This window comes from Mytilus trossulus, chromosome 3 (assembly GCF_036588685.1).
Source record: "Mytilus trossulus isolate FHL-02 chromosome 3, PNRI_Mtr1.1.1.hap1, whole genome shotgun sequence".
In the NCBI taxonomy this organism is placed as follows: domain Eukaryota; kingdom Metazoa; phylum Mollusca; class Bivalvia; order Mytilida; family Mytilidae; genus Mytilus; species Mytilus trossulus.
In genome coordinates this window covers 65,880,851-66,002,746 of record NC_086375.1, presented here as the reverse complement: position 1 = coordinate 66,002,746, position 121,896 = coordinate 65,880,851, and the positions used below count along the sequence as shown (strand labels likewise).

General features: G+C 32.3%; 7 protein-coding genes and 1 long non-coding RNA gene across 9 annotated transcripts in view; 3 read left to right on the top strand and 5 right to left on the bottom strand.

The window, feature by feature from the left end:
• Positions 1-5,071: 5,071 nt before the first annotated feature.
• LOC134712162 (CDK-activating kinase assembly factor MAT1-like) lies at positions 5,072-13,464 on the bottom strand. The gene is made up of 8 exons (XM_063573414.1): positions 13,358-13,464; positions 12,024-12,176; positions 9,906-9,979; positions 9,376-9,479; positions 9,064-9,204; positions 7,131-7,259; positions 6,642-6,763; positions 5,072-6,288 (listed from the first exon to the last, which is right to left on the bottom strand). Exons 1-8 carry the CDS (start codon positions 13,444-13,446, stop codon positions 6,147-6,149), a joined length of 954 nt encoding a protein of 317 aa, XP_063429484.1. The 5' UTR covers positions 13,447-13,464; the 3' UTR covers positions 5,072-6,146.
• Positions 13,465-13,681: 217 nt separating this feature from the next.
• Positions 13,682-22,147, top strand: LOC134712160 (tRNA (guanine(37)-N1)-methyltransferase-like). Its single transcript, XM_063573413.1, has 4 exons — positions 13,682-14,483; positions 17,999-18,187; positions 18,874-19,482; positions 21,312-22,147. Exons 1-4 carry the CDS (start codon positions 13,787-13,789, stop codon positions 21,365-21,367), a joined length of 1,551 nt encoding a protein of 516 aa, XP_063429483.1. The 5' UTR covers positions 13,682-13,786; the 3' UTR covers positions 21,368-22,147.
• Positions 22,148-22,190: 43 nt separating this feature from the next.
• LOC134712163 (sulfotransferase 1B1-like) lies at positions 22,191-44,750 on the bottom strand. The gene is made up of 6 exons (XM_063573415.1): positions 44,628-44,750; positions 35,038-35,212; positions 30,579-30,899; positions 27,486-27,589; positions 23,810-23,981; positions 22,191-22,745 (listed from the first exon to the last, which is right to left on the bottom strand). The coding sequence occupies exons 1-6, from the start codon at positions 44,652-44,654 to the stop codon at positions 22,633-22,635; spliced, it is 912 nt and encodes a 303-aa protein (XP_063429485.1). The 5' UTR covers positions 44,655-44,750; the 3' UTR covers positions 22,191-22,632.
• On the bottom strand, positions 43,249-59,440 carry LOC134712164 (sulfotransferase 1B1-like). 2 transcript variants are annotated; one of them, XM_063573416.1, is made up of 6 exons: positions 59,374-59,440; positions 54,139-54,313; positions 53,123-53,443; positions 50,266-50,369; positions 46,610-46,775; positions 43,249-45,493 (listed from the first exon to the last, which is right to left on the bottom strand). In XM_063573416.1, exons 2-6 carry the CDS (start codon positions 54,311-54,313, stop codon positions 45,381-45,383), a joined length of 879 nt encoding a protein of 292 aa, XP_063429486.1. In that variant the 5' UTR covers positions 59,374-59,440; the 3' UTR covers positions 43,249-45,380. The 2 variants fall into 2 exon arrangements, with proteins under 2 accessions (XP_063429486.1, XP_063429488.1); XM_063573418.1 differs by having other exon boundaries at positions 53,255-53,443.
• A 17-nt stretch (positions 59,441-59,457) lies between these two features.
• LOC134712159 (sulfotransferase 1C2-like) lies at positions 59,458-67,012 on the bottom strand. Its single transcript, XM_063573412.1, has 5 exons — positions 66,778-67,012; positions 65,900-66,220; positions 63,185-63,288; positions 62,192-62,357; positions 59,458-59,839 (listed from the first exon to the last, which is right to left on the bottom strand). The coding sequence occupies exons 1-5, from the start codon at positions 66,950-66,952 to the stop codon at positions 59,727-59,729; spliced, it is 879 nt and encodes a 292-aa protein (XP_063429482.1). The 5' UTR covers positions 66,953-67,012; the 3' UTR covers positions 59,458-59,726.
• A 1,417-nt stretch (positions 67,013-68,429) lies between these two features.
• LOC134712158 (sulfotransferase 1B1-like) lies at positions 68,430-76,967 on the bottom strand. Its single transcript, XM_063573411.1, has 6 exons — positions 76,897-76,967; positions 75,670-75,842; positions 73,986-74,306; positions 73,493-73,596; positions 70,620-70,791; positions 68,430-69,026 (listed from the first exon to the last, which is right to left on the bottom strand). The coding sequence occupies exons 2-6, from the start codon at positions 75,839-75,841 to the stop codon at positions 68,914-68,916; spliced, it is 882 nt and encodes a 293-aa protein (XP_063429481.1). The 5' UTR covers position 75,842; positions 76,897-76,967; the 3' UTR covers positions 68,430-68,913.
• A 35,557-nt stretch (positions 76,968-112,524) lies between these two features.
• Positions 112,525-114,435, top strand: LOC134709648 (uncharacterized). Its single transcript, XR_010106010.1, has 3 exons — positions 112,525-112,660; positions 113,198-113,450; positions 114,280-114,435. It is a non-coding gene; the product is annotated as an uncharacterized LOC134709648 (long non-coding RNA).
• Positions 114,436-117,558: 3,123 nt separating this feature from the next.
• LOC134709647 (uncharacterized) overlaps positions 117,559-121,896 on the top strand; it is a 9,417-nt gene continuing 5,079 nt past the window's right edge. The window contains exon 1 of the mRNA XM_063569798.1: positions 117,559-117,648. The gene's annotated coding sequence lies outside the window, so the exon portion shown is untranslated. The remainder of the gene's footprint in view (positions 117,649-121,896) is intronic.

Sequence of the window (121,896 nt, the reverse complement as noted above, 5' to 3'; positions counted from 1 at the left end):
AGGCAAAAAATTTTTTGAAGGGTTTTGGAATGCTGAAGGCCCAAGAAGCTATAGACCTGCTGAGTTATTTATTTTCAATACATTGCAAGTCAGGTTATTTATTTTCAAACTACCACAGAACAAACCATTTATTTTTGTGATTATCAAGGTTGAGTTATTTATTTTCAAAATCCTCCTGGCCCCCCCCCCCCAGAATATCAAATGGTCGTCCCCTAAGTAAGCTATTTGAAACCTGTACAGACTATTGCTTGTATAACTATATTTGCTTGTATCACTATATGAACTATATTTACGCAAGTCAGAAAATTTAGGGTCGGGCTTGGTATGTAGGATTCAACAACATAAACATGAGCTCTGCAAATCTCTCACAAGTTCAACTGACGTGATATTTCATATCAAAATCATATATCAAATTTAATATAAGCATATTTTACAACAGGAACACATGCATAAGGAAAATAGCTAGGCAAACATGCAAAAATTAAAACAAGCAAGCTAGCAAGAAAATAACGCAAACTGAAAAGTATAAATATATACATGTAACTGAGAAGCTCACTCGTGTAAATAGAAGTGGTATGATTCAATTAGACAATTCTTCACAGTAGAACAAACGGCAAATAAAATAATAACAAAAAGTCATTTTACTGCCTTCAACAATGAGCAGAGCCCATGCCACATTAACTATAATTATTAGTAGTCACTTTTCTACCTTCATTTTTGAGCAGAGCCCATGCCACATTAACTATAATTAGTCACTCTTTCTGCCTTCATTTATGAACAGGGCCCATACTGCATTAATATCAATAAGTCAGTGTACTGCCGTCAACAATGAGCAGAGCCCAAGTCGCATTAATAACATTTAGTCACTTTTCTGCCTACAACAATGAGCAGTGCCCATACTGCATTAAACGAAGTCATTGTACTGCATTCAACAATGAGCAGAGCCCATGATACTGCATCAAAGAGTAATTAAAAACCAAAAAGAAAAAATGTTAAACAAGTCAAACGAGAAAACAGTAGGCATAATGTATGTACATTTTTTTTTATATAGTAATGCCGATTCAAGTGTATCAAACAGTTTAGGAAATATTTAAGACTGTACATGTTCAAAGGATTTCCACTTGTAAATATTTTAATCTAAGCCATCGACTCTGATGGATTTAATCTAAAGCTATCGCGTCATCCGCCACAAAATTTGTCTTCTAAACTCTCAAATAGTGTATTTCATCTATTACACGTCAGCTGAGCCATCTAACACATAGTGTAAAATTGTGTATAATAGTGGTAGAATCTATAAAGTAAATAAAGATGAGGAATTTGCACTTATTGCCCTCGTGTGTATCTTTTGTGTAATAGCGCTAGGTGCGTCTTCAAAACGACTGCATGGTTATATAATTTATGTACATTAAAGCAGACATGTAAAAAAGGCCACGAATTAAATATATGACATCAAATTATAATAATAAATAATTCTTTCTGTGATCTTATCTTATCACCATCAGATTATCTTATTCCTAAGCATGCTAATGAGATAAATATCAATTAATTTAGAATAATTATACACCACAAAACATCAACTTTTTTTTTTTTTTTTTTTTTATATATATAACGTTATAAATTCAACATACCGAGGTCAAAGCTTGACGAAATCTGCAAACCGCTGGAACATGCAGGTAGTGAATTCTTTGGATCAGTGGTTTTCCTTCTTTTAAATCGTGTTTTCCCTACAAGTGCATCTTGTGCTGTGTGATATTCTAATCTAAACGGGGGCTCCTGGTTTGAAGATTTTGTTCTGCCATTAAATTGATCATCGGTCAATGAGCCACTGACAAATTGGAAGCTGTCCCTGTCATTCGAGCATTGTATAACTTTTATGGCGAAGATACATTATTAAAATGTTCTAATAATCTCACAAACATTAACATGTCGAAAGAAGCTGGATGTGTTCCTCGTGTTGATGGCTCGGTTGATGGCATCGGATGTGTGGTGACAGTTCGGTTTACCTTTTAATATCGTCGTTTGCTGACCCTTGCAAATGAAAATCCTTTCTTGGAGAATTGTCTTGTCTCTACGATAGTTTCATTTCAAAATATTAGAATATGATATGCGGATGTCAAAGATTTTTTACGATTGCATTTTTTGAAAATTTTACATATCTACAAGATTGGCTAGTGCAATGTAATGCTGACGAGTCATGTGACGTTGATTGGCGGGAAACAAGAACCGGATCCGAATGAGGCAATAATCATTTCTCTTTAATTAAATTGGTTTATCTTATAAAAGCGATAAACCGTATTATGCATAAAAAAATTATCAGTGTCGAAATTTTAGTGAGGCAATTGCCTCGCCTCACTTGCCTCAAGGGTAGTTACGGCCTTGTATGTATGGCTAGGGATAATAGACTCTGCTCCAATAAATAGCTATTAGGTAGTACTACAACGAGGGGACAAATAATTTCTGGGGAAAGCATTCCTATAGGACGAAAATTGCGTCAGAAATTCTATACCCGCACGTTGTAGTACTGTCCAATAGCTATTCATTAGAGTAGCGTCTATAATGCCTAGCCATAAAGAACTACCGGGACAATGGGTCGGAAAGTGGGCGTATATATTTTATCGAATTAGGGCTTATTTCCATCTTTCGGACGCAATTTTCGTCCTCTACGAATGCTTACCCCAGAAGTTCTTTGCATTACTACCCAATAGCTATTTATTGGAACAGAATCTATAATCCCTAGCCATACAGAACTTCCGGGGCAATGGGTTTGAACAAGTGGGGTGATCCTGTTTTAAAAAGAAGTTGTGTTGTGGGTATAACATGACAATATTTTTTTTACATCAAAATTCTATTTTATGTCGTTAATATGAGTTTAAAAACTCGCAAATGTGAATAAAAAATGCGTTAATCACATCCTGGACTTAACAGATAATACTTTGTTTGACTGAATCGTTATCATGATATCATCGTAAATGCTAATTACAAACCGTAAATATAAGTAAGAAATGTGTAAACTAAATTCAGAATTTTGTTAATTGGATATAAAACCTTTTGATTTTCTATATAAATCTTGTAGTCGAACAAAAAGTCATAAACTATGATTTTAAAGAAAAATAAAATTGTCGCTCAAGTAGTTTACCAAATGCAATTGCAGGATGACGAATTGCAGGATAGATTTTTATAAAGAGAATTGCAAGATGCGAATTGCTGGATTGCTTGACACTAGTTGCATTGAAGACCTATTGGTGACCTTCAGATCTTCTGTTGTTTGTATTATGGTCGGTTTGTTGTCTCTTTGGAGCATTCCCCCATTTCTATTCTCAATCTTATATAGATATAGCGTATATACAGCCTCAGCATAAGATAATAGATACTTATGATAAATAATATAAAATATATTTGTTTCTTCCAAATTCGACAATTTTATTAGCAAAAGAAGTTTAAGAGATTTAGTAAGATTTTGAGTACTAGTAATTCTACCAGGAAAAAAAATATTGAATAACCACTGCAATATTCAGTACGGTTTCTTGGTAAAAGTATGGGTTTGAACTAATTTTTTTTACTGAAGTATTACACCTTAATCTACATGAAAAAAACAGTATTTTGAATGATCATCTTTTAACTTGGTTTCTTTGTATTTCAAATAAACAGTATCGACCATGTTCTAAGATCTTTTTAATCCTTCATACCCTGTCAAGGTAACACATCAAAATGGTGCAAACTAATAATAGATAACAACAAAGGAATTTAAGGGGGCTCGCGGGGTCTAAATCAAATTTTTTATTTAATATAAGATTTCACTATATTTTTCTATAAATGAACTTTATCCAGAGACATATATACATATATATATGTGTATATATGTCTCTGCTTTATCTTATACTTAAAAGAAAAATGGGGCCACCTTTCATTTACATTCTCAATCTGCCTTCGAAAGAAGCATACATTTTTGAAAATGTCCTTTTACAACAGTATCAAAACATATGTTGCACTCAAATAAAAATGACGTGAGTAGTTGCATGGTAGAGTTATTTACCTAAATAAATAGGGAATGTGTCAATGGGATACAGCTTGCATATACTATATAGTTATGAAGGTACATAACTGAAGAACTGTAAAAGTGACATTACCAAAATTTGTACTTGATCTGAGTTTTGTGGTAATAAATACTGTGTATGTTTCATAACATTTAGTTGAGGTTAACTTCAGTTAGAGAACAACCAAAGATATTTGTTTTTCGTTCATTTTTTTTACATAAATAAGACCGTTAGTTTTTTCGTTTGAATTGTTTTACATTGTCTTATCTGGGCCTTTTATAACTGACTATGCCGTATGGGCTTTGCTCATTGTTGAAGGCCATACAGTGACCTATAGTTGTTAATGTTTGTGTCCTTTTGGTCTTTTGTGGATAGTTGTCTCATTGGCAATCATACCACATCTTCTTTTTTTATATTTTGGAAGTAAGGATGGACAGACGAACAGACATACAGAAGGACAGACATACAGATGGACAAGGGTAAATCTTTAAAATCAGTTAAAACTAAATCAGCATTTTTTTCTTTGAAAAAAGGCATACTAAATAACTTGGACAAGTGAGGCCACCAAAATTCAAACTTGACCTGTGTGTTGTGGTAATAAACATTGCACGTAAGTTTTGTTACATAAATGATTTGTTTGATACAAACTAAAGGATTAAAAAGAAAAAAATTAGCAATTTTTGTTTCATTTGTAAAGTGGTAAAACTCTAGAACGGTAAAAGTGAGGCTACCAAATTCAAACTTGATCTGTGTTTTGTGATTATGAGTCTTGTGGAATATTTTTATAACATTTATTTGGTTTTATGCAAACTTGTTGTACAGAAATGGAAATTCAGAAATTTTTCGATTCTTCAAGGGGCATAACTCTAGTACAGAAAGAGAGACACCACCAACATGTAAACTAGATAAAGTTAGAGAAGGGAAACTAAATTTGGGACATAAGGATGTACCCACCTTCAGATGGACGCACATACATACGGACAAGGGTAAAACTTGATTGCCCCTCAGCTACAGTGGGGGCATAAAAATTCAACAAATTCATGTTGTTTTTATCTTTATTTTGTATTTCAACTCAATTATGTATGAATATCACAATATTCCAATTTGCTCTTACTTTATATATTTATTCAGCAACACCCCTGACTTTTTAAAGTTGCCATGAAAAACTGATGATTTCTTGGACATGAAAAAAATACAAGCAGTTTCTATAACAAACTACTATATCCAGCTCATTGAGAAATTTTCTATCTTAAATGAAGATAATAAACATAAACTTGACCAATAAGATAACATTTCTATCATTTTTCAGATAAAATCTTATTTTATGTTTTTTTTTTTTTTTTTAATCAGCTTTCTTCTTTTATTCACTACTTTTTGACATCTTAACACTTTTAAGAACATTTCAATGATGGCAATAAAAGGTTGTTATCGAAAAGTAAGTTTTAAAAATCAGTAAAACCTGATTGATAATTCACATTTGTGTAATCCTTTTCAACCAAAGATGTACCAAAGAACCAACACACAATACCATTACCTACAAACCATGAGAAATGACAATTATGAATAAAAGAAACTCTAAAACAATTAATTTCTTTAATTTTTCTTATTGAAAAAAGAAAATTAAGCTACCTTAAATCTGTGCACATTTCTCTCAATTTCCTATTTGCAACTTTGCAGCCTTAGTAATCAGACAAAGACATCATTTTAAGAATACAACCATATAGTTTCTCTGCTCATTGACATGTATATAGCTGTTTAAAAGCGACACAGCCAGATGCTTAGCAACAATCAATCAGTCACGTTGCATCTCTGTACAATATAAGACAGATTATCATCACAATGTGCATTCATATCAGACTGTCTAATTCAGCAGTTTCATTTAAATTCACCCATGTAGACTTTTCAAATCTAGGATTTTACAAACAAGTGAACACAAACATATTTTTTTTTCTTGCATAATGATTTTTCACATCCATTTTTTGCTGATGATCAGTATATAACATTCAGATGGCCTATAATTTACTTGCCAATCACATGTAATCATTCTTTGACACTTAGGACATTGTGAACTGTCAAACAGTACATTTTAATGTGTTCAAGGTGAATCCTCTATCAGCTTTGGTCCATCTGAGGAGCTACAGGGAAATAGAAGAGTCCACAGAAGGCATCCTGTAATGCTCTTTGGCAGGAAAATTTAGTATCAAAACCACCAGCCTTCTCTGAATCTGATGTTACTCTCACATTACGCATATATCTAAAAACAAAAAAAAATGTGTATGATTACTTATTGTGCATTTGATTTGTAAAAAAAGGTATTTTCCATAATAACTGACCTATACTGCATTTTTACGACACAAGAGCATATATATATATGAAAAACAGTATTTTAACAAAAAGCTGTCATCTCATATTCTCTCTTTTAAAACTCCAGAATAAAAACAAACAAACATTTTTTTTCATACTTTATATTAGAAATTAAATGATTGTGTCAAATCTAAAATGAATAAACAAAAAGGGATTTTACAAAATCAGCAATAGTCAAAAATTGGTATACCTTTCTAAACCTATGCAAAGTAAACTAAAAACAACTAGATAAATTATTCTTACCCAAGTGATAGTAATTGTTCTTCTTCTTGAAGTTCTGGACCACACAAGTCTACATGTATTGGTGAGTATTTGTAAATTTCTATTTTTTCATCTGGCACAGGTAAAAATGCATTTTGAGCACCCTGAAATGTAATAGACCAGTGCTCTAAACTTTTTCACTACTGTCAAGAACTAACAACACATCCTTGTATAGTGAACAGCAGAAGTTATGTTAATTCAAATTTGGTGTTATCTAATGAAAAACACAATTTTAGCATGTTTCATTTGATGTCAGCATTAAGTAAATTTTTTGGATTTTATAGATTATGAAAATAAATAAAGTGACTAGATTGTATCAACCTTTTCCTAAATCTGACAATTACATGAACATAATTTTAATAAGAGTTTTAAGTTATTTCAGGGATTAATACTCTTATTCTCATTTGCTCTAAAATTCGCAATTTTTAATACAATTTCTAGCTGATAGTCATATTGATTGATATGCCTTACCAGTCTAATTCCCGTAGAGAACTGGGTGGCAGGTTGTTGAGGTAGACTAGATTCTATTTCTATATCTTCTTTTTCTTGGTCATGCTTGTGAATGGCAATAATGTCTTTTGCTGACATGTCAGAAAACATCTGGAAAAAAATACAGGAAACCATAACGTTATTCACTGAACTTGTTAATAATTCAAAAGTTTAATAAGTTATAAACACCTAAAATCAGTCCCTTGGAATTCTCAATCTATTAAAAAGTTCCTACTAAAATTTTCAGCCATAAATGATATCCATGGACACTCCAGCAAAAATCTAAAAATGATTAAGCGGTGCTTTCTTTGACATAAATATATTTTAATGAGAGATACTAAATTTATCAGTACGATGTTTTTCTTAAAGTCATAAGAAACTTCAATTTAAAAAAAATTAATGCATATGTTTTTTATAACTCAATGGATAGTTTTCATTATAAAACTTATGAACATATTCTTTTTTCTGAAGAAAATTCTTTAATTTGTTCATATTTAGAAGAAGTTTACTTTATTTCAATTCACAGACATATTTTTCGTATGCATAGTGACCTAAGTGTGACCCATCTCATAAAAATCCAGTGATCGCAATAAGCATTGATGTCCTTAAAATAAACTATTACATTTGTATCTGATTGTACATGTTAAACACGTGCTCAATATCCATGCTTTTTGTTGTTTGTTGACAAAGAGGTGACAAACCTTAAACTTCGGCTTCAAAACACGAATTTTGATTCCCTGCCTTATTTTCACAACACTGACGGATTGAAAAAAAAATTGACGATTATAGGAAATTTATGCGGAAAAATGATAAAATCATGCACAGAAGACTAAGTTTATGATGTTTGTATGCATTGGTTCAAGAATTGGAATAACATTATTTTTCACCAGTCACTCGTTTATTAAGACTTTAAAGTCATAAGAAACGAGTGACCGGTGTAAAATAATGTTCTTCCAATTCTTGAACCAACGCATACAAACATCATAAACTTAGTCTTCTGTATTCGAATTCATCATTTTTTTTCGTGTAAATTTCTTATAATCGTCAATTTTTTCTCAATCGGTCAGTGTTGTTGTGAAAATATGGCAGGTAATTAAAGTTCGTATGTTGAAGCCGAAGTTTAACGATTGTCACCTGTTTGTCAACAATTGACGAAAAATAAACAAAAAAGCATGGAAATTGAGCACGTGTTTAACATGTTAATACAGATAATAGTTTATTTTAAGGACATCCATGCGTATTGTGGTCATCGGATTCTTACGAGATGGGTCACACTGAGGTCACCTTGCATACGGAAAATATGTCGGGGGAATTGCTTGCTGGAAGGAAGCAATTCAAATAAAGTAAACTTCTTCTAAATATGAATAAATTGAAGAATTTTCTTCAGAAAAAAGTATATGTACATAAGTTTTATAATGAATACTTTCCATTGAGTTATAAAAAACATATGCATTATTTTTTTTTGACTTGAGGTTTCTTATGACTTTAATATTTACCCATTGTTTCAATTTCAATTAATTCTGCCACTAATTTTTTATACCAAAGTAACCATAAATGATCACTTTTTGTGTTATGGGAAAACTGTTTATTGTGGTAGTGCCAAGGTATTAAAATGAATTTAAACTATTGCAGAATTTTTCAAGTGATTGCTATCTGCTTTAAAACCCTTTTTAAATAAACAGTTATTTCAAATTTTGAAGTATTAACATATCTGATCAATATTTCTAGTCAAAAGTTCATAAATGATTGACAATATGACATAATATGATACAAATCCTTTACCAACAGTTCAATAGCAAAACAAAATACCCTTTTAATATGTCTTTTCTTAAAGGTTCAAACAAATTCCATCAAATATGGTTTATCTTGTAATGGAAATACTAAGATAAACATATGTATCTTAAAATATACAAACCAATTCATCAATCAAAGCCTCTTTATTTTTTAATTTAATGTTTTTATGTCTTTTTTCATCCTCTTCTTCTATCTGTCTTCTGATTTCTGAATCTTGTTTTTCTTGACCAATCAACATCTCTAAGTACTCTTCATCTTTGCTCTAGAAATAAATTGCCAGACTAAAGAAGGTTTATATCAATGCTTTACTCTTTTACAGAAATTGTAAACAGTTTGAAACTATCAAACTGGAGACAAAAAAATATTTAAAAGTATAAAATGTCTAAAATTAAGTGTGATTTTCAACTTCTGGTATGACATTTTATAAACTTACTATTTTTGCTCTCCCTTTACTAATCTGCTCTTTATTTTCTTTCTTGTATTGATCTATCATTTTCCTTGTCTCTTCAACATCAATATTGTTGGCTAAATTATATACTGAAATAAAAAATAAATATGTATTTTTTTTATAAATACTAGATAAACACTGAGTAAAGTATGAAATCAGACAATAGGTCATTTCTGGAATCATGTCTCACCAGAAAAGATCACCAATTTCGCACGCCTTAATGACGTCATTTAGTATAAAATAAAAATTTTAATGAAAAAAAAAATGTTTAAATTTTTGCTGAAATGTACCATAATTTTTATGATATTCTTATACCTGTGGAGTGTTCTAGAATCATCAATAATTATTATAAATTTTTTCTTGATAAAGAAAAGTGTTTTGAATTCCATTAAATTCTGTAAACAACCATAAACAAAAACTGACAAACTTTTTTCCTGAATTTCCATGGGTAAAAAGGGTGTGTAGAACATATATGAATAGGAATGATACACATCTTTATACAGTCCTAATCTTACCAATAGTTTCAATCATCTCTAAGTAGTCATTGTATTCATTCAGGCTATTAAAATCATCTTCCTTTTTGTTGAAGCTGAAATCATACAAATAAAATATAAATATATTTTAATTTATTAAAGATTATCCTAAATTAATTAAATGTATATTTATCATACAAGTGTTTCAGCTATCACCTGTGACAAATTAATGAAACAAACAGAATGCTTGATATTCTAATGCAACATTTTTTGTAACGTTCATCTTAATTGGATAACGTCCCTTATTTCCATGGCATTAATTTACAATTGATGCTATGAAAATGTACGAGCAGACGACATATGTCAGAGTTTAAATATACGTTTTAATGTTGTTTTCTATCAGTTTTATTAGAATTGAGATAACAATATTGTATTTTAAGCTATAATGTGATCAATTGGTGATTTTATTGTTGCAAATACCTGTTTATTCTGTTAAAGGGGCACTAGCTGTCAAATTCACGTTCACTGATTTTACTCAAATTCTCATATTCTATTTTTAACTTTGTTAAACATTTTTTCAAACTATCAAAAGTCTAAAATAAACAATTTACAGGACATGGTCTCAAAAATATTTAGCTTCCTCTCATGTGTATTTTAGTCTAGAAGCCATCTAATTAAATATCGAGTTGACCTCCTATGACCATATAAGCGATGTAAACAAAAACAGATTTAAATAGATCAGGTTAGCAACTTTTGGATTTTTAGAGATCTCTTAATTTTCATATTATAGATTAAAATAATGTATATAATTGATTTTATGTGGATCGAAACAGTGAATCAAATGATTTACCTTTGTTTAACTTTCAATTTTGACATTCTTTTGCTTAAATAACCGTACACAGACAATGCATGTGTTATTCTATCTCTTTTCAGGGGTTAAAATGAAGTTCACATGAATATGGATTTAATGATGTCAAGTTATTCACTTGCAAGTGAATAATTTATTATCAATGTTTCTTTGCTTAATTTGACAAAAATGAACAATTCTAGCTGCTAAAAGCGAATTACTATTTCACTATTTCACTTTCATTAATGACTGAACAAAAAAAATCACACTTTAGATTTTTTATATATCTCAAAGCTAGTGCCCCTTTAATCTTTGATATATAATATATTCATATTTTATCAAATCACCAATTGATGCCATTGAAGCTTAAAATACAAGATACAGTTATCTCCTAATTATTAAAGTTAACACCATCTTCTGTCATGACTGTCTTCAATTCTTACTGAGAAAGGTACAACTATTTTAGTAGTACAGTTTTACTAATTAGAGCTTTCATTATTTTCCTTTTACAACATAAAATAATAAGAATATTAATTACTTCAATGGTTTACTTTTATGAATTATTATTTGGATGTAGAGTTGTCTTATTGGCACTCACACCACATCTTCCAATATCTATTCGTGCAATTATTTAATCTTTTATTATAAATGTTACAGGAATCACACAATCATACATATGTAATAGATTCAGGTAATATTATAGAACCATAAATCTCTCTCCTTTTTTGTCTTTTTTTTATAATGTTGTGGACAAATCTTACCTCAGTGCATTAGTAATAAACAATCAGGTGACTAGAAAGGAAATAGAATGATACTGCAATAAATGTGTTGTATATTTACTACAAAAAGAATTATTTGAACATAGTTTAATGAAGGAAATGTTTTTTAACTGAAAATTTGAATTGGTTATACAATGGTTATATGTGTTTCAGATTGCAAAAGAAAATAGAATCTTGGTTGGAATATTGTTAAAATCTCCAAGCCTCATATGATAATTTTACTGATTATCTAAGGCAAAACGATCTTCACTTTAAGGTACCTTTTAGAGGGGTTCGCATCCCGAAATCCCATGCTTAAAAACTTGAAATCCTAAGGTCCTGAATTTAAAGAAATTTAAATCCTGGCATCCCGAAATTTTGAAAAAAGAATTCCCTGATCCTGTAAGGACCAATTCAGAAATACTGAGCTTAAAAACAGCTGATCGCAGAGTCCTGATAGAGGTCTAGTATTTTAAAGCTAAATTTTAAATCCAAGACTGGTGTGGTTAGTTTTGATCTATATCTACATTATAATGATATACAATTTAAACATACTCTCTCAAAATCTTTTTTCGAATGTCTACTTCCTTTTCTATATAAGGATCTTCAAAGAGTTGAAGTCTAAAATTGCTTCTTCGTAATGCCGTACCACATTCAGGACAAGCCCCAGAACCTTTAATGAAGAGCAAGTCTACACAGCTTTCACATCTGAAATTGATAAACAAGATAAATATAGCCAAATATTAATTCTATACAACTCAAACATCTATTTTGAAGAAGAGTGACAATTTTTTAATATTACAAGAACACATGATTGGTTTTACTATGATCTCAGAACATCTAAAGTAGTAGTCTTAAATTGGTAGATTTACATATATGTGGGGCATATTAAAAGTTATGATGAATTGGGACAATTTGTTCAAAATTACCAATCAGATATCTTCACTCAATTGAATAAACGAAATTCTGAATCAATTGGGCTTATTATAAAGAGGAAAAAATCAAAGACAAATTATTTCTTTCATTTCTGTATTCACAAATTTCAAACAAATTCAACAGGAAAAAGCTGGCCTTATACATTACAAGGTCTGTTTTAAAATCAAATTTTCTTGTGTCTCATGCAAATTGTTAAATAATTATAATAATATAGCCATATTCCATCAAATTTCTACGATATTTTTATCAAATAAAAAAAAAATATATAACATTGACTCAGAGTCTGTATTTTTTTTTTGTATCTGACACTTGCTTCTTTAATTTATGTAAAGCTTTCTTGTTATCGTGGTTATTTATAGTACTCATAGTTGTGAAATATTTTAAATTATATTTTCTTTATTTTATCTGTATTTTAACCTGAAAATTATTTTCACACTTCAGTTTTCACACAGTTTTATTTTTACAAATTCAGCATAATTTTATTCTTTTAAGTGCATTTAATTTCTAATTTTATGCATGCATTTAATTTCTACATTTTTATAATGTTATCTGTTTCCTCTAACAGGGACTGTTGTGCTTTTGTTAATTTCAGGGTACATGTATATGTCAGGTTTATTTCCAGATCTGGGTATGAGTTGCACTCTTGATGTCATTTGTCTCTCTCTCTCTCTTTTTTTTTTTTTTTTTTTTTTTTTTTTTTTTTTTTTATCTTTTTCGGTTTCCACAAATTTGTTAACTTTGTCAGTCATTCAGGTCAGTGTGAACTCAAATTATGAGTCCTTAAATCTTGATTGTACATTCAACCTTTGTAACTGTAACAGTGTAAGCTTGTATCTATAAACATAGTTGTTTTTTGCAGGATTTTAATAAATTTTAGGACTCTAGAATTAATTTAATTTTATTGAAGTCTAGGCTTTATAAAATAAAGATTTATTTCATGATGTACAACATACAATGAGTGTCCACATATATTAACAAGCAATTTCAATGAAGGATTTCTGTATTTAGTTGTTTTACATCTTGGACACCCTTGATCATCCATGCTGAGATACAAGGGAGATAATTCTTGGGACACATCATTGCATCATTGAGACCTATTTTTGTAAACTCTAAAACGCTATTGAGTTTGATACTATTTCATATCAAGTTTAACTACTTGAAATTTTACTATTTTAATTATATAAAATTAAATAAGGAGAAACATGATATTTGTCTTCAAATAGGCAATATATTATTATTACCCATTAGTAAACTCTCCCACTCTTTAATAAAGAGGATCAAAAAGTATCAACTTCCTGTTGATATTTTTTTGCACGTTTCTCGATGAAGAAATGACAAAACGTCGTTATCTCTGAAAAGTTCATTACCAAATAATTTCATTCATGTTCATTAAACAGCTTTTTTACCGATGTAAACCGAGATTATCATCTATAGACTCCAAAAGACTTGTAGTTGTAAGAACTGAAACAAATGGACATAAATTTCTCCAAGTTGCAAGATACAAGTTATTTGATAGAATACCTCTGATTAATCTACAGTCCGTTTCATCAAATTTCTATGATATTTTCAACAATTTGAAATTGAAAATGGATAACATTGACTCTGAGTCTGAGGCGTCAGAATTGTGTCCACCTAAACATGTTTTAGGGATGAAAGTTTTAGACAAATCTGCCTTCAAAAGCACTTGTAAAATTCCAGGAGTTAAAGTACCAATTAAAGCAATAAAACAAATGAGTAAATGTATGAAGTTATCAATGCTGAGGATGCCAAAACTGAAACCCATAGCAGATCTTGAAAACTTTGATCCTGATTATAAATCACACAAGCTATTTCTTCTCAATCCATCGAAATATAAGTCAATAGACGATTTTAGCAGTGAAGAAAGAGAAATGTTCAATAAAGCTGACGTAAGCTTGAATACTTTTCAGCAGTATGAAACAGAGTTGTGCTATGATAATTGGTCAGCTTCAGAAATTATTCCAGCTATCGTAAAAACCAATGTCTCTGGATTTTCCATTATAGGCCATATAGCCCATCTTAATTTAAAAGATGAAGTCCTCCAATATAAACATATTATAGGTAATGATAACTTTTTAAGCAGTTGTGGGGAAATTATAAGTTTAGTTATATAAATTAGAAAAAATTTTGGTTTGTAATTAATACTTCATCATGACATGTACAACATGTGCAATCATATACATGTAGATGTAAATCACTACATTGTGTATGCATATCTACAAATTTATCAATGTACCTTTACACAGATATGATATAAAGTTGGTATACATTTTTTACAAAGACAGGTGCCTGTCCTTTTTGAAGAATTTTCTTATTGAAATCTACTGTACTACATACATGTACATGTAGTGCATTTGTACATGTAGCTCGAATTAGAAAATATATCTTAACCTGCTATTTCTAAAGTCATGTCTCTCTACAATTAAAAATTGACAACTTTCCATTAAATTGTCGTAAAAATTTAAACAAAAATGAATTTTCACAAGGCTGAAAATAAATTGGACCATATCATGCATTTAGTTTGTTTTTGTTTGACCTTTTTTTTGCATAAGAAGTCTGATGGTGTGATCTGTTGTTCTTGCTACTGTCAATATTTTTATTAATTCCTGTTATTTCTTAATGCATGTAATGTACGTGATGTATTGTGCAGAGAAAAAATTTTGAATGAAACTGCATAACATTTTAGTTAATACAGTATTTAGACATGTAAGAGTAAATTCAATTGTTAAATATATATTTAACCCCCAAACATACATGTATCAGTTATACATTGTTTAATCAGTCTGCTACGTTCACCATTAGTCAGATGCCCCTGACTAGTATTAAAGTATTGATTAGGACTAGAGAAAATTTTCAAAATTTTATATACTAGACATATGAAAAAGTTTTTGGCACAGACTAATAGTATAATAACGAAAGTACAATGTACTTTAAAAGACTGGTTGAATTATTTTTAAGTTTTTAATCAGTCTTGACAACAAATGGAATTTTTAACGACCTTGACTGGCTATACAGCCCTTGCACGGTCGGTCCAGTCTTAATTGCATATTGTTGTAGCTAAATGTTAAATGAAAGACTTGAAGGAAAGTTTGTGAAAATTGTTTGCTATAAAGATAGCTCAAGCCTTTAATTTAATTGAAGATGACTTTAATTTTATGACAATATTTAAACAGTTAAAGTCTTGAACAATTATTTAAGCTAGCTATGTATATGGTCAATGTACATTTTGTAGATATATTGTATAGTACATGTGTATAGACAGTAATCATTTGTTGAAATATATTTGAACTCGGGCTGCCTTTTTTTTAAATTTAAAAATGTTTAGTTTATCATTGTTTATGGGTTAATGAGGGGGGGGGGGGGGGGGCAAGGGGTTTCACTGTTATGCTGTTATGGGGCATTTTAATTCTTTGTTATCTGTTATTCTGAAAATGTATTTACTGTTAGCTGTTATTGTCTTATTCTTTGTTAGCTGTTATAGGACTATTTTCTATTTTGTTATCTGTTAATGTGAGAATCTATTTGCTGTTTTACTGTTATTGAAAATTGGAATGTTAGCATTTTGACTGCCAATCTTCCGTAGAAATTGAAGATAATTGAAAATTGTGATTTGAATGGATATTAGTCTCATTGGCACGCTTACCACATCTTCTTACAATGTATATCTATTGGGGTCGTTCTACTGGTAATATCAGGTGGCCCTGTATTTGCAGAAGAATTTCAGTAACATACATCACATACACAACTAAAATCAATTAAACCCAGGACCATTCCTGTATATATTATTATTATCCTTTGTAATAAATTCCATTGTCTGTGAACATGTAGCATTTTGTACAAATTATAATTCACTTATTACTAGTCCGAGATACTCTGACGTCCAATGGCAGAGTAATCTCGGACTAACTTATTACTTGTACAATAACTTATAGTATGAATTTTGTGATAAAAAAAAGCATTGGTACACCCTATAGATTTTTTTATTCAATGACCACATAATAATCTTTATGTTGTACTATTACACCACTGTCCCTTATTAGGGGAGGATTGGACACCCAACTAGCATGCTTTATTTGACACAGTCACATTCTGTATATGCCTTTTTCCAAGTCAGGAGCATGGATTCAGTGGTTGTAGTTTGTTACTGTGTTACTAATTTTCTCGTTCAATATTTTGTGAATAAATTAGGCAGTTAGTTTTCTCCTTTGAATTGTTTTACTTTATCAAGTGGTGTGGGTTTGAATTATGGCTTTGGGAATTATACAACATCTTTTTCTCTTAGCATTTATATTATAAGTGCTACTCCCTCTCTTTTCATTTACATGGAAGAGAACCCTGACCACCATATTTTTAAAAGCTTTTTAACTGGCGAAAATTGAAGCTCAGAAACCATTGATGCAAATACAGATGTGTCTTCAGTTTAATTTTTCGATAAATACCCTTTGTAAAATCCTACAGCTTCTCCAATGCTGTACCCAAATTTTCCATATTCTATAATTTCCCATAAGAATTGATATTCCTATAAGTTCAGCATTTTTGTGATTTTTTTAATTTTTTTTTATACATGACTGGTGTTTCACTTGGTGTCATCCAAATTTTCACAAGGTCTAACTTTATTATACTACCAGAATTGTCACTTGAGTCAATTTCTATTGTCAGAATAACCATAACTGACATGCGTGTTTCAGTTACATGTCCTGTCTCCACTGATCTAGGTATTTTTGTATTCTATAAGTAAGTTTTATCATGAGCTCACTAAAAAAAAAAGTAAAGTATATATATTGCTTTTCAGAAAAAAATCTAAAAATTAAATTGATGATAAAGTGTCACTGGCTGCACTATTTTCAAATATTAAATAAAAAAAAACTAAATCATTAAAAATGTATCCCTCAAATACCCTAGATTAAATATATATCCCTATATCAAAAACAGAAACTAGTAATTTCGTTCAGAAAAATTCAACATACATACTACAACTTATTGTACAAGCTACGGGAAAAATCAACCTAGGCAGAACTGCCTCAACGGCATCAAGACAACGTCTTGTTTACACAAATTACAATTTTCTAGGTCTATACAGTTCCACAAATTATATACTATAAAGATATACGAGTTGTTTACTGGATTGGTCCTGAACAGATTTATTTTCATATTTCATTTACTGTTATCTGTTATTATCCCTTTTCAATTCCTTGTTATCTGTTTTTCACCAAATCAATTCACTGTTTTGCTGTTATGGGGACCCCCCTTGCCCCCTGTCGTTAATGTCTCATTGGTGTTAATTATTTAATCTACATGTACAATGCACATGTGAATAAGATCATTGTCTTTTATTTATGTGAATTAAGAACTGCAGTGTAGAGTCTTCAAGTACATTTTTTTGTAATTAAACTTTTTTTTTCAGCAAAATGTATATTTAACTACTTTTACTTTTATATATTCTCAAACCTAAAAGAACATTGCATTGTTCTGTGTTCTGTTGAAAAGAAATTTGATATGTAATATACATACCTGTACATGTGTTGTGTTACTTACCTTCTTTCAGTATTTTGATCTTTCTTCAATTTTTATTGCAGGCCAGGTTTTAATGGATAAAAACCCTTCAGTGAAAACAGTAGTAAACAAAACTGGTCAAATAGATAATACTTTCCGTAATTTTAAAATGGAATTAATAGCTGGAGAAGATAATATGATGGCTCAGGCAAAAGAACATGGATTTACATTTGAGTTTGACTTCTCAAAAGTGTATTGGAATCCCAGATTGAGTAAGTTTTAAGATTTTTTATTTGGTACATTTCCATGCATAATTCGACTCATACTAGTGACATATTTTTTTGGCATGCAGCTTTACTAACAGATGATATATCTACTTTCATTATATACAGTTGCAATGTAAAAATATAATGTAATAATAAATAGCTGTATGACACTTTAAATCCAATTTGCAAAGACAACCCGACTAATCACTTACAAGGCTTATGTTTAGTTGATCAGGGCCTGTGGGAAGATTTTAAATTGTTCTATATATTCTCTAAAATAAAGTATTGTTGTTGTTAAGTGAGAGGTGTAACTTGTACAAATAATTTTATAAACTTGATAATGGGAGTAATATTTTCTTGTAAAAGAGAGATGAAAGATACCAAAGTGACATTCAAATGTAAATTTGTCAGATTCAGATATATCTTTAATGGTTGAATTATCTCCCCTTAGTCTGATTGTCAGTTATCTCCTTTCTTGTTCAATTTTTCATATGGTTGTAAGGGTGTACTTTGATCTATAATGGGTTACTTTTTACACATTGTGACTAGGATGGAAAAATTTCTCGTTGACTCTCATACCACATATTTGAACCTTTACTTAACCCACTCCCCCCTCTAATAAAATGCACCCTAATGAAATTTTGACGATCATAACAAAAAGTGTTTTATATATTGAATTTGTTTATTTCTAGGTTCTGAGCATCAAAGGGTTGTCAAAGAAATAAGAGAAGGAGATGTTGTCTATGATGTTTTTGCCGGTGTAGGACCATTTGCTATACCGGCTGCTAAATCTAGGAAAGCTATTGTTTTTGCTAATGACTTGAATCCTAGTTCTTATGAAAGTCTTTGTAAAAACATAAAACTAAACAAAATTAAGACAGAAGTAAACTGCAGTAATTTAGATGGGAGAGAATTCATCAAGACAATAGTCAAACCTGATATTTTAAAAAGATGGAAAAATTATAAGAAAACAGGAAATAAGACAAATTTGAAAGTTGTTATGAATTTGCCAGCTCTTGGTATTGAGTTTACTGATACATTTCAGTCATTATTTGTTGATATTGATGACAACATAAAACCTACATCATCTGATTTACTTCCTTATATGTATGTGTATTGTTTTACAAAGAGTGAGACACCTGAAGCTGATATAAAACAGAGGCTAGAGAGTACAATAGGATCACCATTACCAGATGACTTTACCATTCATAATGTTAGAAATGTAGCCCCTAAAAAAGAGATGATGTGTGTGTCCTTCCATATGCCAGCTGAGGTTTTATTTAGACAAAAACCAAAGGAGGGTAAGCTTAATTTTCATGTTTTAATATTAATTTATCACACAAGCATGATTTACTATAGCAGCAAAACAGATTTTTGTATTTGCAGAAACAATTAAACAAATAGAAAAACAAGAATGTGTCCAAAGTACACAAATGCCCCATTTGCACTATAATTTTCTGTATTCAGTGGACTGTGTAAATAGGGTAAAATCTCTAATCTCTAAAATACCTTGACCAAAAACTTTAACCTGAAGTGGGAAAGACAAAAGGACGAACTGACTGATGAATGAACGCAAAAACAAACGAACCAAAAAACCAAAAAAACATAATGCCCACAAAAGGAGCATAATAAATGGGGCATAATAAAAATTATCCCAACTGATTACTGTTCATTTCAGTTTTTGAGTAATTCAATTTTATCTGTGTTAATGTTGTTACTACTACCTTTTTTTTAAAGACATTTCCTCTTTGTTAGTACAAGAATATGTACCTGACTGCTATGACTACTGTTACAGTCTACTGCCAATGGTGTTATGTATATAAGTATAGATTATCAGACTTTCGAAACATTGATATTGTAAAATATCATCTGCATTACAATGTGAACCTTTTTGGCGAGCAAAACTTGATAACATCTCCTCACACATTGTGACTTAGCTGATTACTTCTCCTCAAACATTGTAACATCGCTGAAATTGCCTGCTTTCGTCTAAAAGTTGTGATACGAGAATTAAGTATCAACTAAGCAGGGTAATTTAGGCATAGGGAAGGACGATAATTACATGTACACATCCTGCATTAGCTCAACTTGTAGTTAAAGTACATATAACAGGCTATTATTTGAACTTGGAATTATTTTTAATTATGGAATTTGCTTGATTTCTAGTTTTTGGAATTTTTAATAAATTCCATGTTTATTCTGTACTGAAATGTTCTGTGCTGTGCACAACACTTTCTTTTACAAAGAAAATAGTATATTTTCAATAGAATGTACTGTGCCGCGCACAACACTATCTAACCAAACTACATTTTATGGAAAGTGTTATAAACTGCTCAAAAGATTATAATACCAAATAAACATGGAATTTATTAAAAAAATTTAAACACAAGAAATTATGCAAATTCCATAATTAAAAATAATTCCAAGTTTAAAGAATAGCATGTTATATATTATATAGACACCTATCATTGACTCATGTCTCAAAATGAGAGCCGTGATGTAGTGGTAAGTGCATCAGACTACTAACACAAAGGTTCCTGGTTCGATTCCTGTTCCTGGATGAAAATTTGAGGGACTGAATTTTTGGTCTCCCTTGACACCATTTTTGAGTAGGGTCTTTAGGATAAGGTGATAGTCCGTGGTAAGGAGACGATAAATGGCTGAACCATGTTAATAATGTCATATCTCTTGCATGTTAAAGACACCCATTATGTAGATTTCGAAAAAGAGCAGGCTAATGCTGCTGCACTCACGCTCGCAAAGTGGAAAGTTGCAAAATTTGTTTCCCAATCCACTTTAAATAAATATGTTTAAACTTTAAAGACTTATGTCTGTTAATTGTTGTAAAACTACAATGACCTCTAGATGGCTTTGAGTTATTAATCTCATTGTGTTTCTGTCTCATTGATGCATACCCAACATATTGATCTAGTGCTCATACATTTGTTGTTATTTTCTTAACCCATAGGAGAGTTTTTGTAAGATAAAAGTTGTGAATAGATTTTTTTGAAATGGCTATTGACTCCATTTGAATGATTTATCAGTAACCAAACATGTTTGTATAATAAAGGTAGATGCATGCTATCATAGACCAAAGTGAAACTTTAAAATATTACTCTTTTTTTTTTAGGTGATGGATCTGAAGTTAAGAAAAGAAGGATAGATTTGGAAGAAAATAACAGTTGACTTTTTACATGTGTTAATTAATTTGTCACTTTACAAATCTACTCTGAAACTGTTTGGTAAATTTATATAAAACTTGACATGAATGATGTAGGGTATGTTTTCGACAAATCTTCCTCACTTGATTCTGATGTGAAAAAAACAATGGCTACTAGAGAGGCTTGTTTAATTCTGATTGGCTAACTTTTAAGATCTTCACTGAAATAACAAGGCTAATAACAGTGAAACTTTAATCAAAGGGAATGATAAATTCAAAGCCATTTGAAGATAAATTTATCGAGATGATTAATTAAGAGGTACATTTGCAAGAAGAGAAAATTGGGGGGGTCAAAGAGTCTCTAGTTTAGGTAAACTCCTACTCTGACTTTAAGGTAATGTTTATCCATATAGATTTAAAAGAGGAGCAAGACACCAGAGGAGTTCAAACTCATAAATCTAAAATAAACTGACAATGCCATGGCTTAAAAAGAAAAAGACAAACAGACAAACAATAGTACACATGTCACAACATAGATAACTAAAGACTTAACAACAAGAACCCCACGAATAACTGGGTTGATCTCAGGTGCTATGGAAGTGTAAGCAAATCCTGCCCCACTAGTGGCACTATTGCTCATGTGAGTGGTAGCAGAATCTGAACATTTTTCATGTGAGGACTGACCAGATAGCAATTAAATAAAACAATTACAGAGTTGTAGCATAATCTGAAATTAAAATACAGTCTTAAGTTACCTTATATGTAGTCTGTTTAATTCATTGATTAAATCTTATTTCAGAACTTTTTACATTTTCATCTAATTCGACACTAGACAGGAATTGAGAGTGGAACTTACCATGTTACACTATGGTACAAAAAACAAAATAAAAAGTAACATGTGGCATTATTGCCAATGAGATAACTTTCCACAAGAGATCAAATGATGCAGAAGAATGCAACTGTAAACCAGTTTAACTTTAGCTATAAGTTAATAATAACATATCAAATTGAAATTAATAGATGCCTTTTACGGAAATTTCGTCCATTCATGTAACATTATCTATGAAATGAAATGGACAGACTCAATTCTGGACACTCAAAATGACCAGAATTGACTTTACTCAATTGCCTGAATTCTTTGATGACTTTGTTTTGATTATTCATTGTGAATGTCCCAACAGTTCTCTTGTAATGTTTTATATAGTCTAACAATGTTAACATGTTATAAAAGTTTAAACTAAAGTAACTGCCTATTTTATACACTGCTGCTAAGTCCTACATTTTTTATCATTCATATTGTTAATTTAATGTCCAAATTTAAATCAGCAATTTTTTCCTGAAACACTTTATCAAACTTTTCATTCTGTGCTACTGTAAAAACCTTCTTCCATCCACCCACTTTACCTGCAATATAAACATATTTGATTATATCTATTCTGGTCATATCATAGCAACATTTCAAATATAATTAAAACATATATGGATAAAGGTCAATTAAACAGCAACCAAACAGCCCAATAAACAAAACAAAAACATATACAAATTTTGCATAGGATTTTTAGTAGAAGAGTCAATATCATTTGTCAAATTAGAATTATCCTGAAGTCTAGTCTAGATGGTGAATTAAAACAGAGCCTACCACAGCTCCAAGTCAATGTCACACTATCCATCTTCGTATAAACAAAATTCTAGAGCGATCTTTTGTTATCTGTTATTATGGAAGTCAATATATATCACATGACAATATTTGTTCACAACTGGGACCAAATAAAACAACATCTTTATAATCTTTGTTATTTATCTATGATTGATTGATTGTTGATTGCTTAGCATTATATTGTATGTTCCAGTTCACCTGTGGTTGTCATATATTTATTCTCTTTCATGCAATTTATTATACCCGGCTTCAAAAAAGTTGGGGTATAATGTTTTACGTCTGTCTATCTATCAGTCTATCCATCCATTCTTCCATCACTCAATCCATTCTTTCACCTGTTGGTTCTTCTGTCCATCCATCCACCTGTCAGTTCCTCTGTCTGTCCCATTAATATTTTTTTTCACATCTTTCTCAGGAACTGAATCATACGGATTTCTGACATTTGGTTTCAGGATTTATATAAATCAGCTATACCATGGTATTCTTTTTCATATTCTTCACTCAACAACTTTCTGTTTACCAAACTCTTCTATCATTTACCAAATAATAGCCATGTTGAAAATTTTCATCACATTTTTCTCCGGAACTACAATACCCGGATTTCTGAAAAATGCTTTTAAGATTTATATAAGTCGCAGCTACACTGTGGGATGCATTTTCAGATTCATCACTCAACAACTTCCTATTACCGAATTATATGGACGGGGGTATCATCAGTGAGCAGTAGCTCACACTTGTTAAAGACTGTTGAATTGTAATTATTTATTTGGGAATTTAATTTAATCATGAATGTTTCAAAATAATGATTTACCTTCTCTATAGATTCCAATACCGGTAGTGTTTTCTTTCCAATGACTTTTATCATAAAATTTATCCTTTTGCATCGATTCAAATTGACACTTGTCCTGGATATCTTTTAACAACTTTTCATTATAGGGTTTCTCTAGAAAATTTGCTAATTTTCTAATTTCTTCGATGCCATTCTGAAAAAAAGGTATGTGTTCAAAAAGACTGAAAGAATTATTTTATGCACCACTTGCTATTAGATTAAGTTTAAGAAATTAAAACACTGATGATAATAAGAATAAGCAGACGCACACACAATAATCTCAATCTTAATATGAGTGCCAAGGAGACAACTCTCAATCCAAGTAACCATTTATAAAAGTTAACCATTATAGCTCAAGGTACGGTCTTCAACACAGAGCCTAGGCTCACACCGAACAGCAAGATATGGAGGACCCCCAAAATATCTAGTGTAAAACCACTCAAACGGAAAAACCAACGGTCTAATCTATATACAAAACGAGAAACACGTATGAACCACAGAAACAGACGACAAACACTGAACATTAGATTCCTGGCTTAACTTCTTTGAACTAGCTTTCAATAACCACCAGCATGTATGTATTATTTAACATTGATATACAAGCACATGTGTGTTTGTTGTGTGGTACTAGTAATATGTAACTTTGGTTATTATTCAACGGACTTGAAATAAAAAAAAGTATGAAAGTGAACAAACAAATGGAAGTTTAAACGATCTTGACTGGCTTTACAGCCCTTGCACCGTCGGTTCATGAAAGTAAAGGAACGAAATCTAGTTAACACCAACAACATGTAAAACACATAACTGTGTCCAGTTTAAAGCTGGGTTAGGGGTTGTCCTTAATGGAATCTTGGGTTATGGTATATCTTTGATTTTTTTCTGTTACATTTCTTAACAACTCCAGTGGTGATCAGTGGTGAGTAATTTAATGCATGACCTATTAAATACTCATAAAGTTTATGAATATGTATTATGCATGCAGAACCTTCAAATAAGTGGGAGATATATATTGTATATATGCAGGTGTTACCGGAATATTGGTACTTAAAGATCGAAAACATGAAATGCTTAATCACAAGTTTGGTTTCATCTTCTTAAAATAGACGGTTCTTAACAGATCCTTATTGTCAAATTCTAGATGTCGAAGGTATGCAGTATTCAACCAGGTGCTCCGCAAGGCGCAACTTTATACGAACCCAGTGGTTGAACCCTGAACAGTTGGGGCAAATTTGGTCACAATATTCAAGCTTGATACTGTGAATTTGGAAAAGTGATAAAAAATTTGACATAATATAGGTTTTTGTCACAAAATTAATGTGGTATAAGATCTAACAAATCTATTGCATAATACTGTGCAATTGAAGATTTCTTCTTGAAACTTTTAAAAATTTCAAAAAGTAAGGTCTTAAAATAATGGTAACCCATACTTCCCCCCTCCCTAACTTTTGAAATCCCCTTGGAGCAATAACCCTTAAACTCAATCCCATGCTTTCATTTGTAGTATTGAACCTTGTAGAACAATTTCTGAGGAGAGATCCATACACTTTTTTTAAACGCAAGTTATTGTCATGACTGTTTGCAATCTAAAAACATGCTTCTTTTTGGTCCTTGTTTGCCCCCTAATTCCTACATATTTTGGGCAATTAACCCAAAACTTAATCCCAGCCTACCCTTTGTTATATGGTACATTGCGGTACAATTTCAGAGAGATACATGCAATTACACACAAGTTATTGTCAAGAAACTCTAAAAATGCTTTTTTTGGCCCTTAATTCCGCAACTTTACCCCATGACCCCTAAAATGAATCCAAACCTTCTACTTGTGATTTAAACATTGCTGTATTGAAATACTTGTACACAAAATTCTTTTTTGGGCCCCTAATTACTTAACGTTTTGGACCATCATCCCCAAAATCAATCCCAACCTTCCTTTTGTGGTATTGAATTTTCCTTCTGAGAGAAAAAAAATCATAAAGATCTTTTCACTTAGAGTAAAGTTGTTATCCGGAAACAAATGTGTTTTCGGACGACGACGACATCATACCATTATACGATCCCAATTTTTTTTTTTTGGGTCGTATAAAACAGTATTTGTGATATCTATTTTATCTGGTTTAGCGAATGATGATAAACAGAGTTATATATTTCTTAATGGTTTAGTGAGTTGAAACAAAATTCATACATAATTTGACGTTTGATAAAACATCTTAAAGTTTAAGCTTGGACATTTTTTAAAGGCACACCACAAAAGACCTTTGGTAAAGTAACTTAAAAGATCCACACACTTGTATTGTACTTAAGTTATTGTCCGGAATCCAGAAAATTCTTTGTTTTTAAATCCTATACGATTTGGGTCACAACCCTCATAATCAACTCTAAATTTACTCTTCACTATAATTGGTGTATTTAAATACCTGTAAGGTTTACTGTACATGTCCACCTGGCTGGTGTCATCTGACCTTGTCAATGACCTCATTTGAATAGTTGAGTGGTCAAAGTTAAGTTTTTGAGTTTTTGTCTAAGGTCAGATGACACCTGTCAGTTGGACATGTACACCTTGCAATCAAACTGTCATATAAGTGAGAGGTTTAGCTAAATATAAAATTAGGTTCAATCCATTTTTTTTACATGTCTGTATCAAGTCAGTAATATGATAGTTGTAATGTATTTTAGCTTTTAATTTTGCCATTTGAAAAGGGATTTCCCGTTTTTAATTTTCCTCGTAGTTCAGTATTTTTGTAATTTTACTTTATGCTATATGCAATAGTTAACTTATAATATTATTTCTTGTGAAGACGAGGCGCGCGTCTGATGTATTCAATTAAAAGTATGGTGCCTTTTCATAGCTATTATTTGTGCTTTTCTCTGTCCTGTATGTTCTCCATTTTATTTGTGTTGAATTCGTTATGTAAGGCAGCAACCATTTGATTTTCTTGGGGGGGGGGGGGGGGGGGTATGGTTTTTTTTGAAAATAAGTTTGTTTCCAGTTTTTGGAGAGAAAAATAATTTGTTTTTGACCCTGAGAAAAAAAAATGTTTGTTACACCCTCAGCTGCCACTATATGTAATGTTAACATTGAAAGAAAAAAAAAATGTTTTCGACTTGTCGCCCAAAAAAATAAATTGTTCTTCGCCGAAGGCGAAAAAAAAAGTTTGTAGAGAAAAAAAAACCATTGCCTCCACCCCCCACCCACCCCAGAAAATCAAATGGTTGCTGCCTAATGTTGTCATTTTATTGTTATATTTAATATTGACATAAAAGCGGAAGGTCTGGCTAGCCACTAAACCATGTTCAACCCACCATTTGTTCTTAAACTGTTCAATACCAAGTAAGGAAAAGGGACATTGTTTTTATAATTCGTTCCTGTGTGTGTTGCATTTTAGTCTTGTGTCGTTGTTCTCCTGTTATCTTTCATGTTTTTTCCTCAGTTTTAGTTTGTGACCCAGAATTGTTTGTTTTTTCACAAACGATTTATGAAGTTTGAACATGGTATCTACTGTTGCCTTTATTTATGATGTACATATCAGTTTCGTAGGTTTTATTTGACCTTGACCGCATTTTCACGTTTTTTTTATCAGTGTTAAATTTTTGTGATTTGGTATGTTTTCTTATTGTCGTATATTGTACATCTTACATAATGAGAATATAGTCACCATACCTGTTGCATATCTTCGTAATGAATAACATGTATCGGATAATCCTTATGTTCCTTTATGGCCTTGTGCCAGTTTCGTACATTGTCAAACCAAGACATATAATCAACTAAAATATATTAATTGCTTAGTAAATACTTAAGAAAATGGAAAATATGTGTTAATTGTATGGTCTTACTAGTGAATCTTGTCCTTGTTGGCATTTTAAAAAAGTTAACTACAAGACAAGGTAAAAAAAAAGGATTTTAATATATGACATTGTATCTTTTGTATTTTTGTCTTTCATTTTTGCTTCTGAGTTTTGTCTATATGACATTTTGTTGATCTTTGTTGACATGTTTTGTTTTATAGTGATTAAGATTAAGAAACAATATTTACAGCTGTTCCCCTATTTTTGATATTTTTACCTATAGTGTTTGTTTGTTTTGTTCACACATTGTCAATATTATGGAATTTTATGTGAATGTCATTAAAATGAGAAGCTAAGCTAGCAATAAAATCCGGTGCAATCCACCATTTTCTACAAAAGGAAATACCTGTGCCAAATCAGGAATATGACGGTTTTCCGTGCATTAGATTTGTTTGAGCTTTTGCTTTTGCCATTTGGTATAGGAATATCAATTTTGAATGTTCTGTATTCATGTAATTTTACATTTTCTTAAGTAATATTTGTCTGGTATGCTCAAAGCAGAAAGTCCGAAATACCAAAAAGCGTCACAGCTAAAGAAATATAGAATGTAATAAGTGTCAATGCAAACATAAAAAATATTGCTTCAATATGACGAGAAAAAAAATAATATCGAAAACATCCAAAATGTATTAATGTCTTGTAGGTAAAAATGAACATCAGTTGAACCTGTATTCATGAAATCCTTACTTTACCTTCAGCTGAAGATTGGATATGAATGCCATCAGTGATAAAAGAGGGAGGAAAGAGACCAGAGGGACAGTTGAACCTGTATTCATGAAATCCTTACTTTACCTTCAGCTGAAGATTGGATATGAATGCCCTCAGTGATAAAAGAGGGAGGAAAGAGACCAGAGGGACAGTTGAACCTGTATTCATGAAATCCTTACTTTACCTTCAGCTGAAGATTGGATATGAATGCCCTCAGTGATAAAAGAGGGAGGAAAGACAACATTGAAAGTGAAACAAGCGATCCACCATAAAATATTTCTTTGACAGATTAGGACCACAAGAAATCATTCATAAACCACGATTTACATTTTTTTTTAATCTATGACCTTAAATCAAACGGTTCTAGAAAATCGTTATCATACTTGTTTCGCAGTCCATTTATATACTAGTCAACAAAAGAAACGATACAAGACTTTTTTTTCAAATTAAAGATTTTTTTTCGCTTATTGGACCAATATTGAAGGAAGTAATACTGAATCATTATATAAATAGAAATCCCTGTAATAAATTTTTTTTTGTTTTCGTGCCATTTTTTGGCGATTTTTTTTTTACAAAATTTACATAAAAAGACAATTTTAAAAACAGAAGTTCCAATTAATGATGCCAACCTTTCATTTAAAGGTAAAGACAATGTTTAAACAATATTTCAACCCATTAAATACAACATGAACATAACTTGATTAGCATATTGAATATTTTTAAACAAATTAAAAAAAATATTTAGTACTTGGAAAATTATGTGTCGATTTTTTATTCAACTTTCCGCAAAACTAATTTGTACCCTATGATCGTTTTCACGGAATTTAGATACTTTCCGACAAGTTTTGAATTTCATTATCACATGTGCATACATTGCAAATGAAAGCTTTTCAAAAAAGTGTATCACATTTTGTTTTATATTAAATACTTTTTGATAAATTTTATTTCAAAGTCGTGTATCGTTTCTTTTGTTGACTAGAATAGTTATATTCAATGTTTATACTGGGTCGAATAACTATCGGTAGTTTTCGGAGGTAAACTCAAATGTCAACTAGATGGTGTCTAAAATATGATCTGAACTATTTCATTATAAAGCCTGGTATCTTTGATAATTGTTTTTAGTAAAAAAGTTATTTTTTTTTATAAGAGACAGGATATCTATTAACTAGCTACCCAAGCAGGAGTATATAGATATAGGAAGATGTGGTGTGAGTGCCAATGAGACAACTCTCCATCCAAATAACAATTTAAAAATTAGACCATTATAGGTTAAAGTACGGCCTTCAACACGGAGCCTTGGCTCACACCGAACAACAAGCTATAAAGGGCCCCAAAATTACTAGTGTAAAACCATTCAAACGGGAAAACCAACGGTCTAATCTATATAAACAAAATGATCATATTTCAATTTTGCTTTTGGAGCCTGAGCGATAACACCACCCAACGTTATTATAAGGTTCTTCTCCAATATCTATATCAGTATACATATATGCATTCCCGTGCATCTTATAAAATCTACCCGAACTAGGCCTCGCTGAAACACAGAACAGCGTGAAAAACTCTGTTCTATTGCCCTTTGTATGCCTTTGGTGTGCATGTACTTATTTTATGTCATAATTAATAATCCATATCCCTCGTTTTCTTTCAATATATAACAAAAGGACTCTCAAAATTAAGGAATGTGTTTAATTCTTTAAAAAATGATAGACATTTAGAATTAATTTTTGTAGTTTCTGCCGTGGATAAACAGCGTTGGTTGTACTTTACTTCAATGTGGCGCTCATGACTCATGAGTTTGTGCCTTGAAGAGCGCGACGCAAGGAAATTATGTACCTTTCCGATTTAGTAAAAGAACCAAATTTCATGGACTATTTGTAAATATTGAACTAGTAATATATTTGTTTAGGGGCCAGCTGAAGGACTCCTTCGGTAGCGGGAGCTTTTCGTTGCATTGAAGACACGTTGGTTGTTGTCTGCTCTATGGTTGGGTTGTTGTCTCTTTGACACATTCCCCATTTACAATCTCAATTTTTATTGTTATTGAATTAACAAGTATGTGGATGTGATGATTTATATCACTTATTTTTATTTTTTCCTTTACACTATAATCATAAGAGTGAACCTACTTAGTTTAACCACATCCCTGATTGTGTTTTGGATTGTTTATTCGGGATAACTCCTGTATATAATAAAAACTTACTATTTCCCTCTAAAAATCTTTCTAAGAAGCCATCCCATGATCCATCATAGTTATACATAAGCAATCCATGATGATGGTGATAATATGAAACAGCAACATCTTTCGGATTTCTCATAGTATAAACTATCTTACATTCCCGCCGAAGGCAATCTTTCGGAAGCATGGGCAATTCTAGATGTGTATTCAGTATACGAGGAGACGGTAAAGAATCAAATGACTCTTTTGACATGCTTTCAATCATGCCTTTCATTTTAGTGTGTCCTATTAATTCTGCTTTCTGTGTAAACAGCATCTGGATAATTTCCCAAACCCAATGGGTTCCTGTTTTAAATACATACTATTATGAATACAATAAATACTAACACTAATCATTTAAATTTGCGAAACAATCATTTGCAAATCTTGCGGTGCCATTTCTTATAGGTACAATGTGATGTAACTACCAATTTTTTAAATTATTTTTATCAATTAGAATATAAATTGTAAATTCAATTTAATCAAAATGTTATTTTCATTTTAGAGACACTAGACAAATCACATTTTTAGAAACTTAAAAGATGGACGAAAGATACCAAAGGGACAGTCAAACTCGTAAATCTAAAACAAACTGACAACGCCATGGCTAAAAATGAAAAAGACAAACAGAAAAACAATAGTACACATGACAAAACATAGAAAACTAAAGAATAAACAACACGAACCCCACCAAAAACTAGGGGTGATCTCAGGTGCTCCGGAAGGGTAAGCAGATCCTGCTCCACATGCGGCACCCGTCGTGTTGCTTATGTGATTACAAATCCGGTAAATAGTCTAATTCGGTAGGTCAAATTCATGAAAGGGAAGGGGATTGTAGTTTCGACGTAAGGAACATATCCGATATCATTTGTGAAACGGTTATTCCATAACGGTCAACCAACTCGTGATGGCGTCCGTAAAATTTACGAAGGGATGATTTCAACTTCACCATCTGGAACTCTTGGTTTAATAGCTTCCTTGTGAGCAGTAACCCTCTATCAAAAAAATCATGATAGGAAATGCAAGCACGGGAATATCGTATCAATTCGGAGATATATACCCCGTATGCAGGTGCTGCTGTAATGTTGCTACTTAGAAATGGAAAGTTCACAATTGGAAAGCTGAAATCATCTCTTTTGTCGTAAAGTTTTGTCTTCAACCGACCCTCATTGTCAATTTCTAGATGTAAGTCAAGATATGAAGTCGACTTAACTGTATCTGTAGTATCTTTTATCTCCAATTCGGTGGGATAGATGCGATCCACATAGTCACCAAATTTTGAATTGTTTAGTGAAAGAACGTCATCTATATAGCGGAAAGTAGAGTTAACGGATATTGCTAACTTCTTATCTTTCTTCCTGAGAAGTTCCTGCATGAAGTCAGCCTCATAATAATAAAGAAACAAGTCAGCAAGAAGAGGGGCACAGTTTGTTTCCATTGGGATGCCGACAGTCTGTTGAAAAACACGTCCTCCGAACGTAACAAATATGTTGTCAATCAAGAAATCAAGCATCTTGATAATATCGGTTTCAGAGAATTTTTTGTTTGAATCAGAATGATTCTTTACAAAGTATGATTTATCCCTCCCTAAGACAAGATATTTGTATCTACGTTGGCCATTCTTTTTTATGACGCAAAGTAATACCAACTCTTTTAATTTGTCTTTTAGTTTGGAATGTGGAATACTTGTGTAAAGAGTAGAAAAGTCAAATGTTTTAATACTGTTACAAGATGAAAGAGAGTTAGATTGTATGTACTCTAAAAGATCTTTGGAATTTTTATGTATCCACATCTGATTCACGCCACCTCTAGAATAGGCAGTTTCACAATAACTTTGAAGCCCGTCTTTGATTGCTGATAAAATGGATGTTAACAATTTAGAAAGGGGTTTCGTGGAGCACTTGGAAGACTCAGCAATATACCGTTGTTTGTAAGGACACTTATGTAGTTTAGGTATCCAATACAGTGGTGGAAGATCCAGTTCTTCATCTTTGGTTGAAAAACCAAAGGAACAAAGAACAGACCTATGATTATCCAGGATCTCCTCTTTGGTAAGTGTCGTGAGGGTATATGTTGGGTTTCCAAGTGAATTCGTTTATCAAGCAATTAATGTAATGACTTTTACAGATAAAAACGATGTTATTTGGGGCTTTGTCTAAAGATAAGGAGAATGTTAATTCACAAAGAGATCAAACGACCCCTTGTGTTCCTAATGTGAACAAAATATTATAACTTAATCTTCCTTCATTTTACTCCAGAAATCTGTCAGCCTAAAGCCAATTTTATTTTGTGATATATGAATAAAAACATTTAACAAACATGATATTCATTTGTACCTCTTTGATAGAATTAAACATGTATGAGATCTTGTTATTCATTTTGTATTATTCCTCATATCATCATCATTTGTTTTAAATAGTGCTTGTTATTTTTACTTTATTATGTCACTGTTGTTTGAAGACTCATAAAGAAAAAGCACCTTGCAAAATTCTTTAATTTTACTTTCCGATATATGGATGATGTTCTATCATTGAATAACCCATACTTCAGCCAATACTTACATCTCATATATCCCAGTGAAATTGAAATTAAGGATACTACTGATACTAGAAGGACTGCTTCATACCTTGATCTTTTCCTCAATATTGACGTAGATGGACGACTTCACACGAAAATCTATGATAAACGGGACGATTTCAACTTCCCAATTATCAATTTCCCACTACTCAGCAGTAACATACCATCTGCCCCTTCGTATGGTGTTTACATATCACAATTGATACGTTATTCACGCGCATAAACAGAGTTATGAGGAGACAGTTTAAAATTGACACTCCGTAAATTTTATGGACACCATCAAGAATTGGTGGATCCATACGATGTGTCTTTAACCAAACTAGCTAAGGCAATTTTTACCACATGTTAGATTGTGGTTTGTCATTATGTCGTCTAATCTTTTAATTACCAAACGTGGCTTATTCCCGATTGTGACTGTTTTGCTGAATGTAAATTCGCATTACTATAAGACGTGTTACGGTACTTGTCTATCCCAAATTCATGTATTTGGTTTAAATGTTTAATGTTATATTTGTAATTCTCATCGGATTTTCTCAAATATGTCGACGTCTTTCTATTATATTTATGTTTTATGGATAGAAAACTTTTAAAATCATCGCTTCATTTTGTTCAACGTAATCTGTACGATAATTTACGTTTTAAGTTGGATTCATAACAAACTGGAAATATATATTATAGTTATTTGCTATTAATGAGTATTGCAATATGCATTGTGTTTAAATGTAATATCAGTATTTAGTTCTAATAAAATCTTAAATCTATCCTAATTCTATCTTACTTTTGAATTATAGTTTTTCATATGTGACGTCATTTTTGTGCTCTTTCAGAAATTTCATAAATTCAAATGTGACGTATTTTTTGTGCCTTTTCGCCATCGTATGTGACGTCATTTGTTATGATTTATTGCGTTCAGGCCTGGAGTGTGTCGGGTTTGTCTATTTTGTGTTGGTCCTAGCATTATGTATTCGGGTTTTGTTTTCTGTAATTAGTTAATACTTTAGTTTCATTATGTATATCTCTTTTATATTCATTTGATAATATTTACTATTTGCAATAGCATTAATTGTTCTAAATGATAAGGATGTTCTTATCCCAAGCATAAAAACATAGCCGTATTTGACACAACCTTTTTCAACTTTTGATCCTCAGTGCTGTACAACTTCTTACTTTTTTCACTTTCGATCTTTTATATCTGGGTGTCACTGGTGAGTCTTGTGTGGACGAGGCGCGTTTTTTGGCGTATTGAATTTTAAACCTGATGCTTTTTGTTATCTATTAATCATGTGTTTCTTTGTCTAATATGTTCTCCTATTTATTTGTATTCTAGTCCTGTAATATTATGTTGTCATTTCAATGTTATATTTAACATAACCATTAAAGTGCGAGGTTTGGCATGCCACAAAACCAGGTTCAACCCACCATTTTTTCCTTTAAAAATGTCCTGTACCAAGTCAGGAAGATGGCCATTGATATATTATTATGCGTTTCTGTGTGTGTTACATTTTAACGTTGCGTCGTTTGTTTTCTCTTATTTCTGAGTGTAAATTCACATTGCGATAAGACGTGTCACGGTACTTGTCTATCCCAAATTCATGTATTTGGTTTTGATGTTATGTTTGTTATTCTCGTGGGATTTTGTCTGATGCTTGGTCCGTTTCTATTTGTGTTTCATTTCAGTGTTGTGTCGTTGTTCTCCTCTTATATTTATTGCGTTTCCCTCGGTTTTAACCCCGATTTTGTTTTTTGTCCATGGATTTATGAGTTTTGAACAGTGGTATACTACTGTTGCCTTTATTTAGTCTGACTTCTAAGATTATAAACCCATGAACAAAGCAATCTTTGCTTTACATGTCAACAAATGTAATACCTGATTTCGGATAATTACAAAGCAATACGTCATCATCTCTAGCTAGATAATGATCCGCCATTGACCGGATGTCATGTTCCTGACTTGGAAATTTGAAATCGGGTAAATAGAATCCATCAACATCTAAAACTTTGATACATTTCCCTTCTGAGTCTAGTAGATCCTTCTGTGGCATCTGAAATATATAAAATATCTTGTATAATATTGAAGATAAGTTATTAATAATCCAAATAACATATATAGGTATCCCTATTTTAAAACCGTAAGAACAGATGTCTCTTATTTTATAACCTCTACAAGAGAAGGACGAAAGATACCAAAGGGACAGTCAAACTCATAAATCTAGAATAAACTGACAACACCATGGCTTAATATGAAAAAGACAAACAGACAAACAATAGTACACATGACAAAACATAGAAAACTAAAGAATAAACAACACGAACCTCACCAAAAACTAGGGGTGATCTCAGGTGCTCCGGAAGGGTAAGCAGATCCTGCTCCACATATGGCACCCCGTCGTGTGGCTTATGTGATAAAAAATCCGATAAATAGTATAATTCGGTAGGTCACATTCATGAAAGGGAAGGGGATTGTAGTTTCGACGTAAGGAATATATCCGATATCATTTGTGAAACGATTATTCCATAACGGTCAATCAAACTCGTGATGGCGTCCGTAAAATTTACGAAGGGATGATTTCAACTTCACCATTTGGAACTCTTGGTTTAATAGCTTCCTTGTGAGCAGCAACCCTCTATCAAGAAAATCATGATAGGAAATGCAAGCACGGGAATATCGTATCAATTCGGAGATATATACCCCGTATGCAGGTGCTGCTGGAATGTTGCTACTAAGAAATGGAAAGTTCACAATTGGAAAGCTGAAATCATCTCTTTTGTCGTAAAGTTTTGTTTTCAATCGACCCTCATTGTCAATTTCTAGATGTAAGTCAAGATATGAAGCCAACTTAACTGTATCTGTAGTATCCTTTATCTCTAGTTCAATGGGATAGATGCGTTCCACATAGTCACCAAATTTTGAATTATTTAGTAAAAGAACGTCATCTATATAGCGAAAAGTTAAAGGATATTGCTAACTTCTTATTTTTCTTCCTAAGAAGTTCCTGCATAATGACAAAATAAGTCGGCAAGTAGAGGGGCACAGTTTATTCCCGTTGGAATGCCGACAGTCTGTTGAAAAAAACGCGTCCTCCGAACGTAACAAATATGCTGTCAATCAAGAAATCAAGCATCTTGATAATATCAGTTTCAGAGAATTTTTTGTTTGAATAAGAGTGATCAAAGTATCAAAGCAATACCAACTCTTTCAATTTGTCTCTTTGTTTGGAATGTGGAGTACTGTGGATTCATTATTATTCGTTGGATACCAATTTGCGTGGATTTCGTGGATATAGTGGAAGCACGAAATCAAATGTTCAGCGAATATCATCTTTTCAATAGGCTTTGTATACAGAGATTGACAAAACCACGAAATCAAATATCCACGAATATGCAAGTTTTCAGCAATCCACGAAAATAATGGAATCCACAGTACTTGTATAAAGAGTAGAAAAGTCAAATGTTTTAATACTGTTACAAGATGAAAGAGAGTTCGATTGTATGTACTCTAAAAGATCTTTGAAATTTTTAAGTATCCAAATCTGATTCACGCCACCTCTAGAATAGGCATTTCACAATAACTTTGGAGCCCGTCTTTGATTGCTGATAAAACAGATGTTGATAATTAAGAGAGAGGTTTCGTAGAGCACTTGGAAGACCCAGCAATATACCGTTGTTTGCGAGTACACTTATGTAGTTTAGGAATCCAATACAGTGATGGAAGATCCAGTTCTTCATCTTTGGTTGAAATTCCAAAGGAACAAAGAACAGACCTATGATTATCCAAGATTTCCTCTTTGGTAAGTGTCGTGAGGGTACTATATGCTGAGTTTCCAAATGAATTTTCAATACCTAATTCGTTTATCAAGCAGCTAATGTAATGACTTTTACACACAACAACGATGTTATTTGGGGCTTTATCTGAGGGGACAAGAACATATTTGTCATGGAGGTCGGATAGGTGTTTTGCAACATTTGAGTCCTTAAAGATTGACGTAGAATGGGCATTGATGGACCCATTCAGTTTCTTAATTCTGATTTGTATCAACAACCTCACTGCCTTAAAACGATCAGAAAGAGTATCTACGTCTGCCTTCTCGCGCTTAGCCCATTGCCTGGCATAATTCTCGACTGAATCCATAAAAAATATTAAAGTTGTATTTCCAGTTGATGGATTTAGGCTCACGATATTTCGGACCTTTGTATTAGGTTTGAAATTTTTAAACATCTTTGGTATAAGCAACATTTAAGAGACATACAATGGTCGTAATTTGGGGAAAGGTTGAGCGCTAACAATCATGTTTAACCCCGCCACATTCTGTAAGTGTCTGCCCAAAGTTGAACTCTATAGCACAGTCGTTACTGTTAACTATGTTTATTGCTGTCAAAAAGTTTTTTATAACCTGTTTTTTTTTCGTAAAGTATGCCGTTAGTTTTTACACTTTTCATCTGTGTGTCTCTAATGCGGGGTTCACACATTGCCGATTATTGCTCCCGTTTGAGATCAGACAGCAATACGATATGAAAAGTGAAAAAGTCGGATTGGTATCCTCAATTATCTGGAATGTCCTATCATTGTCTGAACGCATTCGTTTTAGTTCGTAACAGATTCCTACGGATCGGGAAGGGTCCGAATAGTTCGGCAAAGCATCCCGACAGTTAGGTGCGTCCCGTAACATTCGGGGCAACTCAGCCGATTTTATCTAATCGGATTACAATCGTGGCTATGTCGTGACAGATTCTGCTGTATCGGATCGAATTCCGAACACTGTCTTGTGTATTCTGGACGGTGTCCTGTGGAACGGGAATGATCCGGAATAATTTTTCATAGCTGTTTTTCTGCCGATTGAGTCCAGATTGCATCCAGATCTTGTCGATTGCGAACCGTTTTTTGCCGAAACCGTTCCGAAACAGTCCCGTTATTAATACGAAATTGGTCAATGATACCCACGTCAGAGTCCCGACAAATACAGAATACAATACGACTGAGACCAGACAAAGCCGTTTGCAATGCGATAGAGCGGACCGTGATAGGATTACGTTCCGACAGTACCTGATCATCCCGAATATGCCGACAGTTTTCGAACAAATAACTTCCGTCAGCGTCGGATCACTGTCTGGTCACTGTCTGATCTCAGTCGGATTACATTCGGTAGAGTCGGGACGCAGTCGTGACAGACTCGGTCGAATTTTACCTGGCGAAAAATACAAATCGGATTAGAAGCGGATTCAGAACGGGATTATCGGGACTTATTCGCTTAGAAACGGTTGAATATCGGTGCTTCCTGAACACTATCTGATTGTTGTCGTGATCAAATTATTTTTTTTACAAATTTTATTTTAAGTTTGAATTTCCATCCACGATTCACAGGATCTTGATCAGACTTTTAATAAATTTTAATCGGGAATGGTCCTGTCAAGAACGGTAGTAAAAATCGTGAATGTGTGACCCCAGCTTTATGGCTGACTTTACGATATTAGTTTTCTAATTGATGATAGCCTTTTATTGCTTACGTCCCCTTTATTTCAACTCTTTTGGATAGTTGTCTTTCGAGACCACAACTCCTTATTTTTTATTCTAAAAGTTGTTGTTTTTATGTACACGGAAAATATCATTATGTAACTTTAATAATAAGTTCATCTGAATTAATTTAGCAATATGTCATGGTAGAGATAGGAGAATGTATAACAGTATGTTTTATTAAATATCTATGTATGTGATATTATGTGATATGGTGCATGCATAATAAATTTGTTAAACATTGTATATGTATAAGACTCAGATTGACGTCCGTTCTCTAATCGACGTCTGTTCCTCAAACCGACGTCCAAATCTGACGTAATATTCTCAAATCGACGTCCAATATAAAATTGAAAATGGAAATGGAGAATGTATCAAAGAGACAACAACCCGACCATAGAAAAACAACAACAGCAGAAGGTCACCAACAGGTCTTCAATGTAACGAGAAATTCCCGCACCCGGAGGCGTCCTTTAGCTGGCCACTAAAAATATATATACTAGTTCAGTGATTATGAACGCCATACTAATTTCCAAATTGTACACACGAAACTAAAATTAAAATTATACAAGACTAACAAAGACCAGAGGCTTCTGACTTGGGACAGGCTAAAAAAATGCGGCGGGGTTAAACATGTTTATGAGATCTCAACCCTCCCGCTATACCTCAAGCCAATGTAGAAAAGTAAACGCATAACAATACTTACATTTAAAATTCAATTCAAGAGAAGTCCGAGTCTGATGTCAGAAGATGTAACCAAAGAAAATAAACAAAATGACAATTATACATAAATAACAACTGACATCTAGCAGTTAACTGACATGCCAGCAGTTAGGGGTTTAGTATCATACCATCATAACATATATGAGAAGAACATAACCCGTGTCATGCCAACAACTGGTTTTTAAATAAATGTGTTTAGTTTCGATGCAAAGACCCTAAAAGTGAATCAATACTTACGCCAAAATATGCAATCCTTAATGACCTGGCAACAGTATCGTAACTATATCCCTTCTTAATAAGTCTATGTAAAGGTTTTGTTAGTTTCTGCGGTGAATAATGATATTTTTGTGCTTTATAAAGAATATTTCCATAAAAAAATTGGATGTAAAATACCTAAACGTATAAGAAGTCTGCATGTTGTGCTATATTTACGAATGGTGTCCTTATACCGCTGATAAAATTTAGTAAATGTTTTGACTAGTGTGTGATATCGAAAACCCTGGTGTAATAATTTATCAGTAATACATAAATGTCTCTCGTTAAAATCTTAAACATTGTTTCATACACGAGCGAATCGTACAAGTTGAGATATATAATCTCCGTAAGATAGCGACAAGGGAACGTCACCACCTAAAAATGGATAATTAACGATCGGAAATGAAAAAAATATCTCTTTGCTCATAAGTTTTAGCATTAAGCTTTCCGTTAGTGATATAGATATTAAGATCGAGGAAAGGGCAGTGGGCATTGTTAGTATTAGCTTTATTTTAAGTAAGTTCAACAGGATAATTTTTTTTTAGTATACATACTGAAGTCGTCATTATTGAGAGCCAAAATGTCATCCAAATATCTAAAAATAGTATTAAATTTGTTTATCAGATGTTGTTTCGATGGGTCTTTGCTGATTTTTGTCATAAATTGTAACTCATAGCAATATAAAAACAGGTCCGCAATAAGTGGTGCACAGTTAGTCCCCATTGAAATTCCGATAACCTGACGATATACGGAATCTCCAAAGCCAAAAAAAAATGTTATCTAGTAAAATTTCAAGGGCATATATAGTTATATAGTATCAAAGCATGTCCAATTGATATAGTTTTTTTTTGTTTATTGCTACTAAAAAATGACATAAAAGAGTTTGAACATATAAATTCACATTCGGACTTTTTAAATGCCCATTTAATTAGGTGGGTGAATTTTTTTTCTTAATGAGAATGTGAGGCAATGTGGTATACAGGGTAGACAAATCTAAACTTTGAACAGATTCAAAATCCCGAATATAAGCATGCAATTTATCAAGTACTAGTACTTCCAACGAGTTCTTGACACTCCAAAAGTAGTTAATTCCACTATTTTCGAAAGCCTTATTTGAACAATTTATCATCAGGTTTTTTATTGTACCAAGTGTACTGGTAAGAAGAATAGACAATTTAGTTGTGGAACAATGCCTTGAAGACGAAATAAATCTATATTTGTAAGGTGTTTTGTGGAGCTTCAGAAGCCAATACATAGTTGGGACTTTCATTGTATTTGGTTCTGCTTGTAAAGCAGAAGCTAAAAGTTTATGTTTGTTACAGATGTCGTTTTCTGAAAATTGAGTCAGTTGGAATGTTGGTGAACTGGTAATTTCTTTTTTGCAGAACCTCAATGTAAAATTCACGTCAAACAATAATAATATTATTAGCAGCTTTATCGGCCGGGACAAAAACAAATTCCTTGGCTAGTTCTTTTAGTGTATGTTTGATACGAGAAATAGGTTTATTGTGGTTATTGTTAATATTAAATGTTCTTTAAAATGTTGAATACGTATATCAACTATGTTCATTACTGAATTGAAAAAAGAGTCCAAAGATTTTTTGCCAGGTAGCACTCCACAGTTAGAAAATAGAATTAAAAATGAGCCACAAAATGTTTTATCATCTCCTATTCCTGGGTTTCTAATACATTAACCTTACTGTTTGTGTTGTACATGTGCATATGTTTGTAATCAGTATCTTCCATAGATTTGATTTTCAAAAGTTAAAAGGGTGAAAAATAATTCCTTTTATGTGTATCCATGGCAACATTCTGCATTTATTTACCATAAAATATTGCAAAAAGGGGGTGAACATGTCACATATCCCCCCAAAATTTGGATCAAACTAGAATTTCAATGCCTTTGAGTGATACCTTTTTAGAAACTGTTTGCATAGATCTTCCTTATGATCAAATGAAAAATGGGTGTCTTTCGCCTAATTTTTTCGTAAAATTTAATCACAAAGTTCGTGCGACAAAAAGTTGGAAAAAAAACATTACAATAATTGCGTGACCAATGTATGGTATGGGCATGCAAATACGGACTGTCATACAGAAAACAACCTATATTACATGCATTACATAATCTTGATGTTCATATAAACCCAATACGAAGGCTGTTTTACTACTCAGCTATCCAAAAATGAATTTTATTGCACACTAGCTCTCATAGGTTAAAAATCCACAGGGGCCAAGATGCGAAACTACACACCTAACTGTGGAGTGCTACCTCGGCTTTTTCCCGTTTTATCCATTTCAAACAGTAAGTACAGAGTGAGTATAACTTTTTGTATTGCCAAAACGGCGTCAGCTTGATGTTGGTCTTCTCCAATAGATAAATAATAAATAGCTGATATCGGTTCAGTTCAATTTTATATTTTGTGACCAAAACAGACGTCGATTAGAGGAGCTAAAAATTGAGAAGGTACGAAAGATACAAGAGGGACAGTCAAACTCATAGATCAAAAATAAACTGACAACGACATTGCCAAAAATAAAAAAAGATAAATAGACAAATAATAGCATATAAGACACAACATAGAAAACTAAAGACTAAGCAACACGAACCCTACCAACAACTGGGGTGATCTCTGGTGCTCCGGAAGGGTAGACAGATTCTGCTCCACATGCGACACTCGTCATTTTGCTTATGTTATTACAAATCCAGTAAATAGTCTTATTCGGTAGGTATGAAAAGGGAAGGCTATTGAAGTTATGACATAAGGAACATATCCGATATCATCTGTGAAACGGTTATACCGTAACGGTCAACCGACCCGTGATGGCGTCCGTAATATTTTACGTCAATTAGGGAAGCTAAAAATTGGACGTCAATTAGAAAGGCATAAAGTTGGTAGTCGATTTGAGAATATGTAATTTTGACGTCAGAATTCGAAGTCATTTGGATGAACGGATTTCGATCCGAGTAAGTACTACAGTTTTCTACCAAAGTATACAATGGAAAGGAATCATGGACTTTGTTTTCTGAACTACTGAATTCTAACTTGTTGTCAAAGAGGAATGTGGAATGATTGCCGATAAGACAACTCTCTATCTTAGTCACAATTCTTATTCTGTTCTTATAATAAGGTCTTTCCACTTTTAAAGACTTATTCAGCGTTTTTGTTCAGATTTCTTTTTTGTTCTTCTTCCGACGGTGTTTTGTGGTTTCGTAAGATGTCGCTTATATTTTTTGCTTTAATGTCGTACAGTTATTGCAACTTTGAAACTGACCCTGTTCAATTGAACACATTTTATTGTTAGAGTTATCTCCCAAAAGCTCCTTCGCAACCGTAAAAGATTACGACAAAATTGATCCACCAAGTTGCTCGTTACATCCTAGAATCTTAAAAATAATTTCGACCGACTCTGTCCGGAGCCTCCATATGAGAATTATTTTTCCTTTTGTACTAGTATTTGAAATTTGTAAAATGTAAATCCCTTAGTGATAGAGACCTAGTGTCATTTGAATTGAGGTCTTTGGTCCCTATGGTATTTTGAGCTGAGGTATAAGAATGGTCCAATCAAGGCAAAATTAGATCAACATCGAAGCAATGTTTTTAACTTTTATTCTGGATTATTTTAACTTTTATTCAAGATATCAACAACACATTTTGCTAAATTGTTAGTAACGACATGTCGTATCACACACATTTTGGTCGAAGGGTATGTTGATATTCAATGACATTTTTCTCCTCTTTTATATTTAATATATTTGAAATGATGCGTATGGTGATATAACTAATTAACCATGTATAATAAGGACCTAGGGTCTGTTGATTAGAGGTTATAGGTTTCTGACCTTAAAATTGAGGTTTAGGTCATATTCAATATGGACGTTCTAGATTTTGACCTTTCTTTAACTTCATTATCATATATATACATGATAAAGTTATAGGACTTTTGCATTAGGTTGCTAGTCATATGACCTTGAAAATCATCAGTGTCAAGTTAACTATCACATAAAACTGAAAATGACATTTTTCAAACCGGAAGTAATAAATAATCTCCCTTTATTATTATTATTATTATTATTATTATTATTATTATTACTATTATTACTATAGATAAATGTTTGAACACGATCGGATAATCCTTCTATTATTTCACGCTATAATCTTATCTACTGAAGTATTTAATATTAATGTAGAATAGTATATACGCTGACACGTTCCTTTCAATAATTAATCTACTAGATCGTGTCTGTACTATTCATCAGTACTTTAATGCAATATACTCCTTACTCCTTCCATTTCGTTATATCTAATCATTTTAATATTGAGTATGATATGTTATTGTTCCATGAGAAAACACACCAAACAATATCGTTTAATGTAACAAAAAAAATGTTTGGATGCTGTATGATGGTCCAGAAAAACAACAAGACAAAAATTCACGGTACTTTTCTATCCCAAATGCATGTCTTTGGTTTTGATGTTATATTTGTTATTCTCATCGGATTTTGTCTAATGCTTAGTCCGTTTCTGTGTGTGTTACATTTTAATGTTGTGTCGTTGGTTTTCTCTTATATTTAATGCGTTTCCCTCAGTTTTAGTTTGTAATCCCAATTTTGTTTTTTTTGTCCATAGATTTACGAGATTTGAACAGCGGTATACTACTGTTGCCTTTATTTATACACAATTCATTAACAGGCATGTTTATTGCACGTTAATAGAATATCATGAACCTATCCAAGTGGGGGTCATCAAATGTACAAGACAAATAATGGGTTTATTGAATAATACATAAAAAACATATCAATGATAAATATCTATTGCATATTTGAAATATATTGTCTCATCAGTGCATTGTTCTCAAGATCATTAAAAATAAGTCGAAATATAATAAAATTATATATCTCTTAGCTGACTATGTACAAAAAAGATATAAGTTAATATTTTAAAATAGTCAAACATGGTGTTGTCACTTACAGTTAAGACGATCCGCTCTATAAACATATAATGTTACACACAGTTAAGACGGTCCGCTCTATAAACAAATGCACCTATAATGTTACACACAGTTAAGACGATCCGCTCTATAAACAAATAAACCTATAATGTTACACACAGGTTGATAATATGTCACTGTGTGTAGTTGTGTATTTTAACGGTTTTCTTTATCCCTATTGTAATGCTTTTCTTAAATATGCGTTGCGCTTCAAGTGATGGACTATATCAAAATTTTCCCCGATTAAAAAAAAAAGATAAACTGCATCTTTCAAAAAGTTCTTTTCCATCAAACTAAATTTATTGCATACCAACGAGAATTTAATCCAATTACTTAACAAAGTTATACAATTTATGCGAGTTTGCAATTGAAAACCCTTTTTTAATGAAAAAAAGTTCCTCATGTTATTGTAGACGGAATTGACTTTCAACACGATCGAATATTGATGTCAAAAAATAAGCAGATCGGGCGATGTTTTACCTATTTACTGACTGCGTTTGTTTTTGATTTTTATTGTAATTATCATTATTATGATTATGAGACTGAAACATCTTTTTTGTTTGTTAACGTAAACAATATACTGAACTGGCGTAGGATTAAATCAGTGTACACTAAATCATGCAATTGCCCAGTTTATACACTGCTGTCGTCCTACATAGTATAAGATAAAAATCTACTAAATTAAACTCCATGTTACTTGTTTAGCTGTTTAACATCTTTAATAACTATATTATTCATATTGTGAATTTAATGTCCAAATGTAAATCAGCTATTTTTTCCTGAAACACTTTATCAAACTTCTCATTCTGTGCTACTGTAAAAACCTTCTTCCATCCACCCACTTTACCTGCAATATAAACATATTTGATTATATCTAGTCTGGTTAAAATATAGCAACATTTCAAATCTAATTGAAAAAAATTTGGATAAAGGTCAAGAAAATCGGATTCAAACAGCACAACAAAACAAAGCAAAAACATTTAGAAATTGATATACAGAGTTGTATTAATGGCAATGATTAAGTGTCAATTCATTTTTTGAAATTTTAAATCTCCTGAAGTCTAGATGGTATTTTATAACCACAGCTCTAAGAGAATATTATTAGTTACATAGTGTGCTAGTGACCCAATACGGTATGTATGGGGTCAGTAAATTCCATATGGGGTGAGAGCGAATTTACTGGCCCCATATATACCGTATTAGGTCACAAGCACACTATGTAACGAATTTATCTTACTGACTATCTTCACGTGTGAAATTTAGACCTATCAAAATGAGCAAATACTGTTAGCATTAAGAAACTACTTCCATTTATCCTACAAAAACAGATACTAACAATAAGAACTTGTTAGGTTTAAATGTGTTTTACGAATTGATTTAAACTTAATCATCAATTTCTTCGTCGGTTGAAACCTTTACGATTTTTTCTAAGTACCGTTCTGTTTTATAAAGGGACGTTACACCACTACTTACCTTGTACGAAATAAGCCCCGTCTCCCTTCTACCTTATATGGAATATAAAGGGACGTAATACCACTACTAACCGTGTTTGAGATAAGCCCCGCCTCCCTACTAACCTAATATCAAATATACACGGTCCCCACGAGTGCGTTTTTAACCACTCACATTCCTAGTAATGTGTAGGAGGTAAGATATAAAATATCCATCCTCGTTTCAATATAATCTGTCTATTCTAGAGTTATTAGCTTTTGTTGATTCATTTATGACTATTCATTTTAGATGTCAATATATATCATAAAAAAGTCTTTCCATAACTGGGACCTAATAAAACATCATACTTATTACATTTTTCAAATATCTTTTGTATCTCCCAGGTTCATCTTTGGTCTTCATATCATATTCATTCCCTTTTAAACATGCAATATATAAAAGAATGCATCAACTTATAATTATTTTATTGTTAAATTAAACTTATCATGAATGTTTCAAAATAATAAATTACCTTCTCTGTAGACTCCAGCAGTATTTTCTTTCCAAAAAATGTTACCGACACATTTACCCTTTTGCATCATTTCAAATTGACACTTGTCTTGGATATCTTTTAACAACTTTTCATTATATGGTTTCTCTATAAATTTTGCTAATTTTCTTATTTCTTCGATGCCATTCTGAAAACAAATATGTGCTATGAATACTAAAAATTTATTTACAAATTGTACACATATCTTGATGATTGCAGAATCGCAATTAAATAAAGTTTATTTATTTAAAACACTGACGATAAAATAGGTAGACAAACACACAGAAAATAAATGCAAGAGAGTAGGACATGGTATCAATGATATTTATGCATGTTAAGTTGCACTGAAGAACCATTGGTGGACCTCTGATGTTATCTGCTCTTTGTTTGGTTTGTTCTTTCTTTGACCACTCCCCAATTCCACTCTCAATTTTAAAACAACTTTCATTAACTGCCAGCATGTATGTATTATTTAACATTGCCTGCATATCTGTTTCCGTTGTGTGTTAATTTGTACCTTTGGTTATTATTCTACGGACTTCAAATAGAAAAAGGGTAAAAGTGAAAATCAAGTTAAATTCATATTTATTCTGTTTTTGTCCAGGTTAGAGCTGAGTCAGTGGTTGTCCTTTTAAAGGGAAACTTTGGTTATGTTATATTCTCGATGTAACATTCATCAACTACTCAAGTGGTTGTGTTGACTCGATGTAAATGAAGTGTTTTGCCCTTAGTACATAAAGAATTATATTAATATTTATAAAACGTGCAGAGCTTTTTTTTTGGAAGCTCCTTTTTGGAGCTCCTTTAAAAAAGTGGGAGATAGGTAAATATGCAAGTGTTACTGGAATGTTGATAATAAACATTGAAAATCTACAATGTCACTGGTTGTTTTTTTCTTCATTTTTTGAGTTGAGTTATTATCTGAACCTTAATGTCAAATTCTAGTTGGCCAAGTGTACGGTCGTTAGTAAAATAAAAATACACATGTAGATTGAGCACATCGAGGAACCCCGATAATTTGATTATTATCGAAAAATCAACAAAGTTTAATTCTGGACCTATTAAAGAAGACATTATTATTCAATAAACTGAATGTGACTTTTTCCCTTTGTAATATTGGTTATTTCAAGCATTTCAGTCAAGTTTTGTCATAATCAGTTCAATCGTGAGAAAAATCTAGCATAGACGACATCTTCAGCGATTCGAGAAAAAATTCTTCGACAAATCCAAACCAAGCCACATCAAGCTAGACTAAAGTGTGGACCAATAAATGATCAAATATCTATCTTATCTGTCTTAAAATAGTGGAATATGTTAAACAAGATGATTTTAGGAAGATAAATAATACTAATGGACGTCTTTGTCTTCTTTATAAGGTCTCTTTTGGTCAATTTATACCTCTCATTTCCTCAAAATTTCAATTTTTTTCGGACCTTTAAATAAAAATTATTGGGTAACTTTCATTCATTTATGTCGGAAATAATATAAAAAATGAGTAATTGAAGCATTTTAGTAGAATAAACAATCCATATAAAAGTTTTCTGTCTCCAAGGAGGTTCCAATAAGTCCTTAAGTAAAAATTAGATGTTTCCCCGTTCCAGAAAGGGACATAAAAGGCCTCTCTTTTAGTAAATAATATGTCGTTACAGCATTACTAATAATTGCATCCACCTATAACTATATATCTATTTAAGTATTTCATAAGAAAATGTTCTATCATAGCAGAATGAAAGAATTAAGAAGAAAAATCCCCCCCCCAAAAAAAAACAAAAAACACTTAGTATGGCTTGTTCTGTTAACTGAATATTAATGTTAGAGTCCTATTTGAAGACAATTTTCTCATACAATGTGTTTTGGAGACTATATTTTTAATAATATTTCACTTAAATATCCAGAAATTATAACACATAAAATTACTCACAAGGTCAAAGGTGCATGTATAGCTTCCCACATTAGGTGTACTACCACCTGTGATTTCCCCCTATTAGTCTTTGTTAAATTTGCACTTTTCAAAAACAAATGTCAGAATTTATCTGTGTTACAAATAAAGAAATACTTAACATGAGTAAAATTTTATCACTTTAGAAACAATTCACAAAACATTTCATTGCATATAAGAAAATAACCATCCATGTATCCAAAAATAATGGCGGTTTGAAATACCCAAGACATATGTTTATGACACAGAAATGTTTTTACTGCAATAAAATGTAGGATTAATTACCTACAACTGTCAAATTCAAGGGAATATCTTTTTCCGGATGTGACGTACCATGATTTGGTGGTATTACACATAAGGAACCTTAATGTAAACCTATATGAAATATATATATATTTATATATGAGCAATTTAACAAATCCAAATAGTCGGTTTGGGTTGGTATTTTAAAGATCCTTACTAATTCAATTGTTGATGAAATAAAACAAAGTTTAATGTTGAGCACTTTGAACCTCGATATGAACAAATCTAAAAACGGGGGCCAAAAAACAAAATCCAAGTGCACGTTTCTATTTGGCATATTACAGAACATCAAGAAATTACACCCCATTTAAATTGGTAAAGGAATATGCAATTTTATGCAAAGCACTAGAAACAACAATATGTTTTTGGTCTTTGTCCCTTTTCCTTAACGGTTAGATCCATAAACCCGAAAATCCATACCGAAATTCTTTCTTTGGTACAGAACCTTATGGTACAAGGATTTAAAGAAATTAAGGTTTAAACTTCCTTTGGCAAAGTTGACTTTAGATGATTAAGCTATTTATTTTAGGGTTTTTGTCAATGGTTTCGGTACTTATACATCCTCGGATTTCAAATGTTTGAGCGTTCCGGATGGAGGTAAATCCAAAAAAGTGCTTCGAACGCATGAAATTATAAAACATGTTGCTCTCAATTTTTTACATCACTTGGTCCTCTGTTAGTGGACTATCAGATCCCCACTTCTGTACTGACATGATTTAACGTTTATAAATTTTGAAGTTATTAAGAAACCAATGTCTTTATTTCCTCAGGCAAAGTTGACTTCAGATAAATTTGGCTATTTTTTTTAATTTTTTTGTTTGTTATATATCTCTTCAACGGTTTCGGAACTTAAACATCATCAGATTTCAAATGTTTGAACTAAAACCGAGGGAAACGTATCAAATATGAGAGAACTACGACACAACAGAGACACAACACTGAAACGTAACACAGAGAAAAACGGAACTATAATGTAACAATGGCCATTTTCCTGACCTGGTACAGGGCATTTTTTGAAATAATGGTGGGTTGAACCTTGTTTTGTGGCATGCTAAACCTCCTGCTATAATGGCAGCGCTAATTATAACATTAAAATTACAACATTACACGACAGGGTTACAATAAATAAACAGATAAATGGGAGAAAATATAGGACAGAGAAACAATATAAACGTGTTATTTTCTTTTTTTTTATAGAAATTAATAGACCTATACTGAAGTATTTTTCCGGAAAGTCTTTAATTGTATTAAAAATCTATGACTGTCTATGAGTTCTTATTAAGTGCAGAATATTGGGACTTGCATAGATGAAATCAGAATTTACATAAAAGTATTTGAATGCTGTCTTATAGGCGTATACTGAACATCTGATAAAATGTGAATGTGTTTACTATACCTGTTGCATATCTTCGTAATGAATAACATGTATAGGATACTCTTTATGTTCCTTTATGTCCTTGTGCCAGTTTCGTACATTGTCAAACCAAGACATGTAATCAACTGAAATATATTAATTGTACATTAAAAACTGAAGAAAATTGAACAAATCAATACTGGTAAATTATGTACTTTTGGAAGTTTATATGGTGTATTAGAAGTGTAAAAGTAGAAACGTTAGTATATAATAAAATAATCGTGCATAGACACGTGTGATGGTTTTTGCATTCTTTGTCTTTTATGTCTGCTGATGTGTTTGTCTTCATGCAATTTTGTTTCTCTTTGTTTGCATATGTGTTTAAGATTAAGATTATGACACATTTTTACTGATGTACCCCTATTTTTGACATTTTTACCTTTATGTTTGTTTGTTTTATTCACACATTGTTGTCAATATAATGTAATGATATGCAACTGTCATATACGTGAGAGGTTTAGCTAGCTGTAAAACCAGGTTCAATTCACAATTTTTTACATAAGGAAATGCCTATATCAATTTGATAGTGGTTTTCTACTCGGTTGATGTGTTTGAAATTTTTATTTTGCCATTTGATACGGGACTATTCGTTTAGAATTTTCAGCTTTTATGTTTTTTATGTCCCCGTAACTAAAAGTTGGGGGCATATTGTTTTACCCCGTTCCGTCCGTCCGATCTTTTTTCCCATTATGAGTATATAATTATTCTGCATAACTCCTCCTACAGTCTAAATCCTAGGAAGTTGTTACTTTGGTATCTGTTTGTATATATATTGAAGGTATGCATGTGGTCAGGGTTTTGAATTTTATTAATATTTGCTCTTTTGGGAGACAGTTGATCTTTGTAATTTTTTTTGAGTGTTTACTTGCATAAGAGAAGCGTTTCTAAATAACTCCTACTACAGTTTGAATACTATGAAGTTTTAATTTTGCTGGCTGTTTGTATATGTATTGAAGGTCTACATGTGGTCAGGGTTTTGATTTTTATTTTTTTAACATTTGATCTTTTGGGCGATAGTTGAAATTTGTATTTTGTTTTGATTATTTACTTGCATAAAAGGAACTTTTAAAAAATAACTCCTCCTACAGTTTGAAGGCTATGCTGTTTCCACTTTGCTGGCTGTTTGAACATATATATTGAAGGTGTGCATGTGGTCAGGGTTTTTATTTTTATTAATATTTTCTCTTTTGGGAGACAATTGAACTTTGTCATTCTTTGGGAATCCACGCTTAAATATTATAGTTATTGTAAAATAACACTTTCCATCTACAAGGGTATTCATTGTGTCTTGGAGACACAATAGATAGGCCCGCAGAAGCGAAGTGTCTCCCAGACACAATACTATCTCAAAGAAAGTACCACATTGACTTTGTTACAGTTATTTCATTTTGGAGTGCAGGGGCATCTGTGATGAGTTTATTTGTCTAGTCTTTTACTGGAGTAAACTTTATCAGGTATGCTCAAAACAGAATGTTTGGAAAGTTCAAAACACTAAACGTTTGAGAGCTCAAATAAATATGAAATGCAAAAAAAAAATGTTCACGTTGGTTTTCGCTTCCTTTTAGGCATAACAAAAAAACACAATTTTGGTTGTTACAAGCTGTTGGAAAAGCGGAATAATGAAATACTATTTTACTAATATGTTTGGTCCATATTCCATTTGGACTTTTACATGTGTTTTTTTAGTGATTAAGGTTAAAGCACAATGTTGACTTTGTATTATAGGTATATGTGTGTTCGTTTTGTTCACGCATTGTTGACAATATAATGAAATGTAAGGCGACTGTGATACAAGTTATATGTTTAGCTATCTATAAAACCAGGTTCAATCCACAATTGTCTAGATAAGAAAACGCCTGTACCAAGTCAGGAATTTGATAGATGGTATCGATTGATATGTTTGAGCTTTTGATTTTGAAATTGATTAAGGACTTTCAGTTTTGAATTTTCCTTAAAGTTCAGTATTTGTCAGTTATTTTACTTTTTTCTATTATTCGTCAATTGTTTCAATGTGATGAAAACACTCACAAAACAACCAAAAGCAAGTTATTGACTTGCTAGTGAATAATTCAACCTTAGTTGAACATGTATTCATGATATTCTTACTTTACCATAAGCTGAAGATGGTTATGACTGTCCTAAACTTATTCAGTAACATATATAAAACAAAGAATGCCAACATTGAAAGCAAAAAAAGAAATCAACCATAATAAAATCCATTGACCGATTTGGACCACAAGAAATATTCATATTCATGTAAAACCATCATTTACATTTGTTTTATAATCTATGACCTGAAATGAAACTGACCTAATTACACGTGTCTAATTTGTTGATTTACAGTATGATAATTCAAGTCTTATCTGTGATCACGAATTTGACAGCTGATATGCCCCTTTGAAACAATTACAAAATTTGATGATCTTTGTTAACAGACATTAGTTATTGGTTGGTGGTTGCTGAAAGCAACATCAGCACAAAAATGCTTTATCTCGCCAAGTGTAGGCAAAGAGTACTTGAATTAGAAACATGCCAAAAAGCAAAGCGCTAGTCGCTGTATCATCTAATAAAAAAAGATCAATAAAGGGACCATATGTAGATATTGATATTGCATGGAAAAAAATGTGTATGTTGTTGATTATATATACCGCTTATTTTCTTTGTTTCCTGTCTAGACTATAATTATTTTAAGTGTGAACAATAGTGTACCATATGTCCCTTGTGATTTACTAGACAACACTTATTATATGACACTTACATCAGTTCACCATATCCCTAAATTCGTTTTGAATTTTTTATTCGGGATAACTCCTGCATGTAAAAAAAAACAGCAACTTACGATTCCCTTCTAAAAATCTTTCTAAGTAGCCATCCCATGATCCATCATAGTTATACGTAAGCAACCCACGATGATGGTGATAATATGAAACAGCAACATCTTTGGGATTTCTAATAGTATAAACTATCTTACATTTCCTCCTAAGAAAATCTTTCGGAAGCATGGAAAATTCTAGATGTGTATTCAGTATACGAGGAGACGGTAGAGAATCAAAAGATTCTTTTGACAGGTTTTCCAGCATGCAATTCATTTTAGAGTATTCTATCAACTCTGCTTTCTGTGTTGACAGCATCTGGATAATTTCCCACACCCAATGGGTTCCTGTTAATAATAATATTATGAATGCCAGAAACGAATACTAATCACTTTAAATTTGCGAAACACGAATTTCTAAAAGAAAAATTGTAATGTTAAAAATCAAATGTGCGAAATAGTATTTGATTTATCAAAAAACAACTTTTCAGGCATGATAAGTCGACTTTTAATATTTATTTATACATTCATTTCTTTCATTTTTTTTTTATGTTTGAGCGTTCCTGATGAAGGTATATCAAATTCTTAAATTGCTATTTTCATTTAAGAAACACTATATAACTAATGTTGTTAGAAGATAAATAAAATACGAATTTATAAAAAAAAGATTAAACGAATGCATCGTATTTCCGATTTGAAATAGATTGAACACAAAACTCTACCTTATTTTTCATTGCATAAACTCTGGAAATCTGTTAGCCTCGAACTTATCTTAATTAATTTTTTAAATTGGCGAATACAACATTTAAACATGATAAACATTTATACCGCTATAATAAATTAAACAGATATAATATTTTTTAATTTGTTTTGCATTATTCCTTTTATTGTCATCATTTTTATTTCATATTTCTAAAATGCTACTTATCCACTTCGACTCTTTAAATTCACTGCTCTTTAGATTAGAATTTCTTTGCTCTTACTTATCAAAATCAAAAAAACACATGAACATAACAATATTTTCAAATTTACAAATTTAATACCTGATTTTGGATAATTACTAAGCAATACGTCATCATCTCTAGCTACAAAATTATCAGCCATTGACCGGAAGTCATTTTCCTGACTTGGACATTTAAAATCGGGTAAAAGAAAACCATCAACATCTAAAACTGTCATACATTTCCCTTCTGAGTCTACTAGATCCTTCACTGGCATCTGAAAGGAGAAGGTTCGCGAAGGGTTAAAATTGGCCCTAAATATTTGATGTTTTTTTTAAATCGGGCCAAAAAATCAAATTTGACATCGAAATTCTTGTGATAATACTACTAGACAAAAACATATGTTTCAGGCACTTTCCTTTACAATAGTTTTGATAGTTTTTGGGGATTATTAACCTGGGACGCCATCCACGATCCAAATTTATTTTATATTGATGAATTCCGTATCTAAATTGTAATCTTTTGGTTACAATAGATTTTGGATCGTACGTGGCGACCAAGGTGTATCTGAAGCTTTTAGGTCTGAAAATTGCCCAAAATCATCATAGTTTGACATAATATCCAAAATGGGCTTACTTTGGAAAATATTATGGACTTTTATGAAAAAATCTAATGTATTTAGCATTAATACGTTGAAAGAGACCCTTTTACGAACAAAATTGTGACTTTTTTGGGTGTTTCATGATAAAGTTGATATGTAAGGCCATTTTGTACCATCAGTGAACATTGAACATAAAATTTCAGAAGAATAAATAGATATATTTGCTGGAACAAATATCTTTTCCTTTTCTTAGTCAAACGCGAAAACTGCTACTTTGGCAACCAACTTTTAGTCTAGTATGAGCCGCTTTGCTGATTAAGAGACGATCGCATACAGTACATGTGAATGTTGAATGTGTCAGACGTAAATATGATTGTCGTATTTCAAAGTGAAATGCATTATGAAATTAAATTAAAAATTAATTACGTTATAAATAATATTACTACTACAAGGTCGATATTTCTGCTACATTTTAAATTGAGGAATTACTTCCCCATTCGTTGCCTGGAATGGGCTTTACTTGATATTATAATTATTGTTAAGATCTCTGTAACTTTTGTATTAAATGTTATCTGTTCAAAAATTTTGGGATCAATTTCAAGTATATGAATTTCCCTTCCCCTTAAATGTTACTTAAAGAAAATATACTATTTTGGCGAAAGAGGTGGCGAAAAAAATAAGTGCCCCAGGAAAAAACTCATACGTAACATTTACCGAACTTTTATGAAATAACGGATATTTTGGTAGACGAAACGCGAGTTTGTCCCAAATACCAAATTACAATCCGGGTATCAATGGTGGATTTAATTACATTCTTGGTTCAAATTTCCTATTATTTCATTTTGAAAATAAGTAAAAATTCAAAAATGTATCTCACACATAACTAGTTTTTATTGTATGTCCAAGTTGTGCTCATCTTGTGATCCTTTTAGTTTTAATCAGTTCTTAAACATCTGCATTTAATTTAGATATGTTGGCCTCGATCATCGCTTAGTTAAATTTAAATTTGCTTTTATAAAAGTTAGGAAATCGCTTTAAATTGAGAAATGAAACTTATGCAAAGGTCTAATTCCTTGCCAAGTTTGTCTTTTAACTTAATTAAACATAAACCTTTTTTATCACCTCTTCAACGTTCTTAACAGGTTTTTTTATTTTTATACAAGTTCAAGAGACGTTAAATTGTCGAAATGTCGGGGAAGGTTTGTACGCTCAACAACATGTTCAACAACGCTATATTATGTATATGCCTGTCCAAAGTTATGAGTCTAAAGTACAGAGGCTGTTGTTTTCTGTCATGTATGGTTTTTTTTGTAAACAGTTTCTCTTGTTGACTGGTCTAACGTGTATTTATGCTATATTTTTGACACGATTTTTTTTTTTAGAATTGTCATATAAGCAAGAGGTTTGGCTAGACATATTTCCAGGTTCAACCTACCATTTTTGTTTCTAACATTGGCAAGTACCAAGCAAGAATTATATAAGTTATCAAATAGTTCGTTTCTATGTAGGTTGCCATTTTTGTTCCACTTAAGTGTTCCCGTTGTTCTTTTGTTTTCCTCTTTTAGTTGAAATGTTTCCCTCAGGTTTTTTTCTCGATCGATTTATGACTTCTGAACACCGGTAAACTACTGTTGCCTTTATAAATGATACAGATAGTTTTCTTGTGGAATTGTTTCAGTTTTCATCTCTATGTCTTTAATGGCTGACTTTATGGCATAGTTTTTCTTATTGTCGGAGACCGTATGTGGCCTTTTATTATTCGCTTACTTCCTTCTTCCTTTTTACTTTGATATATAGTTGTCTAATTAGAAATCATAGTAAAATTTATCTTTTTTTGCTAAAAGTTATATTCTTAATTTTCTGCACACTATAATAAATGATAGTTTACTTGTAATTTAGTTAAGTTCATCTGAATAAATGTACTAGCAATGTTTGAGGGCAGAGATGGTACAATGTATCACACTATATGTTATTAATATGTTTATGCGATATGGTGCATGCATAATTAATTTGTCAAACATTTTATATCCTACATAAGCTGTACTTATTTTGGGAATCAAGTTATGTATTATTATCATTGTTGTATGTTAATGTCTGAAGACGATCGAATAATCATATCATTTGACGATATAATTGGTAACCTTTAATATTTGTATTATTAATACGGTTTTTTATACACTAAGATGTCCCTTCAAACAATTTATCTTATGTGTCTGTACTATTCCTCCTTATTTTCAACGCAACGAAGTCGTTACCGGTTTCCCATTCGTTTCGTGATATCTGAACTTACAATAATGATTATGATGCGTAATCCTCTTTCGACGACTTATATGTAATTGTTTCAAGAGAAAAACCCTTGAAAATGTCGTTTCATATGACAGAAAAAAAATCTGAAATTTACAGCAAATTTGTTTAACTATCACACGCACACACACACACCAACACACATCTGTCCTCCTTCTTTTTGGCATCAATATTCAAAAGAACGATAAAAAATATTCCGTCTCATCTTTAAAATGGATATAACACTCTTATAACAATCCTTATAAAGAACGAATTATTGAACCATCTTTCTAAAATCATGCCTATCATTGTGCGTATCATTCTTTTCACGGCCTGCAACATTATCATAATGATGTATACATACACAACTAGTAGTGAAAATTAAATATCTATAAAGATCTGATAAATTCTGCGAATTCATTTAGGTATCGTAACGCCATACTGTTAGACATAGAATACATGTAAATCTCTAGCGAGAAATAGAAAATTGACAATAAGAAGATAAACTCATGACGTTCAACATAGATTCGATTTTGAATATATGTCAATAATTTAATTTTTGATGTAACACGTCTTCTGATTGGCTGACGTTATTTTGTTCTCAGCCCATAGACATAATTTAGTCATGTCACCGTAATGTGACATCATCAACATTTTTTCATGGTTTTCTACGGTTTAAAATGGAATTTGGAATTAAATTATAAGAAATTGCTGTAATATTTTTTCTGTCTATTCGAAATAACATAACAAATGTGGTGCACACTGTTAAATAACCCGCTACGCGCGTTATTCAGTGTGCACCAAATTTTTTATGTTATTTCTTCAAAGACAGAATTATAATTACAGTCATTCCTTAAATAACGAGAAAAAAATCAAGATATCTAGCATGCCGTCTAGGTTCGCTAGTACCAGTATCCATACTATCAAGTTCAATGGAATATATCAGATAAAAAAGCAATCACTGAAATGAGGGTTATTGAGTAACAGTTTAAATATATCAAGAGTAAAATGTGTATACAGCACTACAAAAGTAATTGCTGTTAAAAATAAAAGAGAGGAAATTTTTGACAAGAGTTGGAATGCTGTTGCCATCCTTTTCAGTGAATGATCAGTTATTTTTACATTGTATATGTGTACACAAATTAATAGACATAGAATTGTTATATGCTATATTGTCTCTTATGTGAGAAAGAACTACATGATGAATCTGTGCAAATAAATAGCAAAAAAAACCAAAATTTTTTTTTTAATTTCTTTGAAATTCATCTGATTATCTATCTTTCAATTTTTATTTTTTTTTCTTGTGTTTTTTGTTGTGTTGTTGGTTTTTTTTTCTTCATTATTTGAATTTTAAAAAACAAGACATGCTTTAATCGTGTTAACTACAATCCCCTTCCCTTTCATGAATGTGACCTACCGAATTAAGACTATGTACCTGATTTGTTATAACATGAGCAACACGACCGGTGCCACATGTGGATCAGGATCTGCTAACCCTTCCGGCGCACCTGAATTCACCCCAGTTTTTGATGGGGTTCGTGTTACTTATTCTTTAGTTTTATATGGTATGGCATGTGTACTATTGTTTTTTTTCCCTTTTTAGCCATTGCGTTGTCAAATTTATTTTCGATTTATGAGTTTGACTGTCCCTCTGGTATCTTTCGTCCCTCTTTTAAACATATATATTATATATCTTTATAATTTACTACTACAACAACACTATTTGTTATATTAGATAATTAAATGTTTGATAATCTTAATGGTAAGCTTCTTTATTGATATTACTGAAATGGTATGTATTTTTTCTTACGTACATGTATGTAAAATTATATGCATAGTACTAACTAACATCTCACTATATAAATATGTTATTTCCTGATGTCAACGAATCCGAGATATTATACCTGTATGTACTTGATGTTTTTCACCAACAAATGTACAGATTTCAATAAAGTATGATAAATCAAAAAAAAAAAAGAAAAAGTACATGCCGGTGCACATGACGAAAAAAGAATGTGTAAGTATTTACATTTGAATCAACATACAAGGTTTAGTCCTCTGCTAGTTATTCGTATTATTTAATTAAAAGCGTTCAAAACCTTTGGCGACCCCCCAGTTTAAATGTCCCTAACACGTACGATATGACAAGTGGGTGTAACGTTACAGACGAACGTTCACCTTATCTGACCAAGTCAATTGATAACCTAAACGAGGCAAGAAAAGGTCTTGTCCATGCTGTTATGAAAATGATTCTAAATACAAACAATAAATAAACACAAAAAAAAAAACTGTTGCTCGAATATTTCAAACATTTTTATCTCATTCGTGCATGGTGAAGTTGATCATCAATAAGACAAAATAAAACAAAATACAAATCTTATAGTCGACTGAAAAGTAAGCAGAAATAAAGTAAATATTAAATAATTTAACATTCATGTGTAGTAATAACTTACGCTGATCCGATTCGGTATACAAACAAACGCATTATGTAAAACACATGTAAATATATGTTAATTTGTGTAGTTGTGTATTTAAACGATTTTCTGTAACAAGTTGTTAATGCATTTCTTAAATATGCGTTACGCTTCAGGGGATGAATTTTGTTTTAATTGTCGAATCTTGCACACATTCAAATAAATTAAATTGTCTTGTGTAAAAAGTGCCTTTTCATAAAATTCAAATCACTGCAAATAAACGACAATGAAATTAATTTTATTCACATAGCTACTAGTATACATTTAACAAAACTATTAAAAGATATGGTACGGACTACGTGGAAACACTTTAACAATTTATTGTCTTTTTATCATAAATTAAAACAAAGATTCATGTCTACACCTGCCATCTTCTTTTCATACACCTCGTCAAACAATTCATTCTGTGTTACCGTGAATACATTCTTCCATCCTCCTACTTTTCCTGATAAATACATAAAACAATTGTAAAAATACATACCTAAATTGTTTAAGGAGAGTGTAAGAGTTTTCATAAAAAAAAAGAAGCATATAATTCAGGGAAGATCAATTTGGCAAACATATTTTGCTCTATAATTAAAAATGTATTTAGTTTTGCAATTTATGGTTTGAATGCTTTAAAAAAAAATGATTATATTACAACTGCTTTAAGTTCATTTACATCCTTCTCTGCTTAGTTATGACTATACATGCAAAAAAATGCACCAACCTTTTTTTTTTTTAAATCAGTTAAAGGAAGCAAGTATGGAATTAAAGTTTAATCATTTTCAAAATGCATTTGTATTTGGTGCAATGTAACCAGGGAAATGTTCTTTTTAGACACCCTCGAGCTCTATTCATCATGAGGCCAAACAATTGCTTTTAAATTCCCTTAGTTTTCTCTCTATTAACGTACCTTCCCTGTACATTCCTGCCGTGTCATTTCTCCTAGTTTTCTCTCTATTAACGTACCTTCCCTATACATTCCTGCCGTGTTATCTCTCCTAGTTTTCTCTCTATTAACGTACCTTCCCTATACATTCCTGCCGTGTTATCTCTCCTAGTTTTCTCTATTAACGTACATTTCCTTTACATTTCTGCCGTGTTATCTCTCCTAGTTTTCTCTCTATTAACGTACTTTCCCTATACATTCCTGTCGTGTTATCTCTCCTAGTTTTCGCTCTATTAACGTACCTTCCCTTTACATTCCTGTCGTGTTATCTCCCCTTGTTTTCTCTCTATTAACGTACCTTCCCTGTACATTCCTGCCGTGTTATCTCTCCTAGTTTTCTCTCTATTAACGTACCTTCCCTATACATTCCTGCCTTGTTATCTCTCCTAGTTTTCTCTCTATTAACGTACCTTCCCTGTACATTCCTGCCGTATTATCTCCCCTAGTTTTCTCGCTATTAACGTACCTTCCCTAAACATTCCTGCCGTGTTATCTCCCCTTGTTTTCTCTCTATTAACGTACCTTCCCTATACATTCCTGCCATGTTATTTCTCCTAGTTTTCTCTCTATTAACGTACCTTCCCTATACATTCCTGCCGTGTTATCTCTCCTAGTTTTCTCTCTATTAACGTACCTTTCCTATACATTCCTGCTGTGTTATCTTTTCTAGTTTTCACTCTATAAATGAACCTTCCCTATACATTCCTGCCGTGTTATCTCTTCTAGTTTTCTCTCTATTAACGCACATTTCATATACATTCCTTTCATGTTATTTCTCCTAGTTTTTTCTCTATTAACGTACATTTCCTATACATTCCTGCTGTGTTACCTTTTCCAGTTTTCTCTCTATTAACGTACCTTCCCTATACATTCCTGTCGTGTTATCTCTCCTCGTTTTCTCTCTATTAACGTACCTTCCCTATACATTCCTGTCGTGTTATCTCTCCTAGTTTTCTCTCTATTAACGTACCTTCCCTATACATTCCTGCCGTTTTATCTCTCCTCGTTTTCTCTCTATTAACATACCTTCCCTATACATTCCTGTCGTGTTATCTCTCCTAGTTTTCTCTCTATTAACGTACCTTCCCTATACATTCCTGTCGTGTTATCTCTCCTAGTTTTCTCTCTATTAACGTACCTTCCCTATACATTCCTGTCGTGTTATCTCTCCTAGTTTTCTCTCTATTAACGTACCTTCCCTATACATTCATGCCGTGTTATCTTTTCTAGTTTTCTCTCTATTAACGTACCTTCCCTATACATTCCTGTCGTGTTATCTCCCCTAGTTTTCTCTCTATTAACGTACCTTCCCTATACATTCCTGTCGTGTTATCTCTCCCAGTTTTCTCTCTATTAACGTACCTTCCCTAAACATTCCTGCCGTGTTATCTCCCCTAGTTGTCTCTCTATTAACGTACCTTCCCTATACATTCCTGTCGTGTTATCTCTCCTAGTTTTCTCTCTATTAACGTACCTTCCCTATACATTCCTACCGTGTTACCTCCCCTAGTTTTCTCTCTATTCACGTACCTTCCCTATACATTCCTGCCGTGTTACCTCCCCTAGTTTTCTCTCTATTAACGTACCTTCCCTATACATTCCTGCCGTGTTATCTCTCCTTGTTTTCACTCTATTAACGTACCTTCCCTATACATTCCTGTCGTGTAATCTCTTCTAGTTTTCTCTCTATTAACGTACCTTCCCTATACATTCCTGCCGTGTAATCTCCCCTAGTTTTCTCTCTATTAACGTACCTTCCCTATACATTCCTGCTGTGTTATCTCTTCTAGTTTTCTCTCTATTAACGTACCTTCCCTAAACATTCCTGCCGTGTTATCTCCCCTACTTTTCTCTCTATTAACGTACCTTCCCTATACATTCCTGCCTTGTTATCTCTCCAATCCTCATTGTTCTCTATTTTCTCCCTCTTCATGTTTTCTATTTGACATTTTGTTCCTATTTCACCAATTAATTGATCATCACACTTTATACACAGAAATTCTGCCAATCTCTTTATTTCCATAATGTTATTCTGTATAAAAATAAATCTCGGTAATGTTAAATTAAAACGAATTATACATTGATTGTAACATTTAGATCGAAGATGTCGGAAGTACCGGTATGTGTTAATAACTATGCAGTTTCAGATTATGGCATGTTACAATGTAGCTTCGTAGTTAATTGCAATCTATAACCGCGAATTCAATCATTTATATGTGTAAAAGAGAGACGACGAAAGAGACCAGAGGGACAGGCAAACTCCGAAAAAAAACCTGACAACGCCATAGCAAAAAATAAAAAAGACAAACAGACAAACGATAGTACACATGGCACAACATAGAAAACTAAAGATTAAACAAAAAAAGCTAGGGGTGATCTTAGGTGCTTCGGAAGGGTAAGCAGATCCAGCACCACATGTGGCACCCGTCGTGTTGCTTAAGTGATTACAAATCCGGTAAATAGTCTTATTCGGTAGGTCACATTCATGAAAGGAAAGGGGATTGTAGTTATGACGAAAGGAACATATGCAATATCTTTTGTGAAACGGATATTCCATAACGGTCAACCAACTCGCGATGGCGTCCGTTAAATTTACGAAGTGATGATTTCAACTTCATATGTAAACCGCATATATAGTCTTCGAAACGTGTTAATGTTCAATTAAAAAAAAAAGGAAAAGTAAATACAGTTACGTGCGAACGATAAAAACTTTTCAAACTCAACCTCAAACCTGTTGAAAAGACCATTACAGCTAGATGTTTTTTTCCGTGTTGATCAAAATGTTCAACTATATTATTTATACTAAGTTATTAATATATAATATGAAAGAACTAAAATCTTATACTACACAGCAAATACCTTATGCACATCTTCATAATGTATCACATGTATCGGATAATCTTTGTTTTCTTCCAAAACTTTGCACCAATCACGTACATAATCAAACCAAGACTTATAATCAACTGTAATTATCAAAGCATGTAATACACATTGTTTTTTTTTATTATATGACAAGCAAAACGAAATACTGAACAAAAAAATCGGAATGGGTCGTCATGAGCCATGTGGGTTTTTTTTCTTTGAAAGAATAAATACAGATGTATAGTATCTCTCATATACAGTTGTTTGTCTTCTTAGTACAATGTTTTACTGTACAAAAATGATTTAATTTTCGATGTCTGGCCACCAAATCCTGTCCAACTAGTAAGTTACAGTTACTGTCTAGATAGTCAATATTTACGCGTCTTCCTAAAAATGAACGAAGCATTGACACTGGGAGTTAGGCTTACTGTAACCAACCTACGATTCGATCAAAACCTTAATTTTTCACATTAAAATAAATGAAGTACATAACAACCAACTTAGGCAGCAACCATTTGATTTTCTGTACAAACAATCTATTTTTTTCGCGACAAGTCGAAAACAATTTTTTTCTTTCAATTTTAGCATTACATATAGTGGCAGCTGAGGGTGTAACAAACATTTTTTTTTTTCAAAATTCAAAACAAATTATTTTTTTCTCCAAAAACTGGATACAAACTTTTTTTTCCAAAAAAAACCAATAGCCCCCCGTCCCAGAAAATCAAATGGTTGCTGCCTTAACAGGGTAAAAAAGTAAAAGAAGGACATAGGACAGAAAATAAAAGATTAAGGTCGACCTTTTTAGTCTCATATGTTTTTTTCAACGAATTAAAAAAAAAAAAAATGACGTCCATATTACAGGAAGTCGATGCATCGCCATTTGCATATTGTGTTTGTTTGTGTTTTTTTTAAAGCCTTTGCATTTTTATCTTTTAAAGTTGGTGGTTGTATCTTAATGAATTGATATTTTCGAACGTATTATAATAAAATCGTTGCAACTTTTCTTTTGAGTTGAATGTTGACGACTAAATGTAATTTGCATGTTTTACTTCCAAGATTAATTTATCTTAATTTTTTTTCAATGCTTCATCACACAATAAATCAAAACAAAATAATTCAAATGGAAAGGTTAATGTCCGCGTCACACTGTCCCGATTTTTATATACGATGGACACCCGAATGCGAAATTGTAAGTTCGTACGAAGTTGGTCCCGATCTCGTTAAAATACCAAAAAAGTGACCGAAGCAAGTACGATGAATAACGAAGTATATACGATGGTGCCGAAAAAATATACGATAGCAAACGATGGACATACGAAGGTTAACCGAAAACGGGTATTTAAGCTTCATATCTCAGCCGAAGCCTACACGATGGATTACGAAGGCTACACGATGAATTACGATGATGGCGCGATGGCCATACGATGTCTAAAAGTCGTGTACAGCTTGCTATGGTTGATTTCTAAAAAAATAGTTTATGAATCAAATATGCATATTTAATTTACCATTTTCTGCATGAGTGTCCATATTTCCCCCCAATATGTTACATAGGAGGGGATGCCATACTCGGCATTGCCTTGTTTGAACTGTAAAAGGTGTGCACTAGTCTGAATAATCCCCCATAATTATGCCCATGTTTAACTGATCTATATTAAAGGTAAGGTAATGGGTTCGTTGATCCCTTTTATTAAAAAAAGAGCTCTTTCCAGGAGAATATCATAATAATATACAAAAGGAAGGATGTGGGGAGAGCAAAAAATGTGGCAAAATATGACAAATAGAAAACAAAATGGTTATGGAGTAAACATTCGTGTGACAACAACTCAGACGATACATTAAAAATCAGAATAATGAAGAAAAAGTTGGTTTCCCTATGTACGTGTACCTGCAGTATTGGTGTAGGAGGCGTGTTTATGATTTTCATTATGTTACTTGATATGAAAATATAACAAAAAATTATTTATTTTACTTGTAAAAGTAAATTCCTAGCCGGTAATAGCTGCTCTTCTTGTTCCATTTGAATTAATAGAAACAACGCTGTCACCTTTCTTGTTTTCATAGAATCATATGATATGAGCTCCATGTTTTGTGAACGTCTTTCTTAACTGTCGTTTAGACTGACCAGTGTATATCGCGCATGGCACTTTAAATGTATTTTAGCGCGAAAATTAACTTACGTTTAGCTGGATTTATTGCCGTCGTAGTTCCATCTTGTCGCCTTCGTACTTTTATTCGATGGCAATACGACGGGATTACGAGCTCTTCACGAAGTCGTGTTGCCATCGTAAGACCTTCGGGTAGCTTCGTGAATCATTCCTGTAGACATCGTAATGTCAAAACTGCCCGATAGAAACGATGGAAACACGAATGCAATACGATGTTCAAAGATGCATTCCCGGTGACATTACGATGGTGAGGATGGTGATACGAACTCAATACGATCCCTCAATATCGGACGCACCTTCGGGGATTTTATAACATGTTAAAAAATTTAGAACCCTTCCCGAAGTTGTCACCGAAGGCTAGAAAAAGTGGCCGATGGTTCTACGATGGTTAAAGATTGCAATACGAATAGCCCGATCTGGATACGATAAGTCCCGATTTTGAAAATTGCCATAATCATGTTGCCATCGGCGTAAAAATCGGGACAGTGTGACGCGGGCATAAAGAAACTTTAGTAAAAAAAACATATTAAACATCAAGTTATCATACTTTCTCCCTTCAAATATCTTTCGAGGTAGGAGTTCCACGATCCAGTATATTCATACATTAAAATGTTTCTATGGTGATGATAAAATGACACAGCCACGTCTTTTGGGTTTCGTATTGTATATATAATTTTACATTTTCTTCTTAGAAAATCTTGAGGTAACATCGAGTGATAAAGATGGGAGTTAAGTATTCTAGGCGAGGTCAGACCGTCAAACTTTTCCTTGGTGATACATTCTATCATCCAATCATCTTTTGTGACATCTACAAACTCCGCCTTTTGTCTGTATAACATCTGTACTATTTCCCAGATCCAATGTGTTCCTGAAGGGAAGAAAAAGACAGCAATGAGGAATGATATAAGTTTAAATTGTTTTATACACAATTATATGAGAACTCTGTATATCTATATCAAAACATTAAATCGGGTTTTTGGAAAATTTCACCAGAAAATTTGGTTTCTCATTTTAATAATTCTCATAAATACTCTTTTCAAAAGTTTCCCTCAAATTCGGTCTTTTAAATGCTACGGTGTTTTTTTTTAACATGCCATTTTGTCTGCAACTAAACTGACAGTGCTGTAGACTGCACTTCCACAAGCCTTCAAACGGAAATATTCTTTCAACAACCAGTAGACACATATGCAAACTGTGTTGTTCGAACAACGGTAAACTGACTAACAACTGAGAAATGAAATTAAATGTCAATTATACACAAGTCAAGTATTGATATTTTTGAATGATTGTGTTGTGTTTTTATTTGAATCCTTAAACTTTTCTAATTGATAGTACCGAATAATGCTTTACTTTTAATTTCAACTCTCTGATTCAATAGCATGTTTATGTTTCTTTTAAAGTGAAAGTGATTTGTTAGAATCCTACCTGATTTCGGGTAGTTACATATCATAATGTCGTCATCTCTCGCCTGCCAGTGATCAACCCTTTTACGAAAGTCACTCTCCTGACTATCATAACCAAAATTAGGCAAATAATATCCATCAACCTCCAACACCTTAAAATGGTTTCCATCGGAATCTGTTAGATCCGTAAGAGGCATTTCGAGCCAAATATTCTTTTTTATTTACCAATAACACAAACTGATTCTAAATGAAATTAACGTAATCTCGTATCGACCGTTTTAACTTAACGATGAAGGCAGATAAATCATTGAATGGATCAATTTAATTATTTCATTTTATCATGAGCTTGATCGATTGAATTTGATCAAGACATCAATATTGTTTTAATGGAGAGAAAGGATTATACTGCTTTTAGATATTTTACACAATTATTTTCAGACAAAATTAGATCCTGCTAGTATTTAGAATTGTGTAAAACTTGTTAGATGCATATCCACTACTAGAATTGTCACTCAATTGTGCATATGCGAGTTAGGATCTTAGTTCCATAATAATTTCTGGTCGTAATGAATCATGTCAGGACCCAATGATTTAATATTAGTGAGCTGAACGTAACCGCGGTGAACAACAGACAACCTACAGCGATATGTCACGTTACAGAAATCGTCAATCAGAAGAGTATTTACCCGAATCGGGAATGCTCAACTCAAAAACTATGAAAGTTCAACCAAGTTCGAATTCGAAGAGCGCTATATTCGGTTGATTGTATGATTTAGATGCTGAATTCATTGTGTCCCTCAATTTCCTATTCGTAAATGATGTAATAACTAAATTAAAGCTATGATTCATGTCATTTGGTCTTTTGTAAAAAGTTATTACATAATCATTGGCGGCGGCAATCAAACCACATCTTTTTTTTTTACATATTCGGTAAATGTTTTTTCTAATTTTTGAAGGCTTGACAATGTTGACGGTTGCCCATGATATTTCTTTCATCCGTTTCATTTGAACTATAGGATTACCTACATAATGTCCTTATTTTTATGTAGGTTGTCTATTGTACATGAGAGTACTCAGTATCCAAGTCAATGCTCACGAGTCTTGTGTCAGAACAAAACTTTAGTTTTACTCCAGTTTAAAATGCTTTCTTTTATCCTAATATTTCTCGTCAATGTACAATAGAGTTCTCACTGCTTTAACATTATAATAATGTCTCTCAGTCTATAGTTGGTTTTCTTGTTTGAATTATTTTACATTACTGTAGTCATTATTGGGACCTTTTAAAGCTTGCTGTTCGGTGTGAGTTAAGGCTCTTTGCTGACCGTACAATGACCAATAATTGTTTCGCTTTTCAAATTGTGACTTGGGTTGTGATTTGTCTCATTGGCACTCATACCACATCTTCAAAGTTATATATAGTGTTTTCATTATAGTTACGATGACTGACTTCGGATAAATATGTTTGATTATGCAGTAAAAAACTGTGATTTAAAGTTATGATTAAAATTGTCTTTTGAATAAAACTTTTTTGTATACTATAAACCTGAATTTACCTTTGTCATTGGTGCATATGAAAAATTATAATTTGGCCTAAATGAAATATGGCTTGTGGCGACAATGAAATATTACTTTGGCTCAAAAGTATGTCAATTGGCGCAAAAGCAAAGCATCATCAAGAAATACTTGTTAGTTTATTCTTAGTGTTATAAGTTTATAGTGCACCTTATACGAGATTGCACGATTCTTGTTGGCTGAAAAGTTTTTAACAAATATATACATAAATGTATCAGATGAAAAAACTTTGTTTTTTTATTTTTGGTTACGTTTTTTGAAAATTTCTTGATATTGATAAAATTAAAAAAATTAACTGGTTGAGTTGTATTTAAATATCGAATACAGGATGTGTGTAGCTTTATTTATATAGTATAGACATAAAACCAATGAAAATTACTGTGTATAAAAATAAAAATAAAAGATATTATGTATAATATTTAACAAATAACATAAAATATTGACTGGTTATTATATAATTGAACATAATGTGTAATGGCAATTATTTCCTTAGCACCATATATAGTCATACATTATTTCCCTCATCCTTTAATATTAAATGTTGATTGTTCATTTCTGGATTTCTTAAATATTTTCTACATTTATTTTATACACTGAATTGCATTTTGACTTTTGATTTTGACATTTTTTCTTTATAAAACTTGTCAAATAAGTCGTCTTGTGCGACAGTGAACCAATTCTTCCAATCACCAACTTGTCCTAAAATAAAAGAACATATAGTATAGGGTGAAACATGAAGAAATGGTACACACATACACAAATCATTTCTAGTTTGATTGTAAGCAACTCGGTACCAATAGAGACTGAATTTTCATAGGTATATTTTTTTTTATTTGTTTGTATTTTTGTTGTGTCTCGATTTCATGTTCTCACGAAATAATTTATGTTCAGAAACTTGCTGTATATTTCAACCAAAATAAATTGGAAATTAAATTAAATATCTGTGTTTACACCAACAGTAAACAATAAAAAAAGTAAATCAGCAGAAAAATTGGAAATTAATTGCATTATAAAGTATATTTTTTCTCACTTTATTAAAGTTATAATTCTCCGCTCGTATTTCGTTTTTCATTGTATAATGTATTATATTTCATGTACACCTCTATATTTTATATATATAATATAACTTGTAAAAATTCATATATTGGTGCATGTAAAATTATTAGTAGTAAGTAGATATAGGAAGATGTGGTGTGAGTGTCAATGAGACAACTCTCCATTCAAATAACAATTTATAAAAGTAAACCATTATAGGTCAATGTACGGCCTTCAACACGGATTATTGTTATAAAATATTATTATTATCAGCCCGTTGCTTTTCTCGTTTGTTATGTTAGTGGTTTTTGTGGTTTTATAAGTGGATATTTCTAGTTATTAACTTCCCACTTTTACAAAGGAGTATAAACTGATGAAATGTCAAACAAAGTGTGACACAAAGGTTCGATAAAGTTAATAAGATATCTTACAATGGCATACATGTACATCAACTCGGTAAATTCTATTAGTAAGACGGTATCGTACATGCATTACATGTCCGACAGTTTTTCGTTCATTTTTTTACACACAAGACTGTTGGTTTAACTTTTCTCGTTACAAATGTTTTACATTTGTCATTTCTTAGCCTTTATATAGCCGACTATTTGGTATGACCTATAGTTGTTTAAAATAACTGTGGCATATGGTAACAATTTAGGTTCTAGTGACATTTTGTTCAACAGCCGAAATAGAAAAAAAATAAAATAGAGATATACTGTTCATGAATGTAAGTGAATACGTGAGCAAAGGTTTGGCTATATTTACTGTACAGACACATGTCTTTCAGATTTATATGTTGGTCAATTTATAACTTTACATTTTGGTTTAATACAAGTGCTTTGCAGAAGACAATATGCTTTTCACAGGATGAATTTCGTTGTGTAGAAATCTCATTGGAGAACCAAGAATAGGGCAGGTCTTTTGATCGTTTCTGTTTAATTTATTGACATCTTGTATATATGCCCTCTAGATGTCTTTTGTTGTTGTTGTCTCATTGTCGTATATCCTCAAATCTCTTTATAATCTTATCTAAATAAGTGTTGTTTTAATATAATGTAAATTGATATAATTCCAATATGAAAATGATGTCAATACTGTCAGAAAATTTTACTATTCATGTATGTAGGGGAGATTTTAAGTCTTGTTATATTGACAGTATTCAAATTCTCACAGACGTCAAAAGATGCATCTATGTAATTATGTATCATTTTTATACAGGAATGTGATTTAGAACAAAATATTACAACACTTCACTACCTTTACGATACATTCCTGGCTCTTTATCTTTCCATTCATTCACATCTTCATGTTTATTTTTCTCTTTTTTCATTTTCTCAAATGAACACAAATCATCAATTTTCTGCACCAAATCATCAGTGGCTTCAATTTCCAGGAATTTTGCAATTCGTTTTATTTCATTTAAACTGTTCTGCAAAAAATAAGAAAGCAGACATTTTATCAAAAGTTCTAGAGTCTGAATTGCTCATCTTGAAAAAAAAAATGACATATTGATATACATGTAATAGAAACATCTTGATTAAAATTTATTTACAAACTCTTTCAACCACGCCCTGTTTCTATGTAAAGATTGCACGAAATGCAATCAAACCACTACGGTACTGACTTGATATCACAATAACTCTTCCAAGGTTGATCATAACTTTAGAGAAACACAAAATATAGTCCACTGATCATAACATTCTAAACATCCTATCCATAAACATTTCCAGAAATTCATCGTTGCAATATATACTAAGATATTCAAGTTACAAGAGGATATTTGTCAAGAACATTGCATAACGTGTTCAAGGTGCAGGAATCAAATATCTGTTCTAAAAATATCAATGATGTCATAATTAGAGTTATCTTCCTTTGTCCCAAATTGGTAGTTGAATCAGATACAACCAATGCTTTATACAAAACAATGTTTAATTTTCCTTCCCATTATGAAAAATTAAAGCAATCTTTGCCCCTCAGTGCTTACAAGCACTTTGATAAACAGCTCCTTTTGATCATAAATTTAAAGATTAAGACAGAAACACTACAATGGTAAAACTCCTTCATTTGAGGGCAATATAACTCACATAAAAGTCGATTGAAACCGTTATCATCTACTCAAATTCAATTAGTGCTTCGTTCCAGTTGCCTATTGTCACTTTGTGGCGGGGTATAGACATTAGACATTAGACATTATTTTATTATACCAATCATGGGCCCTTGTCGGGCAAGATACAAAAACATCATAATACAATGATTATATAAACATTAGTGAAATACACAATAAGTAATACACAAATAATAAATTGATAATATGAGCAATGTAGGATATAATTATGGTAAGAGGCATTGAGTGTAATGAGGCCGATCTAATATTATAAGAATATGATATAAAGTTTATTAATACGGAAACAAACAAAAAAGTAAAAAATAGAACCGGGAATATAGTATCTCATTCTGCAGTTGTTCTCCTCATTACCAGTGCACAACAGTGAGGGACTTTTACATCACAACAATGCAAAGGTTATCAAGGGAAGATCCTTCAGAACTAGCTACATATACATGAGATTAATCCAATAATGATTCTCCTCATGACAAATGCACAGCAGCAAGCGTTGACATTGCTACTGAGCAATATTCATCAAGGGACGGTGCTCTAGAACTCACTATAGAGAAAATATAAAGTTCAAATTACAAAAAGTAGAGGGAGATAAATCCCATTAAAAGTTTTCATATTTCTTAATGTACATGCATAATTCTGATAATAAATTCTCATCTTCATTATTCATTAACCATATCAGTTTTTGGTTAGGGTCAAGATTTCGAAAATTCTTGCAGCAATTATTTATCATTGTTATCATTCTTTCCTTTGTTCCCATAAACTATCACAGTTGAAAAGAAAATGTGTTTCATCTTCGACCTCATTACTATTTGGTAGAAAATAAACCAATTCAGACGAAAACAATTTGATGTGTTGAATTTTTTTTTCTTGTACTGTTATTCAGTGTAATCTAATTTTGCAGAGATTGGCGTAAATTTACTCGACTTTCGTACACTCGAATTTTTGTCGACAGACGGTTAGTTTTGAAATAAAGTTTTGAAAATATAACTAAATATTCACCGAAATATTAAAGATTTTGTTAGAAATAAAATAGCATACGTAATATCATGCAATAAATAGCTACATGTAGAAAACATGTAACATGTGTCTTCTTTATAATCTAGTGAATGACCGCCTTCAAACATGAACAGCTTCTTTATAGTCACTTCGATTTATATTTTATTTTCAATTATTTTAAAGACAGCTATATATAAATGAAGTAGACAGTAGTTTGACAGAATAGTTTAAGTTGAGTGAAATGGATGATCGAGTCTCATTAAATTTTAAATAAAGAATTTCACATATCTTCCTGCATCTGTTACCTGTAGGGTCGGTGGAGTACTTAACTTTATAAAGCAAATTCCTTTAGAATCATGAATAGTATAATTATAAACATATTCTTGTCAACAGACTTTAATATTACGTCCAAAGTTTTTATATGGATATTACTCTTAGACATAAAATGTTTTATACCTAAGGAAAAAAAAACATCTAATAAGGTGTTTAAACTAGAACTAGGTCTGAGCTAACTGCAATCTGTATACATTACGGGAAATGACTTTTTATACTCTTGTTATCCATTTAATAAGAGCTATCAGATCTTTTTCCGTTGTCTTGAAGCTATTTTTGATGTATGAATTTAGAGATATTAATAAAATTGAGAATGCATGTAATAGGGAATGTGTTTAAGAGACAACAACCCGACCATAGGGCAGAAGGCCACCAAAGGGTCTCCAACACAGCCAGAAAATCCCTCACCCGGACGTATTACAATGATTTCTAAAAGAGAGACGAAATATACCAAAGGGCAAAAGATACAACGCCATGGCTAAAAATGAAAAAGACAAACAGAAAAACAACATTACACATGACACAAAATAGAAAACTAAAGAATAAACAACACGAACCCCACCAAAAAGTGGGGGTGATCTCAGGTGCTCCGGAAGGGTAAGCAGATCCTGCTCCACATGTGGCACCCGTCGTGTTGCTTATGTGATAACAAATCCGGTAAATAGTCTAACATATATCATACCTGTTTCATGGATTCGTAGTGAAGTGTATGTATCGGATATTCGGGGTTATCTTCCATAACTCTTTCCCAGTCTAATGTGTACTCAAACCACGAACCATAATCAACTGTAGAAAACAAATAGTGTTGTTATTTTATGCCAAATTAAGTTACATCTACAAATTAAAGCAATTTGTGACTGAAACAATCTCTGGTAGATAGGTGTCTAATTGTCAATCACGCCACATCTTCTTATTTTTACTGACTGAACCAAACTGTATTTTGATTAATTGTAACGATCATGAGTTGTTCAATGACGTCAACTTTTAATACGGCATAAGTAAAGGGGGAACTTATTTGTAATAATAGAAAATATTCTATTACAACTGGGCGGTTGGTATATTTCATAATCTAATAATGTTTCCTGGTAATTTTACCGGACTTCCAGTTTGTAACACCCTTCCCGCCCAACGACTATGCATTAATTAAATACGAATTGAGACATGAAAATACTTACCATCCCCCTTCAGATATCTTGTGAAATAATGTTCCCATGAACCGGAATATTCATATTCTAAAACCTTGGAATGGTGGTTGTAATATGACACGGCCACATCTTTCGGATTTCTCAGCATGTACAAAATTTTACATTTCCTATTCTTAAAGTCTTTTGGTAAATGACGGAAATATATATGTGTATTCATAATTCTAGGCGACGGAAGACTGTCAAAATTAGCTTGCTGTATGCCTTCTAACATGTTCCATTCTTTAATGGCATCTATCCGTTCTGCTTTCTGTTGTTTTAACATTGAGACCACCTCCCATAACCAATGCGTGCCTACAATCAGATTAATCAACTTACATGTACTTATATTGTGACAGAATAATGCAGAACTACCATATACAATTTTTAATGTAAGGCAAGATAGAAAGATTGTAATGTTATAGGTCTTATATATGTATGTTTGGCAAACCATTTTAATATCTATTAGTTTTGCAACAACAAAAAATCATTTTTGAAAAAATGTATACGTAATAGGATCTAATAGAGCCAAATAGTACTTGTTCTGCTTAGGACTGGACAAAGTTTTGACTTGAGGCTTCGTATGTAATGTAGTTTACTGAATAGAAATTTTGTTTTGTCCCTCTACATTGTTCTGGTGATGCCTTAGAAACTACAGCCCGTTATTCACGAGAGCAGCATTTTCATAACATTATAAATACGCTGTCATCTTCTTTAAGACCAAATTTTGCTTCCGGTTAGATGGAACATTTCATAAACGCTAAAAAGTAAAGGTAGTTCAAGTCTCTTTTTAACTCAGTAGCAAACGATGTGTCTAAACTATGATCACTAATATATTTCATCAGATCCACATACTGAAATCTAATTGCAATTGCTAATAAGTCTGCTATATTATCTGATTGCTTTTTTGTGCAATTTTGTTTCTCTTGTTTGTTAAATAATATTCAATACATAGCTATCATAAAACATTATTTTACATAATATAGAATGTGCTTATCTTCATTAGGAGGCAGATAAGTAAAGGCTAAGAAATTGTTCCGAATCCTATTAACTATTCAAATGGTATGATCTGTTTCCTGAGAAAATGTGTACTGTAATATTTGTCCTTGAAATGATTAACTTGTTATGCAATCTGATTTAAATTTAGATTATGAGTGTGACTCTCTCTGCTTTTTCAAGAACTCTTGAAACGGCTTTGATTGAAATTATGGTTGCGGTTGCAAGGCAAAATATCCGATCTTATCCCACTCATTCTCCAGTGGCTGAAAAATTTCTTACCTTGCACCCCTTTCGAACCACTATGCAGTACCAATCTATCAGATTTAATGTCACTAGAGCTTGTGGTTAAGTCATGTACTGAATTTGACTTTAAAAAAACTTTAAATTGAAATGATTTTGTTTTCGTCCTTGGTATACATGAAATATAGGTCACTTGAATTTTAGGCAGATATCAGTTGAAAATCAGTAAACCAAAATTAAGGAAGTTAGCTCTTTCTCTCCTCAAATTGGTTGAAATGTCTTTCAATTGAATTAACATACCTGCATCAACAAATTTTTAATATCTAACAGTATCGAAGCCATATAAGGGACATCTGCAGTGTCTAGAACGACAAGGATAACACGTCAAGCACTTTTTCTCTAATTAATTTTCCAAACAAAAAAGGTTAAAGGTACAAACCTGATTTAGGATAAGCACAGATGAGTAAATCATCATCTCTAGCTTTCCATGTCGGCAGTGTGGCGTATTCTTGAGCGTGTGTTGGGAACGGAAACGTTGGGATAGAGAATCCGTCCTGCTCCAGTACCTTCAGTTTGCTTCCATCCTCTCCCTCCAAAAACTTCACAGACATCCTGTAGAAAACAAACCATTTAATATTCCATTTCAATTCTTCTTAACGAGATTATCGATATGGCGAAAAGAAGAAAGTTAATCAATTTTCTCTAACTGTCTATTGACTGTGTAATCCCTCGAGGAGTTTCCCTAGAATCTGTGATAAATACAAACTGCTATGACATTTAAAATAATTACAATAGCAATTCTTTACCCGTAAGACGACAGCGAATTGAATAAAGTATAATTGGGAGTTGAAGATTTGAAAATAATTGAGTTTTCTGTATTAGCGTTAACGTATATACCGGTATGTATGTATATATATATATACAGCTGTACAAGTCTGCCTATGTGTAGTGACAACTGCAAGTTATACACCTTGTTCATTGGATTTCTTATGATTAAGAAATACCAGCCGTTATAATATGTATAAAGTGCCTAGAAAATCAACCTAACGTGATTCGTAGCTTCCTCCCAAGCGGAGCTGGAACCTGTACCTTTTATTTCTAACTTCTACGACAACACCGCCTAGCGTTGTGCAGACACCTTATCCCCTCCTCTAACTATAGCTTATAAAAATTAGCTTTCGTTTCGGGAGGTGTTACCTTCTCTTATGAATTAAACAAGGATATATGATACTATACACAAGCCGGTATTCTTTTATATACATTGTGGCGGCGAAAGGTGTGTGTGTTTATGTTTTCATGCGACTATAAGGGCGTGCAAGATAATCGAGCCAAAAACGGTGCGACATCTCAGGGCGTGAACCACTTGCAAGGTACACGAGACAAGCATGGTGTGAAACCATCCCTTCCCTCCGTTTCCACTTCATAAACATTTAGTAATAAAGTTACTAATCTAGTCAACAGACGATGTATATACCCCTCAGATACCTCTAGTTATTTATAGTATAGCTTTAATCTACATTTCATCAATTGAGTTTTTATGATATTAAGTGATACTTTTTGGAAAAAAAACACCGTAAGTCACGACCTTTGTTTATAAAAATATAATTGCACATACTCAAAATATGCTTGTATATGTTAAAATAACTTTAAACCGTCTTTAGCCTACCTGCAAAAACTTTCCACAAGTACAGTCCTACTTGTTAATCGATTCTATTGGGGTAGCTTATAGGAGTTATTTTTAAATGTCAGAAATAATCTACTAAACGTTGAAAAGGTGAAATTTAGACAGATCATTTGTAAAATACACATGATCTAGAAACAATTAATTTAGTATACAGGAGCTTCAGGGTTATTGAAAGTTTAACTTATTACAATACTTTAGTTTTTACAAATAACAAAATACCTAGTTTGAGGCTGAATGTTTTGATGAATGATTTATGACGTCGTTTATAGTTTGAAGATACAATAGTGTTCTTCACGAATGAACTATTTCTATAAGAGTCTTTAAAGAGATACACCATGCACTTTGACTTCAGAAAAGTGTATGACAGAACTTAAATTACATCATATTCATACAAATATATATATACTAGAACACACCCGCGAAATCGCGGGCATTCAGAGCGTATTTGAAAGGATGTAAAGTGTTGTAGGAAGAATTTTGTAAAAGATTTAATGACTTGAGAATTTTAGGAAAAGTATCAAAAGTCATAGGTACTTGGGGACAGGGAAATGTTTTTTTAACCCTCCTCCTTTATTTCCAAAATTCCCAATTTTTGTTTTCTATTAATTTCATTATGAACATACATTTAGTGTACATGTATTATGATCATTCCAGTCAGGAGCCTGTAATTCAGTGGTTCAGTGATACTGTTTTTCGTTCATTTTTTGTACATAAATTAGGCTGTTAGTTTTCTCATTTGAATTGTTTTACATTGTCATTTCGGGGCCTTTTATATCAGACTACAGTATCGGCTTTTGCTTATTGTTGAAGGCCGTAAGGTGACCTTTGAATGTTAATTTCGGTGTCATTTTGGTCTCTTTGGAGAGCTGTCTCATTGGTATTCATACCACATCTTCTTTTTTTTTTTTGTAAAACATTTAGTGACTTAAGAATTTCATAGGTAATTTGGGACAGGATAATTTTTTTTCTAGGCCGGCTCCTCCTTTTTCCACAAAAAAATCCTTTTGTTTTGTTTGTTCTCTATTAATTTTAATGACACGAATAATTTTAGCGCTTATCTGTATATTAAAGGGGGTCGAGGAAGAGGCGGATTTATTGGGCCCGGTCCCCCTTTTCTGGAAAATAATTGGTTGCTTATATAGGGAATCACTGAAGCATGACCGGAGCGGGCCCCTCTTAGGCAGTCAACGGGCCCCTGCGTATGAAAATTTCTGGATCCGTCACTGCGGAGAGGCCCTGATCCCAATATCCCGGGCTTAAAAACATGAAATCCCGAGGTTCTGAACTTATTATACATTTTAAATATCTCGACATCCCGAAATTCGAAAAAAGAAATCCCGGATCCCGAAATGGTCAATCCTGAAATTTCGTTCTTAAAAACACCCGTTCCAGACGTCCCGAAAGTGTATTTTCTTTTTGTAGTCAATTTTCAGTTTAATAATTGATCCACAGCGGTCATTGATATATTATTCAGACTCTCTCTATCAAATAAACCATGTGACTGCCGTGGATAGTAAACTTGAATATGATATCAGACAGAAAATACACTTTATTCGTAGTATATGTATTTGTTTCAAAGTAAAAAAAGAAAAACGCAAACCACCTTATTCGTAGTATATGTATTTGTTTCAAAGTAAAAAGAAAAACGCAAACCGGAGGTCTAATCTGACTTAAATTTCGTCCAATGACGGATATAAGGCAGAAAATACACTGTATTCGTAGTATTAATGTATGTTCAAAGTATACACAAAAAACGCAAACCGGAAGTCTAATCTGACTTAAAATTTCGCCCAATGACGGAAACATATCCGGACGTCTTTTTTCTCGTTTTTCACCCAAAATAACTCAATCTGAATAATCATATGAATGGATGACAAATGCGATTATGCACTGTACCCATAGGACACAGAGGCATGATGATTAATTTATTGTGAAAAGAAGAGAAGCGACACCCAAAATGAGGTCTTCTCGTTTAATAGTATAGATATATATACAACTCGTCTAAACATCAACCCAACAATGTTAGATCTGTAAATTTGCTTTCGCAAATTTTTGGTTCTTCCCTCGCCGGGATTCGAACCCATGCTACTGTGATATCGTGACACCAAATCGCCTGCACTGCAGCCGTCCCGCTAGACCACACGACCACCTGGGCTCTCAATAAAGAGCTTCCGGTGGGCATGTGTTACCTTTCCACGTCAGTTTTAATCTAGCGGCGTACTACAGTACATGATATATAAGGCATGAAGATGTTATTGTTACAGATCAGCTAAATTATCTATAGTAAAGGATCCAACAAATTAATGTAAGATACAGTCACAGAAAATAATTATATTCATAAGTACGTCTGAGTCAGTGACAACCCTACTACAGATGCATCCATTGGATCGCCATCAATGATGGTGATACATGGCTGTGAACATAATGTATATACAACTCGTCTAAACATCAACCCAACAATGTTAGATCTGTAAATTTGCTTTCGCAAATTTTTGGTTCTTCCCTCGCCGGGATTCGAACCCATGCTACTGTGATATCGTGACACCAAATCGCCTGCACTGCAGCCGCCCCACTAGACCACACGACCACCTGGGCTCTCAATAAAGAACTTTCGGTGGGCATGTGTTACCTTTCCACGTCAGTTTTAATCTAGCGGCGTACTACAGTACATGATATATAAGGCATGAAGATGTTATTGTTACAGATCAGCTAAATTATCTATAGTAAAGGATCCAACAAATTAATGTAAGATACAGTCACAGAAAATAATTATATTCATAAGTACGTCTGAGTCAGTGACAACCCTACAACAGATGTATCCATCGGATCGCCATCAATAATGGTGATACATGGCTGTGTACATAATGTATATACAACTCGTCTAAACATCAACCCAACAGTACATGATATATAAGGCATGAAGATGTTATTGTTACAGATCAGCTAAATTATCTATAGTAAAGGATCCAACAAATTAATGTAAGATACAGTCACAGAAAATAATTATATTCATAAGTACGTCTGAGTCAGTGACAACCCTACAACAGATGTATCCATCGGATCGCCATCAATAATGGTGATACATGGCTGTGTACATAATGTATATACAACTCGTCTAAACATCAACCCAACAGTACATGATATATAAGGCATGAAGATGTTATTGTTACAGATCAGCTAAATTATCTAGAGTAAAGGATCCAACAAATTAATGTAAGATACAGTCACAGAAAATAATTATATTCATAAGTACGTCTGAGTCAGTGACAACCCTACAACAGATGTATATATTAGGATCCTTTACTATAGATAATTTAGCTGATCTGTAACAATAACATCTTCAGGCCTTATATATCATGTACTGTAGTACGCCGCTAGATTAAAACTGACGTGGAAAGGTAACACATGCCCACCGGAAGCTCTTTTTTTGAGAGCCCAGGTGGTCGTGTGGTCTAGCGGGACGGCTGCAGTGCAGGCGATTTGGTGTTACGATATCACATTAGCATGGGTTCGAATCCCGGCGAGGGAAGAACCAAAAATTTGCGAAAGCAAATTTACAGATCTAACATTGTTGGGTTGATGTTTAGACGAGTTATATATATATATATACTAAAGAAATATTGACACCGAATGTTTGTGGCAATACATCGTAGCCACAAGTTAACATTTTTTTTTTTCTGTGACGTATTAAATTTATATTCAGATCCAGTTTGTTACATCTTGTGATCAATTTTATTTGGCAATCGTCAATGGCAGTCAGCAGGGTTAAAGAACATCAGTTGTTCGACCTGTTAGTCAAATGCGTTTTGTTTAAATATACTTTTTCACTTTTTTGGTCTTTTGGAAAATGTTGTTTGTGCTGTTTTTAGACCCTTCTACAACGAAATTTGTTTGACATGCACACGTATAAAAATTGCGGTTTTTATCCAACGCAATCATAGGTTTGAACGTAGTTTTCAATTTAGACTCGTATATATATATATATATATATATATATATATATATATATATGTAGTATGTAAACTAATAAATATGTTATATTTTCTATTTTGCAAATTCGGAATTTCAAAATAACAAATACACTGGGAGCTATTAAATACTTGATTTGTGCATTAAATACTGAACTATACTGCTAACGGGAGCTTGTCATAATTACATCAATACACTTCAGGAATGATTTAAAAGATTTTAGTATGTGTTTACTCATTATAAACATAATCCCTTCCACGCTCTCCCCCTCCCCCTCCATACAAAATAACAATAAGAATTCGGTTATAATTGCCGATATTCTCGATAATTGTGGATCATAACTTCAAAAAGTTGTTGAAATCTATATTAAAATTAGAATAATGCTTAAAAGAATCTTTATCACTTTTACTTATATTCATAAAATAAAAATGTTATTAAATGTTACATGTATTAGGCTGTCAGACCCCTTAATGAACAAGACGTCATGAGTGTATCATAATGCCCGCGTCACACTGTCCCGATTTTTACGCCGGTGGCAACACGAGTATGGAAATTTTCAAAATCGGGACTGGTCGTATCCAGATCGGGCTATTCGTAGTTCCATCTTCAACCATCGTAGAACCTTCGGCCATTTTTTTCTAGCCTTCAGGGACAACTTCGGGAAAGGTTCTAAATTTTTTAACATGTTAAAAAATCCCCGAAGGTGCGTCCGATGTTGAGGGTTCGTATTGAGTTCGTATCATCATCCTCACCATCGTAATGTCACCGGGAATGCATCTTTGAACATCGTATTGCCTTCGTGATTCCATCGTTTCCATCGGGCAGTTTTGACATTACGATGTCTACACGAATGAATCACGAAGCTACCCGAAAGCCTAACGATGGCAACACGACTTAGTGAAGACCTCGTAATCCCATCGTGTTGCCATCGAATAAAAGTACGAAGGCGACAAGATGGAACTACGACGGCAATAAATCCAGCCGTAAATGTGAGTTAATTTTCGCGCTAAAATACATTTAAAGTGTCATGCGCGATATGTACTGTTAAGTCTAATACGACAGTTAAGAAAAACGTTCAAATAACATGGAGCTCATGTCATATGATTCTATGAGAACAAGAAAGGCGACAGCGTTGTTTTTATCAATTCAAATGAAAAAAAGAAGAGCAGCTATTACAGGCTCATGATTTACTTTTACAAGTAAATATTATTTTTTGTCAATTTTTCATATCAAGTAACATAATGAAAATCATAAACGCGCCTCGTACACCAACAATGCAGATACACGTATTTAGGAAAAACAAACTTTTTCTTCATTATTCTGATTTTTTATGTATCGTCTAAGTTGTTGTCACACGAATGTTTACTCCATAACCATTTTGTTTTCTATATGTCATAATTTGCCGCATTTGTTGATATCCCCACATCCTTCCTTTTGTCTATATTATTATGATATTCTCCTGGAAAGAGCTCTTTTGAATAAAAGGGATCAACGAACCCATTTTCTTACCTTTAAGATATATCAGTAAACATGGGCATAATTATGGGTGATTATTCAGACTAGTGCACACATTTTACAGTTCAAACAAGGTAATGCCGAGCGTGGCATTCCCTGTATGTAACATATTGGGGACAAATATGGACACTATATTTGAATATGACACATGCAGAAAATGGTAAATTGAATATGCATATTTTGATATATAAACTTTTTTTTTAATAATCAACCAAAACATTCAGTAACTGGAAATACCTTTAATATTGTCTTTAGAACCAGCAGGTAAAAAATGAGCAACCAATTTCCTGTGTATTATGCTATTTCAAGGAGAAAAAAACAAGTCCATCTGCATGACCTTGACCTTTGGCATTGAACGTAAAAAATGTCAGATCATTACAACAATATTTGGAACAATATACCAAATGTGGTTAAAATCTTTTGAAGCATATTGGTTTAAGAGTGTCCACAAGGGTGATATTGCCTTGTATTACAACTGCCACTGTGACCTTGACCGTTGAACTTAAAAGTCAATAGCGCTTAAGATATTCTTAACGAGTAACACCATACCAAGTTTTGAGCATTTTGGTTCTAGAGTGTTCGTAACAATTTTATCTACACGCAACTTACATGTAGTAGGCGAGGGGAAAATAAACTAAGTTTTATAAGAATTAGACAAAAAGATCGATTTCCCGCCATGCATGGCAGACTTGTACAAAACCAATATGCTGTCGAAATTCTGTTCGTATCATAAAAAAGTTCTAAACAGGTAGAACGCATTTTGACGTCTTATGATTAAACCAGATATGAAATGTACAATATAATATATATTCAATATTAATCAAACAGTTTAAACGCGTGATGCCTTCGGCATATAATTTAAATGCATCGTAAGCTGTACACTTTTAGACATCGTATGGCCATCGCGCCATCATCGTAATCCATCCTATAGCCTTCGTAATCCATCGTTTAGCCTTCGTGATCCATCGTGTAGGCTTCGGCTGAGATATGAAGCTTACATACCCGTCTTCGGTTAACCTTCGTATGTCCATCTTTTGCTATCGTATATAATTTCGGCACCATCGTATAGACTTCGTTATTCATCGTACTTTCTTCGGTCACTTTTAAGTATTTTAACGAGATCGGGACTAACTTCGTACGAACTTACAATTTTCGCATTCGTTTGTCCATCGTATATAAAAATCGGGACAGTGTGACACGGGCATAATAGTATAAAGACGTCATTATATTCAGTAAACACAAAAATGTTGGAAAATAGCATTTAGAAAAAGAAATTAAACCCTCTTTTGTCATTGTTGTAAACTTTTGAATTTTTATAAATGTTTGCAATGGCTAATAAGGTTTTTAATTTTTGGTATTGAAAAGAGTTAAACAGATTATTTCAGTACCACCAATAATGCTCACAAACTATCCCGTTCGAAAATTGAATCAGGTTAGAAGATTACTTTGAATTATAGCATTTAAAACATGTATATAAAACGGTTCTGAACATTTTTAAAGATTACTTGTCCAATTTAATGAGACTCCGGTTCCCAAAATCGCCTGCATCTCCCCCTCCACACACACACAAACAAATCGAGAATTTGAGTCTTTTGAAGAGCAGATGTTTTAGATTTCGATGAGCATTTATAAACAATCATAGGCAATAAGAAATATTTCTTCTAAACTTGATATTTTAAATGTGACAAAAATGATTTATATCAAGGATCAGTACTTTGGGTGGGTTTTTTTTTTATAGCTTAGGGGACGACCATTTGATATTCTGGGGGGGGGGGGGGGGGGGGGGGGCAGGAGGATTTTGAAAATAAATAACTCAGCCTTGATAATCACAAAAATAAATGGTTTGTTCTGTGGTAGTTTGAAAATAAATAATCTGACTTGCAATGTTTTGAAAATAAATAACTCAGCAGGTCTATAGCTTTTTGGGCCTTCAGCGGTTCCAAAACCCTTCAAAAATTTTTTGGCCTCGCTCCGCTCGGCAAAATATGTTTGACAATACTTTAAAAAGAGGCTAGGTATAAAACCAAACTATATTTACTTTAATACTATGTATGTATGCAATACTGCTTTGGAATATAAATGATTCATTTTGCGAAGAAAATTATAAAATACTTTTAAATCTAATTATACCAATTGTCTTTTATAATATACTTATTACTATGTATTTGGTCTTTTGTGGATAGTTGTCTCATTGGCAATCATACCACATCTTCTTTTTTATATTTGTGTTTCTTTTGTCCTGTCTCACTGTGTATTATCTTAAAATGTTTGTTTATTATATTTTCCTATTGTACACAAGTATGTGTCTGGGGTTATGAATGAAATCTTGAATCTTAAAATTTCTGCAGGGGATAATGATCTTTTCTGATTAAATGGTACATAATGACTTGCTATACATGTATAACTCATTAATTAACACATATTTTTTTTTAAATGTATGTTTTCGAATATCATAAATATAGTTGTGAAAATGAATAATCGGTCCCTTGCTTTAATGAAAATGAAAAATCTTGCTTCAATAGTGCAGAAAATGAATAATCTGTCCTCTCAGTTTACAAAAATAAATAACCGTTCAAAAACAAATCCTCCTGGTCCCCCCCAGAATATCAAATGGTCGTCCCCTTAGGTCCATGTTAAGTATGGCCATTACTTGGAGTCAGTAATTGTCGTTTGTCGTAGCCGTTAACCTTTTCGATGATCTTCTCCTCGGAAACTTGTTGCACCAATTTCATCCAAACTTTCGTGTATCCACAAAACAAGAACTGTCTGAAAAAGAGATTAGAACTATTACCCAGTACCTGTTTCATTTAAACTTTGAATAATTAATTCATTTAAACTTTGAATAAATAATTCATTTAAAATATTTGTCAATGATTTAACGTCTCTCCGTTATATCAGAATCCGTTTTCAGTTTTATTGAGTGTTGTTGAAGACAATTCTGATACAATTATTCAAAATATAAAAAAGTGGTATGATTGCCAATACGACAATTCTCATCAAGAGATACAATGCATGCTTTTTGTAATCGTTTGTATCAAAGAACATCGTTGATCATGATCATCACAGTCGGAAACCCGATTGAAATAGAACAAAAGAATCGAAGCTCTTTTTTAGAGAAGGCGATAAATGTGTACTCTATTGTTTATTATAGTGACAAAATTTAAAAAAGTTAAAATAAAAAAATTTAAAAAAATCTTCTCAATTACGAGGTGTTTTATTTTAAAAACACCATTTGCATAAAGTTTTCAATTTATCTAGTACCTAGTTAAGCAGAACAATTGGATATCAAGTCGACGACATGGGTATCTTTCAAGTTGGATGAAGAAAATGCATAACCTCCGATTTTTTATCCAACTAATTACCACGGACGGAAAACATATAATTATAGATTATCGTTGATTATCTCAACGAGAATGATTTTCTCGCTTGAGCTGGAACAGCGAAAGTGAGAAAAGCAATCGAGTTGAGATGACCAATGATAATCTGTTTATCGCTATTTTACCTATGACGACGTTGTCAATTTCAATGTCAATTTCGTTAACAACGCACGTGGCGTCCTTAGTTTCTAGCGATAATTTTTCCATCTCAAGCGAGTAGCATGATATGAAAATTATCACAAAAAAAGATCAAAGGAAAAATGAACAAAATAGCGATAATAATCTATATTAGTTCAGAAATTTTCGTGTCTGCCCTTCCATTATGTGAATCAAGAATAAATTCCAAAAAATAGGTAATTATTGTATCGAAAAGAGAAAATCGAGTGCACCTTTTTATGTTAGGGTTTGTTTGAGTTGAATATTTTGTCTTGATATCGTACAAAGTAGGAATATTTCATACATCGTCTCGCTTCGGATTCTATCATTTTCGTATATCAAAGCTACAGATTGACTTTATAACACAAAAAAAAATCATAGTACTAAAAGATGAAATAGCTATTTATTTTACTGAGAGTACTTGACGACAGTCTTTCAAGTTGGATAATGAAAATGCATATCTTCGCAAAATTTTAATTGTTTGTGTGTGATTACTAGGGTTTGTAGTCTACATACACTAAAAAAAATCTAGTCTGCCCTTCCACGAAATATTTAATTAGAATTTTTTTAAATGATTATGAATTTTCGAAAATTCCACCTGACAACCGATCAGACAATAGTTTTAAGCTGGGGTCACACATTCACGATTTTTACTACCGTCCTCGACAGGACCATTCCCGATTTAAATTTATCAAAAGTCTGATCAAGATCCTGTGAATCGTGGATGGAAATTCAAACTTAAATCAAAATTTGTAAAAAAAAAATTTGATCACGACAACAATCAGATAGTGTTCAGGAAGCGAGGATATTCAACCGTTTCTAAGCGAATTAGTCCCGATAATCCCGTTCTGAATCCGCTTCTAACCCGATTTGTATTTTTCACCAGGTAAAATTCGACAGAGTATGTCACGACTTCGTCCCGACTCTACCGAACGTAATCCGACAGAGATCAGACAGTGACCAGACAGTGAACCGATTCTGACGGAAGATATCCGTTAGAAAACTGTCGGAATATTCGGGATGATCAGGTACTGTCGGAACGTAATCCTATCACGGTCCGCTCTATCGCATTGCAAACGGCTTTGTCTGGTCTCAGTCGTATTGTATTCTGTAATTGTCGGGACTCTGACGTGGGTATCAATGATTAATTTCGTATTAATAACGGGACTGTTTCGGAACTGACAACCGATCAGACAATAGTTTTAAGCTGGGGTCACACATTCACGATTTTTACTACCGTCCTCGACAGGACCATTCCCGATTTAAATTTATCAAAAGTCTGATCAAGATCCTGTGAATCGTGGATGGAAATTCAAACTTAAATCAAAATTTGTAAAAAAAAAATTTGATCACGACAACAATCAGATAGTGTTCAGGAAGCGAGGATATTCAACCGTTTCTAAGCGAATTAGTCCCGATAATCCCGTTCTGAATCCGCTTCTAACCCGATTTGTATTTTTCACCAGGTAAAATTCGACAGAGTATGTCACGACTTCGTCCCGACTCTACCGAACGTAATCCGACAGAGATCAGACAGTGACCAGACAGTGAACCGATTCTGACGGAAGATATCCGTTAGAAAACTGTCGGAATATTCGGGATGATCAGGTACTGTCGGAACGTAATCCTATCACGGTCCGCTCTATCGCATTGCAAACGGCTTTGTCTGGTCTCAGTCGTATTGTATTCTGTAATTGTCGGGACTCTGACGTGGGTATCAATGATTAATTTCGTATTAATAACGGGACTGTTTCGGAACGGTTTCGGGAAAAAACGGTTCGCAATCGACAAGATCTGGATGCAATCTGGACTCAATCGGCAGAAAAACAAGTATGAAAAATTACTCCAGATCATTCCCGTTCCACAAGACACCGTCCAGAATACATAAAACATTGTTCGGAATTCGATCCGATACAGCAGAATCTGTCACGACATAGCCACGATTGTAATCCGACTAGACAAAATCGGCTTAGTTGTCCCGAATGTTACGGGACGCACCTAACTGTCGGGGTGCTTTGTCGAATTATTTGGACCTTTCCCGACCCGTAAGAATCTGTAACGAACTAAAACGAATGCGTTCAGACAATGATAAGACATTCCAGATAATTGAATATACTAATCCGACTTTTACACTTTTCGTGTCGTATTGCTGTCTGATCTCAAAAGGGAGCAATAATCGGCAATGTGTGAACCCCGCATTAAGTCGAATCAATGCAGACAAGATCAGTAACTGATGCTCCTTAGCTAGTTGATACATTTGTCTTTTAAAATACAACAGTTAATGACATATAAGGATCGTAATGGTGCAATGTGGATAAATCTATCGGTTTTCAAGAGCAAAATTGGTAGCGCGTCATCCCTACAATAGGTTCCATTTCTATGATTGTGAAAATACACTGGCGTAATGGGGAGATAATTTTGACGAAGTAGAATCCTGACTGATCATGAATTAATTTGTTTCGAAATGGCAATTATAACTTTTGGTTTCCGATAAAATTCGGGTTTGAGTTACGAATAACATTCTCATCAGTTTATTCAAATACTTGTTCCCCCTAAATCATAAAAAAAACCAGACTTGATCCATTTTGATGGATGCATATATTGTTTAACATGTTATTAAATAATGAACTACACAAGCTATAATACTGTGAATTGTAAAGTTAGAATGACGTTGAAAGCAAAACGGTCATATACTGAGAAATGAAATCAGGGGAAAGAGACCCTGCCCCCTCTGAACATTTGATTGAACGTATTGATAGCTTATCCCCTTATTTTACATACATTTAGTATGTAGTACAACATGTAGGTATTTAATAATAACAATGGGACTACTGTAACAAACAGAATCTGATTAGCGTAAGGACATACTAAATTATGTATGTCAATCAGAATTCAAATTATTACGCAATTTTTCACGAAAAGTGACCATTGTCTTGTCTGGTGGACAAGGTGGGTGATTTATCTGCAAGTTGACACAATGCTATATAAACCATAATTTTCTAAGTAAATGCAATCTGTTCACAAGACTGAGATAACAAGTAAGTAAAATAGTCTTAAAAGATTATTGCATGATCGAATTTAGTCACTAATAACTGATAGAAATACCCCTATTTCTGTATATAAAACATGGTTTTAGAAAATGTTCTAACTGGTAAACTATTGTAGAATTAAGCTTTTAATTAGTCCCAAATCAAAACTACTTTTTTTATTTTATATAGTAAAACTAGAATTAGTTTGTAAAAAAAATCATTCAGGCGATTCAGTGAAAATCATTTTTTGCACTATCAAAACAATTTATTGATTATTTCAGGACACCTTCTATGTCTAAACAAATAATAATGCTCAGAACTATAGCAAAGTCAGAGACATTTAGTATCTGACGTGTCACCTTAAATTGTTTCCGCTTTAATATTCCGTGGTTAATTAACTGTGATATCTTATTTCTTATGTTTATTTTTCAAATTTCAGATCTAAAATCACCATGATTAAAGCACTTATCCTTTTGTTGTGTGTCGCCGTAGCCTTTGGATTCCAATATGGTTACTATGGTGATAACGATCGTTTCGATCGTAACGATCGTTTTGATATAGATGATGACTATTATGGCCTTCGTCTGCGTCTCGGAGGAAGAGGACGTGGTGTACGAGTTATCAGACCTAATTATGCTGTACGCAGTGTTGTAAGACGACCATCTGTACATATCATCCGTGGTAAGTTGCTTGTTCCATTTCTTCAAAAAGGGAAACATGTGTTGCCTAATCTTAAATGGTAGTGAGTTATCCAACACTTTTTAGTGTATTTCATAAATTTTTTGCGTTCAATTAAATTATATCAATGATTTCGAATTAAAAACTTTCATAAATTGGATGAATGGATAAAAAGTTTTCTTTTAAATATAAAAAAAAAAGTAATTGATATTTTCATGTAGTTCAAAAGGGTGTTTTTTTTAATATAAAGGTTAAATCAAGAGAATTGTACTTATGTTTTTTAAGCTTAAACTTAAAATCGCAGAACGATTGAAACATGTAATTCTCCCCCAAAATATTTGCTTATTTCATTTTGATTTCCACCATTCAAACGAATGTTTTGATTCAAAACCTAGGTTGCATTTTTTGTTTATTGGTAAATTCTAATCAGTTTTCAGGCTCAAATCGTTCTTCTTGGCATGTTTAGTATTTGTGTCTCTTCATTGTATATATAGACTCGTCCTTTTTGACCAGTTATATGCAAAATTTACTTTTCGCTCCATAACTCACTAGAAAGTTTTGTTTTCCTAACAGTGGTCGAAATTTACTTCTTCTATGTTCTCATAGTCAACAATGATAATAATAATAAATACAAGTTTTTAACTTGTCATTCATCTTCGCTAGCCAAGGTTTACCGGACCAAAATCCTTGGCTAGCGAAGATGCCTGTCTCTATTTATTTCATATGAGTACAAATGTAGGCTGATTAGGTTTCGAATGTCAAATTGAAACAGATACACGGAATAATTTGTATTATCATTACTTTGTAGGATACTGAAGAAATATAATGGCATCGTAAGAAAGAAAAACATCAAAGGAAAAAGCTGGTTTCCATTAAAGTGCTACTGATCGGGAGCAGGAATCTCCGTTTCACTATTTATAATGTTGTTGTTTAATATGATTAAACTGATGAGTAAAAGGGTACTCCTTCTTTGTTGTTCCTTCTTAAAACACACACAAGATTGTAAATCTTCCATAGATAATTTCCTTTCTAGTTCAATTCATAATTATAAACAAAAGGATATAGATGTGGTATGATACTTCAACAAAGTTACAAACAACAACAAAAAAAACCAAAAAAACATGTGTCTGCAATATGCCAATCTCCAAATCGTACCGAGTCTAAAAAGATAGGCATTCTTCTACTTATTTATTGAACAATATCAATCCAAGTGTTTTGTGCAGTTCTTGTTGCTTTTGCTCCAAATTTTTTTTCAAATGGTTTATGCATCCATCGTGTATCGTGCTCGTTATATAATTTTTTAATACCCAAGTTCATCAATTTGAACAACATGTGTAGTACATGTTAATGATACAGCAACCCAAACAAACCAGACTTGAGTCTATACGTATAAATAAAATGTGTTTTATCATATGGATATAGGAAGTCAATGAAACATATAGACCTTTATGACCTGACGTACAGTAGATGTCGTTTATCATTGTGGTTCATAAGTGTTTTTTGTTTCTTTGTTTTATATATTAGACCGTTGTTTTCCTGTTTGGATGGTTTTACATCTGTATTTTCGGGGGCCCTTTAGAGCTTATAGTTTGGTGTTAGCTAAGGCTCCGTATTGAACATCGTAGCTTGAATTGTGTCTTGGATGTAGAGTTGTCTCATTGGCACTGATACCACATCTTCTTATATCTATTTTTGTAAAGCTTCAAATCGTCCAGAGTCTTATGAAAATAAGGCATTATCCTTCTTATTAGATGTCAGACTGTACATTTTAATTATCAAAACAAGTCGTATAGATGTAGTACTACAACATAATTCGTCAAAATTGATGATATACATGATCATTACATGCAATTGATAAATACAAATTACTTTAGGTGACAGTACACCATATAACACAAAATAACATTTTTACACCTTAGCCATTATTTGTCACCCTCGACTTTTATTGTTAACAATAAATCAACGAATATTATTGATTATTTACAAAGGTGTCTTCCTGGAATGCAAAATGAAAAATACAGTTTCGAGTGTCAGCGAACTTGTATCGAATTAAAAAAAAATGAATTATAAGAGAATAGGAGTTTAAAATGTTAAACTTTTTTTTCTTTTTATATGAAGTTCAACATTTCTGTACTTCAATCGAATGTTTCAAATAACTCACCTGAGAGAACACTGACAAGAGTCTTATAATCTGATCTCTTGGTTATTTTTGTAGTTGTGTTGCAGTCCCAGAGGTTTAGCTTGCTATAATACAAGGATTAATCCACCATTTTCTACATGGGAAAATTCCTATACCATGGCAGGAATATTACAGTAACTGTTGTTTGATGCGTTTTGAGCTTATGATTTTGCCATTTACTTAGAAACTCTTCGTTTAGAGTTTAACTTGGACTTCATCCTCCCTCCCATCCCCCAGATGTATTCATTACAAAAAACACAAGCACAAACCAACATATTTAAAACAACGTTATTCCTTAAAAGAATACTCGCACACATATTATCTAACCTCTTGATATAAAATGCCGATCAGCTCCTATTATATTGAAGATTTTTGAACGATCAAATACCTGTCATGATCCCATTATTTTTAAAAGACTAACTAGTGGGTTGAAACTGGTTTTATGGCTAGCAGCCTCACCTTCCGCTTATATGACAATGCTACAAATCGGCTAAAATGACAATATTACGTGACAGGAATACAGAACAAATGAATACAAGAACATTCAGGACAAAGAAATATACATTGATAAATGATAAAATAGTACATTTCAACATTTAAACCACAGAATAAAAACGAACACCTAAAATTAATCTACCGTAACGGCAGTACACAATTACAGCACAATACAATTTATTTCATTATGGGTTAGGACCCCTTTTACTTTAGTGGTCCCCACCCACAAAGAGCTATGCTTAACTAGTATCCTTAAGCTCAAACATTTCCCTAATACATACCTAAACATAACACTAGCTCTAACCCTGAAACCTTTCCCTTACCTTACACATCCCCATACTACGGAAGCGTATTAGGGACATAGAAAAAATAAAATTGGCAGTAAACTTTTTTTTTCAAAGTCGAAATTTTGACATTTCAAATCTCGAAATTTCAACTTTATCTTGAAATTTCGACTTTTTTGAAACTCGAAATTTCGACTTTTTCTAAACTCAAAATTTCGACCTATTTTACACTCAAAATTTCGACTTCTTTTAAACTCAAAATTTCGACTTTTTTTAATCTTAAAATTTCGACTTTTCCTCAGTATTTATACGTTTGCAATCACCACATTTACAGTCATTTATATCAGCAAGGCGGAGAGCCATATACATCATAAACTTCATAAGCATATTTTAATAAACTAAACCATTTTAAAGAGGTTATTTTAGGTAGAAAATTTTGTTTTTGCCGAAGAATAAATAAAAAATGTTTCATGTTCAAATACATTTTTGAAGTCTCGACTTCAGATCAAGACAACCCTGCTATTCCGACACACCTATATTACGACATACTTTTATTCAATATATAAAGACAAGGGTTAATAGTTGTGTTATAAGAATGCAAACTTCCCAAACTAGAAAACTGAGCAGCTCATTGGTTGTCCTGAGTATGCATGGCATTTTTGGCTACTTGATTTACCATTGTTTAAACAAGGAAAAGTCAGTGACTTGCTAGTGGGATACCAAACAGGCCTTTGAAACTGTGATGCTAAATGTACTCAGATCTGACGATCCTATGACAGTGTCGTGGAAACTAAAACATGGAATATGGGGGGGGGGGGGGGGGGGGGGATTCTGTCAATATGCATGCTCATTATGAATAATTTCTTCAATATTAAATGCTAATCCATATCTTAATTTAAGAACAAAACCAATGTCTGAATATAAATTGCCAAAATATATGGATGACGCTTTGATAATTTGCGACCATGTCTACTCCTTCTAAAATTGTTATAACTGTGTTTGAACACTAACATCAAAGTTTTAAAAGTACTTAGAAAGAGTTTAGTTTAAAATAAGTCGAAATTTTGAGTTTAAAATAAGTCGAAATTTCGAGTCTAAAATAAGTCGAAATTTCAAGTTTTAAATAAGTCGAAATTTCGAGTTTTGAATTAGTCGAAATTTTGAGTTTAAAGTGGAAATTTCGACTTTTCAAAAACTCGAAATTTCAAGTTTAAGTCAAAATTTCGGGATTTGTAAAGTCAAAATTTCAAGTTAAAGTCAAAATTTCGAGATTTGAAAAGTCAAAATTTCGACTTTGAAAAAAAAAGTTCACTGCCAATTTTATTTTTTCTATGTCCCTAATACGCTTCCGTACCATACTTAACCATAACCATGAATGAACCTTAACTCTAAAGCAAAGGGACCATTAAAGTAAAATTATGAACTGTGCGGCACACGAAGGTATCGATGCCACAAAAAATAAAACAGCTCAAAATAAGAACAAATTACAAAAATCATTTGGAAGAACTTGACTCATCTTATCTAAGCACAAAGAAACTAACTAAAACATAGTACCGATCTATAAGAGTGCTCGAAAATCAAAAAAGTTGTTTCAAATCTAATTTTAGCTAACAACTTAGTTACAAAAGATATCCCAGACTATCCATATGTACACCTCCAACCTGTTGATATGAATTGTCAATCAGCTACTCTTATATGAAAGAATTTTGAATAATCAAATACCGAAACATATTATAGAAGGCTAAGTAAAGCATCTCATGTACCCGAACAACTAGAAAAAACACCAATCGAAAAACTTATATAGAGTAATAAAGGGGAGATATGGTTCAATATATAGCGACATAAAGGTCATTGTTAGAAAAAAAATGGTGGGTTGAACCTGGTATTATGGTAAGCCACACCTTCCGCCCCTTTTTTTGTTAAAGTGAATCACGAAGTTCGTTCAACAAAAAGATGGGGGAAAACACTACTATGATTTCTGGATAAACGCTTGGTAAAGAATTAATAATGTGTACTTTTATACAAAAATTAGTCCATAACACAATCTTGATGTTCCTATATATCTACCATGAAGGCTGTATGAGGGGCCCATGTAACTCTTATGAGCCTACATATATGGTTAATACGTATAGACTTTTTACATGTCCCACACCAACCGTTGCATTGTTAGGGTATCTTTTCTTCTTATCCTAGATCAACAGCTAGTGGTGGTAGGCTCCATTTGTGGTGCAATATATATACTCTTTCGAATTGAACTCGTCTTGAACATTTACATTGACCAGAATGTATCAAACGATATCGAAAACCTACTAAAACGACTAAGCTAAGATTTTGTAATTTGTATAAATAAATATCAGCCTCCATTTTTATGTCGATCTCATTTTCTTCTCATATTACATGAGTGCATATTGTTTCCGATTGATTCCAAACACTAACCATCGAAATCCAAAATTTATTTACCTTTTAGAAAATACTTCAATGTTTTTTTTCCTTCTTACTGATATGGGTGGTTTGCCAATTTAAAATATGGTGAACATATGGTGTTTTTTTTTATACCTGAAATCATACGATACGATACAACTTTTGGTGCACTACTAGTCTCCAAGGATAACTCATTGAAGTAAGAATGAGTTGTGCCAGACACAATAGGATAAAAAAGGGAACTTTCGACGCAATAAAAAAAACCAAAAAAAACATAGTCATAAAAAAGGAAACCGTGATAATATCTCATAAAACCAAAATAATATACGAAGACAGCTTTATTCATTGTAGGTTCCTAAACTTCGCAATTCACTGGGTCAAATATCATACTAAAGTTTCATACAAACAAACGAACCATTCAGAGTTACGTCATGACATTGAAGATTACTACTAACTAGAGGCTCTAAAGAGACTGTGTCGCTCACCTTGGTCTATCATGATCATGTCTTTATGCATTTTAAACAAAGGACACAGATGGATTCATGACAAATTGTGTTTTGGTGATGGTGATGCGTTTGTAGAACTTACTTTACTGAACATTCTTGCTGTTTACAATGATCTCTATCTAAAATGGACTTCGCTCAGTAGTTACAGGAGAAAATATTTTGTTAAAATTTATAAAATATGAGAATTGTTAAGAATTGACTATAAAAAGCAATAACTCCTTATGGTCAAATTACCATTTTGGTCATGTTGACTTATTTTTAGGTCTTACTTTGCTGTACATTTTGCTGTTGATAGTTTATCTCTTTCTAAAATAATATTCAAGATAATAACCAAAAGCTGCAAAATTTTCTTAAAATTACCAATTCAGGAGCAGCAACCCAACAACGGGTTGCTTGAATGGTTTGAAAATAGGGAAGATAGATCTTGACCTGATGAACAATCTTAACCATGTAAGATTTTCTTGAGAATGCTTTGATTTCATAGATATAAGTGAAAACTAACAGTGTTATATTTTAGCCATGCCGGTCATCTTGGTTCGCGGGCTGGGTCATGCGACACAATTTTTAAACTATATACCATAATGATGATTGTGGACAAGTTTTGTTAAATTGGTCTAAGTAGTTTCAGAGGAGAAGATTTTTGTAAAAGGTTAAACAAATTTGTTAAAAATTGACTACAAAGGGCAATTACTCTTTAAGGGGTCAACTGACCCTTTTGGTCATGTTGACTTATTTGTAGATCTTACTTTGCTGAACATCATTGCTGATTACAGTTTATCTCTATCTGTGATAATATTCAAGATAATAACAAATTCATGGGCAGCAACCTCACAACAGAATGTCCGACTCATCTGAAAATTTCAGGGAAGATAGATCCTTATGATCAATTTTACTCCTGTCAGATTTTCTCGAAATACTTTTGTTTCAGAGATATAAGCCAAAATCTACATTTACCCATATGTTCTTTTTTAACCATGGCAGTCTTCTTGTGTGGTTGGCCGGGTCACTGGGCACATTTTTAAAACAAGATACCCCAATGATGCTTGTGGAAAAGTTTGGTTAAATTTGGCCCAGAAGTTTCAGAGGAGACTTTTGTAAAAGTAAACGATGACGACGGACGCCAAAAAACTCACTTGGCCCCTTAGTCCAGGTGAGCTAAAAAAGAAAACACATCTGCAACAATAAAGGACCAATAAACAAATATCCAAGCATGAAATTTAGTCCAGAATGTTTTTTAGTCTATAATATACATTTTGTTCACAAGGTCGAGTAGAAATTGATATATTTCATACAACTAATTATATATTGTTGAAGACTGTATTTTCACCTATATATGTGTTTTGTGTTTGCTAAGTTGGGTTATTGTCTCATTCATATTCCAACAGTTTTATTTCCCTAGCAATCATTTGAAGAAAAAAACCCAAAAAAAAACGGTAAAGTTGGTTCTATCCAGTTAAAGAAGATCCCACCTAGTAAAATACTGTAGTTCTTTTATTTGTGGTGAGACAGAATAAATAATGTATGTCAATCAGAATCCAGATTATTACACAATTCTCACAAAGTTGACAATTATCTTGTCTACTTACGTCTACGGACTGTTACATAGATTGACATAAAACTATATAAGCCTTTATTTTTACAGATAGGATTGCAAAAGCCATTTATAGCTTCGACTGACACAAAGTAAGTTTTTAATAGGTACTATTTGCAAAGTATTGAAAATACTTTTTATCACTAACGCATGAACAGTTTCAAGCTTTGATCTATAATGTAAGGTTAATGTGAGACTTGTATAAATTTTATATTCTTTTTCCCGGAAGATCTCGTTGCAGAAAATACAGTACATAAAAAGAATTCAAATTTTAGTACTTTTATGGAGGTTATTTTTTTCCTAGCTCTCTTAATTTTTACCCCCATTAATCTCTATTCCTGAGATTTTAAAACCCCATTATTTCTGTTCTTTGTATACTAGTAAGTGACTTAATATTCTATATTTTTCTTCTTTTGTAATTGTCCATTTTTCTCTATTTGGTAAGCCCCACCAACACCCTTAGTATTTGCAATACAAAATCCGATTTATCAAAACAAAAATAGTACGATGATTTTGTTATTATTTTACAACGAAACAGATGATACCAAAGTTTCACTTAATCAAACACAACATTGACTATTACATGAACATACAGGAGATGCAACATTTAAAGCAGGATCGTTTCTTCTTGGATTGATTAGAAATAATACTTCTATTGTTTCTGTTTTTTTAGATCAAGGATGACTATGCTCAAAGCACTTATCATTTTGTTGTGTGTCACCGTTGCCTTTGGCCTCCAGTATGGTTACTATGGTGACAACGATCGTTTCGATGTAGATGACGACTCCTATCGTCTGCGTATACGTCTCGGAGGAAGTGGATACAGTGGTGCTAGATACATCACACCAAATGTCTACCCTAGATATGTACACAGAGTTGTAAGCCGGCCATCTATAATTATCCGTGGTGGTAAGTTATTTTTATTGAATTTATTTCAAAGAAAAATAGAAACTGTATTTAATTTTTTCCTTATTTTCGTTTGTTGTTTACATTTCATCAAAGATACCAGGCTTATAAATAAGTTATATATAATTGTGTAAGCCAGACCATAAAAGACTAAAGTAAAAAAAAAGACAAATAAGGAACAACAATGAGAGCCAAACATTTCGAAAGTTTTTTTTTTTTAATACAGCTAGCGTACTCTATTTCATTGGAAAAATACCTCAGTGTTCTAAGCAGTTAATGGACCAATAATATCATATCGATGATAGTTCATGTAAAAACAAAGGACATATTCCGATTGATGAAAATTGTTCCACATGGAGGACATATTGTGAGTGTTCCAAATTAAGACTTACGCTTAAAAGAAATTCAAGACATTCATTGCACATAGTTTGTAGATTGCTAAAGTTTTGAAAATTTCAACTGTATTAGTTACTAAAAGACAGGTCTGTTCATGTGGTGTTCATCTTACATAAATCATTTTATTACAATCATACTCACCAAATCTGCATCGTTATTTATTTGAGGGTTAACATATATATGTAAGTGATATATTAGAAGTAAAACAGGAGGAAGTGATTTATTATTCAAGCAAGTTAATTTTTTTTATGGGAAAACAGATTAACGACTCAAATTAGATACTATTATATACTCTCATTATCTTTTATAATGATAATGATTATACAAGTATTTAAACTGAACAGATTTCTTCTCAATAGGCTGGTTAATCTTTCTTAAATCATATTATGCCATATACAACTCATTTGTCTTATATGTTTATATTGTAGGATACTAAACAAACCTGATGACAGAACAAAGAACATCCAAGGAAAGCTGGTTCCACAAAATGCCATAATGACAGATCGGAACAGTTGTCTCCATTTCAATAATGTAGTTGTTTAATATGATTAAACAGACGAGTTATTGCTCATCTTTTATAAAAAAAAAATAGTTGTTTATGTTGTATATAAATATAGGAAGATGTGGTATGAGTGTCAATGAGACAACTCTCCATCCAAGTTATAATGTATAAAAGTAACCCATTATAGGTCAAGATACGGGCTTAAACACAGAGCTTTTGTCCACACCGAACAGCAAGCTACAAAGGGCCCCAAAAGTTGTGAAACCATTCAAACGGGAAAACAACGGTCTAATCTACATAAAAACGAAAAACGAGAAACACTTTTGAACCACATGAACAGACGACAGGCACTGACCATTAGATTCCTGACTTAAATATAGGACAGGTGCAAACAATTGCATCGGAATTAAACGTTTTATTGGTACAAAATCTTCTCCCTTTTCTGAAACAACGAATGTTTTGAATACAGTAGCTGTTCTTCGTTTTTCGTTTCTGCAATGATGTTGACAGTTTTTGCTTGGCACTCAATGATTTGCGACCAATACATAACCAATGCATCAATATTTGTCAATAGGTTATATAATTACAAATGGTATCAAATGTTTCACTGTGACCCTTCTTTTATCCGAGCGTCACTAATAAGACTTTGTTTTACAAAACACGCGTCTGGCGTATACAATTTTAATCTTCATGATGAGTTTATTTGGCCATTTCTAAATATTTCTAGTAGCACACGTACAAATGTATAACCCTGAACGTATTTTGAAATAGTCAAAATGTCATCGAATAATATAAGTAATTGAATAAGATAAGTCGATGATTTACTTTTATATCATAACTTAGTCTTAGCTATTGTGGTGAGATTCATTGGCATCAAGTTGGTGGTCAAACAACATGTAAAAGTTGTAAACCCATAAAAACCGCATTAACAATCTGTATCTAGATGTATTGTTAAGTTTTTTCATTGAAAGGTACAAAAAAAAATAGTGCAAAGTTTCCCTGTCTCGTTTCAAATATTGCTTCCTTCAATCAAAGGTGACAAAAATATCATAGAACACAAAACATAATCAAACGATTTTACCTTAAGTTTATTGTTCCAAATCGTCTTACAGTTAGTGGAAGAATACACTGGACACTTTTAATTTGCAAAACACTCATTTGCAAATCACCCGCCCCAATGTCTACAATGCTACAATGTCATGTATATTATCAAAATGTGTGGAACTACATGGGATTCAATAATTTGATTTGTTTTCTACTGTTACTATTATAATTATTTCGGTATTTGATTAATAATAACATGGGTTTTTTAATATCCCATGGGACAGGGTAAAATCCCATGGGATCGGTCATTATCCCATGGGATATTTGTAGTCCTATGGAATATTTGTTGTCTGGTCCAGATTGTATGGTCCAGATTACTTACCAAACGCTGAAAAAGGATATATTCACAGAATATACCCAAACGTGCAATTCATAGTTAAAAAAAAGAACAACTCTTATGTTGCTGTTTCCAGTCCATTAAAATCAGTATTTCAAGTCATAGTGGAAAAAAGAAAAGAATACCTGCTTTTATAGATTTATCTTATTATATACTTTTGTTCATATGCGTTTGTACAATACTGGTGTCACCTAACGTTAAACACTCAAAGACGTAAGACAAAATAAAATCGTTGGAATGCATGTTGTACAGATGGCTTTTTACGAAAACTTTTAAAGGAATGATTTTTTTTCCCAAGAAAGATTTTTTTCTTAGATTAAAGATGTTAAGCTTTAGTTATTTTCACAAATTAAAAATAAAAAAGTGACTTGAAATGAAACCATTTAATTACATACATTTAATTATAAGGGCAATCGATTTCTTTTTTTTTATATGGATAAACTATGCAGTGCAAATGCATTCATTTTTGCACTCCAGAATATCAAGGCAAATGGACCACGGCATATCTAGCATGGCAGTTCTGCACAAATATAATTATGCAAGGGAATTAGCGGGAACAATTATTATAGCTGGTTTTTTTTCTATTAATTTGTATTATTATAGCGGATCCGACTATTATAGTCCGGAAAACACTCTCTCTCCCCACCCCTTCTTTGTGAATCGGTAGAGCTTCAAAATAAAACATTAACTTTAAAGTTTTCTTATTAAGCAACAAAATAAAATAGCCGTATTCAAAATCGTCTGTGAAAACCGCAATCATGACAATTAGACGGAACGTAAGAAGCATATTTTATTAAATAACGTCAAAATCGTATGTGGGGACATTGTATCGGACATTTTAGTTTTATCTGATATCTTGTATATTAGATTTAATTTATGGGAATTTAATATCAAAATAGAGATAAATGTTTGTACTTGTATCCATTATAAAAAAAATATGTAGCGAATGGCACTGTATTACATAAACATCATGAAAACACAGAAAACGTAACCTTACGTTTGATTTGGTTTGAAGGGGACAAAATGTAGGACATTGCTAATCAACTCGAATAAAAATAATTAGTTTTAAAATTTCCTGATTATTGCATGAGGCGAAAGTGCGATCTTTGTACAAAATACTAGTATAAGAATTATTTACTTTCGACATGGGGATTGCTCTGGAATTCCCTTTTTGGGACATTTAAAAAAAAATTACGGCAACCTTTCGTGCATGGGACACATTATTTGTATCATCTTGATCCCTTTTTCTTATATTTTCGTCTATACATAGTTATCAAAGGTACCAGGATTATAATTTAGTACGCCAGACGCGTGTTTCGTCTACATAAGACTCATCAGTGACGCTCATATCAAAATATTTATTAAGCCAAACAAGTGCAAAATTGAAGAGCATTTGGGATCCAAAATTCCAAAAAGTTGTGCCAAATACGGCTAAGGTAATCTATGCCTGGTATAAGAAAGTCCTTAGTTTTTCGAAAAATTCAAAGTTTTGTATACAGGAAATTTATTTAAATTGACCACATTATTGATATTCATGTCAACACCGAAGTGCTGACTACTGGGCTGGTGATACCCTCGGGGACGAAACGTCCACCAGCAGTGGCATCGACCCAGTGGTGTAAATAGTTATCAAAGGTACCAGGATTATAATTTAGTACGCCAGACGCGCGTTTCGTCTACGTAAGACTCATCAGTGACGCTCATATCAAAATATTTATTAAGCCAAACAAGTGCAAAGTTGAAGAGCATTTGGGATCCAAAATTCCAAAAAGTTGTGCCAAATACGGCTAAGGTAAAATATACGAGAGAGGAAAATCGACATTAAGTGATCGCCCACTTATAAATTGCTTGTTCTAGACAAACTTCGTTTGGTTAAAACAAAATATATGTTTTTTACGGTATTCAGAATTTCACAAAATTAAAAGTGTAACGCGGGACAAGGAAATCACATTGCAAAATAAAGGTTATATTGAGTTTTAATTAATGAAAATGGTCTGTTACATATACAAAATTGCAATAATCTGAAAGAAGAGTTTAAAAGCTTTAAAATGATGTACAACACTTTATAATATCATTGTTAATGTTTAAAAATTAACAAAATGAATGTGTCTTGTCCGTGATTTCACCAAAGTAACACCAGTAGCGTGCCACCCCTCGTAAATAGTCATATTTTCACTGGCCTTCCCCTGACTGGCAGTTATAAAACCAAGCCAAAGGGAGTGTCCGTTTGGCTGCACTGGATGTATAAGAACGCAGCCACGTCTGATAGAAATAAGGACGTTTAATTCGATGCCTCGCGTAGGGTAAAGACGCACAATGCTATGCACTTTTCACGTTTTAGACTATTGGCACAATTCTTTGAAGGGTCCTGTTGCAAAGCCCAATTTCTTTTCCTATCTAATTTTGAAAAAAAAATGTTTCATTGATCTTCATCCTTAACGGCCACAATAATAAGACCTACGGTAGTTATTGTTTAATTGTGCTCAACCTTAACATGCATAAAATATTTGTCACTGACTTTAAACAGCCTGGATTTGGTTTCCAAATAAAAACCTTACGACTACGATTGATCGTAAGCTATTAAAAGTTCAGTTTAATGTTCACATTCAAATTTAGCTTTCCGAACACTTTACCTACATATAATCAACAACAAAAGCTGAACGTGGTTTTATATTATTCCTTTTAGTTAGTTACATTCTCAATTTTGTAACATTCTACAATAATGCAAACGGTTTATGTACGCATTGAATATAGGATTTATTCTATTCCTTATACAAATAAACTTAGACGTAAGATAATCAAAAGGAAAAATGTTTACTGAGTGTAAGCATGATAAAGGATATGAGAAAAATAAAACGAACAAGAGAGCCGTGGTGTAGTGTTTAGTGCATCGTACTATTAACACAAAGGTTCCTGGTTCGATTCCCGTCTTGCGCGTTAAAGAAACCCTTGTAATTTCAAAAACGAGCAGGATAATGCCGCTACAAAGCAGCTCTCGCACCCGCAAAGTGGAAATGGATCAATATAAGTTGCAAAACTTGTTTCCCAATCCACTATAAATAAATATGTTTAAACAAAAACGAATGCTTCGAGAATGGAAAAATTCTTTTGACAAAAACGATGATTAAGAATTATAGCCATGCTGGAGGTTTAGATTTTACAGACATATCATTCCGAAGTTGAGAAGGTGGTGTGATTGATGATATAAAATATTTGGCCCTTCGATTGATAATTTCCCATACCTTTGTCGTAATTGGAGGTTAATTGCTTTAAGATTTTAACAACTGTATCATTTAGCAATGATGAGTAAATGCAGTTTTTAGAGAAAGTTTCCAAAAACATAAATAATTCAGATTGCAAACAAAAGTATGCACAAGACCTAAAAAAATCTTTAAGAAATCTTGTTTTTTTTTTTAAAAGCTTAACTTAAGGTGTTTTGTGATTAGATACCACAACTATCGTATAAAAAGTAGCGGCTGCGGTTTGCTAATATACTCCAAACACGAGTTGTTGTTTAGAATTACATCTATGCCATTTCTCTTCTTCACAATGTAAATTGTTCTAACTCAGTTGAAACCTTTGGCAATATTGAACACATTTGAATAATCCAATAAAAGAGTCCTACCGAATTCGATTTTCCATCCACATTGTCTTACATGAGCAACACGACGTGTGTGTGCAACCAGCAGAGAAAGGTCTGTTAACAATTCCAGATCACATGAGATCAACTCCATTTTTGGTGGGGTATTTGATCAGTTTTGTATGTTGTGTTTTGTATACTGTTGTTTAAAAAAATTTCTAATACGTTATTGCGTTTTATTGTCGACGAATTTAAAAAAGGAAGATGTTGTATGATTGCCAATGAGACAACTCCCCTACAAAAGACCAAATGACACAGAAATTAACAGCACTGTACAGCCTTCAACAATGAACAAAGCCCATTCCGCATTGTCATCTTTAAAAGGTCGACGTCCCCAAATGAAAAATGTAAAACTATTCAAACGAGAAAAATAACGGCTTAATGTATGTACAAAAAAATTGAAGAATAACAAATACTAGTTTGTGAATCATTAACAAACCACAATTAACTCATCAGATTGATACAAATAGAAATACTGTTCTTTTAGTATCTTTCCCATCTCTCTTGCACTCGAATACATTAAAAAAAGACTGAACTATTACAGTGTATATAAAGTGCGAATCCAGCTAGTTCATTTTTACTGTTATATGCGGGTATGTCTATTGTAGAATAAAGGATCATGGGAAAACTGTATTTGTTTACGTTTTGAAAATATCAAGTTAAAGGATTTTAAGTTAAGTTTTAACATATTTTCATTGTGATATGTCTTTATAATATACAAACATAGCATTAAAGTTCAAATAAGTGTTATGAAAGCATCGTAATATAGCATATCGATTATTGAAAGCGATCCATTTTAACTATAGATGCGATGAATTATCACTGTTAGTGCAGTCATTATTAATGTAGAATTTTCAAAGATGCGAGGAATTTTTATTGTTGAATTATGTGATAAATGCACTTGCAACAAATGAAAAAAAACTTAGTTGATGACTTTAGGATTTATGAAACATGTATTTTCAAATTGAAATACAAACTCCTCATTCATTCTTCATCAAATATATAGCTTTTCAAACTTGTAACAAAAGCGATTCTCAAAATGTCATTTTGTATTCTTCTGATTACGTTTCTCCTTGATTTTAACTTATATAGGGAATCACTGGAAGGTGACAGCAGCGGGCCCTCTTAGGCAGTCAGTGGGCCCCTACTTATGACAAATTCTAGATCCGCGAATGGATACTACCGCAGAGGTAAAACCATGCACATTTGGGTTATTGTACGCGAAATGCATGCTACAGTTCATTTTTGTTGATCTTACACCCTTTGGAACTCTATGTGGGCTATTTCATCAACTAGGCAAAAAAATCCCCAAACTAGATACACGGTTAGATTCAGCATGTCAAGGAATTCCAAATATCTATATTAAAGGACTTTTTTCTATAAATTTGGACCCCACAAAATTGAAAAAGGGACCAAAAATATAAAAAAAAATGCATGCATCGGATACATTTGTTCTTGAAGGCATGACTGCAACAATAGGATGAATATACAAAAATATCTTATTCTTGGGTCTCATTGGGGGGTTCTGATCCCGGATCCCGCTTACTGTTTTGTCAGATTCCCGTATTCAGCTTATTGTTTTGTCAGATTCCCGTATCCCGCTTATACTATGCAGTTCTAATTTTTATCCGTGTCCCGCTAGACTTCATTTCCCGTTTTCCACTACACAATCATTTGACTTTCACCTGTCACGCTTGCAAAAACTCGGCAATCCGGCGTGACGCTTATACTCAAATGCGACCCACTATTTTACTCTATTTTGACTCATATTAAGCCCATTATAAATATATTAAAAAAGTAGCGTAGATTTTTTTATCCCTTTTTATCCCGTCTCGTTTCGTTTTTGAGCCATATATAGATGTCGTATGTGATAATGAGACAACTCTCCATCCGAGTCACAATTTATAAAAGTAGACCATTATACGTCAAAATACGGTCTTCAACATGGAGTCTTGGCTCACACCGAACAGCAAGTTATAAAGGGCTCCAGTGTAAAACCTTTTAAACGGGAAAACAATAGTGCAATCTATATCAAGATGTACTTAATTAGTGGTGAAGTGTCATGTAAATGGATAAAAAAAATAAGGATAAAGATCCCTATACGCTTTATAAGAAACTAAATGGAATACATTTGAAATTAATGTTATTTCTATTGAATTTATTAGAGTGTTTTGAAACCAAACTTTCCTCCGTAAGTTAATTTTTATCAAATCTTTCTCTTACTTTATCTATTGTTTGAGCAAGTCGGCTAAATTAAGGCTTTACAGCTAATTTCCTAATGCATGTAAAGCAAAACTTTGGTTGGCTTGCTTTGATTGTATAATTGTTTATACAAACTTTGTAAATAAGATGGACATTTTTAAACAATATGAATAGGCATAGTTTAACCTGTATTTTTAATATTTGAATTAAATTGGGTGTTATCATAATGATTATCCAATAAAAAAAGCAAGCAAATCAACTAAAGTCTTGCTCTACATGCTTAAAGAAATGAGCTGTAATAGATAAAATAAAATAAAATTATACAGTGAAAATGCACTGCATATACAATAATAATGATTCGCTCCACAGTGAAAATGAAAGAATAGTATCATTATTCGACAGTAAACATGACTAGCATTACGAAATCATCATAGTGGAATTTAGTTAAATATGAAGAAACTGAATGACAAAACATATTCTACGTTATACAACTTTAATAATTGTATTAAAATGAATATTTTTTACTGCAACAACATCTAACCTGTTAGTTATAAAGCACCTGCACGATCTGTTCGTGAAATGTCCTAAATATTCACCTATATTGGTATATATTTCACAGCTGGATGACTTTAGGCGCGATAAAACCCCGCTCGCATCTCTTATATTGTTTTATTAGTATTATGTATTTCTGAACATATACATTTTAACTAATTTTCTTGATTTTCTTCAAAAATTAAAAAAAGTTCGTCTGTTTATTTATCATTCTACAGTAGACATTTATGGCATATACAGTAAAAATGATATTTTAGGATCCGCACTTTACATACACTGTATTATATCCTACTCGGACAGTGTATATCATACAACAATATTGTAAATACGTTTAAGCCTTAATGGATAGTTTCGTCAGTAGTATTGTGTTTAGATTAAATGGTTAAAGAAACAGAAATGGTCGAGACGGTCTTATTTAAATTTTTTTCATTTATTCAGTAATAAGGAAATATTTTTAGGGAGTTTGTATAAAACATAATATTTACCTTTTTTGTTGTATATCTTGAATCAAATATAATCAATTATATCGACAGTCTATGCGACCGCTATACAAGTGAGACTTTTAGCTAGATAAAGAAACAGGTTTAATCCACCATTTCTACATAAGGAAATGCGTATAGACGTCGCGTACGGTGTTGGTGTTAGTTTTGGTAACGTTAGTTTGACGTTATTTTTCATGCATTGTATAAATAACGTCGTACGTTTTTTTCATTTCGTACAGCTCAATCATACAGCATAATTTATATGAGCGGTTTGCTTGACTTGCTACGTATAGAACCGAAATGCAAAAGCGGTACATATTTTTTGAAGTACAGTTAAATTAAAACGGAAAAATAATATTCATTTGAATAAGTATCCCCTTGGAGCAAAGATATTTTCTCTTTCTTTTGATTGTAACAGGATATTTATAATTAATCCGTTTCCATTTTGAGGGTGCGAGTGCTTCCTTGTAGCCTTAGCCTGCTCTTTTTAAAATCTAAAAGGGTGACTTTTATGTGCAAGAGATATTGCTCTCTCTTAACACGGTTCAGTCATTTATCACCCCCTTCAGACGGACTACCATGGTTTCACAAGACCATCATACTCGTAAATGTTGTCAAGGGCTTATTCTTTTATCCGCTTTTGATAATTTCCGAATAAAGATACAAAGTTGAATCGTTTGTTTCGTCGCCTGTATTAAATGACAAAAGAATCAACAGTTAAAAGCAAATTCAAAATTAACCACAATAAAATTAATTTAATCAAATTTGCCAATTTCATAAACAAAAGGAAATTTAATCTCAACTATGAACAAGAAAACAGATGTGCGCAGATAATTTTAGTGAAAAACTACTAGGGGACATTTTAGCGCAGACATTAGAGCCCATTTTAGCGCTGGATTAATCCGTTCAGCTGTATTTTCGAAAGCCCATTTTTAATAGCGAAAACTTTCCTAGTTGATTATACTAAAACCACGAGCATTAATTTATGCTGGTTTAATATCAAAGTTGTATGTATACTTATATGTTCACTTTGGTTCATCAAGGAAATAAAAGTAATTCTATAGTTGTCACTCAGCTATTTACGTTTTTCTTGATACTATCATCAAATTGCAAACAACAACATATATAAAAATACAATGTATAGGTGAATGTGCACAACAATCTATTATAGCTGACTATGCGGTAATGGCTTTGCTCATTGGTGAAGGCCGTACGGTGACCAGATGTTAATGTCTTTGTAATTTTGGTCTTTTGTGGATAGTTGTCTCATTCATTGGCAATCATATCACATCTTCTTTTTTTATATAGACAAGATAAAGAGAAAAATCAGTTCCTACTGCAACTTTATGAACAGTATTGTGTGAGGAAATAAATTTTGTACAGGGGATATACACAGAGCCCATTACGTACGTTCTCTGGAATATAAATTCCGGGCTAGAACGGACTTTTAAAATTTGATATATCAGATCCCTTTTGCACTGATTGTGCATGGGTTTTCTCTTCTAGATCTCGCGCATGGGTCTTTGTTTTTAATAAAAAGTGTGCAAACAAAATAAATATTGAAACAAATATATAGGAAGGATGAACTTAATGATGAGTTATTAATCCTTGTATGTGCCCGTCGAAATTGATAAAGAAGCATGCCAGCATTTGTTTATCCTTGCATGTTCCTATGTCCCTAGAAACACACTATCCTTTTTTTCTGATTTGAAAATGTGCAATATAAATTGATCCTTTTTCTATTAAAATCGTTCGTTCTGAAGACACCAGGTCCCATGTACTGAATACAAATAACGTTCAAACTAGTCCCGCAAACTGCCTCAAATAATAGATAAAAGGGGAGGAAGAGGGTTTCAGAAACATTTAACCTGTTAAGAAAGTTTTGAATAAACATTCAATGACATATTTGTCGCTGGACGTCAGATAAACAATGAATCAATACACAAACAAATGCGCAAATTTGGGTAACGCAATGTTTCAATCAATCTCATAATTATAATTAAATCATACTATTGGTAGAGAAATTCACAATTTGTTACATCAAATTGACTATTTGTTATCTCTAATTGATATTAAATTGTTATATCAAATTGATACTCTGTTATATCAAATTGACAAATTGATAAATTGTTATATCAAATTAATAATTCGTTATATCAAATTGGAAAAAGTTAATAAGCATGACACGTAAAGGCTTCCGCAATTTTCAACGTTAGGCACTACATGTCAAGTTTAACAGAACGTAACGTCAAAACAAGTAAAAAAGCATGGTGTGACATTATGACTAGACAAAAGTACTCGCTGACTGTGTCGTTAATACTTCCGACATGTGATAGAAAATGGGTTCAAAAAAATCCCTGAACAATAGATTTTAATGTTATATAGTATTTTTTGTGCTATTATTATTTCAAATTTTCCTCCCTCCAAAACTGTATAATATGACTTATCATACTTGTAACAAAAATGTAAAAAACGGCGTTTTGTGACATTTTGACTAGACAAAAACAAAAAGATCGCGTTTATTTGTTTTTCAATATTTTCCCTTAAAACTTCGACACAATTTTTTTTATACACTTAAAAAAAAAGTTTTCTCGTTTGAATAAAATTTCATATCGAAGAAAAGACTGCAACTGCCTATTACTTTTCATAAGACACTTAACAAATACGCCAAAACGTCAGAAAACGGCGAGTGTGACATTTCAACGGATTTAATAAAATGAACAATTTAGGACATAATTTAAACAGTACTTACTAATTGAAGACATAGCAAGTAGTATATTTATTGTATAATTTTGACACAGGAAGGATGGATATGTAAATTGTGGTTTGGTCTGCAGTATTCGTTCGAATTTTGAAGAACTCCAAAAAATATGCGAGATTTGGGTTTTGTGACAGAAATACAAATTTTTAAAAATCATTAATTCTGCCACGATCTTTTGAATTGTTGTGACAAAACTTTTTATTTTTTTTTCCTTATTATATACGGAATAAAAAGATATATCATTTTCGGAATAATTTATTTGAGTTACCTTTTAAAATCACTCTTAACTTCACCCCTATCCATATTTTTTTTCGATTTTCGGCTTGACCACAAAACAAAGTGAACTTTTCGTCCTGGTCAGACGCGTCCAGTTAACGATGACGTCATAAATAAAACATACACCATTAACACCAAAGACTACTCTTTCTAGGTGTACATTTTTTTTTAATGAGTTCAAAAAATTACAAGAATAACTTCAAAGCAGCGCTGATCATATGTCGCGGTGTTACTTGTCTACACGCTCAAAATCAGTGTTATTAGGGATCATTCGAGTAACAAAATGAATAAAAGTATTGATTTAAAGGCATATTCCATTTCTATTTTTAATTACGCACATTTTGATATATACATTTATATAGTTATCAATTCCGAAACTTCTAACAAATGCAATAAAGGCGAACTGGAAAGCAAAACCCGTATTATCACCAACACCGTACGCGACGTCATACCAAGTTTTCTATTCGTTTGATTTGTTTGAGCTTTTGATTTTTCCATTTTATAAAGGACTTTACGTTATGAGTTTTCCTTAGGGTTCTGTATATTGTTTTTTTTACTCTTTACCATGATGACGAATTTTAAACTTGAAAGGAGTACTTATATCTACCAGATTGAACATTCCTAAAAGGTATGAACTACAGTGACTTCGCTCTATCATAATTTAAGGTAAAATGTGTGCATGTGGTTGTTGATTTAGAACAGAATTTGATAAGTGGTATTTTTGGATATTGATTGATATAAAAAGAATTTATTTAAAGAGTATGAATACCCTGGCATGCTTTTAAAATTTTGTTCACTTTTCTTGTTGAAAATAAAGATAATAAAACATTAACAAATATACACGACTCTGGAGGTGTGCCTAGATTAGCAGCAGATATCAAATGTAGATAATGCATTTTTGGTAACATTGTATAGGAACATTGATAAGAAAACCAGATCGTGCATATTGCAGATTAACAAAGCAAATAAGCACGTGTTACTATTGATATTCCAATATTGAATTTCATTTTGAACTATATGCATAATAAAACGAACATGAATTAATGACAGTTGTTCGGCACTGAAATAATTAGTTAAATTTTCGGCATTTGAACACTTATTCTGAGACCTGAAAATTCTGTAATTATTTCATGATCTCATTTAAGCCAATAGTTGTTGCTGTAAGTCAGCCGTATCACAAAGAAACCAATCAGACTCTAAGTAATTATTCCAAGATTGCGTTTATGTCCACTGGAAACTCCGCACCGTGATGCGAAGTAAAATTTGTTCTTTTATCCTTGAATTTAAAGAATACAAGACGGTATCGAGAAATGTCTGCTATTCTTAACTTGATTGTTTCTTATCTGTTAATAGTCGGAAGAAGGAAATGTTTTTTCAGTTGGCCCGGAATAAATTTGAGCTGGAAAAAATGCAAAAGGAATCAGTATGAATATTTGTAATAACTACCTGAAAGTGAGATATTATTCGATGGGCGATTAAGACTTGTGCTAAATTTATTGGTTTTTTTCTGTCTTCTCCTTGTTTACCTTTTGGTTGTCCACTGATCAAAATAAGAGGGTATATCTTTCAATTCGTTTTAAAATTTAAAAAAAAATAAAAACACGAAGGTTTTTCTCTGCCAGGGATAGATTGTCTTAGCCCTATTTTGCACAATTATTGTCTATCATATATTGCTCTTTAATTTTGCATTTGATTTGTCATTTAAATGTTTTATTTTGAGCAACACTGATTCTTTTTTCACAAGCCATTTGTGTTCAAACCTAGGAACTTCGTCGTTAACTTTCTTACGTCACATATTTATTAAAATCTTGGTATTTGCAGGATTTGATATTGATGATAGAGTTTTTGGAGGTTTATTTTATTCTCAACTTAAATTTTATACTTCGGAAGATTTAGAGTTTGACATATAGTCAACACATGATTTCTATTGTAGGCAGTAATAATGTTATTTGGATTATTTGAACTTTTGTCGCATTCATCCCTTTTCATTAATATTGCAACATTTATAAATTTCTATTGCAATCATTTGAAAAAGACACCTAGTTACAGGAATCGCATCGGACGTAACAAATTTATAATGACATTTTTCATATTTTTTTCTGTTGCTGTAATAATAAGGTTATGGCGGATATGTGCTTACTTCTAAATTTTAGAAAACTCCACCTAGAGAAATGTTGTAGTTCTTTATTGTTGGGTACGACATAACAAATAATGAATGTCAATCATGATCCAGATTATTACACAATTTTGCACAAAAGGTGACAATTAATGTGTCTTTTGACGTCGACAGACAGTTACATGGATTACGTTCAGATTGATGCAATACTATATAAACCTGTATTTACAGTGAGGATTGTAATAGCCATTTGAAGCCTACACGAAGACAAAGTAAGTATTTGATAAGGAATGTGTTGTTGTGACGGTTATTTTGAAGGTGTTTTTTTTTTTATTCTTATATGTCCTAATTGTTTTTTTACTATCATGGAAGTGGCTTGTGGTCTAAGTTTTAAATTTCAGGAGAATTGTATACTGTAACAGTTCGGAAGATCCGTTTGCAGATCTATTTGTGTGTACTCTAGAAGTTTTGTGCAGTAAATGCATACTTTGGTACAAATTATGCATCTAATAAGACTGGAATGAGCTTGAATGTCATGAAACATTACTTTATTCAGTAATTTCCCTTGGAATATTAAAAAATGAACTATTTGGAGGTTATATCCATCCAATGTTGGACAACAATTCTAATTCTAAAAATTATTTGTAATATTGAATTCAATTTAACTAAAAGATATATTATACATGTTATTATAACAAAATAGATATTAAACTCAAAAACAAAAGAGGCATTATATTACGTCATGTTAAAAACATAACCGATTTTTCGTGATATGTCAAAATATTAACTTGTTTTTATTACTTTTTCAGATTTTTGTTGTTTTTAGATCTAGTATGACTATGATCAAAGCATTAGTTCTTTTGTTGTGTGTCGCTGTTGCCTTTGGATTCAATAATGGTTACTATGGTGACGACGATCGCTTCGATTTAGATGATGACTATCGTGTTCTTCGTCTTCGCCTCGGGGGAAGCGGACACAGTGGTGCCAGGTACATTAGACCAAATGTTTACCCTAAATATGTACACAGAGTTGTAAGCCGACCATCAATTCTTATACACGGTGGTAAGTTGTTTGTTTTATTTCCTTTTGAAAGAGAGAAATATATTTTGCATAAACAACTATGCAAGTCAAAAAGAATATATGGTAATCAACAATATTAAGTTTTGTTCCTTATTTTCACTTAGAGTTTGTTCTAAAGACAGACATTGAAATATTGCGGTTTATATAGAATTGTCCATATCTACGACACATTCTGAATGCATCAAATTATTATCTTTACACAAATGTATGCCCGAGGTCTGAGTCTAGGGTTTTAATACATATTTATGTGTGCGTTTAAATGTGTCATGTAAGAAAAATATAGCTGGCCGCTGTGAACTATTCGACCGCTATTTTGTGTAAAAAAAAACCAGGTATTCATAAATCGGTTAACACCAATCATTTAAACATATAATTTAAATACTTTTTTTCTTCGATGTTATGTTTTTCTATTAAAGTTTTTTTTCAATCAAGAAAACAGCCAATTCCTTAATATAGCCGAGCTCACATAGTTAAACGCCATCATCTTAAAAAGCCTTATTCCCATCATTAAAGTGTCGATATTATCTGTTCAAAATCGATTGTATATTCTTCTCTTATTCTTAAATAATAACAATAATTCTTGATAACAATAGTTCTATAAAGGTATGAAAACATTAACGGCCTTTACAGTGCGATAAATTAATAAATTATACCTGAGACCATATCCAAATAAAAATAAGTAGCCTTTTTCCTGTCTTAATATCTTTATATCTCTTGTAAATGGTCTGATTCGTTTTTATACTTCCGTGGTTTTTCTAATATCAGATTATGAAAGAGCCAATATATCAATTTTATATTTATTTCTTTGTAGGATACTGAAAACCTGACGGCAGAAAAGGATAGGCGAAAGACCAAAGAACATCTCATGGAAAGCTAGTTCTTCTAAAGTGCTACAGTGACAGTTCGGAGCAGTTGTCTCCATTTAAATGTTGTTGTTTAATATGATTAAACATATATATTTTTAGTATACGATCGTTGTTATATAATTCTGAATGCAGGAAACAAAACGGGTACAGACGTTCACATTCCCGTTACACGATAAAATCCGTATACCCAAGTCATGTATTTTTGAACTACCTATTGCTCAAAATTTATTTCTGCGTAGAAATTTTGTTCTTTTATGGTTTGCGTTGTTTGTCTTTCGGGTGATTTGCTACGATCACAGTGCCCTCTTTATTTCTAATTCACGTTTGATGCAATTCGAAGTCATATTCCTCCTAAAATTTATCAGATGTCATGACTAAAACCTCTCAAAAACACAAAGATAAAACTTGCTATAAAAGTAACAAAGTTATTATACAATTGACTAATACACATTACTTGAGGGGATAAACATTCGTATGAAACACAATTAGTATGTTTACACCTTAGCCATCATTTTTCACTATCAACTAAAAATTTAACTATAAATCAGTGTATGTCAATGGGTTATATAATTTACAAAGTGCGACAAATGGTTATATTAAAAGTAATCGACTAATAGACATGTACGCTTATTATCTTGAAAATACTTTTATATTACAAATAGCACACCCTATCTATTGGTACGACTAGATACATACATATGTTTTGGGCAAGACAGATGCAATAGGTAACGCTGTACATGATTCATTGTATTGCACTGACAAAAGTCCATATTCAAATGAAAAAATCAAAAGCTCATACACATCAAACGAAAAGATAACATTTTTCCTATTCCTGTCTTGGTACAGGCATTTTCTTATGTAGAAAATTCGGGAAGTTAACCTAGTGTTATATCTATAGCTAAATCTCTCACTTAATTGTAAAACATTGTTTGTACACACCAGGAACACAAATCCTATTGAAACTGCAGAACAGATAGACGGCAATAGCGAAGGGTAAATTGCATAAGTTTATGTTCTACGGTTGCGACATACTTAGTGGTTAGATATGAAAAATAAAAAAAGAAGATGTGGTAAGATTGCCAATACCACAGTTCTTCACAAGAGACCAAATGACACAGAGCTGATTTTTTCTGTTCAAAGCTACCACTTCGGTATGTTTACTACGTGTAATAATAAAAACACACGAAAAAACTGCATGTCATTTTTTGTTTAGAAATATCGGAGACAGTGGAAATCTGCCACCTGTGTTGTTTCATACCTTTCAAATTATTCGAATGATCTTTAAAAAAAAGGGATGAAAATCCAGCAAATCGTGTATTTTTCTTTTCGCCAAAATATATGAATTACACGAAGTGCATTTTACATCGACCAACAGTTTTTATTTATTTGATTTAGTATGAAATAAACTCATCATAGATACCAGGACTATTTTTTTCATATACGACAGGCGCGCGTTTCGTCTACATAAGACTCATCAGTGACGCTCGAATCCAAAAAAGTTTAAAAAAATGTTGATAAAAAAAAGGCCAAATAAAATACGAAGTTGAAGAGCATTGAGAACCAAAATTCATAAAAGTTTTGCAAAATCCAGCTAAGGTAATCTATGCCTGAGGTACAAAAGTCTTTGTATTTCAACTGGAAATTCAAAATTTTGTAAACAGTTAATTTATAAATATAACCATATCAATGATAATTCATGTCAGCACAAAATGCGCTGAAACTGTTTTTTTCTCCTGGTTATTTGTTATAGAACCCTTACTTATAGTTTAAAAGCAATATGTAGGTATGATGTGAAGCGCATTGGTCACAAACAAACATTTGCAGTTTTTATGAATGTTGTTTATGATAATACATTAATTTAGTGGTATTTTTAAGGTTGTTTTTTTACATGTATTTCCTTGTTTTAATCCTATAACTATAACACTGTTTATCCAATTGAAACATTTTAAGTTTTTTTGCATGTCAGTTCTGGTTAATCTCATAGGTAGTTTTTCTTTATGATTTATAACGAAAGATACATTCTATTTGCTCTAACCGACATGATTTTGTCAGATTGTCTACAGTAATGATGTGTTCGAAGCATATCCTAGATTAATATGCATACGGAGAAAGTTAATAAAATATACCGGCGAGCTTTATAAGCCAAAGGGCCCTTGGATGACCCTTACAATATGTCAATCACGAAAACATACACAAGTCATCATAACACATATACGGTTAGGAATGTTGATAAACAAGATATAAAATATAAATAAACATCTTATACCATTATCACATAATTATGTATGATGAAGTGTATAAATGAAAGACCATAATTTATTTTGTTGCTGATGTTACACTTTTGCTAACTTATGGACCACAAAATGCTCATTCCTGTAAAATAGTTCATTTGATTTATCTCCAGTTGATCTCTGTAGATACAAAGAAAGTACAATTGTTTTTAAGATGCAACAAATTCACTTTTAAAAGCACTATAAAATATCCAATTCTTCCCCAAATGTACCTTTTAAAACTGTTTGATAACTGATATCCAGTCAAGCAAATGACAAGGAGGCGAAAAAGACCAATAAACAAACAACAGTATACCAAAAACAACATAGAAATCTAAAGGCTGAGCAAACCTACCCCAACTTAAAACCGGGATGAGCTCATGTGCTCTTGAAGGGTAAATTCCTGCTCTACTCGTTCATTAATTTTAATTCTCCTTCTGACTAATCTAATTAAATTTAAATTTATTTGAGACCTGCTGGCTATATTCTTTAAATTTTCATTGTTAAAACTGTTACTGTATGCACGGACTAAAAGGCTTCGACATTTAAAAAACACACACAAATAGCAAGTTGTCTGTAAAAGTTATTCATGAACCATTTGTTCTTTATTTCGCAAAACTAACTTATTGAAAAGCAATAACAAAATTAATGTACCTGTTAAAGATAATGCATGATGTATACTTTACATTGATATTGGTTTACCCCTTAAAGTATGTGTAAATCGTTGAAAATAGAGCAATTTAGTGTACTAATTATTCACGACACGTGTGTTACCATGCACAAACCGAAAGAGCCATTTGATACCAACAGAAAAGTTAATAATATCCATAAATCGTATAATAGTGTTAAATAATGGGCCCAAAATAGATGTTTATTGTCTTTCAGATAATTATGGATGTTTACTACAAACCTATTAACTATATGTGTATGAAATATAAAATCTGTCAGAACAATCATTAAGATACATGAAGCTAATGACTATATATAAATAAAAAACCTCGAGTAATTTTTACCTTCACGTCCAAGGAATACCCAAGAGTAAAGGTATGTTTTAAGAGACAACAAAAAAAACCTTCAGTCAGTCAAATGAGAAATGTTATAGAAAGAGATAGTTTGATTTCTAAATTCTTACGAAAAATTGCTAAACAAACATATACATTTACTTGGAAATTCAAACTATTTTAGACTATTTTAGGGCACAATATATATGTGCAACGCGAAGTGCAATCGTTACACTAAAACGACTGACAAAGCGCAGATTATGTTTGGTTGTGTTTATAAAAGGCAAGTCTTACGGTCAGTCTGGTTTCCCATGAATTTTTCGTAACAGATGGAAGGTTAGTTTTCAAGTACTCTGCAATTGAATAACATCATTGATTATCATTAAATATGCGATCAAATTCGAAAGATATAAAATAAAGGAACAAGTTTTTTTCCAAAATAATTTATGAACAGAAACAATCTTATTTGATGTTTGCTAGTGAGATCAATTTATTATATTCTACTTGTTTGTACTTACCGTATAGTTTTTTCGTAGTTTTATTACAAATTGTTTACATTTTATAATTGACAAAAACAGTGAACCATTGAGAAGGTTGGGAACAGCATATCGAAGTGAATGTGTAATTTTTTGCACCTGTCCTAAGTCAGGAATCTGGGGTGGTGTTCTCGAAGCTATCTTAGGATTAAGACGTGTCCTAAGTCTATCTTATGACAAGTCTTTGTCCTAAGTCGTGTTCTCGAAGCTCTCTTAAATTGTGATATATCTCATTTTTCGTCCTAACTTTAGAACACCCAATAAGGTGTCTTAAGAGCATCCTATCTTCGTGTAATAAATTTTCGATTTCGCATTTTGCTCATTATTTTACGTGAAAATGAAGATAAAATGAAACGCACCATCGGTTATGAACTCGTATATAAAGAAATTGTGCATGATTTTAAACTTTGAACCTCGTGTTTCACGATACGATTACACTACAAATTTAACTCTCATTTCAAAACAAATTGTTTTCCAGTTTAAATCACAATCTTTTTTTTTATATAATTACATTGGTAATTATGCATTTAATTCTATAAAATTCGTATACAATTTTATTAAATAATTTCGTCATTGATAATTGTTTTATCAAAGAATATCTTCAACGATTTAAAATTTCGACTTAGGATATGTTTAGGACGTCCTAACATAAGATTCGTCTGAGATAGCTTCGAGGCACAACTTAAGAGTGTCGTAAGTTGATCCCAAGTCCATCCTAAAATTGGTCTAAGATGTGTCTTAGGACGAATCTTAGGATACTTTCGAGAACACCACCCCAGATGTTCAGTAGTTGTAGTCTGTTTATGGTGGTTCATAAGTGTTTCTCGTTTCTCGTTTTTATATAGATTAGACCGTTGTTTTCCTGTTTGAATGGTAGTAAATTGTGAGACCCTTTATACCTGGCTGTTCGGTGTAAGCCAAGGTTTACTATTAGTATTATAAATTATTCATGACTAGAACGGGGAGTCTCATTGGCACTCATACCACATCTTCCTTTACTCTAAATAAGTTTTACATAGGCTCTCGGCATGCATATAAGAACAAACTGTTCTTCCCTGCTTACTGACGTGTTACTTTATTAGTACATGTATATGGACAATACTTGAGTTTTATTTACTGAAATATATTTGACTGTTCCATAAAGAAGGGACAAAATGCTATTATATGAAATTTAAATTCTATAAAATAAATGAGTTACCGTTAATGTCGTATGAAAAGAACAAGATTACACAAATATCGGATTAGGGGTTTGAAAAACAGACTAAGTATTTCACTTCGCCATGTTGGTTTAATCATAACTTTTTATGTTTGCATATAGCTAAATAGACTTTTTTGCACTCGTATTTAATCATTAATCTATTTAGATTTTTCTTAAGCCAACTGACAAAATGGCCATTCTTACATTTTCTTAAATTATATTATTTACATACAAACTGTACACACATAAACGTTAGAAGATAGGTTTATAAAATTGATATATTTATTAATTGAGTTAGTGTGGTAATTTCATGCTTCCATTTAATAAAACTAACAGTTATTTAAGTTAAATTCTTCGAAACAATTTTGTCGCCAAGAGTCTGTAACGTAGGATATTTTTTTTATCCTTCAGCCTGAAAGAGATGAAATTATCATAAATGTACCAAATCCTTTTAGTATTTACGTTAAAATTTGCATGTACATATTGTATTTCAACATAATATAAAGTAGCATCTGTAATTTGCTTTTCTCGATTATAGACAAATTGGTCGGTAGTATTGTTATGTTAACATGATTGTTAACAATATAAGTCCGTTAACGAATGGCCTGTAGTGAAACAGTGGATTACAAGTTGTTCTTTGTATAGATATATGCAAAATTGACATATTGTACCGTGAAGACGATTGGTGAAATACACCTAGGGTTGAGCACCCATACAACTTGGTAAAATGTGTTATTAGGCACGCAACACAAAAGGGCAATTATTGTCCGTTCCTATTATATTCCGATCACTTCCATGATTCGATCAAAACCTCCTTATAGCTAGTGTTGTATATTTAACTTAACTAAATCAAAATGATTTTTTCTTATCTTATATTTTGCTAGATTTAAACATAACAGTTTTGCACGGTAACGCTACACAAAAACTTACGACAAAACAGACGATTTTTCGTTTCCAATTGTAAATTTCCCTCTTTTTTACAGAAATGTTCCCTAAGCATCACCTTACGGTGTCTCTATAAATACCCCCAACTTGTTCTCTATCTGTATTTGAAGTGAAGTTTTGGTTTTCAACGAATGTAGTCTATGTTTTACTGGTAAATTTTTGAGTCAAGGATCTTGTTAACACAATTTACTTAAGATAAAATTGCTAAATTCTTTCATAGGTAAAAAAGATTTAATTGGGATGTATGACTGCACCTGAATACAACGTTTTACAAACGGGATAGCTGATCCTAATTGTTCATGTAATGTTTAAATTGAGAATGGAAATGGGGAATGTGTCAGAGAGACAACAACCTGACCATACAAAAAACAACAGCAGAAGGTCACCAACAGGTCTTCAATGTAGCACCCGGAGGAGTTTTGTTTACCGAGCCTGGAAATTTAGATATGATGAGGGATGTTTTTAACAGCTGCGAGTACTCTCATATTTGTAGTTTGTTTTCTAGGTTAAGCCCTTCTTACATATTTTTATAGTTTGTTCTTATGTTGTACAGTTACATCACCGTCCCAAGTTAACGGAGAGGGGGGCACAAACGCATAACATGTTTAACTTCGACACAGGTTGAAGCATTTGTGTCTATTGTTTTCGTATTTCATATCTGTTTTTCGTATAATCTTTTGTATCTCTATCATGGCGTTTGTTTTTCTCGTTTTACATTTGTCATCTGAAAGCCTGCTGTAGCTTGTTATGCGGTATGATAGGTTAAATCTTAGTGGATGACCCATCGTTGAAAATTGGTCTCTCGTAAAGTGTTGTCTTTTTGACGAATCATAATAAATCTGCTTATTTTTTTGTAACTTTTTCTATTTCATACGAGCGTTATCAAAGCTTTCTATCCTCAAAATCATTTTCCAACACATATATTCTGCCTTACACAAACATATTTGACTTTTAAAAAATACTTTAGTGATTTGTCGGTCTTTCATTAAAAGGGAAAAGCTAATGTTTTTTTTTTAATTTGAGCTGAGCTGAGATAAATCTAATATATCCAAATATTCCTTCGGAGGAAAAAAATAATAAAAACATATTTTATAATGGAGAAATATGATCCTTTTATATCTATATAAAAATGACAGCGTGATTTGCCTTGTCATTTTTTTTTGGCTTATATATTCAATATCAATATATTCGAAGGGTCAAATGTTAACTTTTAGACACTCATTAATCTATCAACTTTTTTTTCCATTTATGGTCTACATCATTGACATATAAAACTAATTATAATCAAAGATAACAATAAATAATACATTGTCCTGTAATTCACCCCGCATGTGGTATATAAATGATAAAAAAAAAACGAAAAGAAAAAAATGTACTACTTAAATATTTTTGTGGTAAATGTGTCTCAGTAGTATCTCTCGTTCTTGGCGAGAGAAAAAATGTATGATCATGTATTATACCTTGAAGTAATAGGTCATCGATGTTTGATATATCCTTAAGCAAATTATATGTTATGACAGAATATAATTAGGTAGGTTAGATTTTCGTTTATCGAAATTCAACTTTTTTTTTAAATAAAGCTTTCCTATATTGTTTGGTATTTTTTTTTTTT

What these genes read in the sequence shown, in the direction of transcription:
- LOC134712162 (XM_063573414.1), bottom strand. Translation starts at nt 13,446, where the DNA reads ATGGATGATCAAGGGTGTCCAAGATGTAAAACAACTAAATACAGAAAT. An exon ending in CGAAAAAAGATTTTGAGAGA is followed by an intron (nt 9,980 to 12,023) that starts GTATGTTTAAAT and finishes GTATGATTTCAG; the next exon opens with CTTCAACAAAAAGGAAGATG. An exon ending in TCTCTACGGGAATTAGACTG is followed by an intron (nt 6,764 to 7,130) that starts GTAAGGCATATC and finishes ATTACATTTCAG; the next exon opens with GGTGCTCAAAATGCATTTTT.
- LOC134712160 (XM_063573413.1), top strand. Translation starts at nt 13,787, where the DNA reads ATGTTCATTAAACAGCTTTTTTACCGATGTAAACCGAGATTATCATCT. An exon ending in CCAATATAAACATATTATAG is followed by an intron (nt 14,484 to 17,998) that starts GTAATGATAACT and finishes TTTTTATTGCAG; the next exon opens with GCCAGGTTTTAATGGATAAA. An exon ending in GTATTGGAATCCCAGATTGA is followed by an intron (nt 18,188 to 18,873) that starts GTAAGTTTTAAG and finishes GTTTATTTCTAG; the next exon opens with GTTCTGAGCATCAAAGGGTT.
- LOC134712163 (XM_063573415.1), bottom strand. Translation starts at nt 44,654, where the DNA reads ATGTTTATAGAGCGGATCGTCTTAACT. An exon ending in AAGATTTTTAGAGGGAAATA is followed by an intron (nt 27,590 to 30,578) that starts GTAAGTTTTTAT and finishes AATATATTTTAG; the next exon opens with TTGATTATATGTCTTGGTTT. An exon ending in TATTGGAATCTATAGAGAAG is followed by an intron (nt 22,746 to 23,809) that starts GTAAATCATTAT and finishes TTTATATTGCAG; the next exon opens with GTAAAGTGGGTGGATGGAAG.
- LOC134712164 (XM_063573416.1), bottom strand. Translation starts at nt 54,313, where the DNA reads ATGCCAGTGAAGGATCTAGTAGACTCAGAAGGGAAATGTATGACAGTT. An exon ending in ATTACGAAGATATGCAACAG is followed by an intron (nt 46,776 to 50,265) that starts GTATAGTAAACA and finishes ATTTGTTTTCAG; the next exon opens with AATGGCATCGAAGAAATAAG. An exon ending in TGCTGGAGTCTACAGAGAAG is followed by an intron (nt 45,494 to 46,609) that starts GTAATTTATTAT and finishes TTTATATTGCAG; the next exon opens with GTAAAGTGGGTGGATGGAAG.
- LOC134712159 (XM_063573412.1), bottom strand. Translation starts at nt 66,952, where the DNA reads ATGCCTCTTACGGATCTAACAGATTCCGATGGAAACCATTTTAAGGTG. An exon ending in ATGTAACTACCCGAAATCAG is followed by an intron (nt 66,221 to 66,777) that starts GTAGGATTCTAA and finishes TCTTCCCTTCAG; the next exon opens with GAACACATTGGATCTGGGAA. An exon ending in GGCAGGAATGTATAGGGAAG is followed by an intron (nt 59,840 to 62,191) that starts GTACGTTAATAG and finishes TGTATTTATCAG; the next exon opens with GAAAAGTAGGAGGATGGAAG.
- LOC134712158 (XM_063573411.1), bottom strand. Translation starts at nt 75,841, where the DNA reads ATGTCTGTGAAGTTTTTGGAGGGAGAGGATGGAAGCAAACTGAAGGTA. An exon ending in CTGTGCTTATCCTAAATCAG is followed by an intron (nt 74,307 to 75,669) that starts GTTTGTACCTTT and finishes ATCTGATTGTAG; the next exon opens with GCACGCATTGGTTATGGGAG. An exon ending in AAGATATCTGAAGGGGGATG is followed by an intron (nt 73,597 to 73,985) that starts GTAAGTATTTTC and finishes TGTTTTCTACAG; the next exon opens with TTGATTATGGTTCGTGGTTT.